The sequence below is a fragment of the Cyprinus carpio genome, chromosome B1 (assembly GCF_018340385.1).
Source record: "Cyprinus carpio isolate SPL01 chromosome B1, ASM1834038v1, whole genome shotgun sequence".
Taxonomy (NCBI): Eukaryota; Metazoa; Chordata; class Actinopteri; order Cypriniformes; family Cyprinidae; genus Cyprinus; species Cyprinus carpio.
In genome coordinates, this window is record NC_056597.1 from 13,127,430 (window position 1) to 13,258,463 (window position 131,034).

General features: G+C 36.8%; 4 protein-coding genes and 1 pseudogene across 4 annotated transcripts; 3 read left to right on the forward strand and 2 right to left on the reverse strand.

The window, feature by feature from the left end:
- Positions 1-47,996: 47,996 nt before the first annotated feature.
- Positions 47,997-75,278, forward strand: LOC109092840 (EVI5-like protein). Its single transcript, XM_042716634.1, is given in 18 exon segments — positions 47,997-48,318; positions 58,290-58,658; positions 61,177-61,366; positions 61,500-61,724; positions 62,243-62,317; positions 62,425-62,550; positions 63,356-63,448; positions 63,450-63,500; positions 63,971-64,060; positions 64,161-64,258; positions 64,374-64,434; positions 65,065-65,118; positions 65,610-65,642; positions 66,219-66,359; positions 69,999-70,115; positions 70,340-70,480; positions 70,657-70,818; positions 75,207-75,278. Coding segments are annotated over 17 exon segments (1,917 nt in total). The 5' UTR covers positions 47,997-48,318; positions 58,290-58,416; the 3' UTR covers positions 75,225-75,278.
- A 13,221-nt stretch (positions 75,279-88,499) lies between these two features.
- Positions 88,500-92,709, forward strand: LOC109050936 (zinc finger protein Gfi-1b-like). Its single transcript, XM_042716635.1, has 6 exons — positions 88,500-88,908; positions 90,265-90,520; positions 90,650-90,822; positions 91,132-91,242; positions 91,750-91,915; positions 92,111-92,709. Exons 2-6 carry the CDS (start codon positions 90,307-90,309, stop codon positions 92,206-92,208), a joined length of 762 nt encoding a protein of 253 aa, XP_042572569.1. The 5' UTR covers positions 88,500-88,908; positions 90,265-90,306; the 3' UTR covers positions 92,209-92,709.
- Positions 92,710-103,625: 10,916 nt separating this feature from the next.
- LOC122136054 (epithelial membrane protein 1-like) lies at positions 103,626-104,513 on the forward strand. The gene is made up of 3 exons (XM_042717586.1): positions 103,626-103,711; positions 104,066-104,206; positions 104,350-104,513. The coding sequence occupies exons 1-3, from the start codon at positions 103,663-103,665 to the stop codon at positions 104,511-104,513; spliced, it is 354 nt and encodes a 117-aa protein (XP_042573520.1). The 5' UTR covers positions 103,626-103,662.
- Positions 104,514-105,831: 1,318 nt separating this feature from the next.
- On the reverse strand, positions 105,832-110,136 carry LOC109050724 (annotated as a pseudogene).
- A 258-nt stretch (positions 110,137-110,394) lies between these two features.
- LOC122136055 lies at positions 110,395-113,825 on the reverse strand. Its single transcript, XM_042717587.1, has 5 exons — positions 113,564-113,825; positions 113,121-113,405; positions 112,327-112,474; positions 111,023-111,131; positions 110,395-110,460 (listed from the first exon to the last, which is right to left on the reverse strand). Exons 1-5 carry the CDS (start codon positions 113,625-113,627, stop codon positions 110,395-110,397), a joined length of 672 nt encoding a protein of 223 aa, XP_042573521.1. The 5' UTR covers positions 113,628-113,825.
- Positions 113,826-131,034: the final 17,209 nt, after the last annotated feature.

Sequence of the window (131,034 nt, forward strand, 5' to 3'; positions counted from 1 at the left end):
ATGAATGATTGTAGTGTGGTTAAAAACTAGATAGGTACACAGGAGCTAACCCATTAAGGGCCTTATAGGATGCAGCCTTGGTCGCAAGGATGCAAGAAGCAAGTCATTTGTAATTTTAACAAGTGCAGTTTCTTTGCTATGGTGGGGCCTGAAACCTGAAAATTTTAGACACAAACGGAAGATTTGAAATGGGTATGTAATTTGCCAGTTCACTAGGATCTAGTTGTGGTTTCTTAATAAGGGGCTTAGTAAATGCCACCTTGAATGGTTTTGGGACGTGCCCTAAAGAAAACGGTGAGTTAATAATATTGAGAAGCAGTTCTTCTGCTACTAATAGGTCTGAGTGAAAATCTGCAAATTCTTTTAGGAAATCTGTGTACTAATACTAATACATTATTTGACAGTTCCAGGATTCAAATTTTAAAAACATTTAAATGATAGCAAAGTTTTAGCGTGAGCATTTCCTTAATTTGTTTCAGTTGTTCACATAACATTATTTTACCTGTTAATCCCTGTATTATGTTATAATGAGGCAAAAAACATTTTTGATCACATCAACTCCAGTACTCTTCTTATGGGAAGGGTTCAGTAGGCAACTTGTGCACATCTAACGAAACACTGATGGATTCTCATATCTTTACTATGTCATCTATTATCATTCATGTTCATTAATTTGAACTATTGACATAAAATCATGTTTATGTTAGCACACATAAATCACATATTTGATGTGTGTGTTTTAATCTAAAAAAAAGCACCGTTTAATCTACAAAATGTCTTTCTGTGAGTCACCTGGAAACATTTTAGAGACATTTATCAATCAGAATGTGTGAATATCCTTTTTTCAAGATGTTTATCAGAGCTTTGAATAATTTGTGTGAAATACTTTTTCCGATGACGTGACATCTTGACGATCAGGTAGAAAGACGCTTGAAACAAGGGCAAAGATTGGTAAATGTGTGTAATCTGAGGAATGTGGAAGGGCAGGTGAATGAGGAGGATAGGGGAGAAAAAACAAATAGATGCGAGATAAAGGCAACAGAAAGGGGTAGTGGTATATATCGCTAAGGCTCATACAGGGCAATGTAAAAAAAAATAAAAATCTAAATGTGGAGACTAGGAAACATAAGAAAATGTTTCTTAAAAACTCATTTGGAGTTTTAGAGCTTGACTTGAAACTGTATGTGTATGTACATATGGCTTTAACCCCATTGTGTTTCCAAGCTCTGACAATAACAGTGTCATACATTGCTTTACAAATAGTTTTTTAAGGGAATACATTCCAGGTGACTTTTTAATTAATATGATCTTCCTTTATGACTTTTGTTATAAAGACATTGAACATAAACCACAACTATGCCTGTGCATTATAGTTGGATTAGATCATATCCTGGGTTTCTGTTCAAAAGGGCGGTGCACACTAGCAAGTCAAACCGCCCTGAACCAACTAGGTTAAAATGATATGGTAATATGCCTCTCAATGGCACCCTGCATTTTAATACAGTAGCACTCCCTACTAAGCATTCCAGCCAGGTCTGTCCCAGAGCTCATACTAAATGTCATGCGAACAGAGCCAATGTTTGTCATCAGAGTCGAGATAAGTCAACAATCAATCACAGTCTCAAGGCAGTCAGAGTCTTTTTCTGGGCAGGGCAGCCCTAAAGTCTAATCCTTTATCTGGAAGGACTTGTCCTGCTGGGACTGCCACGCTTTAAAAACTACAGAAATATATATATTTGTCATTTCTGAGATACCGCATAAAGCAACCGACAACCCTACTGCCATCTAAATCTTAATTAATGTTTGATTTTAGAAATGATACAATAGATGGCATGTTTTTCATGACAGGTTCAAATATCATTTCAAATATGAAATGCCATTTCTATGATGGCATATGCCACTAACAATTTCATTGTTTTCTGAGTCATAAAAATCACTCATCTGCCAATTAATGTTTGATTTTAGGAATGGACCCCATGGTTTTCCCAGGTTTAAAGATCATTCCAAAATGGAGATTTGTCAATTCTGATATGCTACATATGACAACAAAAATCATATCATCATCAAAATCTTAACCTCCTGAGTCCCGGGAAAATCAGTGGTGTGTTTTTTTTTTTTGTTTTTTTGTTTTTTTTTATGTCATTACATTGTTTAGAGTGTAAAAAAGATAATAATACATAAAAAATATATTTAATTCATAAGTTATGCTATGTCCTCTGTAAATGACATCGGGACTCTTTATAAACAGTGCCCTCCATAATTATTGGAACAGTAAAGACAAAATTGTTTTGTTTGCTTTGGAGTCAAGAAATCTGTAAATATGATTAAAAGATGAATATGAGACAAAACTACAGAATGTCACATTTTATTATTGGGTGATTCAACACAAAGATGTTTTACCAGCTAAGAAGATCAGCACTTTTAGAGTTTCATCTCCCTATCTGATGTGAGCATAAGTATTGGAACAGTTGCCTCACAGGTCTTTCTAAGTGTTTAGCTGTGTCCTGTTGCATTAATTCTTCAGATATTAATAGCAGGGAATGTGTCTTATCAGTTATATCCATTGCTTCTGCATTCTAAGTCTTGCATTCGACGATGACACACACAAACCAGGATGAAGACGAGGAAGCCGACTCTGAAAGAAAAGCAAGCAATCTGGATGCTAAAAGAAAAGAGGAAGTCAATTAGAACTATAGGAAAAACAAAGGGCATGGAGAAATGATGAGTTTGAAAACTACCGGCGACATCAGCAACCAAGTTGATGACAGACAAATAATAAAAGCTGTGAAAATGAACCCTAAAATACATGTCTGTAAAATCACCTACAACCTCCTGGAAGCTGGGGTGATGCTCTGTCAATCTACATTCCGCAGGAGAATTTGACACAGAATTAAAGAAAATACACAGCAAGATGCAAAACCTCTGATCAGTACCAAAAATAGTAGGGAGGCATTATTCTTAAATGTTGTGAGGTAGTGTTTTTTTGTTGATTTGTTGGTGGAGATGAGACAAAGATTAACCTTTATCTAAGTGATTGGAAAGCAAAAGTGTGGAGAAAAAAATGGAACTGCAAATGATACTAAGCATGATACTAGTATGATACTAAGCATGATACTAGTCGTGGCCTAATGGTTAGAGTGTTTGACTTGCAATCCAAGGGTTGCAAGTTCGAGTCTCGGGCCAGCAGGAATTGGAGGTAGGGGGAGTGAATGTACAGCGCTCTCTCCACCTTCAATACCCACGAATGAGGTGCTCTTGAGCAAGGCCACCGAACCCCCAACTGCTCCCCGGGCGCCACAGCATTAATGGCTGCCCACTGCTCCAGGTGTGTGTTCACTACTGTGTGTGTGCACTTTGGTTGGGTTAAAAGCAGAGCACGAATTCCGAGTATGGGTCACCATACTTGGCTGTATGTCACGTCACTTTCACAATGACCAAAAACACCCTGCCAGTTCAGTCAAGGACTTTATCAGGGCAAAGAAATGTTAAGTCTTAGATTCCCCAAATCAATCTCCAGATTTAAATCCGACTGAACATTAATTTCACCAGCTGAAGAGGAGACTAAAGACAGAAACTCCCCAAAACAAGCAACAGTTGGAATTGGCTGCATTTAAGTGGGGGGGGAGCATTTCAAAGCATAAGACCAAGAGTCTGGTGATGTCTTTGGGTTGCAGACTCACTGCTCTGATTGTATGCAAGGGATCTGCAACTAAATATTAGCTTTTAATCTTTTACATCTGCCTTAAATTCAACTGTTCCGATACTTATGCTCACATCAAATAGTGGGATGAACTCTAAAAGTGCTGTCCTTTTTATTTGGTACAATAATGTATGGGACAAAAGACCTAATAATAAAATGTAACATTCTGTAGTTTTGTCGCATATTCATCTTTTAATCATGTTTGCAAATGTCTTGACTCCACAGCAGAGAAAGCAATTTTGTCTTTACTGTTCCAATGCTTATGGAGGGCACTGTATATATATATATATATATATAATATTATATATATATACTATATATATATATGTGTGTGTGTGTGTATGTATATATTGTGACAGGGTGAAGAAGCACACGACAAGAGGGTGTAGTTAAGTTCCCCGAAGGGTGGATTTTTATTAAGGAGTGCAGGGGAAATGACAAAAGTGAGGTGCGCTGGGGCTCCGTGCTCCGCCTCTCTCTCTCTCCTCTTCCTCTCTATCCGTGTGCTGTGGGCTGTGAGTCCGTGCTATTCGCTCGTGGCGGGTCTGGCGGTCACACGCTGCTGTCTGCAAGGTAAACAGAGGGTACGGTTAGGCGAGTCTTTGGGAGCCATCTCTCTCCCTCTGTCTGTGTCTCCCAGGCTTATGAAGCCGGTGTCTGATGGGGTGCAGGTGTGGCCGCTCAGCCCTGATGAGCAGGTGCAGGTTGTGGCGGCTTGGTTTCCAGGGCGATGCTGATGAGAGCTAGGGACACGTGTCACTATAATATATATATATATATATATATATATATATATATATATATATATATATATATATATATATTTATTTATTTATATATATAAATATATTTATATATATAAATATATAAAAAGACATGAATGAACATGCATAGGCAAAAACAATTGATTTTTTAAATCACCAATACATTTTTAGGTTTCAGGAATTTTTTTTTTTTTACCAAACTTTGTATAAAGATGAATTTCAACTATGTTATAACAGAATGATTTGATATACCATTTTTCTTTCTTCAAAATGTGTGTAAAATGGCCATAAATGGGTTTTCTCATTATATACAATGTATCTATAAACTAAATCTAATTGGCATATTAATGTGTTTTGGGGGCAACATGTAATGAAATAAAAAGTGTAACAATGGGAGTAATAATTGACAAGATATTCATAATAATATATAATATTTCATAGAATGTTGAAATATAATTTATTTCCCATTTATTTGTTGTGTCTCTCAAAATGCGTTATCAACATACTTTTAATGTGTCCTCAAATGATGACATGTATGAAATCAATGTCCTGTTTCATAACAGAAAGTCATATTTTGATTGGAAACCCCATAGCATTATTTTGAGATGTTGATTTATGACACAGTTTAAAAATTTAAGATTTAAGTGATAATTACAAAATGTTATCATATTTCCAAGAGTGTCACTAAAGTAATATCAGACATTTTTGAAGACCAAGGATAGGGAGTTGTCATAGTGAAACATCCAAACATTCAGTATCTCTGAAAAGCCCTGAATGTGCTCTGTACATGACATCTAGACTGTGGCATGTATAGTCTCAGAGAAGTTCACTAAAATATAATGTCCTCATATGAGGACACAGGGTCTCAGGAGGTTTATTATGAGTGATCTAGTATAGTCAGGTTATTGCAGCACAAAAAAGAGGGGAAGGTCCCACTTTATATTGTGTCCCTAATACCTGTGTAGTAACATAGTAACTAAATGTGTACGTAGTACGTTACTACAGTGTAAGTACACATTGGTACATAGTATCTACAGCTGTAATATTTCTGTAACAACCCTCAGGATGGTTTGTGTAAGTACAAATGTGTAACATGACATTGGTAACAACACTTTTTTCACTTCACTCAGTACTCGTGTAACAACAATATGTATAATAGTAATTGGAACCATTTGATCCAGGGGGTGGAAATGGGATCCAGGGGGGTGGAAATAGGATCCAGGAGGTGGAGATGGGTAGGTTTAGGGATATGTAAAGTGGGAGGACTTGGATCTTGAGTTGGAGATGGTGCACCAGCACCACTGTAATACCAGTGTACCTACATGGTATACTTCTCAGGAACTCTCCACTTAATATAAAGTGTAACATTCTGGACACCAGCCAAAATTTATATGTAAAGCCTAACTTACTGGCCGCTGCTGTGTAACATCAGAGTAATTACATGATAAATCTAATAAAAAGTGTAACACTTTCTTTACCTAAAAAGTGCTGTTAGTCCTGTTACACATTTTTACTTTCATTAACAGAAAGTGTTGTTACCAGTTTCCTATTACACATTTGTACTTACACATACCATTCAGTGGGTTGTTACATATGTGTAGTTACACAAACATTAGAGCTGTAGATACTATGTACCAAAGTATACTTACACTGTGGTTACATACTACATAAACATTTAGTTACTATGTAAGTGCACAGGTATTAGGGAGCACATAATCAAACACCACATAAAGGTCATTTAAAAAGCATGGGGAATAAAAGAAACTTCATGCCTTATTACTGCATGGGAGGCCCACTGTCTTTGCAGCATTTAGATAGTAGATTCTTGGACATGACTTCGTAATCATTTGTTTTGATGTGTGCATCCCATGACAAATCAGTTGATTGAACTCCAAGCAGTTTAAAAGTGGAGAGTCTACTGATTACATGTCCTAAAATGACCAGAGAAGGAGTTCAGGGGATGTTATCATCTTTCCTGGCACTAATTACCATGTCCATGGTCTTAGTTCCATTCATTAGCTATGTTTCAATCCAAAGATGTGAATTTAACTTATGCACAAAACTGGAATATTGCATAAAACATTTGCGAATAAAGCACCATTTCCATCCAACGAGTCAAAGAGAACAAAATCGTCACTTTCTGATAAACTAGCACTAAATATCTGTAAGAAAACTAGGAGAAGCCACTGAATAATTTTCATATGTAATAAATTACTTGCGCTTCAGCGAGGTGGATGGCTGCTGTTTGGGAATGCAGTCATGTAAGATAGTAATTATACAGAAATACTTTGATGACAGACTTTCCTCAGGCATTTCAGAACAACAAAAACAACATATAGATGCTGTGAACGAGTTCAGTCCGCTGGTTAGTTAAGTTATCTCATCTCATAGCGCAAAGTCACATGACTTTTTCAATGCGCATGGTGGAATTTATTCGGTAGATGTGTTTCCATCGTAGTTTATGCAAATTTTTTTTTGTAGGATTTTTTGTTTTTGGTTATAAGTTTTGTACTTATATTTTTTGTGCATACTTTTTTTATTTTATGCGCATCTTGGCATTTCCATCCAGCGTTTTTTTTTTTTTTTTTTATGCGATAATCCAAAATGCGCACAAAAATAGGTGGATGGAAACATAGCTATTGCTAGCAAAAATTCCTCTCCCTATTCTGCCACTGAATCCAAGGCCTTTTGAGTTAGGAAGCTTAGTGATTGTTAGATTGTTATCAGCATATTTTACAGCAGTTACAGAAGAAGGCAGATGTAAATCCAAGCTGTTTATACAGATGACAGAGAGCAGAAGAAATAAAAATATGCCTGGGGAGAACAAGATTGAATTGGATAGGAGTTAAAAACATACAGACCCCACTTTATATACAGTGGATACCATGGTTTTCCCATGTTTAAATATCAGTCCAAAATAGAGATTTGTCATTAGTGAAATGCTACATACAATATGGCTCCAACAATCTTATTGCCATGAAACTCTTAAAAATCACTCATCTTGCCCATTCATTTTTTATTTCAACAGCTGACTCAACAATGATATGCAGTGAATACCATGGTTTTTCCCAAGTTCAAATCTAATTTTAAAAAGATGTGTCAACATTTTGGAAAGAAAAAAGAGCATTTAAGAAACTATGTAAAAGTTGTGCTTTGTGAAATTAAAAGATCAGATTGCTCAGGGGAATTTAAGAACTGACTGCTATTATGGAAAAGAAACTTGTGACCATTCAGTGACGTTGAAGTTTTGGCACGGGGAAAACATTCTTCCCTGTTTACTAGCAATCACAATGGGAAAAAAACCCTCGTAAAATTACAGATTTTATAACACATACAACAGCTAAGCATCCATATGAAGAAAAGTGTTGCAGGATTCCACATGGAAACAATGGACAGATCATAATGCATTACTGTAAATGATAAGCTGTTGATTTTTGCAGTAGAGGATGTTTGCCAAATCTTAACTCTACTTCGGTTTGGAACAAGCATTATGAGTTATGAGGAACTACATTTCTTAGAAAAGCCAGTTTTACATAGTTTGCTCAAGGTTTTTTTTTTTTTTTTTTTTTGCTTATAAACTGGAAATACAACATGATTTGTAACATAGCACACCTTTCTTGTCATACCTTTTCTTTCTAAAGACAATTTAGACAACTATCTACAGTGCTGCTTAAAAGTTTGTGAACCCTTTAGAATTTTCTTTATTTCTGCATAAATATGACCCAAAACATAATTAGATTTTCACACAAATCCTGAAAATAGACAAAGAGAATCCAATCAAACAAAGCAGACAAAAATATATACTTTGTCATTTATTTATTGAGAAAAAAATATCTGGTGTTAAATATTTGTGGCAAAAGATTACAAATCACTCCAAAACATTAGCTTTGTTCTTCTTTAACCATTCCTTGGTAGAACGACTTGTGTGTTTGGGGTCGTTGTCTTGCTGCATGACCCACTTTCTCTTGAGATTCAGTTCTCAGACAGATGTCCTGACATTTTCCTTCAGAATTTGCTGGTATAATTTAGAATTCATTGTTCCATCAATGATGACAAGCCATCCTGGACCAGATGCAGCAAAACAGGCCCAAACCATGATGCTTCCACAGCCATGTTTCACGGATGGGTTAAGGTTCTTATGCAGGAATGCAGTGTTTTCTTTCTCCAAACTTAACGCTGCTCATTTAAACCAAAATGTTCTTTTTTGTTTTCATACTTCCACAAAACATTTCTCCAGTATTCCTCTGGCTTGTCCACATGATCTTTAGCAACTGCAGATGGGCAGCAATGTTCTTTTTGGAGTGCAGTGGCTTTCTCCTTGCGACTCTGCCATGGACACCATGGTTGTTCAGTGTTCTCCTGATGATTGGCTCATAAACATTAACATTAGCCAATGTGAGAAAGGCCTTTAGTTGCTTAGAAGTTAGCCTGCAGTCCTTTGAAACCTAGTGGACTTTTACACGTCTTGCTTTTAGAGTGATCTTTGTTGGTGGACCACTCCTAGGGAGGGTAACATTGGTCTTTAATTTCCTCCATTTGTACACAATCTGTCTGACTGTGAATTGGTGGAGTCCAAACTCTTTAGAGATGGATTTGAAACCGTTTTTAGCCTGATGAACAACATCAACTCTTTTTCTGAGGTCCTCAGAGATCTCATTTTTTCTTTGTGCCGTAATACACTTCAACAAACATGATAAAATTTTGATAGATTCCTGTTCTTTAAATAAAACAGGGCACACACTGACACCTGAGAGTCATCTCACTGATTAAAACACCTCTGAACAGATGGACTCTAATTTCACCTTCAAATTAAAAGCTAATCCTAGATATTCACATACCTTTGCCGCTCACAGATATATAATATTGGATCATTTTCCTGAATAAATAAATGACAAAGTAGGCCTATATATTTTCATCACATTTGTTTGATTGGGGTCTCAGGACTTGCATGAAAATCTGATGATTTTTTGGGGTTATATTTATGCAGAAATATATACAATTCTAAAGGGTTCCCTTTCAAGCACCACTGTATGTCAGTATGCATGCAGTATATATGTATTTGTTGCTTTATGAATGAGTCGTCCAAGAGGAACGTCCCAGGCATATCTCACGCTTCATCATGTACTTGAATTTCACCTAACGCTAACCCAATACCCCAACTTATAACCTTGAGAAGATCCCACATTTTAATTACTTTATCAGGCAAAATAATTAGCCAACTTCTTAGTTCAAACACAACTTTGTAAAAGTGCAAATTATACTTAATGTATCAGTTAAGAAGACTAAGTTTGACACTTGCATGTCTTGTCTGTTTGAAAGAGAGTTCTAATGCAATCTGAAGTTTCAAGTTGATCTTTGCTAAAGTTAGTTGATAAAAAAGAACCAGTTTGAGTCAGAGGATCTTGACGTGGAAAGACTAGGCCAAAGCCTGGCACAAGCTTAGGCTGGGTCCTTGAGGACTCTTAGCTCTGCATCTTGCCATGGAGTTCCTGCATCTGAAAACTTCTGAATAACTCTGATCTTGTGATCTTTTAAACTGTGAGGATGTCCCACCCTTCAGGAGGCAAGTGAGCCAATGAGAAAGTGTACCTTCTGAGAGAAAGTTTACGACCCTTTGTCCTCAGGCATATGTTTTGCATATGGATATTTTATTAAAGATTCTGGTAACACTAATGTCTCCCATAGGTATTAACATACAATATAAATGAACATTTAGTTTATTTTATGTGAAGCCGAAAGATACCAAACATGGCATAACTGTGATCCCTGTAAACAATAGTATGCAATTCTAAAATGTTCATTTAAAAGAGTTTGTATCAATACATAAGAAAAAACTATAAGAGGAAAAACAATGAGATGGGGGAAATTGGGTACATGTCCCTACATTTCTCAAGTGGTTATATCTAGAGGGAGATAGAATTAGGATGGACTGTATACAAGGGTACCTTTGTCTGTTTCAAAGAGAATTTAGAGTGAAAACTCTACATTCCTTTGACTTGTAAACCAATCTTATCTTGATGTGTGTCTTTGTTACCATGGTAACCAGAGGCCTAGTTCTCCCTACCACATGTTTTGCTTGTTGGGGAGGGGTATTGTCCACTATTTGTTAAATATAACAAATTCTCATGTGTCTGATCCACCTCAATCATTACAGTTCATTAGTAGTACATTTTATTACAAGAAGCAATTATGAAAGTACATATAAACATGTCCTAAAAAGTCCCACTTAAATAAATCACTCAAAATTTCAACTTATTGCATTTAATATAACTTTAAAATGCGATACATTTGAAATTAATTACAAATACAATGTACTTAAGCGCCAAAAATAGTACATTTAATTTGCACTTGTGTGTGTTCTTTTAAAGTCTATTATATTCGCAATAAGTACACTTTATAAAAGTATACTTAAGTGCACTTCTTTTTCACAAGGGCAAGCAGATAAAGTTATTTCGAATATAAGTTTAAGATTGTAAATCATTTAAAAACGATGAAAAAACAATAAGAATTGGATGACAAAAATAGCAAGAGATACACACCAATGTACTGTAATCTATTGTACATTCATTAAATCAGTGAGTAAATAAAAAGACAAAATGCAAACACAACCCCTTTCTGTGCTTTTTTACAGGCCCTTAAAACACGTCCACCAATCACATTCAAGTGATCACTTTACAGACCTGAAATATCACATGACATGGAAAACATGAACTGCAAAGTTTGTATTGCCACTCATTTATGATTGTGGGGTGAATCATAGTTATGAATACAGAACATTCAGTTTGGATATATTCTTGAAAATGAAGTTCTTCCCTCGCCCTATATTGTCTTTTCAACAGTCCCCACACATATGTATATATTCACACATGCACTCCTGGAAAACAGCCCATGACAAGTATACTGCAGTAACAATATACTTGAACCACAAGGGATTAGGGCCTTTGCTCAGGAGAACAAATAGTGGCTTTTTGGCTTCTGGGCTACAAATTTGCCTCCTTTCAGTTTCAGTTACTGGTTTCAATAGAGAAATATATCTGTCTGGGAAAGCGCCCCTTGATTAACTTAATTTAATCCTTAAAGTATAAATAAAGAATATTCTTATTTATACTTTACATAAGGATTCAATTAAGTTAATCAAGGGGCGATTTCCTGGACAGAGATTAAGCCTATATTAAAATGGCCCTTTAAACCAGATTAACAGAAATCTGCTTTCTCTGTTGTGGTTTTAAAAAGTCTTAGACTTGGTCTAGTCCAGAATTTAATAGGCTGATTTCCTGGAGGAAGACTAGAGTTGCTTCAGGACTAAATTGAGGCTTAAATTAAACCTACCAGGAGGTAGGTGTAACAAGTGCGTAACGTTAGATGAAGGAAGCCAGACGAAAATCCAAAAAGGAGTTGGTTTTTAATGATCACAAGGGAAAAGAACAAACACATACATAACTTAACACAAGGATACTTAACACTATGATACTTCAACGACTGACAAACTAGAACTAAACAGACCATGCTTATGAACACAAAGGATATAATCAAGAGAACAGAAACAGGTGGGGAGTAATCAATTAACTAAACAACCCTCGCCTTGGTCTATATGGCTGGATCTTTACTGACCCCCACCCCCAAAAAAAACAGTTGGGAAAACTTACGAGGTTGGACTTGGAGCCGACACAGGAGCGAGCTCTGGAGCTGGAGCCCCTCCTGGGCTCGACTCGGGAACGGGAGCCCCTCCTGGGCATAACAGGAGACGGGGAGCCCCTCCTGGGCATAACAGGAGAGCTGGGTGCTCAGGAGATGAGGAAGGGATGGACAGGACCAGGGGAGACACAGGGGATTCTATGCTGGGCGGAACCAGCGAAGACACAGGAGATTCTATGCTGGGCGGAACCAGCGGAGACACAGGAGATTCTATGCTGGGCGGAACCAGCGGAGACACAGGAGATTCTATGCTGGGCGGAACCAGTGGAGACACAGGAGATTCTATACTGGGCGGAACCAGCGGAGACACAGGAGATAAGGGCTTAGGGCCAGGGAGGAGATCTGGAGGTCTCGTGGAAGAGCAGAAGTAAAGGAGGGAGTGGGCTCTTTGGAGTGGTATGTGGAGGGTGCTGGCTTGTGGTGAGCTGGAGCACCCACATGCTTCCGGATGGGAGGAGGATAAGGATCCTCGACATCAACGAAGAACTTAGAACCATTTAGTTCAAGAACATAATAAAATCTGCTACAGGTCTGCAACAATCGTCAGGAGTCAAAAAAGAAACAGACTGTCAACTTTTAGTCCAATCCGGAAGAATGTATTAATCGTGTATTAACTCACCAGAGGTATGAGGCTCAAGAACTCATCCACATACTCCTCCAAAGACCTTCCCTCCTGCAGGATCTCACACATATAATCATCAGCCCAATTCATTCTCTGTTTTGGGTCCGATCTTCTTCTGTAAGTGGTCAGTCGTTCTGTAACAAGTGCGTAATGTTAGATGAAGGATGCCAGACGAAAATCCAAAAAGGAGTTGGTTTTTAATGATCACAAGGGCAAAGAACAAACACATACATAACTTAACACAAGGATACTTTACTTAACACTATGATACTTCAACGACTGACAAACTAGAACTGAACAGACCAGGCTTATAAACAGAAACAGGTGGGAAGTAATCAATTAACTAAACAAGAAAAGGAAAATGACCAAATAAGGAAAACTCAAAAGGAACAAGAGAATAGGAGTCCATGACTGTGACAGTAGGTTTAACTTCAGATTAATGTTGTGCTTCCAGTCTTTATATATCAAAATTATTGGTACCCTTGGTAGATATGTACAAAGAAGCATGTGAAGATAAATCTGCACTGTTAATCATTTTGATCTTTCATTCAAAAAATTGATTGATTGATTTTGATGACCCTTTTGGATCATTGTTCTGTTGGAAGATCCAACCATGGCCCATTATAAGGTTTTCTGACCCCAAGACTCAACTATTTTCTGCAATTACCCAGCTGTGATCCTTGGAAAGTCTTAGGCCACTTAGGCGCACATTGCATTAAAGGTACAATTTGTAAGATATTTGCAGTAAAAATCCAAAAACCACTAGGCTAGTTTTATATATTTTGTCCAGCTGATTACTAACAATATCTTTAATATTTCAACTATTTGTAAATCATGAGAAAATTCCCATTCTAAACAGTGACACGGGGCAGTGCAGTCGCCTGCCAATGACGTTAGTTACCCTTTGTTACCGCCTTTACTGACGTAGAAACCACATGACAACAGTGTCGTGGACAAATACGGAAGTAGTGTCTAGCGTCCAGCAAACCACTAGCTTGCTTCAAGCAGTTTCTTCTTTACTTCTTCTTGCATGTTTTAAGGTGGATTGTGTTACTTATTTATGGAACATAATTACTGTTTACCGTCTGCCGCTGGTTCTGTCGACAAGGACAGCTCCCGTAAACGTAAGCGTACGGGCCACCCTTACCAAAAAGAAGTATACTTCAAGTTTGTTTTATTAAGTATACTTAAGTAAAGTTCAAGTATATTTTTAAGTATACTTTACTCTTCATCGGTCAACATTTTATTCCATAACATTACAGTTTTGATGCTGTTTCATGTCAGATGACCGTGTTAGATTACATGTGTTAGTATCTGTTGTTTCTTTTTTTTTTTTCTTTACTTGTGTTTTTTGGGAAATTCTGTACAGAAGATGTATACTAGTGCCCTCTACCGCATAATAATGAAACACGGATTCTAGGAGCACAAGTATAGCTCAAATATATTTAGACTTTTTGTAAGTATAAGTCAAGTATACTTAAATACTTAAATGTTTACGTATATTTCTGAGGAGTACATAAAGCCCATTTCTGAGAAGTACATAAAAAGAAAACTAAAAGCATACTTTCCTATTTTTAGTTTAAAAGAAGTATACTAATAGCACACTTGAATAAACTTCTTTTTCATAAGGGCAACCAAACGACCAAAGAAGAGTTTGGGACAGGAGGAGAGAAAGAGCGAGGATCAATATCGGTGTTGCATTTTCCTAGATGGGGAGAGCTTCGCGACAAATTTCAACTAGAAAGAGATGCTGATCTCGCTTGTGTTTTACTCGACAGGTGAGTTGTTTTGATTCGTATCTTTACAGAAAAAGTATGCTTTTATAACAATCAACAAGATTAGTATTATGGGGCATACAAGCCAAACGCGGGGCATCGCGTCTCTAGACCCGCACGAGGACGCGTCTGATCCATAGTCTGATCGTGTCTTTGCACTGACTTTGTATGTAATCTACTCGCACAAATTGTTGAACTCGCATTTGCTATGTATGCCCAATTATTGTGTTTGAATGTACACAAGTGTATATATTTGTTGAACAAGTGGTAATCGTTTTCATATCATCTGACTAAACAGTAATCAATTGTATACTTGCACAAATTGGTGATCTTATTGATGGCCGTCATCGGTTGGGTAGAAGACAACAAATCCCATCATTCCACGCTCCTTCTTAGCATCATCAAACCACGCGATTGTTATTGTTTTGGTAGTGCGCCCTCTAGTGGCAGGTCCTACAACCTGTACCTTTAAGACAATATAGACACAGACAATATACAGGTGCTGGTCATATAATTAGAATATCATCAAAAAGTTGATTTATTTTATTAATTCCATTCAAAAAGTGAAATTTGTATATTATATTCATTCATTACACACAGACTGATATATTTCAAATGTTTATTTCTTTTAATATTGATGATTATAACTGACAACTAAGGAAAATCCCAAATTCAGTATCTCAGAAAATTAAAATATTGTGAAAATGTTCAATATTGAAGACACCTGGTGCCACACTCTAATCAGTTAATTAACTCAAAACACCTGCAAAGCCTTTAAATGGTCTGTACTGATTTGTAACATTTCCTGTTGATTGGAACTACTTACATATTGTCCTAATGGTGGAAATGTAAATGTTCAATGCTTAAACTCTTTTCTTACTTTTATTTATTTGTTTGCTTTTTCACTTTTCTATTTTGTGTTATTTTCTTGACTTTATAGTTTGCATAGCTCAACAATCTGTTATTGCACGTAAGAACTATATTGTTTTGTTGTTGTTGTTGTTCTTGTTGGTTGGTTGGTTGTTTTTTTCATTGTGATGAGTGATCAAGAGAATTTGGCCGTTGTATTTCTTCATATTTATATTATTGTAAAATAGGAAGTCATGGCATGACAATTCCATGTTCCTGGCCACCATAGTGCACTAAAAATTTATATTATATTATTTTATTATATTATTATATTATATATTATATTTCATAATGTGATTTTGTTGAAAAGTTAGATTTTTATGATTTTATAATTTATTATATTTTTATTTACCTTTTTTGAAAGATCAGAAGGATAAACAATACAGATTTATTTTCAAAACCTTTGATCATATACTCTTAGGGTGCCAATATAATTCTGACCATGATTCTTTCTCTCTCTCTCTCTCTCTCTCTCTCTCTCTCTCTCTCTCTCTCTCTCTCTCTCTTTCTCTCTCTCTCTCTCTCTCTCTCTCTCTCTCTAAACAGCTGCTTTATGCATAACAATAAAAATAATAAAAATGTTGCAAAACTGATAACAACAGCTGATTGCAATAATTTATGCAAGAATTCATTACAAAGAGATTTGTAGGCATTCTTTTGCTTTTATTTAACACATGATTTGTACAATTTACTTTCCTTGCTTAAAAAAAAAAAGTGAGCAAGAGAAAAGTTTTTTTTTTGTTGTTTTATTTTTCCCTCGCTGCTATTGTTTTCCTTGGCTTTGCTTCTCAGTTCCATACAATTTTAAGCTATTCTTGATTCATTCCATGTTTTACAGGGAACTTATCGTGCTAATTCAGATTATCACAGTTGGTTTTAAATGAATCAAGTTTATTTTAGTTCAGGACTCCATAGTCAGAGAGTTATTAATCTGCACTTAATCTGTGTTTCAGAAAACATTTTTTTTTAAAACCATGATCAATTATTCTAAATTAAGCCTACTCCTGGCTTAATTTAAACCCTGTCTGGGAAACCACCTCCAAAAGTGACAGTGAAAACCTTTGTTAAAAAATATGTCTATCAAAAAATATTATATTAATTAAAAGCTGTTCTATTGAACTGTCTATTAATCCTGAAAAAAAAAAAGTATTATGGTTTCTAAAAAAAATTATGCAGATCAACTATTTTCTAAAGTGGTGTTTTTTTCTCCAGTGATTCATGTGGCAACGAACTAATGACATCACATTAATAAAGTTCCATTCTAAAATATATTAAAATAAAAAACTTGTGATGATATCTCACAATATTATAGATTTTGCTTTTTTAACAAATGCTTGGTGAGCAGAAGGTATTCTTTCAAAAACAATAAAAATATCAGTGTAGTATATACGCACACTGAAAATGTCATTACCTTTCCATCTACTCAATATACCTCAATCATTACAGTAATTTTACTGTTATATATTCAGCAACTCTGTTGAAACACATCCTCCTTAGATTTAAAGGAAGAAGGAAGCCAAAAAAATAAAAATATACTTTTTTATTTTGTCTTGTTCACATTCAAAAGCAGGTACCCCTGCAACATTACACATTTCACAACACCCTCAACAATGGCATGCTCAATTGATAGTTTTCACATAACATCACACACTCATAGAAATGCCACTGACCGCCAGTTATTTTTACGCAGTTTGCATTAAGTAGTAATGTAGTAAAACGATTTTAAAACGTGAACTTCAGTAAACCCCTTATTGATGATGTATATTTTGTACAGGCAAGCATATGAGCCCAGAACATAAACACAATGTGCAAAGTTTCATGTTAAATGTTTTCCCATAGAAAACCATTATAAGAAAAACACTGAACTATTAAGCAGATTGCGTTCATATTCTGACTTTATCTGCCTGACTATGTAAACTATGCATCATTAATATAGTGATTACTGAATTTGATCTTTAATATTACTGTTTTAAAAATATTAAGGCACTTTAAGTGTTTTTACAACGTTTGTTGCACTGTTTAATGATTGAAATATTGCCGTGGGTGCTTAATATGGATTGTAAATGGCCAAAACATGCATTTGCACTCAAACTTGCACTCAAACAAATGCAAGCAACAAAACGTTAAGTCCTGTCGAAAGATTGTATGTTGACAAGTTTTCAAAAGTCATAATATACCAACATACCACTGAACCTGATAAAACCACTAACACTAGACCGGCCACACAGGCCTCCTCATCTGTGACTATGATCGTCATTGCAGGCACGTCCTCTTGCCCTCTTAGAAAGTCTCTGACCACAACCACTAAGAATCAACTAAGAAATGTACTAGAAAACAAATTAGCCTCTCAAAAGACAATCACAAATAAACACCATAAGGTTCCGCATTATAAGAGTAGCTAAAGAGTACTAATTATAAGGGTAGCATGGTGAACTGATCTAGAAAACACACTGAAAATGCTCTGTAAATCTATACATTTTATCTGCTATGTTGTGAAGCAACATAAACAAAACTAAACAACTCACCTAATGAACTACTCAAATAAAACACACTACTCAACAATTTATTGACTATTTAATAAACGTTTTGGACTTCATGCAAGTTGCACACACAGGAACAGGCACTAAAACAGCTTTAGTAAATGATGATGTAAGCAGTTACGTACACAGAAGTTTGATAAATGTGACACTCATCCTCATGTGATTTGGAAACATGCCTTCAATAAAACTCCCTACTGTCCCTATCTCCATTTTCTTTTGAATTTAAAATCCATTAAAACAGCTATGAAAAATATCTATTTTGACATGCATAAAGAGTCATATGCACAGTTGACATAAACTGTACCTTTACACTGTTCTTAAACGCCATGGAGTGTAACGGTACATGTATTTGTGCTCCCGGTCTACTGACATTTGTTATGACATCTGCTTTTAACATCACAGTGCACATGGAAACTTTTGTTAACTCTACAATAAGTAAATTCACTTAAACAGTGATGCTATAGAGCTAATGTAAAAATTAATTTCTAAAGATGACTGTGCAATTTTTTTTTTTTCTGACACATATGGTCTATTGACTTATAAATGTAAAGTTTGTAACACACTGTCAGAAAAGAGTACCTGTGTAACAGTTTGTCACTGGGGCAGTCCTCTCAAAGATGTACCTGTTTATATGTGTTGAAACCTTTCTCAAACATTTCTGTGAACACAATCAGTCATGAGACCGAAACGGAGAATAAATGACATAATGGAATTTGAAAGGCACACAGAACACAGAGAAATGTAATAAGATCACATGGTCCTGCAGATTTTAAGAAATGCAAAGAAAACCATAAAAATATTGAAAACCCAAAGAAAAAAAAAACTAAATATGACAAGCAGTTACTGAAATGAACAATCTCACAAAGTTTGTTTATGAGACAACTCATTCCAACAATCAGTCGTGCTGGTAAAGAATAAAGTATTTCTTCCTTCTTACATTGTACGGGAGGTACATTCTTAAACATATCTGAGTGAAAGAATCATTCATCATTTCCTTGAAATCAAAGGTTCCGCATTATAAGCAGTTTATGTTCTGAATTATAAAATATTAGCATGATCTAGAAAAAACACATTGACCAAAAACAGAGAATAAATAACATAATGGAATTGGAAAGGCACAGAGAACACAGAGAAATGTAATAAGATCGCATGGGCCTGCAAATTTCCAGAAAAGGGATTTCCAGAAAAAAAAAAAAAAAAACATATAATTCAGCTGTATGACTGTCCTCATCATAATAGAAAATGATGATAGATTAGAAAAGACGTATATTATATGTATATATAATATACTAACATTATAGGTAGGTAATTATGTATATGTGACCCTGGACCAAAAAACAGTCACAAGTCGCACAAGTATATTTGTAACAATAGCCAACAATACAGTACATTGTATGGGTCAAAATTATCAATTTTTCTTTTATGCCAAAATTCATTAGGATATTAAGTAAAGATCATGTTCCATGAAGATATTTTGTAAGTTTCCTACCGTAAATACATCAAAACTCAATTTGTGATTAGTAATATGCATTGCTAAGAACTTAATTTGGACAACTTTAAAGGCGATTTTCTCAATATTTAGATTTTTTATTTTTTTCAGATTCCAGATTTTCAAATAGTTGTATTAAATATTGTCCTATCATAACAAACCATACATCAATTGAAAGTTATTTATTCAGCTTTCAGATGTATACATCTCAATTAAAAAAAAAAGACCCTTATGACTGGTTTTTGTGGTCCAGGGTCATATATTGGCTTTATATCATTTCTGAAGGTCTATTTTGTAAAATAATTGTTAGGGGAAAAGGTTGAAATAGCTCAAAATGTTTTGTGTGATGTGGCACACTAAATCCAAACTATAAAACTACACACTACAAACTACTGTATTTTTTAAAAATATGAGTACAGTAAACCTTTTGCTCCATGTAGAGGAAAGAATTGCAATATTGGAGTGGCCTAGTTAAAAAAAAAAAAAAAAAAGCGGACGGGTGGAGGCAGCAGCTGCCCGCCGGGGCAGGATGTGTCGGATTGCCTCAGTCTACTTCTGGGCAGCCAAAAACTGCAGGGCAAAGCTCTCTACCGCATTGCTGAAGAGGCTGGCCTGGAACACAAGGGCCTTGAGGAACCGAACCTTGTAGGTGTCCCTCATGTCTGCCAGACACAGGCAGAGATGGCGCTCCTGGACCACAAGTGTGGACATCGCACGACCCAGAGAACTCGCGGTGACGTTCTTCTGTGAAGCAACATAAACAAAACTAAACAACTCACCTAATGAACTACTCAAATAAAACACACTACTCAACAATTTATTGACCATTTAATAAAAGTTTTGGCCTTCATGAAAGTTACACACACAGGAACAGGCACTAAAACAGCTTTAGTAAATGATGATGTAAGCAGTTACGTACACAGAAGTTTGATAAATGTGACACTCATCCTCATGAGATTTGGAAACATGCCTTCAATAAAACTCCCTACTGTTTATCTCCATTTTCTTTTGAATTTAAAATCCATTAAAACAGCTATGAATAATATATATTTTGACATGCATAAAGAGTCATATGCACAGTTGATATAAACTGTTCCTTTACACTGTTCTAAAACACGATGGAGTGTAACGGTACATGTATTTGTGGTCCCGATCTACTGACATTTGTTATGACATCTGTTTTAACATCACAGTGCACACTTTTGTTAACTCTATGTAACCCCTCTCCTCCGGGTCCTCACCGCCACATCTCGGCCTCACTCCGAGTGGGCCTTGAACCCAGGTCTCCAGCTTGGGAGGCGGACGCACTAACAAGGAGGCTAAATGACTGCAGCCACTAGCGTCAGTCGCTAGTGTGTCTCTTGAGATCAAGGGAGTGAGGTTTACCTGCACAGCACCTACTCGCTGGCCTCTGTTACATCTACAATAAGTAAATTCACTTCAGCAGCTAATTACTCTTCAACAGTGATGCTATAGAGCTAACGCAACAATGAATTACTAAAGATGGCTGTGCACTTTTTTTTTCACACATATGGTCTATTGGCTTATAAATGTAAAGTTTGTAACACACTGTCAGAAAAGAGTACCTGTGTAAGAGTTTGTCACTGGGGCAGTCATCACAAAGATGTACCTAATAAATAACATAATGGAATTTGAAAGGCACACAGAACACAGAGAAATGTAATAAGATCACATGGTCCTGCAGATTTTAAGAAATGCAAAGAAAACCATGCAAATATTGAAAACCAATATATATATATATATATATACCAAGCAGTTACTTTGTTATCTAACAAAGTTTGTTTATGAGACAACTCATTCCAACCATCAGTCGTGCTGGTAAAAATAAAGTATTTCTTCCTTCTTACATTGTACGGGAGGTACATTCTTAAACATATCTGAGTGAAAGAATCATTCATCATTTCCTTGAAATCAAAGGTTCCGCATTATAAGCAGTTTATGTTCTGAATTATAAAAGAGTAGCATGGTGAACTAAAACATATAATTCAGCTGTATGACTGTCCTCATCATAATAGAAAATGATGATAGATTAGAAAAGACGTATATTATATGTATATATAATATACTAACATTATAGGTAGGTAATTATGTATATGTGACCCTGGACCAAAAAACAGTCACAAGTTGCACAAGTATATTTGTAGCAATAGCCAACAGTACAGTACATTGTATGGGTTAAAATTATTAATTTTTCTTTTATGCCAAAATTCATAAGGAAATTAAGTAAAGATCATGTTCCATGAAGATATTTTGTAAATTTCCTACCGTAAATACATCCAAACTCAATTTTTGATTAGTAATATGCATTGCTAAGACCTTCATTTGGACAACTGTAAAGGCGATTTTCTCAATATTTAGATATTTTTGCACTCTCAGATTCCAGATTTTCAAATAGTTGTATCTCAGCCAAATATTGTCTTATCATAACAAACCATACATCAGTGGAAAGCTATTTATTCAGCTTTCAGATGTGCACATCGCAATTTCAAAAAATATTGACCCTTATGACCCTTATGTTTTTGTGGTCCAGGGTCACATATTGGCTTTATATAATTTCTTAAGGTCTATTTTGTAAAATATAATTGTTAGGGGAAAAGGTTAAAATAGCTTGAAATGTTCTGTGATGTGGCACACTAAATCCAAACTGTAAAACTACACACTACAAACTACTGTATTTCTTTTTTTTTAAATATGAGTACAGTAAACTTTTTAATCCATGTAGAGGAAAGAATTGCAATGTTGGAGTGGCCTAGTTAACAATAAAAAAATAAAAAATGCAAAAAACAGAAAACATACTGATACTTCTAATAACATCACATAGAAAATACTTATATACTGTTACAGACCTAACAGTATACTGTTATATACTGTTAGGTCTGTAAGGGGAACACATTATCTCAGAAAGGTGAAAAAATCACATGATGAGTACAGTTTTTTTTTCCCTGTGTTGAGCTGTTTGTTTTGAAACATGCATTTAGGGCGGAACATGACATTGTTTATTAGTCATTATTCTTTAGCTCTTTGTCAACCCATCAAACAAGTTACTATTACTATTCAAAAGTAGTTGGTTTTAGAGGGAGGTACTAAAGAGGGATGATGTCATTTGGCAAAAACTGGATAGACTCGTGACTGAAAAATGAGTCAGTAGTATTTGTGGTTTGTTTTTCTGGGGAAAAAAAAATAGCATATTTGCAATTAAGCACATGATGTGCTAAAATATATTTTATTTTGGCCTCAGTCAGAGCCAGTAGACAAGAGCTGTTAAACAACCACTTCAGTTTTATTTATTTATTATTTATTATATTTTATTTTTTATCTGGCACTTTTTTTTACCTGTCTAGGCACTTAAAAACTATTTTTGTTGCGTTCATACATTTTACTTGTATTGGTGGGGGGGGGGGGTCATTTTAAATTATGTTAAAGCATTTGTATGGTGTGTACTTCACTTCTGTCTAAAACAGAAAAGGTTCAGGTACATAAATGCCAGTAAAAGCAAATAGAGCTCATTGTTTTAAATAATACACATACTCATTACTGGTATCATTTCTTTCATCCCACTAAAACATGCCTTATTTCAAAGGGTTCCATTATTATTATATTATCCCATATCTTTGCTCCCTCTGCAGGTGACACTTTTATACTTTGTGAATTATCAGAAAACAAGAAAATCCCACACACTATCAACTTGCAAAACAAAAAAATGTCTTTAATAGCAACATTTCGATCGTATGATCTTCGTCAGGCATCAACATTGTATTCAAACTCCATTATATTTAAAACATGACAAATCACAGTGAAGAATCATCAATATCCAATCAAGATTAGTAATTGAATAATCATTAACACCACATCACATTGTTAACTCCACAATTACATACACAGTAAATACAAGATATATATGTAATCAATAATAATATAAATAATACAATAATATTATTAATGATATCATAAATGTAATAATCATATTTCATAACATCACATTAAATAATGCTTCATCATTCATACCCATAGGTGATAAAGTATGAAGGGTAAAAATCCAGAACAATTCACGTCTCTGTAAGACGTGAATACTTTGTGAATTAAAATAATTTAAGTGTTTTCATGAGACTTGGATTGGACTATGGTCTCTAGGCAGAATGATGTTGCAAGAGCTATTCGAAGTGTGCCCCTAATACTGTATACTAAAATAGGAGTCCTCTGTCCATAATATTTTAGTAAAATCATTTTCTCCAGTGAAAAAGCCATATAATCTGAATCAGGAGAGAAACATGCACTGATCAAGCCCCGTTTGCAAGAGAATACAGTGCAAAATAGTTTTAAACAAATATGTCAGTGGATTCTAATGTGAGAAGACAACATGGACTTTTTCACATGGTGGAAGCGTTATTATGGATTTTGGACTTGTATTTTAAAATTAAAATGCTTTAATAATTGGGTTGTTTCTAACAAACATGCAGCTTTTCACTTCACAAGATGTTAACTGATGGACTGGAATTGTGTAATTACTTGTAGATTATAATGTTATTAGCTGTTTGAACTCTTATTCTGAATGCACCCATTCACTGCAGAGGATCCATTCATGAGCAAGTGATGCAATGCTGAATGTCTTAAAAACTGTTCCAGAACAAACTATCAACATCTTGGCCAATGAGTAAATTTACAGCAAATTTTCATTTTTGGATTAACTATTCCATTAAAATATGTACAACACCTGTTTGATAACATTGCAGGAAGTTTTCAATGAATGTTTTTTGTTAAGTGAAGTGAATCTCAAAAGATTCCATCCTCAGTGAGTATGGAGTGAACAAAAGAAACACAGCCTCTCCCTCCCTGTCTTTAACAGAAGCAGAGTAGAATAGGCATCTGGCGCCATCTTGTGATGAGCATAAAGCCTTTGATGGATAGAAGTCCCCACTTAAATATTTTTTGATTATTGGGCACATGGTTTTGCCATTTTCAATTATATTATTGATATTTTTACAGCTAGATTGACACATTTTTAGTGTGAGAATAGGAAGTTTACAGAAACTTGTCTTTTTTTTTTTTTTTTTTTTTTTTGCCATGGATTATTGCTTAAAGGCATTGGCATGAACTATTTGCCTGACTTCTTCATGACACAGAAACCAGGGTCACCAAATCTGACAAGGCACTATTAGAGATTATCAAATCCATTACCTGCCGCATTTCACTCTAAATTTAATCTAAACTTGACTCTTCTGCAATTAGATAATTGAGCAGTCCTTCAAGAGGGCTTCGCTCAATCGGTTTTCAGATAGGATGGAGGACGGAGGATCGAGGAAACGAGGAGGGATATTGAGAAGCACCCATAGGGTGGTGAAATAATCCTCTGACATGGTTAAAAATAATGAATGTTTCCTGTGGCCGATCATGATTCCCTCCAGTGGGCGCAGTTCTTGGAGTAATATGACACGTTGCGCTCTACTTTCGTGTCCTAAACTCTCATTTTTTGGATCGACTGCTTATAAAAACGTAGGACTTTGGCGGGGGCTCATCATCAAGCTCTCAGCTTAGAACTTCACCCCACCTCCATTCTGCGCACAGCCTGGAGGAGAGCTCCGCTTTTTCGCAATGCAAGGATAAATAAGTATCTAATGTTTGAATAGTACAGCGTTTTCTTTACTCAAACACTATATATGTCTGTAAAGGTTAATGTTTTTTGTGTGTGTGAAGAGCAGAGAAGAAATTGGTTATTTGCTGTCTAGCCAATATAACTTAAGCTACTTTTGTACGTTTTAAATATCCTGTGCATAAGCGCTTCATTTGAGATTTTGGCCAAGTGTATTCAACTACAAAAAACTAAGCGCCCATAGCTAAAATGTACGTTATATAACCTGTAAAAGTTAATGAAAGCATAATATGATGCACTTGCTGCCTCAGATAACAGTTACAGCTCCGTCATTGGCTGGTCAAAAACATTGTTAACTTCATTTGAGCTTGATTTTCATATAATGTTAATAACTGCATAACTTGTGGATGTGCTAATCGCCTTCCTGATATTATTGATCTTCTCAGAAAAGAAGGAAGCAAACTCATTGCATTTGATGTCGGAGAGCATTTCACTGGCAATGTGACTTGGGGGGTTTGTCAGTCTCTCAACAGTAGCAAAAAGAGTGCGAGTGTTGTTTAAGTTACTGTTTATAAGGTATGAGAAAAAAGTTTGTCTAGCTTGGCTAATTTCAAATTAAAACTAGCATCTGTCTTTATAGATGCTATAGTGAATTTCCGCTCAGCTTTTCTGCATTGTCTTTTCATACTCTGTACTGCTGTTGATTTTCTCCAAGCTGATTTCTGTCTGCCTGTCTTCTTGCTGACTTTCACAGGAGCTATGTCATCAATAACATTTGTAACTTTTGAGTTCTTCAAGGAGAAGATCAACAGAGTCTGCAGAAATGCTAAGTGTTAGAGACATAGCCTCCATAAATAGCACACTAGTGTTTTCGTTAATGCATCTTTTTCTGACAGAGACAGATCTAGATTCAGGGGTAGCAGAGATCAATATATCAAAGAAAATACAGAAGTGATCAGATAGTGCTAGGTCCTTAATTACAATGGTGAAATGTTTAGACCTCTACTGATGATTAAGTCTAGAGTATGTCCACGTTTGTGTGGGGGTCCATGAACATGCTGAATCAGGTCAAAAGTGTTTAAAACAGTTATAATTTCTTTTGTAGTTTTGTTTTCTGCATTATCTATGTGAATATTAAAATCCCCTGCAATAGCAAAACAGTCAAACTCTTGAGGAAATCATTGATAGCATTTCTGTGAAAATCTTCAACAAAGGCTGAAGAGTATTTTGGAGGCCTATAAATAACGATAAACAGAATGCGTGGAGCACCTTTCAACACAATCCATAGATATTCAAAAGACAAGTACAGACCAAATGACACTTGCTTGCATTGAGAGACATCTTGAAATAGAGCAGCTACACCTCCACCTCTCCTAACAGTCCTGCAGACACTCGTGAAAGTAAAGTTAGGAGGGGCTGTTTCATTGAGGACCGTTGCACTGCAGTCTTCTAGACATGTTTCATTTAGAAATATAAAATCCAGGTTGTTTGTGGTTAGAAAGTCATTGATTAGAAATGATTTATTTTTTAGTGAGCAAATGTTTAAAAATGCTAACTTGATGGCATTGCATTTTGTCTCATGATGGTAGTTCAGTTTGAAAAAGTTTAAAAGTGAATAAGACACAATTATACAATATTTGAATAAAATAATAAGAAGAAATATTTATTTGCAACAACTGATGGAGTGCTGAATGCTGCCTGCACACGCAGCTTTGTCAAGGTAACATTTGGTCAGTCATTCCCTTTGCCAAGGGAGTTCCAAATGCTTACACGAGACAGTAATGCCCTTACACCCTTCAAAGAACACACTTAAAGGTCTCTGCCCTTGGAAGGGAGTAGGGCATAGGGATGCTCACTTCAGTTTGGAATTTGCTCAATATATCCTCGCTCCCTTTAGCATCACTTCAAAGTGTCATCAGCTGCGCTAGAGGGATTTGCCCTTATGTTGTTAAAGTTTGTTATTTAAGACATTCATAATAAATATTAATAAAGCAAGATGCCCTGTTTGAAGTATATGACATGTATGGTTTATTTAAACTGCAAAGGTAAAATATAAATTAAAATGATTACAACAGATGTGAAGGGGAGGACAATTTATATGTGCTTCAGGTTTTTCAATGAAAAACACTTCAGCAAAGGATACACCTGTGTATCCTCATTCATAGCTCCTCAGGAAGCCTCCTCACTGTGCAATTAGATAATTGAGATGTCCTTCAAGAGGGCTGCGCTCAATTGGTTACCGGGTTATAGGATGGAGCATGGAGGATTGAGGAAACAAGGAAAAGAGGAGGGATATTGAGAAGCACCCATAGGGTGGTGAAATAATCCTTTGACATGGTCAAAAATAATGAATGTTTCCTGTCGCAAATTATGTTTCCCTCCAGTGGGCACAGTTCTTGGAGTAATATGACACGTTACGCTCTACTTTTGTGTCCTAAACACTCGTTTTTAGGATCAACAGCTTTTTGAATCAATGTAGAACTGGGTTTTTTGTTGTTGTTTGCTTGTTTACTGTACAACTTGTCACATAGCAGCTTTTAGGCATTGTTCTGTTTTTTTGTTATAAGTCAGAAATGACAAGGAGGCAGCTTCCCGCAATACAAAGTCAATGGAGAGCGTTGAAAGAACGGCCGTCTTTGAACCTCTCTCATTGTACTATATAGGACCACCGATTAGGAGCTATGATCACGGAATTTGCCATGATTATTTCACAATGCCTATCTTTCGTCTGGGACAGCCAAAAATTGTGCAGTGTGTCTCTGGCTTAAAGCCATTGACACTGTTCTCATGCTCTTGCACCAAATATCTGTTTTCACCCAGTGAAAAACAACGTGGAGTAAAGAGGACACAACGTGCCGACAGACAAGCCAGAGCAGTTGACTTTTGAAATGAAAAGTCTCAGCTTTTCAAATTCTGTAAATTTTATTAAAAGATTCACGATACATAACTTTTTGGAGCTGCTGCATGACAATTACTAAGTCAAGCGAAGCAGGAATTAATGCACATTTTTTTCTTTACTACTAGTTGTAGCACTTAGTAAACATGAATGAACATCCAAGGGCATATTGAAAGAAACAGTACAATTTACTGAAATTAATAAAGTCTCATATAATCGCCCAATTAGTGTTTAAACATCAATAAAACAGCTTGTAAACAATGTCACGTGACCTTACATTTACCTCATAAATGCCATAAGTGTACATAAACACTAGTTAGAGAGAAAAAAAAATACTTTAGAAAGGAGCATTTTCCAAATTTATGCACTCTATTATATTCATATTTTTACTTTTACATAAATACAAAACTTATTATAATGTTCACACTATATTGCATACCAGTGTATATGTTTGTTTGCATTAACAAAATAATTTAACTGATAAACAGGATTTGCTTGTGCACGTTGGTGCTTTTTCCAGTCCATATATATATATTACTTTAATAGTAATTAAAGTTGTGCATTATGTGTATACTGGCCTGTGACACTAGCGGGCAATGCTGAGCCACAGGGAGTTTCTCTCATTAATAGCTTGCTTCCAAATGTGCATACTACTTGTAGTTTTTTATATATTTTTGTTTTGTGAAGTATTTCATTATTTTTCATAATGTAATGATAAAAATTTAACTTTCATATATTTTAGATTCATTGCACACCAACTGAAATATTTCAGGTCTTTTATTATTTTGATACTGATGATTTTGGCATACAGCTCATGAAAAGCCAAAATTCCTATCTCAAAAAATTTGCATATCATGAAAAGGTTCTCTAGACAAGCTATCATGTGAATCAACTTATTAACTCTAAACACCTGCAAAAGATTCCTGAGGCTTTTAAAAACTCCCAGCCTGGTTCATTACTCAAAACCGCAATCATGGGTAAGAGGTTAACCCAGAAGGCCATCATTGACACCCTCAAGCGAGAGGGTAAGACACAGAAAGAAATTTCTGAAAGAATAGGCTGTTCCCAGAGTGCTGTATCAAGGCACCTCAGTGGGAAGTCTGTGGGAAGGAAAAAGTGTGGCAAAAAATGCTGCACAACGAGAAGAGGTGACCGGACCCTGAAGAAGATTGTGGAGAAGGACCGATTCCAGACCTTGGGGGACCTGCGGAAGCAGTGGACTGAGTCTGGAGTAGAAACATCCAGAGCCACCGTGCACAGGCGTGTGCTTTTGAACCAGAAACAGCGGCAGAAGCGCCTGACCTGGGCTACAGAGAAGCAGCACTGGACTGTTGCTCAGTGGTCCAAAGTACTTTTTTCGGATGAAAGCAAATTTTGCATGTCATTCGGAAATCAAGGTGCCAGAGTCTGGAGGAAGACTGGGGAGAAGGAAATGCCAAAATGCCTGAAGTCCAGTGTCAAGTACCCACAGTCAGTGATGGTCTGGGGTGCCATGTCAGCTGCTGGTGTTGGTCCACTGTGTTTTATCAAGGGCAGGGTCAATGCAGCTAGCTATCAGGAGATTTTGCAGCACTTCATGCTTCAAAGATTTAGTTTTTCAGCACGACCTGGCACCTGCTCACAGTGCCAAAACCACTGGTAAATGGTTTACTGACCATGGTATTACTGTGCTCAATTGGCCTGCCAACTCTCCTGACCTGAACCCCATAGAGAATCTGTGGGATATTGTGAAGAGAAAGTTGAGAGACGCAAGACCCAACACTCTGGATGAGCTTAAGGCCGCTATCGAAGCATCCTGGGCCTCCATAACACCTCAGCAGTGCCACAGGCTGATTGCCTCCATGCCACGCCGCATTGAAGCAGTCATTTCTGCAAAAGGATTCCCAACCAAGTATTGAGTGCATAACTGAAAATAATTATTTGAAGTTTGACTTTTTTTGTATTAAAAACACTTTTCTTTTATTGGTCAGATGAAATATGCTAATTTTTTTGACGATAGGAATTTTGGGTTTTCATGAGCTGTATGCCAAAATCATCAGTATTAAAACAATAAAAGACCTGAAATATTTCAGTTGGTGTGCAATGAATCTAAAATATATGAAAGTTTAATTTTTATTATTACATTATGGAAAATAATTAACTTTTTCACAATATGCTAATTTTTTGAGAAGGACCTGTATACATCCTAAATTCTATGTGATATTAGTCATTTTCAATACTATTTAGGGCAGATAGGCTGGATAGTATGCACATTGGGATGCAGAGATAGTGATGCAAAGTCCGATTCATTTCTGCGAAACGGTTCTTTTCGGACAGATCGGCTCATTGAACCAGCTCAAAAGCCAATTCATTGATTTCTGACGTCATCAAGCAATAATGTCTCTACCATAGACTGTATACAAACATGGACGTAGTGTCCGTGATGTCGCCTGTAGTTTTCTGAAGAGCATTTTTGAAGCTCAAAGTGGGCGGAGCAGGCCGTCGCCATCTTGGCAGCACATAACCACACGAAACTCCTGGATAATCAAAAATGGGCAAAAAGGTGGGAGCTGGATGCTTAAGCCACGTCCACCTAGCTCAATGGCAGTGTCAGCAGCGGCAATCCACGCAGAACTTTAGGGCTTAATATAATTCATTAAGGACCGTTGCACTGCAGTCTTCAAGCAATGTTTCATTTAGAAACATAAAATCCAGGTTGTTTGTGGTTAGTAAGTCATTGATTAGAAATTATTTGTGCTAACTTGATGGCATTGCATTTTGACTCAACAGCAATATTAGTTTGATGCATAATAGGCTGCAGATTAGACGAGTCAGCCGTACGGCTTGAGAAGGCCTTAGACTTTCTATCACATGATAAAACAGAAATAGAGAATGTGACTGAATGTGCCGGGTCCAGGACAACTGGATGAATGGCATCAGGGAGTAGATCATTACTCTGACGTAATCTTCCACCTACCCGAATGAGCCCTGATGCTCGGTCTAACTCTGGGGCAAGGGAGAGTAAACGGCTTGATGGTAGAAGGGGCTTTTGGATTTGAAGGCAGGCCAAATCATCCCTGAATGAATCCATCTGGGCTTGCCTTAGGATTGACGTCTCTGCATCACAGTAGTTTTCTGCTGATGGAGAATTTGCCACTCCGTGAAGGGAGGTAACCACGCAGTCAAGGAGGTCTTGGAAAGTGGTAAATTGACTGGGGTCAGGGATGGAGGGGTATGGATTGAGGGATACAGCACCACAGAAATAAGGCTTGCGCAGCTCTACAAGGTCATTAGCTCGATCAATATTATGGATAGTGGGCCAGAGTTCAAGGAGTTGAAACAGGAAGGTAGGTCCTTGGTTCCACCTGCAGGGTCTGCCAAGATCAGACAGCAGATTTTCTCTGGTTAAGTCATCCACTGGGTTGTTCTGTGAATCCACATAATGCCATTCCTGTCCTTTAGTGAGCTCCTGAATCCCAGCTACCCTGGTTCCGACAAAGACCTTGTAGCGACAAGAATTGGTGAGAACCCAATGGAGAACAGTCGTAGAGTCAGTCCACAGAGTAGTCTTTCTGATATAGAGGGTGAGCTCTGTTTGAAGGAAACTAGATAGCTGAGCTCCTATGAGAGCTGCACATAATTCAAGTCGTGCAATTGCTAGATGTTTTTTAGGAGCAATGCGTGATCTTCCCACGAGGAAGGACACATACACCTGCTGATGATCTTCTGTAAGCATATTAGCAACTGCACCATAGGACTGTTCTGATGCGTCACAGAAGATGTGAAGGTCATGGGTAGCTGAGGAAGGATTCACTGACTGAGATGTTAGGCAGCAAGGCAAAGTGATGGTGGAGAGAGCAGGGAGTTCGCTTTCCCATGAAAGCCAGATTTGGATCATCCCAGTCCCGTGTCTTACCCCATAAATTCTGGACAATTTTTTATTTTTAATTTTAGCTCTCGTTGTATATGAAAGGATATAGCCGAGAGTATCGTACTGGCTAGCAAGAACTCTGTAAAGATGATGCATAGTTGGGGTTGTAGGTTCAATGTCTCTGTGCCTGTATCTGAGGTTGTCTGTAAGGTAGTTCCAGAGGAGGCCTAGTGTAGACTCTGAGGGATCAAGAGAAGGATGGTGTGATAACCAGAGCTCTGTTTGTCCTAACCTGGCCCATTGTCTGATTTCAAAGCATCCAGAGGAGAGGGTAGTGCGCAGACTGTGAAGGAGGTCTTTGGCTTCCTCTGGGGTGGATCAATTTTGTAAACAGTTATCCACGTAGAAGCAATTGTGTATGGAATGGGTAATGTGCTCATCTGCCTGTGCATCTTTGATGATCCTTTGGAAGACATAAATAGCACAGCAAGGGCTTGAAGTTGTGCCAAAGGGAAGAACTTGCCACTCATACAGTTGTAGGTGATTTGCTGTCCAGGTCACGCCAGAGGAATCACAGGAGAGGTTTATTCTGAGGTAACAGGCGCACCTGGTGAAATATTGATCTAATGTCTCCGCTGATTGCAGGTTTATGCTGCCTAAAACGAAGCAGAACTCCAAGTATGGAAGGCCCAAGGATTGGTCCAGGAAGTAACTGTGAATTTAGACACTGATTTCGGTAGGAGAAAGAACAATCAAACACAATGGGGTCCTTACTGTTGTGATGCACAATGTGGTGGGGTATGTACCAAGATTCAGGGATATCCTTTACTTTAGCTGAGGACAACTTGTTGACATATCCATCATCAATTAGTTTCTGGATCTCTCTGTTATAGGTTTTCACCTGTTGTGGGTTTTGAAGGAGTCGCCTTTCACAGCTGCGGAGACAGGACATAAAATGCGACCATTTGGTCACAGTCTGGAGCCCTGGATAAGGTGTTGGGGAGAGGCTGAATAACTTTATGTGGGGCGTCTCAGGCTTTAGAGGAGGTCACATGAGGGGCAGTTTTGGCACCATGGAGTATGGTTGTACTGTTTAATGGGTGAGAAGGCGGAGGACTCTGCCGTATAGGCTGTAGTGTTCTTTCCCTTCTGGGCTGACAACGGGCTTCTTGGTGTAGCCAGTTGGAAAAATCTAAGAGGTTATAGGAAAGGGGGTCTGATCTCCTCGAACTCATACCTCTCTTAAATTGGCAGAACTGCTCATGGGGAAGCTCCTCTAGAAGCCACTCAACATGTGAACCACAGGTAAGTTCCACAAGACCTTCAGAGCCCATGGACTAAAGCAGGCCCGCTAGTGCCTGAACTCTCAGGGGGAAAATTGGTCCAGGCTTCTACCATCGCCTATGCAGATAGCAGGTATCTCCAATATAGCTCGGAGCTCCTTCAAAGCAAGTTGTCTAGGTTGACCATAACACTCATCTATGGCCCGTATAGCTTGAGTATAAGGAACTGGGGCATAAACATAAGCCAATCCATGTCTTCTCGTCTGGTCTACCTTCAGATGATCCAGTAAGATGTGGTATTTCACATCAAATTGGATAGGGCCATCTTTAACATCAAGTACTGGCTTTCATCCTCCCTAGTGAGATCAGGGAAAGAAGGACCATCTACCCTCCTATAACTTGACTGCAGGGGGCCAGTAGAAGGAACTAGCTGACTTAGAGGGAAAGCAGATGTCAAGTAGGGAGGCTGCACATTGCTTCCTGGCTGAGCAGAGTAAGACATAACACCAGGCAAGCTCCTATAACTTGACTGCAGGGGGCCAGTAGAAGGAACTAGCTGACTTAGAGGGGGAACATATGTCAGGTAAGGAGGCTGCACATTGCTTGCTGGCTGAGCAGAGTAAGACATAAGACCAGGCAAGGGTTGACTTGGCAGAGTATAAGCTGGGTACATGAGGTTATACGAAGCTGATACTTGAGAGGTGACAGGCAACTGACCATGACTAGGGGAATGCGTGAACTGCAAGGGCTGTGGTCCAGGCTGGGTAAGAGGGGCGCGGCTTACAGGAGGAGAAGGAAGGAAGGAAGTTGAAGAGGAGAGGGGCTGCTCTTAAGCATACACTGCTGGATTAATTTACCCTGCTTTCTTACTTCCTCTATAAGTTGATGTATGAGTGCAGCCTGAGCATCAGGAACAGGAGCTATTGGAGAAGAATATGGGTGTTCAGCATCAGGGGTTAATGCTCTCTCAGATAAGACAGGTGAGTGAGAACGTGGAATTTCCTCCTGAATGCCTCCCTCCATAGGCAGTTCGGGCTCCTCTGAATCATCCTCAGACTCCTCCTTTCTCCAGAGTTGACAATGAGGACCAGTATCAGATATATCTCCAGAATAAAGAGGTTGTTGTTGTGTTTCTGCTGTAGATTGTGGCTGCTGACGATATTGCAGGATGAAATCGTCATATTGTGCAGGGGGCTGAGCTTGGCGGCGTGGGCGATCATGCTGAGATAATGAGGGCAGGGAGTGACTAGACATATACACTGATCATCAATGAGTTCCGGCTCGAAGGACCATGAAAAGGAGGAACCATATTTAGGAGGAACCATATTAAGGAGGCTGCAGATGTTTAGGTAGCTAGCTTGAAGCCAGTGGGGCTGTCGATAAGAACAGGTCCAGTCTTAGTCAAACCAGGTATCAGAAGTTTATTGTACATCCAAGTAGGTTTTATGCATGTAGATATGCATATGTGCGTGTGGTTCATGGTCAATTACGCACACACAGGACAAACAGACTGAAAAGAGTGAAACTCAGTCCTTTGCCCAGCACAACCACATGCAACAATAGAGCGCAAGCTGTGGACTCAGGTGCAGCTAATAAAGTCTGTAAGATCGTTCTAATTGGCTTGAGATTGGGTGGCTGGAGCTTGAGGCTAACAAGGAACTGAACAGGCTAAGAAGAGTGTGGCACTGCTTTGAGGGTGGAGCTCTGGGACAAAAACTTTACAACAGTCTACATTCACTATATTACCCAGTCTCCGCTGTAGCTCCCATGACCTAAATTCCCAGAAATGCATTGCCACTGTGACTACACATTCCCATTCTCTATATTTGGCCACATGCAAGCTCAGAAATTTTTATTTTTTTATTTTTATTTTAAAGTGTTACCCAATCATAATGAAAACTAAACCCATAAAAAATAAATGGATGTTTGTATTTACTGAAAAATTACTATGCAATACTACAATCAACAAGCATGAGAAACATTTTTTCTTTTTAATTTCTCATAATTACATAATTATAAAAATAAAGCATAATCTGTGTTTTCAGATCCACTGGATCATCAAAAGGGCATGCTTATTCATTGAGGAAAATAACTATTTCTTATGAAGAATTACAAAACTAAAATCAAATCAGACTAGGTGCTACAATACGAATCCATGGTTTCTGTAATGGCCATTTTCTTAATAGATTCATCTAAATAAAAAATAAAATTCTGTTATTTATTCAAGAGATTTTGATGAATGTGGGTAACCAAACAGTTGCTAGTCCCCATTGGACTGAAATATCTGCTTTGGGTGAACTGTCACTTTAAGGATTACAGAAATGTGGACCAGTTAAATGGAGTAATGTCTTAAAGGGTTAGTTCACCCAAATATTAAAATTATGTTATTAATGACTCACCCTCATGTCGTTCCAAACCCGTAAGACCTCCATTCATCTTCAGAACACAGTTTAAGATATTTTAGATTTAGTCTTAGAGCTTTCTGTCCCTCCATTGAAAATGTATGTACGGTATACTGTCCACGTCCAGAAAGGTAATAAAAACATCATCAAAGTAGTCCTGTGACATCAGAGGGTCCGTTGGAATTTATTGAAGCATCGAAAATACATTTTGTTCCAAAAATAACAAAAAATTACGACTTTTATTCCGCTTTTTCTTCTCTTCCGGGTCTGTTGTGAACGCGACTGCTGTGACTGTTGACGTACGACGCTGCTGACGTGTTTTTTCTGGTGCGCCCAATAACAAAGATAACACGGTCAGCAGCGTCTTACGTCAACAGTCACAGCAGTCGCGTTCAACAACAGACCCGGAAGAGAAGAAAAAGCGGGAATAAAGTCATAATTTTTGTTATTTTTGGACCGAAATGTATTTTCGATGCTTCAATATATTCTAACGGACCCTCTGATGTCACATGGACTACTTTGATGATGTTTTTATTACCTTTCTGGGGACGTGGACAGTATACCGTACATACATTTTAAAATGGAGGGACTGAAAGCTGTCGGACTAAATCTAAAATATCTTAAACTGTGTTCCGAAGATGAACGGAGGTCTTACGGGTTTGGAACGACATGAGGGTGAGTCATTAATGACATAATTTTAATATTTGGCTGAACTAACCCTTTAAGCACAACAGAAGAATAGCTTACTTGTAGCAGTCTGTACATTAAACTGAAACAGAAGAATACATTTTAGCATTTAAAAAAAAAAAAAAAACCTTCACCTTTGAACCACTTCAGAGATACTGCACAGACAACTTATGTAGTATAAAATGTTTTTAATCCTCAAACAAACAACCACTCTTGACAAGTAAAAAAGGACTCCCAACCAATCCCCTGGAACAATAAAATAAAGTACACAAATGGAGAAGAGGCTTTTTGGGCATGATCATATGAAAAAACTTGGCGATTCTCTCTTCCCGCTGTCACAGAAAACTACACAGACACAAATAGGGAGAGCTGGACCACAGCCACCACCACTTCAGCACACATCTAGCTCATCTGGACTGCTCAACTGGAGAAAAAGAAAGGGAGGGAAACATTAGGAGGCAAGCCGTAACTGTACTTTTATATTATTAAAAAAAACTTCATAAATGATTAGTTGTCTGTCTTTCTTGATTTGAAAAGAAATTAAGGTTTTTATGGAAAACATTACTCCATTCCTCAAACATTTCTCCATTTAGTGGACTTCAGTGGTGGCCAACGGGTTGGACGTACAAAAAGTTTCAACGCAGCTTCAAATGGCTCTACATGATCCTAGCAGAGGAATAAGGGTCTTATCAAGCAAAATGATAGATAAGTCATTTTCTAGAAAAATAAATAAAAGAAAATGTATATACTTTTTAACCACAAATGTTCATCTTGCAGAAGCTCAACTCAACGCATTACGTTATCACGATTGCATGATGTGTAGGCAGAAACTACTGACCCAGTGTTTACAAAGTAAAACATGCAAAGAAAGTCCTTCTAAAAAAAATAAAAAGTGTAGGTAAACCAATGATGTTGGACATTTTGAAGTTGGAGGAGAAAATGAGTGTGAGTTTTCGCCCTACCCTACCTTTCTGTACCAAAGTACACAGACGAAATCCTAACCACATGTTACTTTTCCAGTGTGATTACATAATGCGAGAAGTCTAGTGCAAGATGAGCATTTGTGGTTAAAAATGACATTTTGTTTGTTTGGAAAATGAATCATTTCGCTAGATAAGACCCTTATTCCTTGGCCGGGATCGTGTAGAGCACTTTGAAGCTGCACTGAAACTGCAACTTCAACCCATCCACTATATGGTGAAAAATTAAGGTTGCCCTCAACTAAAGATTTGTCTGGTCGACTAGTAGTCGTTCATTTGAACTATTAGTTGACTAATCGCATGTTTACAAATAAACCATAATAATTAGACTTTAATTGCCTACATAGCCTAACAAAAGCATTAAGATGTTCAAATGAAGGTTTCAAAGGTTGCAATGGCAGAATTGAGGATGATGGTTTTATGTTTGTAAGTGTGTAAGGGTATGAATTATGATTTTAATTATTAATTGTTAAACTAGTCTAGTGATTTCTTTGTTCACAGTTTTTGAGATGAAATGGCGACACAGACTTGTCATCTCTGCGGTAGTGATGTGCCTGAATGCATGTTAAATACAGAATACACAATTTGAGAATATCGGTCTTCCATTTGAATTGGTTTATTTTGAAAAGTAGGACATTTCACTCTCTATAGATTTTTTTTGTCTGTAAGATAAACATACACAATGTTTCGGAGTTTGCACTCCAGTTCACAGAGACCGACCGGGGTAGAACGGTAGGGGGAAAGCGCATCATGTTGCGTTTCATTATTTTACAAAACCGCAATGTGTTATTATTGTTATTATTGTGAGTGCACACAATAAACAGAGTCTTTACAGTTTTGAAAGATTGCATTACTCTTGTCTGTATGAGCAAAAATGATGGAGTACTTTAAGAGCAAGTGACCGCACCAGCGCCGCCATCTTTCCTGCTGTGAGCGCCCTACAGCTTCCACACTCCACACATAATTTTATATTAACATCAGACTGAGTGGCCATGTAAAGTCGCTGCTACCAACATATTTCAGATAAGCCATATTTGAGGTCGATGAATGATAGGCATGCGTTTGGATGTCCTGTCGATGTACTGTATTACACACAGACCAGCCGTTAACGATCTGCGTGACTTCGGCAATGTGGATTTTTTTTATTTTCTGTGACTAATATAATTTTGATCGACCAAGCCTCTTCTGGCAAACGGTTAGTCAACTATTAGGGGGGCATCCCTATGAAAAATCCTAGAATGTTTTCTCTCAAAACCTTAAAAACCTATACCTCCAAAAAACATTTTGGAAGATATGTGGGTGGTTAGTTTATTATGAGGTTTTTTTTATTAAGTAGTATAATAATTTTAAACTAGGGATGAGCCAAACTGATACTCAGAATCAATAAATTTCTTACTTGTAGGTGGAGATGTCGATTTCCTCAGGCAACTCAGCGACGTTGACTTCAAAAAAACGGTCCTGCACATCATTCAGGGTCTTTTGCATCCGTCTCATCTGACACAAAGGTGACAGCCAATCCTTTTGTACCAAACCTACCAGCACGAGCAACCTGAAGGAAATGAGGATAAGAGAGTTTAACAATCTAGAGTTGTCCATTTTTCCAACCCCAGCCCTGGCAGTTGTCTTTACACTTATAGGTTTGAAGGAAAGTAGAACACAATGCATAAATACCCTGTGTAGATACGTGTCTGAATCTTCAGGCATGTCATAGTTGAAAACTATATTAACACGCTCGATTATCCATCCCACGACCAAACAGATTAGTAGCCACCAGGATCCGCCGTTGAAAAATCTTTGAACTGTTGATAACGGGACAATCTGCATGAAAAGAGAGAAAGAAAAATTATTTCAGCATTTTTTCCTACCCAACCAGACTTTTCAAGATCATAGGTTCAACAAATGTCTCACCTTCTTCCTGAGCCATTCCCCTGTGGATCGCAATGGCAGGGAAATTCTGTTCAACCAACAGCTGAGACAGAGCCACACATCGTGGAACTGACTTGACAAATATCACCACCTAAAAATCAGCCAAATAAACCGCTGAGTTGACAGCAGCCGCATTCAAGGTCGTTGACTGTAAAACTGTGATGAAAAGACAATTACCTGGTTAAACTCGAGAACGTCAAGCAGGTCAAACAGCTTGCGGTTCTTTTCGCTATCCTTCAGTTTGAGCGTAGTATTGCTGAAGACCATGCAGGGTAAGCTTAGTCTCGTCATCAACAAACACCTCCATTGGCTGTGAGAAAAGAAACAACTTTACAATTCAGAAAAGCATTCACATTTTCAGTTTTTAAGGGAAGTAGGTACATCCATAGATAAAACTGCACAACCCTAATTAAAACTGCAAGCAAAAAAGAAAGGATGACTCACATCTTGCATGAATTTGCGACACACCGGTCTGATCTCTTTGCTTAATGTGGCGCTGAACATCATGCACTGCTTCTCGTGAGGGGTCAGTCTGAAGATTTCCTGGACATCCCGTCTCATATCTAATATGAAATCACACAAAATTACTCCTCTGGTGAACGGGAATGGATTAAGTTCTGTATATTGGCACATACATGACAAAATCACAACCCACCTAGCTGCCTCCAAACATCTTGTCGCATTCATCCAAACAAAGTGTTTGACATTTTTTGAGGTTCAAGGTCTTGTTTGCGAATGAGGGCAAGGATTCTTCCTGGTGTTCCCACTACAATGTGAGGGCAGTTCTTCTTGAGCACTTCCTCATCCTTCTTTATGGGGGACAAACCACCGAAGAAGACAGCACATTTAACATTGGACATGTACTTGGAGAAGCGCTCATTACTCTTTACTGATCTGAAAAGGCCAGTTCACGTGTGTGGCACAATAACCAACACAGAAACCTGCAGAGAAGAAAATAACAAAAAAACTGGTGAAATTTTTTGTTGACATAACATGCATTTTGACTACCACAAGATCTCATAATAGTCCTACCCAAAGTAGCAGTCTGCAACAGCTTAAGAAACCACTGCCTGGTTATTCAAGTTTCTTCAAGTGTGACTATTTAATGCTGGAACAGAACTGTTGTTTTTCTGAGATCAGTGTCAAAAGAAAAGTTTTAAAATGTTAGACAACAGCCCAAAAACATTCTAGGTTTACGGGTCAAAAGTTTGGAATTAAGAGACTTCTTTCAAAAACAAAAATCTTATTCTCTGCAAGGTCGCATAAAATGCAACTCATTCCTGTGATGCAAAGCTGAATTTTCAGCATCATCACTCCAGTCTTCAGTGTCACATTATCCTTCAGAAATCATTCTAATATGCTGATTTGCTGCTCAAGAAACATTTCTTATTATCAATGTTCAAGCAGTTGTTATTGCTTAATTAATTTGGAATAGATACAATATCGTTCAAAAATTTGGGTTATGATAAAAAAAAAAAAAAAAGAAATTATCACTTTTATTTAGCAGAGCACGGACATAAGAATCCTGTAAAAAAAATATTCAGCAGCAAAAACTGTTTGCATAACCACGTAACCATAATTATTAACAATAACCAATAATAATAATAATAATAATAATAATGAGTACCAATGATAATTAAGCACCAAATCAGACACGGAAGACTTGAGAAATGGCTGCTGAAAATTCACAATATTACTTTCTGTAATTGTACTGTACTTCCATTTAAATTAATGTAATAACTTCAAAAACTTTTGACTGTTTTAGTGTACAAGCAAAGCAAAGCTCATGCCAATTTGGTTTAAAACAAATAGGAAGGAAAAAACAAAAAAAAAAAACCATAATGTTGAGTTTGCAAGATCTAGTTTTATGAACACCACACCTGCCCATCCACTGGCTCGATCTGTTTGAAGTGTGGCAAGCACAACAAACACGGCAGTTTTTCCCATACCAGACTTTTGGCCTGGCACAGGATGGTCCCATACCCAAGATGGCTTGTGGAATGCAACCTCAATGCTGGACTGACCTGGAGAAAGATCAACATTTTACTACTAAACATTTAAAATCATGTTAATACAATTACAATGAAACCAAGACAGCATGAAAGTGATTCTCCATCTGGATCAATATATACATGGTCTGCACTTTAATACTGATTTAAAATTTAAAAGAACAACTAGGTACTTGGATGTTCTGATTGTAAACTTGAATATGGTGGCTATTATACTCACAAAGCAAAAGCCTTTTTTTTTAAATAAAATCTATACACTGTTGTCTCTCATAAAACCAGATTATACTAATACTAGATCGATTTTTACACAGCAGTGTATTCTACAAAACCTTAAAAGACGTCACATAAAATCCTCACCCTCAGGAAGGGATGCTCAAAGCCACAGTCAACGATCGCGCGGAGCAGCTCTGGTTTCAGGAGGAAATCGCGGAAGCCGGAGCTGTGAATGGAAGGGGGGGGGGGGGGGGGACGGACGTAGGGAGCCTTTCACCTCCTTCTTGCCCAGCTGGGGACTGCACTGTCCACGGCGTTTTCTTGTGGGGGATTCCTGTGCTCGTCTCCTCATATCCAGGGCAAGCTCATTTATCAAAAAACATCGTTTTCGGCCATGGTAACTTTTGGTGAAAGGGAAACATAAAGATGTTAAATAAGAGGGAGCTTTGCCAAAGATACTGATCAAGATGTAAACGTCACATCTACACTAATATGTGACACAGGACCACAAAAACAGTAATAAGGGTGAATATTTTTTATATTGAGAGTTATACAGCTTTCCACTTATGTATGGTTTGTTAGGATATGACAATATTTGGCTGAGATACAAATACTATTTGAAAATCTGGAAATCTGAGGGTGTACCCCCCAAAAAAAAAAAAAAAAAAAAAACTAAATATTGAGAAAATCGCCTTTAAAGTTGTCCAAAAGAAATCCTTAGCAATGCATATTATCAATCAAAAAAAAAAAAGTTTTTATATATTTATGGAAGGAAATTTACAAACTATCTTCAAGGAACATGATCTTTACTTAACATCCTTATGATTTTTGGCATAAAGGAAAAATAGATCATTTTGACCCATACAATGCATTGCTGGATATTGCTAACAATTACCTGTGCGACGTAAGACTGTAAAGTGGGAACTGGGTTTTGTGGGTCCCAGGTCACACATATTATTTACACGAAAAAAAAAAAAAAAAAAAAAAAAAAAAATGTACAAAGAGGCCAAAAAAATTTTTTTGGGGCTGTCCTGTTCAGTGTTTTGCAACCTTAAACCCTTAACTTAACTAATGAAATGGAAATTATGCGGCAATTATCCCCCAAACGCCTCGAAATTATTCCATATATCGTCACCTTTCTTTATATCGCTCTCTTTTAAAATAATTGGTCTTCTGTTCGTAAATCGTACCCTCCTTGTTGAAAAAATAGTTAAACGGCAAAACATCCATAACTTTACAAAGTTGCTTGTTTTTTCTATAACAGGTAAAAAAAGCAGCTCATCTTGAATTTAGCGGATTTGACTAACGTTACCACTCAGAACAATAGAGCCGCCATTCGCTCTTCTCCATCGAAACCGATCTTCTGATCTAAAACGAGCGGCGGGTTTTTTATTTCCCAAAAAAGCGCATTTTTTCAAAAGTACCTAAAAAAAAATATAAATGAATATGAAGTCTTACTCTAATGAGTCTTTGTGGGGATTAACCCACGTTGGAAGAATGAAATACGAGGCTGTTTTGGGGGACGCAAATCGCTTTCGTTTTTTTTTTTTTCGCATTCTGGCTTTCTGCGCGGCTAGAGAACCGCGAGGTGTCTATAACGTTACAACTGTTTAATTTTTAAATACCTTAAGCTTTTTATTTTACTAAAATGGGCCTCTAAAAAATAAATACCAAAAAAAACTTAAAAAATCCGGAAGTGAGTTACTATTTACTATAAAGTAACGGTTATAAAAAAACCAAATTAGAATTATTAAAAAAGGGTACAAAAAAAAAAAACAAATCACCTTTCCGATGTTGGTACTGAGCGTCGGCACTCGCGAATCGTGCGGGTTAGGCCTTAAGATTATGGCGCTCCCCGGAAATAACAAACCGAGCTCTCCCATTGGTGTATTCAACGTTCAATAATGAGTGAGACGCAGAGCATGCTTGTGATTGGGTAACAGTAATCCGCGTAGATGTTGTGGGCGGGTCCCAAAACCAGTCGCCAGCCTTTATACTTCAAAGTGTCCACACGATGTCACTATATGCATTCTGATTTTAGGCCCACAAAGATAAATGTGTGCAAATGGTGTGACCTAAAATCGAAAACCGTATTAAAATCTAAATATGTTTGCTTAAAATTTTCCTTGACACAATATAAAGAGAGATAGATAAACAAACACGCTCAGGTAATAGATAGATAGACAACTTGTGGCAACGTCTCCAAGATGCTTCAAGAGGCCTCACTGCAAAGCTACCTAAAAAAACTGTGCATGTGCACCGAGGGCAAAAGCTGCTTTTAAAACACAAAGGATGGTCAAAACAAATGTTGATTTAATTTAATTATTAGAAGTTAATTGATAAAGAAAATCTATTTATGACATTATTTTTGACAGTATCCTCATTTTACAGCTTTTTACCCAAGTGCCTAAAACTTAACAGTATTGTGGCTGTGCAAAGAGGTCTCTTGAAGCATCTTGGAGACGTTGCCACAGTTCTTCTGGATTGAGTCTGTCTCAGTTTGTTCTGTTTCTTCATGTCATTCCGGACAGACTGATGATGATCAGATCAGATCTCTGTGTGGAGCACTGGTTGTTGTCATACTCCTCGTGCAAACAAAAATCTAACAGAATAATTATAATTAATGTCAAAATGAATGTTTGGAAATGTAAACTAATATTTCCTACTGACAAACTACAGCAAAAGATAGAAATAACTGGTGAAAATAGTGTTCTAATAGTTTTGGCTATCACTGTATATAAAGTAAATCTATCTATCTATCTATCTATCTATCTATCTATCTATCTATCTATCTATCTATCTATCTATCGTGAAGTAAAGAACAATGTGGTCCATCTGCAGAAGATAAACCAGACAAATTTTTATTTTTATTTATTTTTACAAATTTTTAACAAGTTACTCCAATCAACACCGCAACATCACCTGCCCGCTGCCCACTGTGGCTGAGGTTAAGAACAATACCCGATTGGTGGAATGAACTGTCAATCATGACCATTCCTCGAGTTTATCCTTCTATTGGTCGAGCGCTTGTCAATCACACGAGATCCGGTGACGTTAGAACATTGCACTATGGCTCATTTTGAACGAGATCGTCAAATAATCGGAAAACAGAAGCCAAGTATGAATTGATTTTCAACGCGTATTTATTATAATCAGACAGTTTATGATGATGTATACCAGCATTTCTATTAAATTACGGTCTAGGTAGTAGGCGGGACTTGGGCGGTTTTCTCTCTTGTAGGCGTCGACCACAGCTCTCCTTGAGGAAGCTCGCCCTGACGACTCATATTTTCCTCTAAATGAGCATCCACATACAATATGTCCAATATGGTTCCGTATTCATTCCCGGACTTACCGTAGTGGTCCAACGGCTTCGAACAGAAAAGGATTGCCGATAGCTGGGGTGGTTTTTGTGTTCGATCATCTTTAATATGGCAAGATCGCAGGAGGCGCTTGGGTAATGAGAGCGAAATTCAGGTGGGCATTGCTCTATGCATTTTCCATCACTAACAGTGTGTGGTCGTTTGACCGGTATGTGTACACCGATCCATTTGTGTACAACCTTTATTTAACCATGTTAATCAGGATGAAATGACAGAGAGGCAGTGTAGGACAAAGCGGGGAAATTCCAGCGCATCGCACTCATGCTCCCATCTCTCTGGACCAGCGGCGCTGATTTGCCTGCTTGCCCCTCTGATAGTTGCCATGGGTGAAAAAAAAAAAATAATCATCATCCACACCCTTATTATTTTACACGGAAACAGATGTGATTATGACCTAATTTAAGGCACCAAAATACACCGTGCGTTTAAAAACCACAGTGTTTTGAATTCAACGCAGCCTTCCTCCATTGCAAAGGCTTTTGCATTTAATGTCATAACGCTGCCCAATCAAAACAATCATATCACTAAACTCCCCTTCGCAAAAAAAAAAAAGCAAATGTAATATGTTGCTAATAATGGATTCGTAACACCTATAGTGAGAACTGGCATCCCCCTGGTGGTGGTTTTGCGTGAGGGTTTGCTGAGTCCAGACTACAGGCTTTATTGTACAGTAGTAGCCTACAAGAGTCCGCTTCATATTCTTTGAAACAACGGTTATTGCTAATTTAGGCCTTTTTGGTCTTCTAGCTTCTTGTAAGACCCGGATGGCCTGTTATGGCTTCGTGATATTTTCATTGTCGCAATATTAAAGCTTAAGCATGCACCAAACTGTCATGGCTTTTATGCTCATTTCATTTTGTAATTTTATCACACTGCGTTTTTGTTGACATTTTGTACCAACCACAGGAAAATATGTTTTTTATGAGCTGTTATGGGTCTTTCATTTTGGTTTGTCGTGAATCACGGTTTAAGAGATTAATTATGTGGCTCTTGCCTGCGCTTACTAATGATTAAGGGCAGTCTGATTACATGTTTTGGTAGGGAGGAGAGTTTGTTTGACTCTGTATTTAATGAATAGACTGTGGTTTTGCTACCAGCTAAGAAAAAAAGGATCCCATGCTGATGTTGTATTTATTCATTTTTCTCATTATTTAGTTTTTGTCTAAAAGAAGTGGATATGGTGACCATTCTTTGAAAATGATGTCATTGTGTGTTACATTGGAGCTTTATTGCTTAAAGGGATAGTTCACCCAAAAATTTACATTCTGGTTTCATTTATGCCTTCTCATGTCATTCCAAACCTGTATGACTTTCTGTCTTCTATGAAACATAAAATCATATAAATTGAAGAATATTGGTAACCGAAGAGTTTCAGTTCCTGAATTGATTTCAATTATATAGACATAAAATAGATGTCAAAGGGAACTGAAACCATTTGGTTGCCACCATTCTTCAAAATATCATCTTTTATGTTCCACAAATGTTGGAATGACATGAGGGTGAGTAACCAATGAAAGCATTTTTATTTGTGATGTCATGCTCCGTTCCAGACATTAACAAGGTCACGAAATCTGTGTGAGCAAAATTTCTTAACCACTGTAACGTCATCCAGGCCTGATGAGGTAATAGTGACCTCATGATGATTCGGCCTAATATGCCGAAAAGGGCTCTGTTCATCTTATCTCATCACATTCTTTCATGAGTTTTGTAAATAGCAGTGTATATTTTTAGTTCAAAACTGCAAAATTTCACACACACACACACACACACACACAAAAAAAAGCTTTTTGCATAACTGAATATTACTATTTGTCGCTTAACATTTCTATCCTAAAACAGTTGTCAAATTAAATGTTTAGATATTTACATCTTACCTCACATTTACTTTTAGAACTGAAGTCTCACATTGGAATTCCACCTTCTTTGATTTGATTGGCCGTCTCAAGCATTTTGACATTGACAAGCACAGTTAAGAGACACAGTTACATTACGTCTATGGTGGCATGGTTACAGCCCTGCTCTTCATACACAATCTGACTGGTGTGAACATCTGAGAAGACTGTGAATTGCTTGAGGTCCCAGCTTAACAATTGCTATACTGTTTTGGAGTCAGGCTGGTGTGGTAGATATTACAGTCAAGAGAAAAAAAAACCAGCTTAACAATAAGATTACTTTGGAAATGCATATGATCTCTCCAGGTTCAAGTATTGGCTGGTTAGCCCGTGTTGGTTGTTGTCTTTACTGCACCATTCTGTGGGGAAAAAAAGTGTCTTTCTCTTTTGGCGGCCATTGAAAATCTGTGTATTCTGAAGCAATAGATAGTAATATATACATTACAAGTATTTGTAGCTATATTTGTATTTTGGCCGTTCTGCTGGTGTCTTGCGGCTGCAGATTAATTAGTTCAATGGCATTTACAGCTTGGGTGATTGCCGCACAATTTTCCAGAATTTGCACCCATGAGCGAAGACGGTTCAGGGCCATTAAGGAAATGTGGAAATATTAACAGGTTTCCCCATGTAACTTAAAACTAGTTGGATTTGCTATTGTATAAATAAATAGTGGACATTGTTTTTGTTTTAATGATTTCACTCTAGTCTTTTTTTTAAATGACGTCAAAGCAAACATATTTATGGGTGTGGTAGATTGGTCATGTGAAATGTGAATGTTTAACTGATAGGGTTGCTGTTGTATTTTCATCAGGACAAACAAGCCGTTATGTAGTTCACATGCCCAAGAGAGCCAGAGAGAAAGCATTAGCCGCCCTCTGCAACCTTTTTTACTCGCTGTATCTCTCTTTTTCCTATCTGCATCTGTGTTTAAGTGTTCTGGCATTGTCATACTTTCTCTTGGTTTATAGCTGCTGGCTGACTCCACGTCATCATTTCAAACAGCACAAGAATCTGAAGGCTGGGCTAACGCTGCATGTGTTTTTGAACATTTTGTGTGTGTCCAATAGAGAGACGATGATGTCGCTTCAGAGCAGCTGTGGCTCCTCAGCCATGACAATCATAACGGACCTGTACTTACGTTTTCCTGTTTCCATCTGAGTCTCTGCTTGGCTGCTGCTGTTTGTTGGGTTTTACTTTACATACTAATTTAAATTCACTGCAGCTGCTCTTAGTTCACGGCAGATGTGTTATTCTTTTTCTGCCCTCTAAATTGTTTATTAACCTCATTTTATTTTCTGTGTCATAGCCTAATGTTTTTTTTTTTTTTTTTTTTTGTTTGTTTGTATGTGGTTGTCTTCATTGTTGTTGTAGATTTTATTTTGCATGTTTTATCCCCCCAAACCAGATCAGCACAAGCCCTGCCCACTGAGATTCTAAAGTCCTTTGGTCATTTCAATTCCTGTGCTGATTGCCTATATAACACTGAAATAAATACAAACCCCTAACCTTAACCATAAAGGTATTTTTCACCCAAAATGCAAATTCTGTCTTCATTTACTCAAACGTGACGGTAGCCACTGACTTCCCCATACCATGAAAGTCAATGGCTACCATCAAGTACGCACATTCTTTAACATATCTTCTTGTGCGCTCAACAGAAGAAAGAAATCCATACAGGTTCGGAACAACTTGAGTGTGAGTAAATGATGAAAGAATCTCTTTAACCTTAGTGTAGCATTGGTAACGCATCCTGATCTCTGTGCTGAATCGATGAAGTTTTCATGACAGGTGACTGTGTGTTGATTTGACCAGCGAAATAGGTTGTGGGTTGGGGTTTGTGCTTAACTGGTTTGAAATCATACTTGTATTTAATTTTATTTACATTTATTAATTTAGCAAACTTACAAATGAGGAGCTTTTTATTGTATTTTAATCATTTCCTGTTTTGTAAAATACAGTATATTTCCTCTTCATGGCCATTTGTATTAATATGGCAAAAAGCAACTTTTACATTGTTTGCAGTTTAGCCAACACGGCAGTTATCTTGTGAATTATGAAGTGCTGTAAATTAATTACATGATGACTTAGGAGGTTTTGAGTTCATGACATTTATAGAATTTTTTTGTAGTACATTTTAGCTATTATCTCAGAATATTGATTGATGACCCCTTTAATTGACCTTGCGACAGTTTAACTAATTTTTACTCTTTTATATGTCTTTGTGTTCATGTCAATCTTTATGAAGTGTCGACTGTCAACTTCTTGACACACTGAAAAAACAATTGGTGTAGAAACAGTTTTCACTCAGAAATTGCTTGAAAATTTGACAACTGAGTACAAAGAAAAGTAACATTAAATTGAGCGTGAAGTTTTCAAAGACTGAAAAAGGATTTTCTTGTAAAACATACTTCAATAATCTGCAATAATACAAGTTTGAAAAATCATTTTACAGTCCCCTTGGGTACATTTTGTCTTCTACCTTTATATTTAGTGTTTCAGTATAACAACCTGATAAAAAAGCTTGTGCTTTTTCTGTTTTGTGAGAGATAATAAACTGCATTTGAAATAATTTAGCCAACTTGGTGCAAGTAGACCTGCCCTTGAAAAGCTATGGTCGTGGTTAAGTCATTGCTGTCATAAGGTCAATTGAGAAAATTATGCTAATAATACTACCTTATACTAACTAATGTAAACATGGCTGGCTCCTGGGAATGACACTTTATCAAGGACTCTGAATATGAATAATCTGTTTTCTCATTTTGTGGACTGATGTGCCACGCTAGCCCTTATGCTCTTTTTGGCCTTACCTGGTAAGCCATTAGTTATGTTTATGCAATATTGTCCCTCCTTGTTTTCTCAAACCACTTAACGCAATGAAACATTTGTGTAACAGAGCAGACATGTAATGCAATTCTTCCTCCAATTGTTCCAGTGATCGTTCGTTTTATGCCTAGATTAACTGATCATATTGATGATCAGATTTAAGATACTTGATTGTTCACCCTAAATTACCATTTCAGCTCTTCATTCAAGTCTGTGAGTGAGTCATTTGCTGTCTTTGTGAAGGGCAGTTATGGTGAAGAGGGTGTGTTCATGTGCGTCTCTACGAGCTCAATGATCAAGGAATGTCACACAGGGCAGAGGAGCTCCATGATGAAGCTAAAGCTATTGTGTGATGTTTGAGTCATACAGAACAATTGGTCCACGCCTATGATGCATGACACGGTTTGTTCTAAGATGTCTTTGTTTAGAGCTGCGTGTATGTTTGTGTATTTAGGTGTGTATGTCTGCCTGCTTGTGTTACTGGGGTGTATTCCAGAAAGGAGGTTCAACAAACTCTGAGTTAAAACTCAAAATTACGATTCACCATGGCAACTGCTCCCACCAAAAAGACTTCAAAAGACTTAACTTATACTAACGCATACTAATGAATACAGTCATTCCGAATCACTGTTATCAGAGGTGAAAACTGGCAGAAAAGTAATTTTTAGAACTAATATTCATTTTCATGTTATACCACGGGCAAAAAAAAAGTAAAAAAAAAATGTGTCAGCAGAAAAAAATTAAACATAAAAACAATTCAATCAGATAAATCTTCAAGCGTGAAATGGGTTTAGGCTAACGTTACATGACTTTACAAATATTTGACATTCAATAAATATCATTCAGTGTATATCTATTTCAATGAGCAGCAGCTTTCCCCACATAGTCTAATGCTTTTTAACGTAATTACATTTCTTAATAACGGTAAGGAAAAACACTTGACTTCTATTCAGAAGCCAACAGCAAGAAGGCAGAGACTCGTAAAATGGGAGGAGAACCTGCACCAGCACCACTACAGATGGAGAGGAGATGGCCACAATACCAATATTAAAATCCAACAGGGAAAAGAATAATTTGTTGCTTTAGTATTTGTAGAACATAAAGATGACCAAATAAATTTGAATAATTTGTGTTTATCTAACAGCTGTGGTGGTGGTTATGGCATACATCTTGCACTACCCTTCTATCTGGCATCCTTCCATAAAGTAATCTGCTTCATTTTCGGAAGGTACGATGGTGAGAATATGTGTGTAATCAATGCATCCACACTGGAAATCCTAAAGTAAATTCTAATTATTAGGTTACTTAGAGGTCGCAAGAAGATGTTATAAAGTGAACGCCATTTAAAAATGTTACCGTTCAAGTAAATATGCATGTGGATATGGCAAAATAAATGAATTAAATCAAATTAAATCCTCTCCTGATGATTCATTAAGATTATTTTTCTTACTCCGCTGGCAATTAATTTGACTTGTTTACCCTAGGAAACAATACTAAATATCCTATATATTTTTTCTTATATAGAAGATGCCACATGATTTAAGAATTTTTAGATATTTGTGTTTGAAATAAGGCAAAAATCGCAGCAATAAAAGCAATTTTTGCAGCGTAAATGAATGAATGAGGTATTTAAGCATTGCTTATGCTTGAAAAGGGGGAAGGAGACCAAAATAAACTTTTATTTTGGATGCGATTAGTCGCGATTAATCATTTGACAGCACTACACAGAATATTTTAATTTCCACTTTTTACACATTTTATTCCATTAGAAGTGTAACACAATTATGTTTTGACAAGTATGTTAAAGGGGCCATGAACTGAGAAAAACAAAATTCCCTTAATCTTTTGACATATAAATTGTCACTGTACTATAAAAACATCTTATAAGTTTCAAAACTCAAATCTTTCTCGTTAGTCTTAAAACAGCTTATATTGAAGCCAATCTGCCAAAACGGCAGTGTTTCGGCCTTTGTTGTGGCCGCGGAAGCATGGTAGCGGGCCTTGTCTTGAACGCACTTCATTCCATGAAACGTTTATTCATTCTTTTTATTTATTTAGGAAAATAATTGACCAGCCAAAAAACATTAAAATTAAGATACAAATTATACCAAATGAAACTTGTTCCAAAATAAAAGGGATTCTACAAACAAAAACGTATGAAGTGCGTTCAAGACCAGGCCCGCTACCATGCTTTCGCAGCCAAAACAAAGCCCGAAACATCAAGTCAAAAAATTATGTCTGACCCACTTCCTTTCTTCCGGTGTACTGCCGTCCGATTTACCACGCCCTTTTGACATTTACAGTTTTCTTAATTAGCAAACTGAACTAAATAAAACACAAACAAATAATATTTAAACATAAATAATGAATAATGAAATAAAAATATACTTTCTTAAATGGCTACAATAGGCAGCTTGTGGAATATACCACTCTATGATGTGATAGTGTGGCTAAACACCGCCTCCACAGAAGATCAATGCCTGCTTCTACAGTGGTGCCTATTTAGCCCCGCCCACCCATTCCAGCATGTAGTGTTTACGAGAGAGGCGAATGCACAGGTGTACGCAGAAACCAACGGATAAAGATTAGCCGAAGAAAACAAGACACTGTGCAGTGCCAAGTTGTGGGAAAAAAAAACAGTCTTTGCATTGCCTTACTTCTGATCCCAGTGTTAGAAAGAGTGGATCAACTTTATATTTAATAAGGTGACCAAACGTACCACTTCCCAGTGACACATTCTGGCCAGGATTTATAAATTGCCTTAAATAACAATCAAAGCACCGCAAGTGCAGTTTGAAACCTCTGCTCTCTATCGCTCTAGCTGTATTTTGATGTCATATAACGATCAATCCATGCAGTGCAAACAGCTAAAACCTGGTTATTTTAGGCAACTTAGAAATCCTTGGCAGAACGTGCGTGTCATAAGTGTTAGCCAATCACAGCAGTGGGTGTTTACTTCCCAGTCTACAATCCTCCACACCTATTCAAACAGAGGGTTCAGATGAGAGGGATCAAAAACAGGACAGAAAACAACCTATTACTTTTAAATTATGATGTTTTTTGATGTAAAAATATTGATAACATTATAAGTGGACCTCAGAAAACTACAAAATAAAAACAGAGGCAGTTCATGACCCCTTTAAAAAAAAACAACGGCTCACGTGACATCATATTATTCTGCATAACTCATCTTGCCTGCCATGTTGAGATCACATGATCTGCCGAATATACTCAGTTATCTTGTATTTTTTTAGTAAACTAATCATAGCTGATAAATGCATTTCTTCTTTGGCATTGGAAACAGATTACTTTTGTTTATTGTTGTTGTTTTACGTTGCATCCACACCAATAGGTGTCAGTATAGAGTGCTGAAATAATATTTCTATTTATAGCAATTCCTTCAAGTACATCAGATCTAGGTGACACTTGCAATAAACATTGACAATACAAGTTCATTGAAGCACTTATGCTCCCCAAGGCTGCATTGATCAAAAATACAGTAACATCGTGAAATTTTTATAACAGTTTAATTTAGGTCTTGCCTATTTTCAAATATTTTATTACGAATTTATTACTGTGATGAAAGCTGAATTTTCAGAATCATTACTCTAGTGTCACATGATCCTTCAGAAATCTTTCTAATACGCTGATTTGCTGCTCAAGAAACATTTCTTATGTTGTGCTTCTTAATATTTTTTTTGTGAAAATCACAATACGTTTTTCAGGATACTTTAATGAATAGAAGATTATAAAGAATAGCACTTAGCCTACTTGAAGCATGCTTTTGTAACAAAGTCCCATTGATCAATGTAATGGATCTTTGAATAAAAGCATTAATTTCTTTAAACAGTAGTGAACAGTGTCTTTAAATGGTAGTGTATATATTAAATAATGCAAATGTTCCCCAGCCACTGGAATGGTGTTGTTAAATGTGTTTGCATGGTGTTATTAAAGGTTGTCAATGAAGAATGTAGGTGATTGTACAGAGAGCGAGATTGAGGTTTGGAGGTTTGTGTTTGAATGCGTGTGGGGGAAGGGAGTGTGTGATTGACACTGTGCTAAGAGCTACAATAACCTCACTTATGCTGCTCATCAGGAGAAGAAAGAGACAGATGCAGCAAACACAGTGCTGTTATTGTATTCAATGACTACACACACACACACAGAGACAGCCACACACAGTTTTTCTGTGCCATTACCAAGATGATAAGGCCTTTGCATCTCTTGAATTATTTCTATTTCCGGTGTCCATTTATTTTAAACTTTCTGAGTGTGAATTTATATGCTTCAACTGCATTTGATTTAAGATTTTACAGTGACAGTGAATTAGTCATATTTTAATGCTGTTTTGACAAACCATGAAATCTGAGGTTCTCATAGCATGACTTTGAATATGAGAGATTGTAGTGGCTTGCTGTAGATCTGCATTGTGGTTGTGCTACACAGACACTGCATTTTTCTCTTTGGTTAAGAGTGCAATTTTTTGCGACACCACTGGCACCAAAAGGAAATGCAACATAAAGATGCAAATCTCTCTTCTTTTTTTTTTTTTTTTTTTTTTTTTTTTTAAATACACACTTCAGATTTAAAATGAAAGCAAACTATAATATATAAAATACAAAAATAACAATAGTGATGATGGCAATATTCTATTCTGATGTGGATAAAGATCTTGAATCATCAGTTTTATTATAGGTCATTTTCAAACCACATTTTTTGACTTTCCACTCCTGCTGCTTGCACAGAGATTACTGCTAGGTTCAGGACGTTGCTGTTCTGTTTGGTTGTGTATGCACTGCGTTGACTGACCGGCGGAGACGAGAGTGTGTTTGTGTGTGTGTGTTTCTTGGTCGGGGGGATTGGACTCATGCGCTTGTTAATGGTTCTTTTGATTTGACTGCTCCTCTAATATGAATGCTGCCATTGTCCACAGTGTGTGTTTACTTTGTTTAAAAAGGTTTCATCTTGTACTTTATTTTTAGCTGTGGTTTATCTTTCTGTTTCTATTGCATTCTCCCTCATGGAAGAATGAGTGGTTTAATGTGTGCACGTGTTAGATGAAGATGTCTATGCCTGTGGCATGTTTCGGACATTTGCATTTTACATTTACAAGACTTTTATCTAAAGTGACTTACAGTGCATTCAAAGTATACAGTTTTGTTTTGTTTTGTTTTTTCAAATCAGTATGTGTAGGAATCAAAGGTCATACTTTATTTTAAGGTCCAATTCTCGATATTAAATGGTGTTAATTGGATAACAGATGTTCAGGAGCAGGTCCACGCCCCAAACAATCACCTGACTTACCGAAACCTAACCCTATGTCTCGGGCCGGCAATACCTCGACTGAGGTGCCCTTGAGCAAGGCACCGAACCCCCAAATGCTTCCCGGCACCGCAGCATAAATGGCTGCCCACTGCTCCGGGTGTGTGTTCACTGCTGTGTGTGTGCACTTTGGATGGGTTAAATGCAGAGCACGAATTCTGAGTATGGGTCACCATACTTGGCTGTATGTCACACCACTTTCACTTTCACCCTGAGTCTCTCTGAGCCATCAATTCTAGATACCCTGATCAAACTGACCATCATCCCGTTCCCTCTACCCCTTCGTCCTCTTTCTGCTCTTCCCTAACACTCTGTTCAACTAAGAAGCGTCCCGGTTGCTGTAGAAAGAGTCAGCGCTCTGAGACACATTGGCTGATCTAGCCTGTATAATCCGCTTTTTATAACGCTATTTGAGCAAAATAAACAACATTTATGACACAGTTGTTATCAGATTTCTTTGGTGATTTCAAATATGAAATTTAATCGCAAGTTTTGTAGAATTCAATGTTTCCCCATTCAAAGAGATAGGAGTTGCACTTGGATGCCTGAGAGGTGTTTCAAAGATGGCCGCCGAGTGACATGACTTGTCTTAAAGGGACTTTGCTATTAACTTTAAAGACTTTTGCATCAATAATCTCATAATTACTTCTTATAAAGGTAGTTGTTAAGTTATTGGGTAGGATTAGGGATGTAGAATATGGTCGTGCAGAATATGTGCTTTATGAGGACTAATAAACAGTCAATGTGTTAGTTATAGGCATGCACCTAGTTAATAGTGAGATTTGGTCACTAAACTAAAGTGTTACCAAACTATAGGAATAGTTGTGTCACCCCATAGATTGCATTGGGGTTTTGGGGTCATGGTTTTGGTTTTGGTACAGTTCGCAGCATATTTATAAATGCTTATAAATTTTATTCGATTTCTTAACACTGCTGCCGCTTCTTCAAATGTGTACCAGTACACGTGGAGATTCAAACATCATCTGCTGTGCTGTGTTCCTTTAGTCGACTGCGCCATCTAGCAGTTTGGCTCTGAGCTTACAGAACGGCACACGGATGCAGACACATCACTCCAAATGTGTATTTGATGCTTGATTTTCTTCGCCAAAAGTGGTCTTCCATATGCATAGTTAGGATTGAGATTAATCGCAGTACAAATGCGAACCTAAGGTGGCGAGTACAAGTCTTTTCTTTTCCTTTTTTTTTTTTTAAACCAAGAACCATGTCACCCCTAACACTGATAGACATCTAATGACTTTCTGATGCATATTACGTTCAGATTGGCAAGGAATTGGTTAGATATGAGTGCTGTTGATAATTAAATAATGAATGTATTTTCAAATTTGGGACTTTGTATAATATTTTATTTATTTATTTTTATATAGAGAAAGAAAGTGCTACTTTTATTCAGAATGAACACATTAAATTGATAAAAGTGACAATGAAGACATTTTTAATGTTACAAAATATTTCTGTTTCAAATAAATGCTGTTTATAGAAATCCTGAAAAAGTTTATCACATTTTTTCCACAAAAACAATTAAGCATCACAACAGTTTTCTATAGTAATAATAAGAAATGTTTCTTGAGCAGAAAATCGGCTTATTAGAATGATTTCTGAAGGATCATGTGACACTGAAGACTAGAGGAATTGCTGTAGTAAAGAAAAATCAGCTTTGCCATTATAGAAGTAAATTACATTTTAAAAGACACTTATTTAAAATTCTAATAATATTTCACAATTTTACAGTTTTACTGTTTTTATTAAACAAATATAGCCTTCCTGAGTATAAAAGACATGAAAAACATTTTTAAAAAATCCTAGCAACCTCAGACTTTTAAATGGTTGTACAGAGATTTGTAGGCACTTGGTAAAAGGTTAACAAAATCCACAATAAAAACTACCAAAAGATCAGTATTTATTCAGTATGTAAGCATTTTCTGCTATTCCAGTGGTTTCTGTATAACCGTCACAGCATTATTTTATTTTTTTCTCTGTCAGTCTATTATTCTGTTATGGTCTGTTATGGTTTCAGATAACTCTGCCCCTAAATGTCACGTAAAAACAAGATGAGCTGTGGTTTTTTTCCTGTCTAGTTGGCGGTTCTTGGCCAGAATATGTTTCGGTGTAGACCAGACCTGTAACTGATTAGTCAGATGTCTGACTATGTGAAACTACAGAAACAGGGTTTATTTCTGTTCCAAACTCAAACAGGGCTTACCAAGCTCTACATTTTAATGTTCATTTGAGAAAACACACCACATTTGTCTGTCTTTAGTAATTTAGTAATGTGTGTTTGTCTATTTCTCTGTCATCCGCCCATTACTCTATACTCTAAATATAATGTGCAATCCCTCTCTCTCTCTTTAATGGCTTAGGTTGTGGCTTAGCTGCTCCATTTGTGTCTGTGGTTTGTTGTAGGATGCACAAATAGCTTGTTGTCGTAATGCAGTACAAAACACTTAGACGGATCACATATGCTGTACAGTCATTTTTCTTCTTGGTTGTATTCAAATAGCTTAACATGGTTTGCTTTGCACGACATCCCCCATTTAAATATGAGGTGGCATAGATATAAGACTGGAATACACTACACAACTTTTAAACAGTCTGGATGAATCGGCACTAATTGCCAAAGCCAAATTTTAGGCAACTGGAGTTGACAGAATTTCTCAGAGAATTTTAAGAATTTTTTTTTTAAGCTGTAGACTATGATTCTATCAGGAAATCAAACATGTTTGATATTTTGAGCCGATGTTCTTTTTGAGATTAATCTGAATAAAACAATTGTGATATGGCTTAATATGATTATTAGATCACAAAGGCTGCAATTTTAGGGCTGTTACTAATTATTATATTTTCTATTGATTATTTTTTTTCTGGTTATATCTAACCATTGGTAAATCTATAAATTATTTTCTGATTAGTTGATTAATCCTTTGGTTAACTTGCCAATAAATAATAACCGTAACTTCTACCATTTATTTTTCAATGTTTTATTTTATTTATGTTCTCATAAAAATACTTACTTTCAAATAACAAATTCCCAACATAAAAACCTAAAGTTCCTAGAATTAAGAGGCATTTATTATTAATAAGTATATCAAATTTGTATGAGCATAAATGTCCAAAATAAATTGAGCTCAACAGTAGGTAGTGCCAAATTATAATTCAAAATGTATTTATTTATTCTTATTTATTTATTAAGTCACATGTTATTTTTACATACTCAAGTAACACTTGATGTTCACAAGTGTTATTTCGTAGTTAAAACACTTCAGTAAACTGTATTGTATCATTCAACATACCTTCTGTGGTTGTTTATTTCACGCTGTAGTGTTAAAGAGGAAGACATGATTGGTTTACTTTTTCAATACTAGGGTATATTAGAGCCCTCTCATCATAAACACCGATTTCATTAGTTAATCACAGCAGCCGCAATCAAAATCTCAATTATTTTTCCAATTACAGGTAATTACAAAGGCCTTCAATACATAATCTCACTTCCCTCATTTCCACAGATTAACCCAGTCCTGATATACACGTCTTCAAGGAGGCCTGTTTACATCCACGGTGCCAAGAACCCTGTAGTATCCTTCCAAGTCTCCACGTCACTGCTCGACTTTTCCTGTCCTGGGTTCCTCCGTCATGTCAAGCCCTAGCAGCAGCCCAGAGAGAGAGGGAGGGATGGAAGGTTCTGTTCAGCTGGAGGACCTCAACTCGCCTCCCGGTCTGGAAACCGACCCTCCTTTAGCTGGCAGCCCAGTGCTCAGTCCGGATTCCAGTTCCCATGATGCTGCGCTCTCTGCCCCGGCAGCCTCCCCGGCTGACTCAGAGAACCTCAGTCCAGATGAGCTCGAGCTTCTGGCTAAACTGGAGGAACAGAACAGGTAACACAAGAGCAACATACATACAAAACAGTTTGCAAATATTTTTTGGAAGTCAGTGACAAAAACTGTTTGATTACTATCATTCTTCAAAATGCATTCTTAACGTTCCACAGAAGAAAAAAAAACCCATACAGGTTAAGAACAACATGAGAGTGAGCAAATGATGACACAGTTTTAATTTTTTGGTGAACTATCCCTTTAAAGATCCAAAAACATGCAATTGTTTACTCACCCTAGTGTTTATTCAAAATGACATGACTCTAGCTCTTGGCATGATCATGAAAGAAGTAAAAATGTCTAGTTTGTTCTCTTAAATCTGATTATATTTCAATAATTGTGTTGTTTTAGTTCACAGATCCAATCTTAATGATTTGTTCACAAATCTGATTTATCTGATTCTCGGGTTAAAATTCAATGATCTGGTCTCAGTGGTTAACAGCTCACTGAAAAGGAAGAATGACAACCTAATTTTTTTCTTTTTCTTTTTTTAAGTTACTCACACAAAGCTATGACTTCAAAAGAATATAATTTGTATAGATTTTTCTTGATGCACGTATGGTACCTTTTTGTAATTTCAGGGATTGATAGACCCAGTTCTCAGTCACTTTGAATATATTAAAAAGCAGTGGCCAGGAAACATTTTATAAATCACATTTTGGGTAAAAAAAAAAAGGTTTCGAACCTGTGAGCATATGAAACAGCATCAGAGCGAGCAAATGGGTTCTTGCACAGAGCAAATGTCAAAGCGCAACTCACGTGTCATGCAGACACGAACAGAGTGTGTTACGCTTTGAAACTTGACATCCCTCTGAAGGTAGCAACACCTCAACAAAGGGAACACTATGCATGTGTTCTGTGGTTTATTATTTGACCTGTGAGTGGCAAACTTATAGCAGTTAAGCGTCTCTTCCTGTAACAGCTGATATGTTACAAGCTTTCGCTATTAATCAGTTGTGGTGGTTACCTGGCAACTACAATAGCAACAGTTACTATGCTGAATGTAGAACTTTAATGGGCCTTTTAAGCTGCAGTCGTAGAAATTTGTTTAATCATTCTCTGTGCTTCTGTCAGAGAGATCGCCAGGATTCCTAGAGATTTCACAAGGCCGATGTAGTCTAGCTGAAATACAGTATTTTGAATCCAAGCGGTGGTGGAGTCAACAGGCGTGTATAAAGAAGCATTTGTATTGTGTTTAGTGGTCTTTGCTAGGGCAACCATCACTTACTATTACTCATACTTAGACTTTGTGTCCCACACAGTGCTCTGGACACTTGACATACTTTAGGAGTGATCAGACTTACTTATTAATTTATGCTTGCCTTCTAGATGATAAAACAGACAAAAATATCTCATGCACTTAAGGTCACATTTACAGTTGCTTGATGACATTTTGCAAGCGGATTTCAGTGATTTCAATAGCAATCAATGCGACTGAAAAATTTGTGCAAGTTTTTCACATGAATTCGCTATTTTGAACAACAGAATGCTGCTTGGTTTCTGTGTGAGCTGTGCTTTACACATCACTTCACTATTGAGAGTGGACAATAGACTGTTTTTGTTGCGGATTTTGACCGAAATCACGCTAATGTGAACATGCTCGTACATTTGAAGGAGGGACCCAAGACATATCTAGGTGCCAGAATATAATGGAGGCTCTGCAGTGGGCTTTTTTGATATTGCAACCACCTAGCAACTAGGGCTGGGTTAAAAATATTGACTTCTTGATTTTAATCGATTCTCATTTTGATGAACCAATATCGATTCTTAAATCCCAAGAATTGTTCTTTTAGTCTAGGCTGTTTTCAGTTGATGTGTGAACAAAACTTCACTGAACATTATTTGTAGTGCACATCCCATCCAATAAATCGCAATAGGCTTTGTTACTTTTGAGATGAAACAGTCTCACCTGTCATATTATGTTAATTTTATGATAGCATTTTATAACAGTATTCAAACATTGCTCTTTAATGGTCAGTGACAGACTGATGTAGCACCTCAGTTGGTGGTGCATTGGTGCATTCAAAAGATTGGGTTATTGTGATCTTTATAGATTTTTAAGTCTTATTAAGTAAATTTATTTGATCAAAAAACAGTATAAACAGTAATATTATAAAAATATTATTGCAATTTAAAATAGCTGCATCTTCTACTAAATCTTTTTTTAATATTCTTTATTCCTGTGATGGCAACCCAACCATTACTACTTCAGTGCCACATGACCCTTCAGAAATCATTATATTATGATTATTAATTAATAGAACATTTAAAAGTACAGCATTTTTTAAAACTGTACATGTGTTTCTGTCACTTTTACTTTATTGATTTAATGTGTCCTTGCTGAATTTAAGGTGTCTTTGAAAACAATCTTACAGACCCTGACCCTCTGAACAATAGTTTAGGCTTAACCTCCCTTACAGAATTTGTACCCACTTCCTTTTAGGTAGCAGCCCAGATCTTTAACCACTAGGCTGCACTACCATTTGTATAACCTGATCTCAGTGTGTTGTGCTGCATTCAGGTTGCTAGAAGCAGATTCCAAATCCATGCGCTCAATGAGTGGATCTCGGAGGAATAGTGGCTCCTCTCTGGTGTCAAGCTCATCTGCATCCTCTAATCTGTCCCATCTGGAAGAAGACACTTGGATCCTGTGGGGACGGATCGTCAATGAGTGGGACGAGTGGAGACGAAAGAAAGACAAACTTCTGAAGGTGATTGACTGGTCCTTTTTCATTCAGAATCTGAATGACAGTGTGTTAACCCACATCATAGACGCTAGACAAAAGGATCTGAAACTTGTAGATTCATCTCTTATTTTCTGCCTTACCCTCTCTCTATCCGCAGGAGCTAATAAGGAAAGGCATTCCTCATCATTTCCGAGCAATCGTTTGGCAGTTACTATGTAATGCCACTGACATGCCAGTAAAGAATCAGTACTCTGAACTCTTAAAGATGTCCTCACCCTGTGAAAAACTCATACGCAGAGATATTGCCCGCACATATCCAGAGCACGACTTCTTCAAAGGCCAGGACAGCCTGGGACAGGAAGTTCTGTTTAATGTCATGAAGGTGAGAAAGACAGAAATAGGTGCTGAAAGAAAGATCAGAGATAAAGTGGAGACACAGTAGAGTAAATGAAAGAAAAAGAGTGAGTGGTGGTTTATTGAACAAAAATTGGAACAATTTACAAAAAGTAAGTTTCACACTGATAACAAAAAAAATAAATAAATAAAGAGTTCACCCAAAAAAAAATAGTCATAATTCACTCAAATGTCATTTCATTCCAAATCTACATGATTTTCTTCCTTCTATAGAAGAAATGAGCAAAATTTGGATACTGATGTTTTCAATATAATGAAAATGAGAGGTGAATGAGGAAATAATACAAAATACAGGAAAATTACAAGAAAAACAGTAATATTGTAGCCTATTTGATTTCATCAGATGACGGCTTGATTATAAATCAGTGAATATTCAATATTAATTTAATTTATATTAATGTATAATGTATATTCATTCATATATATATATATATATATATATATATAATATACTAGAATTTTAATACATATTTCTTGATCTCACAGGCATATTCTCTTGTGGATCGTGAGGTTGGTTATTGTCAGGGCAGTGCCTTCATCGTAGGATTGCTACTTATGCAGGTTTGCTTCTGCGTTTTGCTTATCATAATGAACTAAAGTAAAATAAAGAAATGTCTGTGAGCCAAACTTTGCATACACCAAAATCATCATTCATTGCATGTTTGTAGATGCCGGAGGAGGAGGCCTTCTGTGTGTTTGTCAGACTAATGCAGGAGTACAGGCTTAGAGAGTTGTTTAAACCCAGCATGGCTGAGCTGGGTCTGTGCATCTACCAGTTTGAACACTTGCTACAGGTAAGGAGGAGAACTTTATAGAATCCAGGCTAATAAAAATGTGCATATAATGTTGGAGGAGGATTCAAATAAAAAAAAGGCATTATAGGCTGCCTGTTTGATCATGGAGTGTATAGACTTTACAATGAAAAATCTGCTGTTGTAAAGAGAAAGAACTCTCTTTGTGAAAGAAATCTATTGTGCTCACTAAGACTGCATTTATTTGATTTCAAACAACAGTAAAACAGTAATATTGTGAAATATTATTACAATTTAAAATAGGTGTTTACTAATTAAATGTATTAAAAATGTAATTTATATCTGTGAAGGCAAAGCTGAATTTATAGCATCATTACTCCAGTCTTCAGTGTCACAAGATTCTTCATAAATCATTATAATATGAACATTTCTTATTATTATAAATGTTGAAAACAGTTGTGCTGCTTAATATTTTTGTGTAAACAGTGATCAATTTGTAAATTCTACATTATAAATATCTTTACTGTCACTGATATGTGGGCCAAAATATGACTTAAGTGGCACACGTGATTCAAGGCTTGTTTTATTGTTGTGAATTTTCCAATGATAAGACAGAGATGGTTTCTTGTACATATTTCATACCTCATGTCAAGATGCCTGGAGTAATGCCATGTTTGTCCACAAGGAGGCAACAGGTATACAGTCCTTAGAAACAGTCAATAGGCAATCCATTTGCTTCTTCTCAGAAACAATTTTATCTCATGTATCTCACAGTATAGTTTTTTTTTCTTTCTTTCTTTTTCTTTTTCTTTTTTTACTGGTATCATGTTTTTATCTCTGTGATCAGGAGCATTTGCCGGAGCTGAACGTTCATTTCCGCTCTCAGAGTTTCCATACATCTATGTATGCCTCGTCCTGGTTTCTTACACTCTTCCTCACCTTTCCTGCCCCTGCCAATAGCTACACGTATCTTTGACATCTTTATGTATGAGGTATGGACACAAGAGATTTTGTGTGTATTTGTGTGTTGCTGACTTGACTGTATACTTTGGGCCAAATGTTCCCGGAAGTTAGCAACATCTGAAAAACTCAAAAGTACAAATGGTTGTTTTTATAGTTGCACTATGACCTAATCAACCTGAATGCGCGAAGAACACATTTTAGTGTACTATAATGAAAATGTAAAATGTTAAGGTTCGTGTGACGCTAAAGTGAAAGGGTAAAGTCAATATTATGGCTAGAGTAAAGTCAATGGAAAGTCCCCACCATAATATATAAGCACTATCAAGTGCAGAATTTGTGTGTACTCTATGTGTTGCATGCAGGTTTTCAGTTTTTTTCAAAGGTGTGAATGCATCTAGGGGTTGTAAGAACTTATTAAAGAAATGAATATACTAGGGTGTGAGCATTTGTTGTAGTTGTTAGTATACGATTGTATGAATACTGTGTGTTGTGTTCTCAGGGTTTGGAGATCATATTCCGAGTTGGAATAGCGATATTGCAGTACAACCAGACAGACCTCATACAGCTAGACATGGAGGGAATGTCCCAGGTTAGAGGAAAATCATCTCTGCTATGTACATCAATATGTTATACATGCAACAACATTAACAACAGCAACACCTGATGTTTGTTTAACAATCTCACCACAGCACTTTCAGAAGGTGATTCCGCATCAGTTTGATAGCTGCCCAGATAAGATGATCCTACGGGCTTATCAAGTCAAATACAATCCCAAAAGAATGAAAAAGTGAGTGATCTGAAAATTTAATTGAGTGATCTGTGAGTAAAAAGTAAAGGGATATTCACAATAAATAAAAGAAAGTTTAGTGCTTCTCCAAATTCAGTTGTCTTTTCATCCACAGGTTAGAAAAGGAATATACCACTATTAAGAACAAAGAGATGGAGGAACAGATTGAAATTAAGGTCTGTATATGTGTGTTTAGATATAATGGCACATATATATATATATATATATATATATATATATATATATATATATATATATATTATATATATATATATATATAGTTATCATTGGATAAAGCCATTTGTGTGCGTACAAACAAAATTTACATGTTAGTCACCAAACTAGCTGAACCAAGGTTTTAAGCAATATATATATATAGATATATATAATATATATATATATATATATATATATATATATATATGGTTCAGCTAGTTTGGTGACTAACATGTACATTTTGTTTGTACGCACACAAATGGCTTTATACAATGATATTTCTCTTGAGCTTCATTAAGGATAAAATTTACTATAAAAAATGTGTATGTACCTTTGCTGTCATTAAATGCCCCATTAGGGTTTGATCTATAAATAAATATTCCATAAAAAAAGGTCTTTCGCCATCATTTACTTATAGATATTAAAGTATTCAACATTTTTGGTAATTAAAATAAAGCTTAAATAAAATAATATAAACAAATTGATGAAAAACATAATTTTCTTTATATTCAATTTCTTTTCTGTTTTCATTCATTTCCTTTTTAAATAAAAATACATTTAAAATATTTATTGCCCTTTCATTTTAACAGAGACTACGTACAGAAAATAGACTACTGAAGCAGAGGATTGAGACACTGGAAAAAGTAAGATGGTTTCTTCAAACCAATATGCATGAACCTAAAATAGAAAACCTTGATTAGTTTGTGTTTAAGTAAACAGTGTAAATATCTTCATTATGTGAGTCATGTAAAATTTTATAGCATGTAGATTTTCAGAGGCTCAGCTGTATTGCCTCCTTCCTAATGGTAATTTTTTTGAAGTCTCATCTGTTTTGTTTTTATCTGCCTTCCTCTGTTGAAATTACTTCCCCACAATTTTCACCACAAACACAATCTCTTTCTGTACTTTTATTTTTTATACTTTTACAATCCTTCACCACTTGATTTTTTTCCTACTCAACTTTTTAAAATGTTCCCTTTTTCTTCTCATCACGTGTGTGTGGTTTTCCACACCTTTTTGCTCATCCATTGTTTCCTTTCTTTCCCCCTGTTCTTTCTGTCCATATTTTCAACCTTTTCTTTCTTCTATCTGTCCCTTTCTTTCCCCTTTTCTTCCTTTTCTTGGGGTGTTGTAGGAGAGTGCTGCATTAGCAGACAGGTTGATTCAGGTACAGTACTGTCAAGCCATCTGCTCACTAATCCGTCCTGCCTTTCCTCCTCCCATTACTCAATCATATTCTTCTTCTCTTCGACCTTCCACGATTCCTCCTGTAATCCACTATTTTTCCTGCCCCTGCGCTGCCTCCTCCACAAAATTCTGAGAATGGGCCTGTTGCATGAAAAGTGGTTATTTGTTTTTCTGTGTTTCTCATCACTGACTTGACAGCTCACTTGTCTGTAACAATGTCTATGAGGTACTCCAAATGAAAGTTAACCCTGACACTCTAAGCTGGCAGTTTAGCCTTGCATGTGGGATGTGGAAGCATAGGTGTGCATCAGGGTTCCGTATTAGGTCCGGTGGCATTTTCGGATTTTATCATTTAATTCATCAAATTCCAAACTTCAGTGGGATTCTTTTGATTCTTGAATTGATCAGATTTCTTCTTTGGTTTTATGAAGCAGATTTATAATTGCATGTAGCCCGTCTCATCACTTTGATTGGAATGTCATACTTATCTCCCCTTAACCGCGAGTGAAAAGACAAATCTCCCAAGAAGATTCTTACGGTATTTCTCTTCACTCAGGGTCAGGTTACACGAGCCCAGGAGGCAGAGGAGAACTATGTTATTAAGCGTGAACTGGCTGTGGTTCGTCAGCAGTGTTACACAGCCAGTGAGAGTCTGGAGAAAGCGCAGGACACCATACGTGAACTTCAACAACACAAGGTAACAGCAGATGCATAGCTAAAAGTTGGGTTTCAGTGCTGAGGACTATTTTTGCTGCAATCAGCAGAAAATATTGCTAAAATGCTACACAAACATTTTCATTAAGTCTTTTTAAATATAGCCTTTTATGGAATTACATTAAATCACTGGAGTGAACTGCTCACCCATCATTTGAAAATGATGTCTACCACTGCATGTGGAACATGTGGCACAAAGTCCAACAGACACACAAAGAGCACTTTCTGTTTAGCAGGTCTGATTGAATATAGATGATTTGGGCAGTTTACCTAAGTTCACATTAACCATTTTAGAATTTATGCTGTTATTTAGTGAAATATTCAAGGTAGTAACACAGTAAGCTCTGAAACACTGTCAGCGTGAATGCACTGCAAAGTTGGCCTGTTCTCCCGGTTATGCTTTAATCACTGCTTATGTGTGCAGTGGTAAACAGACACAACAATCACATCCCTTCACCAAAAACAACAAAAAAAAGTTTATTTCCAGCTGAAAATCAACTATAGCTTGACTTCATCCTTTTGAGGGTACCTCCTATTAAATTATTATTAAACTGAAAAGTAATACAGCAGTTAATTATGAGGAAAAATTCGCTCTTATGAAGTTGCAGTGTGAGATCATACAGTTTACCAGAAAACTGAGCAAAGTCACATGTCATATAAACATGTTTTTATTTTTTGAACCATCTTTATGTTTGCTGTACACATGGCTGCAGGCTGTTCTTAGTCAAATGATCTGCTTTCACATGGCAGAATTACCCTAAACTAGGTCACTGACAGGTCAGTGATTATTTTCTGGTAAGATTTATGAAAATGACTGTAAGTACAAAGTTGACTGTTTGAACCCATCATTATAATTTAAATTCTTTCATCATCCTACGTGTTACAAGTTAAAAGAATGGAAGTCAACGCATCAATATTTAGCAAATGGGGTATTTTGGAATTTTCATTTTTTTTTTTTTTTTCGTTTAGGTGTCAATGGCATGTGTGAGAAGATGTCAGGGTGTGGTGTGTGTCATGTTAAGTGTGAGTTGTGAACTTGCGAGTGTTCCACACTCATAGCAACACTCTCTGGTCATATGCATTTTCCTGTGTTAAACTCAGAATTGACCACTGTTCTGTAGCCGTGCTGATGTCAACAGAACTAGTGTACCATGTGCAGCTAACAGCTAACATTTTTGTAAGCTGTTTTTTCTTATATTCCGTATTTGTGTCACTTGTACTAGGGGTTCAACGGCTCGTAGTTGATCTGTGATCTGTACTGACCAGGCCCCGCAGTTCAGCATGCATGTGTTTCATGAATTAGTTTAACCATCGTGAACTGGTGCATGTGTTTCTAAGTCTTGCCAATTTAAACATTCAAGTTTAATTCATTTTAAACCATTTAAGTGCAATAAGAGGCAAAAGTGTTTGGTACTTGTGCTGTTTTCTGTGCGCACACACTCACAACGCACACGTTTTAGATGCGAAAAAGCAGCATTCAGTTCTCTTTCACAAAAATCTTCATGTGCTCATCATTAAAATACTCGCACATCACTTCTTTTATAGCAGTTATTGAATTGTTTTACAGAGTTCTACATTTATTCTTGGTATTTCTGTAAAAAACACTCTCCAGTTAAGGTCTGACAGGGATTTAGTGTATATATATTAGGGTGAGTGTTTATGCTGCTTATTCGACCTAAATCTGATGAATCTGGTTTCATTACCCAGAGCAAAGGGGCTCGCTGTGTTGATATAAAATGTTATTTGTGGTCTACATTTCACATCCTCTTTTAACACACACACACACACATTTATATATATATATATATATATATATATATATATACTGACCTATACGATTTAATTTTAATTAAGAATTGTTAGCGTTAAGAGAAATGTCATAAGCAGAGTCTGGATCTCTGGCAGTGCATGTTTTCTCTTGTGGAAGGTTCATTTCCGCTCTGCTTTGCTAACTGGAAAGGAAAGTGTTTGGTTTAAGCTAAAAGTCCAGTCCTTCTGTTAAGACTTTTCAAGTACACAGAGGTAAAAAAAGGGCGAGAGCCACTGTGATTGAAACATCTGAGTAATATGGGTATGATGAAGTGACTGGAAAGCTTGGAGGGAGGTAAGAAAAACAGAAGTAAAAGTCCGTGGGAACTAGTGTTCACACAAGTCTCCAGGGCAGGCCACAGCCCCCTCTGGTAGGCCACAGTATATGCACACAGAACACAGCAGAAGCACAGTCACATCAACACTGCTGCTTCAGTAATAGATAATGCTAAAATTAACTAAATAAATTTCCAAATGCACATCTGTTGCTATGAGTAGACACTAACAGAATGACTTGTTTTTCATACATAATCTCAAGATTCTTTGGAAATGCAAAAGAGGCTGAAATTGTTATTTTATGACATAAGGGTCTAGAGGCCTACTGTGTTACACTAATAATAAGGGCTGTTTTTAGACACTTACACCTTGGCTGGCTTATACCTTTAACAGAATGGTGGCAAACAGTAAAATTAATAATGTAACACCAATGTTCAATAACAAATGCATTTTTTACTCTAACAATCATAAGAAATTCTTCCACCAAGTAATATAGTTAATCTGTCTAACTATAGACTCTTAATGGTTACCAAGCAACATTGGCACAAAATATAGAATAGATCACAACAGGGACCACATACTTCTCAAGCATAATTGGATTCATAAGAATTTTTCCCATTTTCTCCATAAGGACTTAAATACTTAATTTAAGAGGTATATAATCCATAAAATAACCAAATCGTCTGTGAAATGAACATTACAAAAGGTTATAAGACTATAGCTAAAATTAATGTATTTTATAAACCCATTAAACCTCCCATGTTGCGATTGAAGCCTGTACAATATGAAACTATTGACGTATAGTCATTGATTTTAAGTATAAAATGCATTTTACTTAAATGTATAACAAAATATTCAGATAAATAAGGAGTTTGAGAGTGTAGGAAGACTTGATCCTGACTGAGTCATTTACCATTTTAAACATTAACAATGCTACACAGGAACAGGAGGACACTGCTGAGCTCTTTTGGCATGGCTCTTGTTGGCAAAAGAAAACTTCTGATTAATAGATTGGTTTTCAGGATTTCTCCAAAGGATGATCTCTTTTCTGGGTTGTTGAAGCACGTTAGAGCTGTTATAAGAGGTTTAGTGTTAAAAATCTGTTGAAAAACTGTGGATACATTTTTTTACTTCAAGAAATTGCTGCATTCTGAGAAGAAATGCCTTTTTTGTAGAATTGAGCTTTATTGTGTGTGTGTGTGTGTGTGTGTGTGTGTGTGTGTGTGTGTGTGTGTGTGTGTGTGTGTGTGTGTGTGTGTGTGTGTGTGTGTGTGTGTGTACCTGGTATTCCCGACATTATGGGGAATATCCCCATAAGGATAGTAATACTATTAGTAATAAGTATAGTAATACTTTTTTACCTTGTGGGGAATTTTTATTTTTTTTGTCCCCATGAGGAAACAAGCTTATAAATGTTTGTGCGGAAATCCTTTTATCTGTTACACTATGTTTAGCCATAAGTGAATGTGATGTAATGGCAGCCATTGTAGCCTACTCTGCAGTCATTGGTGTTTCAATCCATTTTGTCTCTCTGCAGTATACAGAAGAGTTTGTAAGTGGGCTGCAGACTCAGTTGGAACAGTCTCGTCTACAGGAGACAGAACTACTCGGTGCTCTGAAAGAAATGCAGGACAAAGTGCTCGATCTGGAAAAGGTGTGTGCATGTGTGTGCATATGTCTTTGACTCTTTAATAGAAAAGTATGAAATGAAATTTTTGCCTCAGTGGTGATGATTAGATCAGTGCTGATGATATGGCTTGTGCACATACAAATGATAAGTGAAACATTTTATTTTTTATTATAGAAATCTGTTTTCTATCAAAGCTCTATATGATCCTGAAGTGTAGTGCTTAATGGAATATTATATGTGTGTTATAGAGGAGCAGCTCTCTTCCTGATGAAATCAATGTAGCTCAGCTGCAGGATGAGCTGAAGCTGGTGAAACTGAGAGAGCAGGAGACTCTGCGCTCCTTCAGAGAGATGCAAGAGGCCGTTACTGATCTCAACCACTGCTATCAGGTGCAGAATCTCTATAAAAACTTACCAAACTCAATTGTTTTTGCATTCATAAAAAAGTATGAATTCCTGGAAGGCATAAATGGATCGATAAAATTCCTTTCTGCAGCAAGATGCTTTGTTGGACCCTCTACTGGTCCACAAATCTAATTCTTTGCCAATCTTATTTTCTATCACAGCATCATACGTCTCGTGGAGGAGGAGGCCACTGGAAAGAATCTCCTAAAAAGAATGCGATGAATGAGCTACAGGACAAACTGATGAGTCTGAGACTGCGAGAGGCTCAGGGTCAAGCTGAACTCAAAGAGGTCAAACTCAAAAACCTGCAGCTTGAAAGCCAGGTTAGAACTACCGTGTCCGTTTTATTTATTCATTTTAGTTTTGGTTATTTTAGTATTTCAGTTTAAACCTAACTGAGAAATGTTGACTTGCTAACTAGCTAAAAAAATAAGTTTAAAGGGTTAGTTCACCCAAAAAGGAAAATTCTACCATTAATTACTCACCCTCATGTCGTTCCAAACCCGTAAGATCTTCGTTCATCTTTGGAACACAAATAAAGATATTTTTGATGAAATCTAGAGAGCTCCCTGACCCTCCTTAGACAGCAAGGATATTACCACAATCAACTCACAGAAACGTAGCAAGGACATCGGTAAAATAGTCCATGTGACATCAGGGGTTCAACTGTAACTTTACAAAGCTATGAGAACACTTTTTGTGCGCAAAGAAAACAAGAATAACATAATTTATTCAGCAATTCTTCTCCCCGAGTACCCCAGAACTTAATCAACGTAATCAGTGCTGTTTATGTTCAGTAGAAAGTGCACGCATGCTGAATATAAACATCCAATGACATAGTTGAAATAGTCCATGTGATATCAGGGGTTCAACCGTATTTTTTCGAAAGGACATAATAATTGCTGAATAAACTATGTTATAGCATCAGCGGTTACATTTTACTGGCATCCACCTGCAATTGAAAAAACGGGAAGTTGAAAAGACTGACAAGAAACAAAATTACAAAGACAAATTTACGCGACACACTCTACTCTTTTCCCTCCAATCTGGTGTAGTTTAGGGGTAGTATGTAGATTGCAGCTCTACAGCAGTGCAACATTTTTGGTGTAATGCAATGTTTTTTTTTGTTTTAATTTTAAAAAGAAATTTTATTTTTTAAGTACTGTACATTATTGTTGCTCCTCTATGCCCCGCCTTTCTGAAACGCATCAGGTTTTACAAAGCTCATCATTCTGAAAAGGCGAAGTGTGCTCTGATTGGCCAGTTATCCAGTGCGTTGTGATTGGCTGAATTCCTCAAGCGTGTGACAGAAATGTTACGGCCCTAACTATACTGTGTTGCCGTGTCCCGGCACAATGAGAAAAAAAAACAATAAAACCCATTACAAACGAGGCATTTGTTGGATCCAGTGGGGACATATTTATGGATTAATAATGACTTAAACTGTCTTTTTATGCATTGCGCTGCGTATCTTGCTGCGTTGTATGTATTTGTGATTGGAGAAAACGACAACAACAGTGCTACTCTACACTGCAAAATTTAAACATAAAATTCCATATGAAAACGACAAACTGAGTTCACAAGAGCTGACCTTGCAAAGGTGGGATTGCCCGCATTGCCAGCATGGTATCACTTTATAGAAACTCAGCATGTAATTACTTGTTTGACACATCTGAATATTTGTCTTTGCGTGAACATTGTGAACTTAACCACTGATTTCTAGTTGTGTCCTCTTTTGAAAGCAAAACATATAGTTCTCCCAAACAGTGACGTACGACATGTGGCAGCAGGCGTGCACGCGAGGAGATCAAACGCCTTCTTTCTTGTGTGAACATTTGAGCTGGTGTTGGCGTGACGTAGACATGTTAGGAGGCGTTTTAAAGAGGGCGTGGAATAAGTCTTAACTTTATATAAAGCATATTTCATTGGGAATGAGACTTTAGTCTTTGCAACTTTAGGATCTCTTATCTATGCACAAACAGCTTGTAACACTCCAAAGAAAAAGGAAAACTTAAAATGGCATCATATGACCCCTTTAATCAAATAATTAAGGTCAGAAATCTGGCAAGCAACAGTATATGGTCCCACAAACTTGGCCTGAAACTGTGAACCAACCACAGGCAACAACACAAGCACCTGGTCACCCGGTTGAAAAAAACGTAACTCTGTACGTCAATCAAAAAGTTGTTTCATTAAATCCTGAGCTTTTCCCAGAGATAATTTTGCCAACTGACAAGCCAAAAAAATTGACAGCGGAAATCACTAACATTTGACGGGAAATGTTTTGGTGAATCTGACTTTTTCCAGTCATCAGCCAAAACAGATAGCAGACCTCGTACATCATGCCCAAAAACAAGGTCGTTTGGACTGAAACTGGTACTTTCTTGTGCAGCTTCCTGTGCCGCCGTCAATAACCAAGGTAAACCAGCCTCCCGATCCTTCCCCATCTGAGTACAATATGGCCTCAGTAAAGACTTTAGTGTTTGATGAAACCTCTCCAGTGCTTCCTGACTCTGGGCATGATGAGCACTGGAGAGGTTGTGTTGAACCAGGTTGTGAGAGGTTGCTGTTACCGAACGTAACAGGTATGCTGCTGGATATCTAGTTACCTGGCACATAATTGTAAGCAAATACTCCACTTACCTGCTTTTGACCGGGGCAACGGCCCGACGCAGTCCACAATAAGATGCTCAGATGGTTGGCTAATAGCTGGAATTGGATAAAGAGGAGCGGGTTTCAGAGATTTATTTGGTTTTCCAGCAAGTTGACACGTGTGACAAGATTTAATATATTTAGACACATGACGCTTCAATTTTGGCCAAAAGAAACGTTTCAGGAGTAACTTGTATGTCTTTTTCACCTCCATATGGCCAGATGTATCATGTGCGGTCCATAACACAAGTTGATGGAGAGACTGCGGTATTACTATCTGTACAACGGGATCACCATTTGCAAACTCTCAGTATGGGAATCAACAACCTTTCCTCCAGGTAATACCCAAAGATTGACAATTGTGTCATAAGGGACCATTCGATCAAACAACTCAACAACTCAACAGTAGAGTCAGATTTTTTGTTCCTTTATCAAATCATCCCGTGACAGGCAAAAGGAAGGGACTTCTAGAGTTTTACTCACAATTTCTTTAAATTCAGATTTAACATCAGCGTGTGTTTTACTCTTTGAATGGGTTATCACACATGACAGCAACACATTCAAAGAACGGACAAAGGTTTCATCACACCGTCTGGTTTAGAAGCCATCGAAGAGGAAGTAACCACCAAATGTGGTGAATCATCCTGCCAGACTCGTTCACCAGCCAAGTCATTACCCAAGATTACCTGTACTCCTTCCACAGGCAAACAGGAGCTTACAGCTACTTCTACTTCTCCATGGATCAAATCAGATTCCAAAACAATTTTATTAAGTGGAACAGACATCACATTTAAACCAATGCCCCTAATCAGCACATTACTTCCAGTATAGGACAAGGCAACACAGACTCTAGAACAAAGGTTTCTGATGATCCTGTATCACGGAGGATTTTAACTGGTACATCCTTTGCAGAATTAACCAAATCTGACAGTACCTTCTGTAACAAAAAGAGTAAACACTGAAAAAACCAGACGTGCAATTTTCGCTGACCATCACTTCAATCAACTTCATATTACCCACAACATCAAATTTACAAAAAGCAAAATCGCGTTCAAGCAAGTTCAGTCTTCAGACGGAGCACCAAAAAAATCCTCAACCTTCGAGGCCATAATCAATGACAAATGTATGGCTACTTACATTTCCAAACTATCTATAAAAAAAATCTGAGCATCCCATCTAGGATACCCCGCTAAACCTAAACAGGGAAGAGAATAATCCCAAAACTGTTTCCTCAAGCATACAAATAGTAGCCTACTTACAAAACTCCTGCAACCCCAAGCATTCCAATTTTATCCTACTTATAAACCTAATTTTTAATTAACAAAATGTTTTATAATACTACTATTGTTTTAAAAATAATATTTGTTGAAAATTTTCTTTTAAAGTTAACAAAATGAACTACTCAAATTTAAGGATGAGCACCCACAACCATAACAAATGGAAGGAGGACATAGTACGGTTGGTAAGGTAGCAACAAAAATATTTATTAACGTACTGGAAAGGAAAAACTATATAAAACAAGGAATATGTTATAGTGTCAGAACAAGTCTCACAACTAATAACAAAATCCATGTTCTCTTGATGAGTCTCCTAGCCACACCCACTGGCTGGCCATAACAGGAAGAGCAGGAGAATCATCACAGAGGGTCAGAGAGCTCTCAGATTTAAAAAAAAAAATGTGTTTCGAAGATGAATTCCGCATTTGAAACGACATGAGGGTGCGTAATTAATGACAGAATTTTCATTTTTGGTTAATCCTTTTCAAGAGTTTTTCTTTTATTATTTTATTATCTTATTTTATGTGTCAGTATTATTTTTGAAGTTTTAGTTTTAGTTAACTAGGAATAACCCTAACCTGTATATGGAATTCAGAGTGTAACAATACTCATAGCATATAACAATATAGCAATGAAGCCACAGTTCTCTTATAATAAATTAGTTACAGTATGTACTCTAACTCATGATGCCCTTTTTGTAATCTTTCAGAATGTAGGATAAAGTTTTACAACCAAACATACACATTTAAACTTTCTCAAAACTTTTCTCTCTTTTTCCAAAGAACCAGATCCAACTGTAAACTAGTTGTTAGACATGAGCAAGAGAGTGCAGCCTGCAGGAGAGACTGCAAAATGCTCTTGTCTCGAACATCAAAACACTACAAAGCCAGCTGCAACGAAAATGAAGAGAAAGATGGCGGAGTCTGACTGCAAGGTGTGCAGTGCAGTGCATTCACAGTCACACAGTACAGGAAGAACAGATAAACTGAATATTGTCATATATCAATACCATATCATTTATTGGCTAGCATGAGACATTTTTTCAGCGTCCTTGATTGATATTGAATATTTAATTGTACTAATTTCCTCTATTTTTAATTCATTAAATGCTAATTTCCTCTATTTTTACATTTAGTTTAGCTTTGCTTACCGCACTTAACACTGTAAAAAAAAAAAAAAAATTCAAGTTGCAAATAAGATAAAAATGATTGTACAATTACAGTGAGCTTTACAAGAAAATACAATTTCATTTTCTCTACTTTAAAATAAACTTTCACAAATATTTTTTTCAGTGTAGTCTTTAAAGTCTTCTCTAATCTCTAAAAACACACTTATAATTTAATAAGAAAATCCCATCCATTAAAAAATAAACATCACATTTAAATTTCACATTGTACTTTTTATTGCTGTGATAAATTCATTTATAGCATTTAAAATAATTTATCTTAGTTTTTATAGGTTTTTTTTTTTTTTTTTTTTTTTTTGACAAAATAGTATATTTCGATTTCTGTTACTTTATCGTTTCATCAGACATGAAATTAATTATTACTAGGGATGCACCGATAGGATTTTTTGGAGGCTGATACAGATACCGATTTTAACAAACACTTGTTGGCCGATTCCGATACCGATACCGATATTTGTCTCTTCCTCTCTTATTTGAAATTTTGGCATCAAAATAGATAGTATTTTGATCATTTTTTAAATCAGCAAAGTTTAAAAAAAAAACACCTGCATTAAATTATACTAGCAGTTTTATTGCTGCATCATTTAAATAATTTCTAATGAACATGGATTGGATCCATTTAACATTCAGCAGGCCTACATAAATACAACAGAACAAAGATACATATTAATCAAACAGTGCTTTTTAGGTAGGTTTAACAGTTTTCAGGTACAGAAATAAAGTAAACAAATGTAAAATAACACTTCACTGTATAAATTAAATACATATTAATCCTTCTTTATTGAAACAGACTTTATAATGATTAATCTTCTCATTTGTTTTTGTATACATTTTAATATTTTTTGTAAGTTTAAATATGTATGAGATCTCCTTTACTAAGGCGGGACTCTTATTTTGACGGGTTTTCTAGTCTACGGAGCTATGTGGGTAATGAAAGCACGCAGTTCTTCAGATTTAAAGTTCGTCAGTTTATTAAGCATCCCCCGAAAAGGCATGAGATCTGTATATGTTTGTTTACTGTTAGTTGTAATAAGTGTTTTATGCTGATGGTTGTAAATTGAAAAATCGGCCGATAAATATCGGCGGCCGATACATCGGTGCATCCCGAATTATAACCTTACAAGTATTTGCGCAGAATTTATAACAGTGCATCACTAGTAAAATAGACATAGTAAGACTTCAGCTGAATTAGCATTTATAGATTGATGCATTGAATTAGAATTTAGAAGTTTTTACTAATTTGCCGTCTTCTTTCAGAGTAAAGAAGAGGTGATGGCGCGGTCCGTCTAAGAGAAGCTGAACAGCATGCGCTATGGCTGAACTCGCGGCGACAAAAGATACGCTGAGCTAGAAAATACAGGTGAGAAAGAAATATCATTTCATTAGAAGTTTCTGTCAACCTTTATATCAGTGTAATTAAGTGTAAGAGTGTGTGTGTATTGCTTGCAGAAAGAGGAGGGGATTGATCCAAGGCCAGCTGAATCACTCAGGGACTCCAGACAGTATATAACTCAGCTGAGAGAGCAGATCGCTGGAACTCACGAACGAGGTGAGGCTATCACATAGAAACACACACACATACATTGCACTAGTGTGCTATCTGTCACAAGTGCTTAGCACTTGCATCACAATCTGTGATCAGAAGAAAAATCCATAGCGTTTGCAGCCCACACTGTTTTCAAAAAAAAGTTTCCCATGATCCCAAGTTGCTACACAAACCTGGTTTCTCTTCTTCTTAAAATGGCATTTATCATAGTTTTTGTGTGTTTTTTTTATATTTTTTTATATTATTATTTTTATCTGCACTTTGTCATCATTCTTATTAGTACGCTTTTTTTACCTGTGTACTCCATTTTAAAGTGGTATTATAGTGCTTTTCTTGGCACTTGGGATCTTCCCTAACCACAATAAAAACCACTCGAAAATCTTTTTCCCCACTTCCCCCCATATGCCCTCACACACACAGAAGGCTTTGATGGTTTGATAGTGTGGTGGTGCTTACCCACGCACCCAGTCACAGCTTGGATCTCACGCCCTTTATGTGATGATCTTGCTCATTTGTAGAAAAACCCTTTCGTGACAGGGGGTTTGTGAGAGTGGGTTGACATTCTCTTTCTCTTGTATTTATTTCCCTCCCTTTCAACCTCTCTGTTCACGTAGCACTCTGTACTCTCGTCTCTCGTTTTCATCCCTTTTCGTTTTGATTTTGTATCACCCACTCACGTTTCCTGCTCGCTCGATTTCTTTGCTTGTGTCAGTGTTTACATACAAATGTGAAGTGATTGTGCTCCAGTTTCATGGTTACTGTAATCACTGAGTTTGAGATGCATTGTGGGGCACTTTCAAAGGACAGATTTTACATCAGCATTTTGGGTTGCTCATATTCACCACACGAAAAATCAGGTCGCCATATGTTCGGTAGTGCCAAAGACTTTGCAAAATTTTTGATCAAAAAAAAAAAGGCTCCTAATCTAATATAACACAAGATGATGGAGAATTGTAGAAATTTTTTTTCTGTATTTATTTTGTACTTCAATAGTACAAAATAAGTGATTTTTTAAATATAATTTTCTTTAGTCAAATATTTTACATGGAGAAAATTTCTGTTTTAATGTTTGTCATCGTATATGTACTAACTAGCTCATTTTTCATTTACCAAAAACTGGTGGAGGTGGGATATATCAGTCATTTTCCGTGATATATTGTTGTTGTATTAGTGCTGTCAACGAATTAAAAATGATTTTATTAAAGCTATTATTATTATTATTATTTTTTTTTTTTTATTAATTGCTATTTATCCCATTATTTTCAATATTTGCAATCCCCTAAATTAGAGCATTCAGAGATGGTTACATTATGGAGGCAGACAACACACAAACACAACTTTTGGTAGCTATAATATACTGTATATATATATATATATATATATATATATTTTTTTTTTTGTGGGGGGTGTTTATTTATTGAATCTTTGTAAATGTGTAAATGGACATTCTTTGGGCACTGTGCACATCTTGTAGTTTTCAAGTATTTCAGCACTGAATGTGCCTTTCATTAAAATTGGTTAGGGGGGGGGTTTCTTTAACAGTACTTTTAAAAATCTCCGGTGATGTCCTAATTCGGAAGGTGCTGTGCCTGACTTTTTGCTCTGTGGTTTTGGCTGAAACGAGATCAACCAGACAGAGGAAGTGAGAGGTGGGGCTTGTGTAGATTGATTGTCTCAGGACGCTTTTCCATTGGTTAACCACAGCCCCTCCCACACTCACAAATTGCTAAAGCACTTATTGGGAAACCCATGACGTTTCAGATCTGAGATTTTAGCATAATACCTGTTTTAGGCTCTCACTAATGTTAGGACACACACGCAAACACACTCACTTATGCTCACTGACTCAGAAGGGAAGATCTGAAATGATGCAAGCAAAAAATTGGTGGTCCATTTCTGTGTCACACGCAAGAAAAATCCACTGTCTACATGATTCACACACATCCACAGTCGCAAAACATACTACAACATTCACCAGTGCACATGTAAATGGTTTTGAACATACAATGATACCACAAATTTAAAATGTCAAAAACAGCCTTGTAAATAGTCTCTGAAGATATCACTAAATTACATTTGACATTAAAATCTTTGCATTCTTACTTTAACATGACTGTGTTTTCAGTTTGCAATATTTTATCAGATAATTTGTGAATTAATTAAATCTGATTTCTGGGATTAAACTTTTTCGTACTATTTTTTTTTTTAGTGTGCAGCCCAAATATGCATGTAATCTGTTTAACATCCAAGTCTCAGTATATTACTACAAATCTTTAAAAAACACCACACCTCTTAATCTCAATTAATCAAAACCACAGCGTATTTAACACGCAGAAATAAGATTGACAAAGTGATCTCGCCCACAGTGGCATTTTTATACTTTGCTCTAAACTCTTCTAAATTCAGTTGATTAAATTCTACACTCAGCGCATTTTAATAATCACCACTTGTTGCTATGTAAACGTACCAACTTGTTGAAGGCAGTGTTAGTGGAATTACTGTGACAATTCAAGTGAAAAAAAAGGATGGTTAAGTGGTTAAATGTATGACTAGTGCCTTTAATGTTAGTGTTTATATTCTACAGAAAACTAAAGGAATGTGATGCTTAGAAATTTAGTGCTGTTCTTGGTTCTGGAATACCTTAATGTTGTTTTCAGTTCTTTTTCTAATCTTTTTTATTTTTTAATAGATCAGAAGAACATGTTTATCTTATCTTGTGGTGACGATACATGATATGAAGGCTTACTTCCTTTTAAACTTCCTTAGTATTCAGTTATTATTGTCAGCATCTGTTATCTCTTCATGTAGTCCAGAGTGATGCTCAAAACCTTACCACTTGTTGGACAACAAGCCAGTTTACCTTTTAAGCTAAATAATGATGTTTATAAGACAAGTTTATTCTTTTTATAATTTTCAGACATCTAGAACAAATCTGTGTTTGTGCATCTATGTCTTTATTTTATTTTATTTTTAAAACTTCATTGTAAAAAACTTATCCAGGATGTTGTATGTTATTCAACATGCAGGATGACAGAATGAAAGAGTGACCAAAAAACTCATTCACTTATGAAAAGGAGGGTAATTATTCTTTTAATTTATTTATTTTATGGGTAGTTAATTATTAGTATTATTTCATTCACTTGTTGGTTTTTTATTGTTGTCATACAAGTGACGCGACATACAGCCAAGTATGGTGACACATACTCAGAATTCGTGCTCTGCATTTAACCCATCCAAAGTGCACAAACACAGCAGTGAACACACACACACACACCGTGAACACACACCTGGAGCAGTGGGCAGCCATTTATGCTGCGGCACCCGGGGAGCAGTTGGGGGAGACTCGAACCCACAACCTTAGGGTTAGGAGTCAAACTCTCTAACCATTTGGCCACGACTTCCCCTGAATGACACGTTAAAAACGACTGCAGTCATTTCGTGTTGAATCAATGCAGAAAATAATATCAGCTTTTTTGATGGAATCAGTTTCAGAGGTCCTTTTTTATTCTTTTTTGAATTGAATTCCAGCCTTACAGAAAATAAATAACAAACTCAAAAATGAGTCAATGAGTTAATTTTGTTAGTTTTTACTAAAGGGATAGTTCACGAATGAAGGGGGGGGGGGGTCGTCATGGTTGTCATGTGACACAGCGACCACGATAGCACTGTAACTGATATAGGCTTATGTTTTATTTATTTTTATTTTTATTCAAAATATTCCTAAACATGTTAACCAATGTCTCGATTATCAAATATGTGTAAGTAAATGCATTTTGCACCTTTATAGATTATGTTAGTTGATCTATAATGGGCGATGGGCAAAGTAGCCTAAAAGTGTAATCTATTGACTACGCATAAAAACCTGTCTTTTTACTTAAGTACCAGATATGGGTGTCTTGCCATAAAATATTTTTAATACAACTGACTTTGTATTTCGTCAATTTAATAAAAACATTGCAAGTTACTAATTTTAAAACTTTCGTTGTACAGAAAGAGAGCAAAGAACATTTACATTATCAAAGAACGTTTTTAATTGACTTCCAGTCTGGACAGAGTTCAAGCACTCTCAATAACTCCCATTATAGTCACTGAAGCTGTTTACACTGTGAAATGAATATCTTACATTGTTCGCACATGCATTTTGTTTCTGATGAGAGAATTCCTCAGAGCACAAAACACCGGAGTTTTCAGTGATGTCTCATTTGAAAACGTCTCTGACTATTCATTGTATTCATAAGTGCAACAGAATCATGTGTGATTGGTTATAATGCAAATCGCTGTAAAAAGGTGTCCCTTGTCTCTGGCTCAGCGCCAGCCAGCGAACGCAGATTTTAACTACGTTTGTCTGAATGGGCATTACGCCTCTACCCTCAGACCATCCAAGATGTAGGTGACTTTTTTCTGTAGTAAAACAGTTGGAGAAGATTTTTAGGTAAAACTGTGGCCATTGGTGATTCATAAATTCAAATCAACAGCTGCATGTATTTGAGAATAAAAAAAAAGTATATCAGGGATGCAAAATGAATACTTGTGGCTCCTGCAGATATATTGAGGTCTTATGAAGCGAAATGATCAGTCTGTGCAAGAAACTGAAAATTATTTACAATAACTACCTGTAATGCATGGCCTCAGGCAAACAGTCTGGAGTGATGTCCGGTTCACAAATGAATCATTCTTTTAAACTTTTTTTTTTTTTTTTTTTTTGAAAAAGTTCACCAAATCAAACTGAACCATCTTAAAACAGTTCACAGTTTGAGCAGCACAGATCTACAATCAAAACTTACTTTCAGACGGTCACTCTGATTCAAAATTAATTGTTGTCAGGAGCCACGGGTATTAATTTTGTGTTGCCTGAAATGCTTTTTTTTATACTCAAAGACATTCAGCTGCTGACTTGCATTTTATGAATCACCAAGGAGCAGTTTCAGCACAAAATTTTCTTAACTGTTCTACTAAAGAAAAAAGCCACCTGTATATTGGATGGCCTCAGGGCAAAAAGAAAATTTTCATTTTTGGGTGAACCATCCTTTTTGTAGACTGTTGCATAAAAAAGAATTGCAATGCATTTTTGACTGACTTGGTCAATCAGTTGCACTAACTACATTTTGCATACGCTGGTCCTTCTACTAGGCAGGCATTGATCCAGCATTAGTCAAATGGTCTTTTCTGCAGAGCTGTGTATTTGTAAGAATGTTTGCCAGAGTCAACTCCCTTCTCTTAAACATTTTAGATCAGGCAGCTGCGTGGACAGCCCTCCAAGTTCCAGAATACCAGTGGTGGCGTTTATCAGGACCTATGTTTGGAAAGCCCAGCGTCTGCAGAAGGTGATTACCTTAGTTCGGATGAGGACCCTCTTCAGAGCCTGCCTGTGAGCTCCCTGTACACGCACCACTCTTCACCTCATCTGGACAGTCAAGGCAGCACAGACAGCGACGGCGAGGGCGAGGAAAGGAACCCCATTCAAACAGCCCTGCCAAGACCCTCTGCCTAACAGCAGCAGCTTTACTACACCCGGGCATGGTGTGCACCGAAGGACTCGAGAACTGAGATTGCTTGAAAAAAGGGGTGAGACGGGGACAGATGGAATCCCTTTAGGAATAGACTGCACAAAATGCACACATATATAGCGAGAGCGAGAGATTATGTACATTCACCCAGAAGCTGTCAGAGGTAGGGCAGGAAACCGATGCATAGCGTGACACTCTCATAGTATGCTTTCGCCCTCAATGGATCGAATCACTCGAGCTGTGTCCGAAACTTGAAAAAGGCCCCTTTGCTAAGGCACATCCAAATCCAGCATTTGCCTTCCATCTGTTTGAATTTTATTATAATCTTAAGTTTGGGTTTTGGTGTTAGAATTACATCTGATGAAGAGATTTGAAATACAAGAAATATCATCACAAGCTTTCTTTCCCCCATACAAATGGCTGTTTTCTGTTTTTTCAAACTTAAGTTTACGTTCTACACAGAGATGACGTTGTAGGCACTAAATATTTGATTTATGATTTATGTTCTAGATCATTGTGACGTTTGGTGTACCTGGCAGCTGCTTTCAAATTCGGACACAGCCTCTATGTCTCTCTCTCTCTCTCTCTCTCTCTCTTATACTCTCTCTTTGTCTTTTTGTCAGTGTGTCTGTTGCACAGTTCTTAAACGTATTGTATTTCTTCCCAGGACTGAATTTGGAGTTCTGTGTTACAAAACACATACACAGAGAAGTCAAACTTTCCTCTTCTCAGAATGCCAGAAAGTTTGGTCATTTTTGCCATTTTCTTCTTTCAGAAAACAGTGTGGCCTTGAAACTACCTCTAATTTATCCAGACACTCACTCAATCCCTGTGAGCATACCATCTTCACCAATACAACATCCATCTGGCTAGAATTGAGGTGACAGAGGAGAGAATAAGCAAGCAGGATACACACCTTCAGGTACACTAATAGTCTGCAGCATCCTATCAAATCTTTGGCTTTGGAAATCATTGGATTGTCTTTGTCACACTCAATTGGCGTCAAACGTAGGGGCCATCTCTACAGTTTCTTTAGAGGAAAGCAGCAGATTTGGTGCTTTTCTCAACCTGGATGTCTTGTTCCTGTGGAGGATGTGTCCTTGTTCCAGTGGATGTGCACCTTTTATGTTTATATCAAACCCAAGAGACACTACAATCACTTTAATAGTGAGATGTGAAGGCTGAGGGAAAGAAAATAAGAATGAACAAAGTCTTATTATTAACGTAATAGGATGTTAATAGTTACATACATAGATGAATATTACCGTAGCTCATCCATGTATTTGTGTGTGTTTTATACAAAACAAAGAAAGCTGATCAAAATTTTGGATGGAGAAAAATCCATTGCTAAAGAACTAGTGTCAACATTGCCAAATGTTTTTTTTATGTTATTTATGTTTTTTTTTTTAAATAATGTTAATGTACTTCATGCATACAGAGGCCAAACTATTTCATTTATACTATTCTTCTGTGCCAATCCTGAAAAACTACAGGGTCTCCAGAAAAGAGATTAGGTAGATCAGACAGAAAAACAACTGCTGCTATGACATATCTAGTTATTTATTTTATTATTATTTTTTAATCAATTTTTACTCCCATGTAAGGTAGATCTATAAAATCCAAGATAAAACTGTGAAGTTATTATTGACTTGGCGCTTACCAGCAATGAGTTGCCTGGATTTGTACACTGCATAAATACCCTCAGTCAAGCAACTATGCGATATTGATTTGCATTGCACATTTCGCTCCCACTTTATATTTGGTGGACTTAACTACTATGTACTTACATTTAAATGAATAATTTGGTACAATGCACTTATTGTGTACATACATGTTTTTACATTGTACTTATATTTTTAAAAATACCTATATGTAATTACATCTGTAATTGATTTCTGTAATTACATTTATATTTACACTGTTGACCAGTCCCTTACACCTTAACCCACCCTTAAACCTACCTTTACCACCAAACCTGTCCCTAACCTTACCTGTATCCCACCTTAATAGCAGCAAAAGTGTTTTGCAATACATAAAGAACATAGTACATAGTAAGTACATAGTAGTTAAGGCCACCTGATATAAAGTGTGACCCACATTTCAAACTGTTAACCACCTTAAGCATTGATCCTGATTTGTATGGGTTTGTGCTGATTCTAAAGCAACTTCCTGAAGCATTTCTGAAGACTGTGGCATTTGGTTGTTAAAGAAATTCTTCATTTGTAGAGCTAAAGCTTGTTCGCATTTGACTGAACTAAGGTTTACAAACAAACGTAATTAAATTACAGTTAATTCATAAACTGTTGCGAGATTTTGTATATATACATTATATTATACAAATATTTCATGCTTGTAACAGTTTTCTTCCTTTTAATCGAGTTTGGTCACTTCAATTTTTTTTACCCACAATTTCGTAACCTGTCTTGAAGACTTCCATCTAACTCAGTACTGTCTGCGATGCTGTGTTTGTCTGACCACACATGGTACATCAGCCTTTCCCCACCACTGCCTCATTTTGCTAAAGCTCATCGGTCATTGCATTTATCAGACATTCTACATGTTTACATGACTTTCGGAGAGCGAAACATTTCCGACATTTGCACCCTTTTGACAAAAACCAGTGAGACGCTGCTCTCAGTCATATCTCTGACAGTATGATGCATTACAAGACATTGGAGTTTTGGGGAGAATACTTGGGGTGAAGTATTTACAGTATGTGCTGAATGTGACATGAAAACCATTTAAGCATATCTCCTTTTGAGTGGTTGTAAGTTCTCAAGGTAGCCTGGGGTTGCTGTTTTAACATACCACAGTGTTTTATTGACTAAAAATTGTTTTTGTTTTGTTTTTTGTCTAATGCAAAAATGGTTGTGTGGAATCGCTTGTTGTAGAGTTGCTATTTTTCCCTTGATCAAACCTGTAATACCCTTATCATTGATTAAAAATATATTTTTTAAAAAGAAAAATTGACATAGAATGAAAAATAACTGTGAATTGAACTCATGATATTTTATGCATATAGACTTTTAGGATTTTAATGTTGTTTCATATTGCACTACAAATGAAAACTAAACCTCTAGCTTCATCTCTACTAGGCCTTTACTCTGATTTAGAGCATCCTTCCTGTTCCCCAGTGACCTCTGTAACATTTAAAACCATCCACAAAACCATCTACCATTTATAAACTGTTCTTTACAAGAAAAGCAGCAACTAAAGGAAGTTGCTTTGCACGTTTCATTTCTTGCTGGTCTTTAAAAGGGAAACCTCGGAGGGTCCCAGAAGCTGAAAGACTTTATCAAGCAGTAATGTACCAACATTTGTTCTGGTTTGGAACTGTTGGATTTCAAATAGTCAAAGGAAACTTTCTTCATAACTTGATTACAAAACACAACGGTTTTGTGGTGCGAGTTTTAGCTTCTGAAGAATATTTGCTAATAGGAAATCAGAAATGGCTGTTTTGAAATGAACTTGGACTGAGAGTTGACGTTTAGAGATTTTGTTTAAAACAAGAAGTCAGTCTTACTGGGAAGGCATTTCCAAGCTTGTTTATTGTTACCTGACCAGGAACGTACCATTTTTTAGATTGTCAATAAGTGGCTAATATGGTCAGAATATTTCTGTCTCACATTGAGCTCTAATTTCAATCGCCTTCAGAATGGCTGAATTATGTTCTAATCAGTGGAAGAAGAAAAAAGATGAATGAAAAATGTTACAGTGATTAATAATATCAGTACTTTGTGGTATAATGAGTCAGTTTTCCCTGCATGTAGTCCGTCACGTCTCAGAAACACTATATCACATTTTCAGTTGAAGCTGAATACTTTTATGTACTGTTATTAGTTTTTTTTTTCTTTGGTAACATTCTTTCATGGCAGTTTTTATCTCACTCTTTTTTCTTCTTTTTCTTTTTTGTTCTTGTTGTTGCTTGAAAGGTTGCCGATGTAAGCAATGATCATAATGAAACCCCGAATGGTTCCATGAAAGCTATGTTGTAGTTACAGTAGACAACCCTAACTACAACAAAATGCATAAATTACACTTCTATGCACAAGCTTGATGAAAATCACTGTTCAAAAAGAACACTTTATTTTTGGTTTTTTTTTTAGTAATTTTTTAATGCCTCCGTTTTTTTTTTTTTTTTTTTTTTTTTTTGGTCTTCCATTTTCTTAAGTAAATGTGGCGATAAATTGGGAAAATAATATTTGTATATAGCACACGTCTTTCAAGTGTTACAATCATACAGAAAATGTTCTTACTGTATGTATTGTATTCAGTGTTTTCATTCATATGACTGCTATCTCAAACACCGTGTGTATCAAAACAGCAACCCCAAAAGCAGAGGTCAATATTTCATACACTCCACATTATGCTTTCAGGTGTGGCCATATTAAATAAATGGCCAGTGAGGGCATGAGGTCATAACGCAGAGGCTGATGAGACATCACCTCCTCTATAGTGCTCCAACAGCCTGCCTTACCTCCGTTCACCAGTACGTAACATGTCCAGTTAGTCTCCCCATGACACCCGGCAGATCCATCCTCTCTCTCCTACAGTTTACTGATGTGTTATTAAGAATGACAGTACTAAAGATTATATAAATGGCAATGTTATCAAATGATGATCCAGTGTTCTGTATTTGATGATAAAATGTATTTAAAAAAAATAAACATTTATGCTATACATTTGCGAAGTTCAAATTTTGGTGTCATGTGTATGTATTATTTTGCATTATGACATCAGTTCTTTAATATTTTGTGTTTTGTTTTTTTATGGTAGGAAATATTCACCTTGCATCAGGACGGAATGGTGACAGAATGTTCATTTTGATTAAACTGACCCTTCCAAGCTCTAAATGCATGTAGCATCATGCAAAAATAATTGTTTTGGGTTAGAAATCTAGTTATGCTTTTTATCTTGTTTCATATTGAATAAAACAAATTTAAAGTGATAGTCTTCTTACTTTCACCCAAAATGAATGCAAAAATGAACATCTAAACCTGTATGAATTTCTTTCTTTTTTTTTTCTTTTTTTTTTTTTATTTTGTTGTGAGTGAGCAACCAAACACTTGCTGGGAACCCACTGACTTCTGTATTTTGCATACTATGGAAGTCAGTGGGGACCAGCAACTGTTTGGTTACCCACATTCTTCAAAATATTTGTTCAAGAGAAGAAGAAAAAAGCTCATACAGGTTCTGCTCAACTTTATATGTACATAATGGCAAACTTTTCACTTTTGTTTGAACTATCACTTTATTAAGGCCACTTAAGCCCTCATCTCATCTGTGTACATCATTTAAAACATTTCAAATTCCTCGATGTGGAAAAAGCTGCTTTTAAAAACATACACTTTGTGCCATTTTATATCCATTTCTTGCTAAACCAATAAACCTGCAAACTGCAGCTTTAGACAAACCAAACAGAGTTTCTTCCTATTTGTCATCCCTACAGCGCAAATGTCACGCTGGTTGGCCTAAATGTGAGGACTTAATGTCAGTTATTTATATGGTTTTAAGGCATGGGCAAAAGAGCTAAGTCTTGTTGCACCTCACACAACCACACTCCCCAGGGTTCATCAGGCTTTCTACACCCTCATCACTTTTCCCTTTCTTCCTCTCTTCCTCATCTGTCTGCATGGGGTCTGTGAGTGTTTGATACCTTCAGGGACAATAGAAAATCTGAGTTCAAATGATGCGTCATAATCACGCCATATCACACTCCTCGGCCTACCTATGGTTTACATTTTGCAATGAATGACTACTACAGCCATTTTTGCAATGAGAACATAAAATCACCACAGTGCTTTTTATTAGTCACATCCACGGTTAAACAAAATAGGTAGGACTTCTTAAGATATGTGTGTCCAACAGAAAAGGCTGTGTTTTCGATGAGAGCACCCTGATTTATTTTGCTGGTAGTTTTCCTGCGCACTGCAGCAGCAGTTAGGGTTAGTGTAAGTCTGGTTTGTAACAGCGCGAGGCAGAGCGCGCGGCGGAAACTGACGCGTCTGTGGTCGGCCGGTTTTGTGAGCGCGCGTTACCGAGGTTTCAGTTTTGCTGCGCTTTAAGGAGCGCGCACCTGTCCTCAGTGATTTATTACTGCTAGTGACGGAGCGAGACACGACACTGTAGCACGGCCTAATCTGTCTGCAATAAATACAGTCAGATAATAAAAGTAAGAAGAAGTATTACATTTAATGTTAATTTTATTATAGCAACACCTCGGTTGGCTCTGGACGCATTTACTGGTAAGTCCTGTACAGTTTATTTTGAAGATAATGGCGCTAATGACAGTGAACTAACACAAATAAGTTTACTGTCATTAGTTTTTAAAATAGGTTTAGGTTTTACCACGACATTTTCACTTAATACACCTAAAACCACATGTGCTCATACCAATACCTAAACTTTAAATTATAAAATATGTAAGTATGTATCTTTGAAGCTGTGTCCTGGAAGGAAGGGATTACAATACACATTTTGATGAGTTTCTGTGTCCCTGCACACCGTTAGATATTTATGAAGCATTTTAAAACATTATGTAATATCAAAGTCTCCATCCTTGAGAGCTTCTTTCTACAGTACATTCACTTGCTTACTATCAATAAGATCACAAAGGCTCTGGAAAAGTTTAAATTTAAGTTTAATCATTTAAAGTAATCACACCAAATTGTAAAGAAATTATTTTGTTTAGTTTTTTCCTCCCATTTGTACTTGCAATACCAGAATTGTACATTTAATACATCTGTGATATGTATGATTATGTAGATTAGATACTCTTTTCAACACTGTAAGATTTTTTTTTTTTTTTTTTTGGTGGTAAAACAAAATAGACAAAAAAATTTAAAAACACGATTATTCATTGAAGAATGGCTAGATTTGCATTTTTATTTTAACTTTAAAAATTCAATATTTGTTTTAAGATCTGTAGTCTGTGTTTGCCCCAGTACACAAAGTTTCTCTGTCTGTGAGTTAATATTTTGAATTTCATATATTAATATTTAATGATTAAATGGATAATCAACACGACCAAGACCTAAAAGATTTACTACAACAATTATGACGGTTTACGTATGTTTACGTACATTGAGCATTTAATGAACTCTTATAAGCAATACATTGTATGTTACACGGACGTTTGATATTTTTTTCTTATTACGCTGTTAAATATTTAATTTTAAACAGAAATGTGTTCTCATCTTGCAAGTCAGAGATTCTCAGATGATAATCAGAGCAACTTCATGACAGCGTATTCCTGTTAAAAAATTGAATCCCCATTATTTACAATCACTTTATGAAATTAATTAGATATTACTTTGAGTTTCAGTGGAGATGAGCTATATTTAAATATGAATATAGAAATTTCTATAGCACCTTCTATGGTCTAGACTCTTAAGAGAATCTGTGCTTCCCCTGACAAAAATAAATAAATAAATAAAACCATTTATTAATGATTTTTCATTATAAGCATAGATCAAAATTAGTTACTAGTGCACAACATTTATTCCTCATTTAAATCAATACATATATTATGCTGAGATTTAATGTGCATCATGTCCCTGTATATATGGTTGTCATATATTTTTGTCTCTCTCCATTTTTAGTCCTGCAGGACAATCTTCTCTGTTGCTAGCTCTCTGTTCATTATGCCTCGTTCATTTCTGGTGAAAAAGAGCAGGAAGGGAGGCTTTCGTTCCTCTCTTCCCATCGCTGACGTGCCCTATCTAGGCCTGGTGGGCTGGTCTGTCCCCATAAAAGTGGCTACACTGCCAGAGGAATCAGGCCAAGAGATACAACCATATTCTCCTATCATACAGCAAAACAGCACACACAATAGTCATGAAAATGACTGGAAAACAGGTACGTTAATCAACAAAATTCATTTTTAATACATGAGGAAGTTATGGGGATTCCTTTTTATTTTTTGTATAGCCATGGGCAAAAAAAACTTCATGTGTTTAACACTCCTTCTTCATTGGGTTTCTGCAGATCCAGCAGGTTTCCGGTATGGCCCTCCTCCATCTCCAGTGCACTGGTTACCAGTCAACTCTAGAGGCATAACAGACATACAAGAGCTCAACAGCAGAGACAGTTCAGTGGACTGTTCTCTGATGAGTCCTCGGAGGGATTCGGGCCCAAAACATTGCAGCTTATGTGGCAAGGTATGCCATTTTGTGTCCAAAAAAAGAGAAAAAAATAGTTACATTCTTATATAACACTAAAACAATGAAACAAACTGTCTTCAGGCCATTTTTGGAAGATTTGTTTAAAATACAAATCCACTCGTTTGACCAGCTCCTCCAGTCCATAAATCTTGCTCACCAAGAAATAGAAGATAAAACAGTTTCCTTGAGTAGCACTTTAATAATATTTCACTTTACTTTGGCCTCAAGCCTTTCTGTGACAGGGGGGAAACTTTTCACTTCCTGAGTCGTTCTTTAAACAATTCTGGTTTGATTTTTTTCCATTAGGTTTTCTCCTCTCTCGCCCGTCTGGAGTCTCACGTGTACAAATTGCATGGTAGTCATCATGGACGGTCTCTGGTATTCCGTGACAGCAGAGACCCCTTGGTGCCATGCAGGGTAAAGTAGAACCATTAGTTTTGCTTTTTGATTTTTTTTTCTTTAGCTTTGGGGCTTTTTTTTTTCTTTTTTTTTTTCTTTTTTTTTGTGAATTCACGATGAAAGGTTGTTATGTCTCCCTCTGATGCTGACTAGTGTAATTGCAGCCTTAGTGAGTAGTTGTGGTCACCCAGTGTAGTTTTTTTTTTTGTTGTTGTTTGTTTGTTTGTTTGGGTTTTTTTGCATGTTGTCCTAGAGCATGCCTTTATCTTTACCAATTCCAACTTTGTTTCTCTTATGTAGTTTAGTAGGCATTTTTGCCTTTTTTTAAGCAATTATTTTTATGACTAAATATGTATATGAATATGCAAAAATGTCAGTTTTCTAAGTGAAATATTATACAGTATATATATATATACATACACTGTATAATATCTTTCTTGTAAAAAAAAAAATTGTACACTGATTTTTGATAAACTATAAAGTTATTTTTAAATTGTCATTGCATTTGTTCATTTTGAATTTCAGGAACGAACATTTGAGTGCAAGGAATGTGGGAAGGTATTCAAACGCTCATCCACTCTGTCCACTCACCTCCTGATCCACTCGGACACGCGGCCATATCCCTGCCAATACTGTGGCAAGAGATTCCACCAGAAATCCGACATGAAGAAACACACCTTCATACACACCGGTGAGACTCACAGAGATTTGAAACTTTGAAAAGGATGGAATCATTAGGATAGATGAAATGGGAAAAATAAAAATTGTTTATTATCAGAACCTTACAAAATAACAGTAAAGTATACTGCATTTCACTTACCATATATTGAGTACATGTGTTTTGATTGCTCCTCATTTGACAAGGTTTATTTTGTGATTTGTTCAGGAGAAAAGCCGCATGTGTGTAAAGTGTGTGGTAAAGCCTTCAGTCAGAGCTCCAACCTGATCACACACAGCAGAAAACACTACAAACTCTTCAGCTGAACACACTCTCCTCTAGGAAGAACCCAACCAAGACCTCTGTGAACTTACACAAGTTAGCTTTAAACACAAAAAGTATTATAAATTATCAAGTGCATAGTTTCTTCTCTATGTTTTTAAACCAAGTCATTTATTCACAGTGCATAAGAGCGTTACGTGTGAGATGTAAACGAAAGTGTCATCATAGCTGTACATCAGTAATAAATGAATGCAAAGAAAAAGATAAAGTGCACAATTAAATGCAATGTTGACTCATATAGATGGATCCGGTGATACAGAAATGAGTCAAGCAGCAATGCAGCTGATGGCCGCAAGTATTCATCCTGAGTCACTGCAAAACAAGTTTGTTTATAGCAGTTCACACAAGTTGAACCTGTGCATAAATCCACAGAAAGCAACAATCAGATATCACCAAGTTTTCACAGTTTTTTCTTCTAAAGCCCATCGATTTGAAAGGCATTTTAAAACCTCACCATAACAAGTAAATGACTGTTCAAAGCTTTATTCCTCTGTGATTTCTATTAAGACTGTACATGTGTCAGACAAAAAGAATGATGATTTATTAGTTTTATATATTACCTTTATCCAGCTCATTAGCCTTCTCTCAGGACTTCACATTATTGGGATCTGGATAAAGTGCTTTAGGTGAGTGAAATGCAACCAGTAAAAATGTACAAATTACTGTAAAACAGGAGCTCTAAAGACTGTGTAGTAGACGTATTAGGGGTCAGAGATTCATAAACCATAAATTATGGCTGTAATTGCATACTGCGGGAATGAAGTGCAATGGCTGACACTCACCTGCAAAGCAGCCCTCAACACATGGACCATCTGAGGGCAGACAAACCTCTGCTGAACACAAAATAAATCTGACAAATCCAAAAAAAAAACATTAAGTTTCTAAGCACTTCCAGAGCTGTTTTTTCCTCCTCGTCTGTCTGCAGATTGGCATCTTCATACAGGAACTGGAATGTAGTGATTGTGACTCGTCTAACATGATTGATCAGGGCCTCTGCAGGTGTAGCAGGAGGCTGGTGGGTTGGGGTCTGGTCAAGGAAATTTGGGCACCTAAAGTCAAAAAGAAATGTTATTTTAAATGTTGAAAACAGTTGTGCTGCTTAATATTTTTACTGAAAGCATTAAACCATTCAAAGTTTTGGGGTAAGATTAATAAAAAAATAAAAAATAAAACACTTAATCAGCAATGATGCATTAAAGGAATTAATTAAGTGACAGTATACAAAATGGAAACAAACAAACACACAAAACCATCTCGTACCCATCGTAAATAAGGATCCAGGCAGATTTTGCAGAGCGTGGGTATGAAACACAGTACAGCACCAGCAGCATAGCAGTGGGGTCTGGAGGATTTAGCAGATGCACTTCCAGGTAAAGGAGTTTTCCCAGCAGCATATGCAGGGTGGTATTGTGGGTAATAATCATTGTAGTATTCATCTGAATGAAAAAGGCTATAGTTAATGCAACAAATCTTATAAATCACTTTTTTGGGGAGTTGCAAAAGTCATCGCATGCCTCGATTTTCTTGAACATGTTAACATTTCACTTGGAAAAATTGTTTATATTTTTCAACACTGTAAGAGAAGATTCTTAGGTTTTATATGAAGAAAATGTTTTAAAACCTTTGCAATCCTGAGCTGAACTCCAAACACCCCTGAGCTTTGATAGAAGGTCCAAGGGATGGGCTTTTCCCCAAATAACCCACACTTACCACAGATCTGGGTAAATAGTGACACTCAACCAGTAGCCTCCCAGACAGCACATATTGTTGGCCCAGTGTGAAATCCATGGGCGGAATCTGGGCTGACACTGCTTACTGTCTGGGCTGGGACAACAGGGAACATGCAGTCTCAGCATGGTCCTTGGCTCTTTGTGCATCAGTGTAACTGTATTTTCATGAGTACCTTACAGGTGACTCTCTAGTGATGGAGCCATAATTTAGACTGAGGGGCTGCACTCTGTTCAGGATCTCCACTATATAGATGACCGTTTTACCCTCCTCCTAGAGACAGTTAAGTTAGGCTTGCACACAAACTTGCTTTCAGATACACACCTATTGCAATGAATCTACTCACAAATCTGTGCACCCCACCTTCATCCAGAGGGATCGTGAAGTGGGCCATGTCAGCAGTTACTTTGGTAACACTTTCTATGAAGCCCATATTTATAATACATTATAAGGGTATTCTTAAGGCATTATAACGAATGCATGATGCATTATAAAAAAAAATAATAATAAAAAAAAAACATAATATCTTGAATCATCTCAGGAATATTCATAAGAACAGTTTTCAGTTTTCAGCAGCGGATGAGTGAACCGAAAAAAACAGAATGCAGAGCCACTGTGCAATCTGATTGGGAAACACAAAATACACAAAATTTCTTTCAAATGTTCTTGTTTGATTCTGATCAATACATCTTTAAGGCAAACTTTATACAAACAAAAACAATATTGTAAAATTAAGTAAATACAGCTTTCAGTTTAGCATGTTTTGTATAACTAATAAATTGTAATTGATACCTTATCATTACATACAAGTAATCTGATAACATTTTGATTCAAGGTTTATTTGTGGTTTTAAGTTATCTGCTCAGAAAACAATCAGGTGCATTTCAAAACATTTTCTGAAAAAAAAAAATAATAGGTAACACTTAACTGCTTACAACTTGCATAACAATGAATGACATCACAGACCTTCTGAGTCATGTGACAGGAAGAGTAAGGCAGGAGGATGTTGATGGTATAATCTTTTCCCCTTTTTACAGGGTACCCACAATGACTTGGGGCCTCCAAAATAGGTACAGCTTCTGTTTTTACCCCATTGGAAGGGGCTGTGAAAGAAGTGTCAAATTGTAAGATTTTTTTTTTGGTATATTAAAAGCCTAAACCTCAAACTCCCCTTGTCCAAAGAGGCCAAATGTTGGTCCAGGTGGCAGTTTTACGTTCATATGTTGGCTAGAACACAGCACCTGCAATTCAGGGGGTGGGCGAGCGGGTGTGGGTTTGGTTGTAAGGTGAGGAATGATTTGGTGCAAAGGTTTGATTGTAACAGGAGGAACTCTAGGTTGTGTGCCTATATCTCCAGTGTAGTGACACTGAAGCTGTAGGGTTCGGTATCGCAGTTGAGAGAAATCCCAGAACCTGATATATAGAGAGATCACTATGGAGGACTGAAGAGGTAAAAAAAAAAAAAAGAACAAAGGCAGAAAGAGCCATACATGATACCTGTTAAACACTGGACTATGGAAGCAGATTAGTCTCAAATATAATTCACGCAAAAAACACGATTCACACATGCGTAGACAATTTCACATGCATGAAACCTAATTCACGTACACACAAAAAAAATTCACGTGAGTGAAAAAAAAAAATATATTCACAAAAAGCAATTCACATGCGCAAAATAAATTATATATTCATAAAATACATTTCACAAATGCAAAACACATTCGTAGATATACAACTGTGCACAAAAACCTTTGAATGTTTAAAATGTACGAGTGTCCTGAATGTACAAATCGTCATTTACTACGAATCCACTCGGATTTGTGTGTGTGTGTTTTTGAGACTTTCCTGGAAGAGCTCTCTTCCCACGTGGGTCTGTCGTACTCTTTAGCCAATCAGATGCGAGCTTACCATTCAACCAATCATATCATAAGCCACTGAGAGTGCATTCAAGGAGAGTAGTTTTGCACATGTTCAGATGAAGTCACAACCAATCATATTTCTTTTCTTAATGATTAATAATATTATTTATGGAAAGATGGCACAATTTAAACATATTAAACATATACTTAATAAAAACAACAAAATATATGCAAAGATTTTCTGTAAGATAAGTAAATTAGCCAATTTTGTTTAAATGAAGGATCGCAGAAATAAGTACACCTGAGATTTAATTCAATGTATAATATTTTAGCACTTAGCATTTCCTCCAGAACTAGTATACTGCTCTGATGTTTCTTGGCACTGAGTGTACAAGTTCATGACACATTTTCACATGTCCTGTCCTGTTTAACTCTGCTCTGTTATGCCCTGGTCTTTAATGGGGAGTTTTGCTCAGCTCGTCTCTACAGAATCCCCCACAGCTGCTCAAGAGTGTTAAGATTGAGTGAAATACATGTCCACTGAAGGATTTTCACCTTGAGAGAATGAATATATTCATTGTCATGCTGAAAAAATGCCCAATAATGCAGGGAATGAGGGGAGGGTAGCTTCTTCTGTTTCAGGTTTTTGTATTACATCACACAGTAGTGTGTGAATTCATGCCAGCATTGATAAAGCACACCTTCAGCACTCATTCATCCCTATATAAAAGCTTTACTACCACTGAATGTCACTGTGGGTACCAAGCACTTCTCACAGTACTCCTCCTCTAGCAACACCAGAACATTTTGGATGCTTTTGGATCCAAAATGATTGACTTGGTCTCTTGAGACCAGAGTACGGATTCCCAGAAGTCTTTATTTTGTAAATATGGGCCTTGGAAGAGGTTAAATGAGTTTATTTTGCTTTGGCTACAGTAGGTAATTCTAGTGGTGACAACAAGCATTCATATCACTTCTGCAGGCTGCGTCATACTCTTTTCATAGCTTTTGCCGGCTCTGAGACACTTGCATGTTATTTCTCCTGCTCTTTTTCTAGCAAAAATCCACTCATCACTAAATGAAATTTCAGGATCCTTATCACAAGTCCATTGTTTTGAATGTCGGTGCTACTTCTGCTATATTTTCCCACTTAAAACAATAATTTGGTATATCTCTTGTACCATTGTCCTCTTTTATGCTAAGAAATAAGTCACCTGGCAGTTCTCTCCCAAGTGGTTCCACTGCTGCCAGCATTAAGTCTGAGTATGATTCAGTGGGCTATATAACACTTTTAATTGTCAGGAAATTACTTGTCTTTAAAAGTTTTGGTTCAATATATTTAACTGTTGATCAAAAATAGCCTTAGACCTATACACCTTTTTTTTTTTTTTTTTTTGGTTTTATTTAGTAAATTTCAGGAGGGTGTACTCATTTTTGCAACACAAAATTGTATCACTTTGATAAGGAAAATCTTATTTTTGCTGGATAATTTTGGCATTCTTCTTTTGTAACTGATCAAGCAGGCTTTTTGGAACATTATATATCCAAAAAAAACCTAACATGTCTTCTAAGTAGAGTAATTGCTGAATTTAAGTTTTAGAGGGGGTATACTATTTATGCTGTGCACTGTGTATATATATGTATGTATATATGTGTATATATACAGGTCCTTCTCAAAAAATTAGCATATTGTGAAAAAGTTCATTATTTTCCATAATGTAATGATAAAAATTAAAACTTTCATATATTTTAGATTTCATTGCACACCAACTGAAATATTTCAGGTCTTTTATTGTTTTAATACTGATGATTTTGGCATACAGCTCATGAAAACCCAAAATTCCTATCTCAAAAAATTAGCATATTTCATCCGACCAATAAAAGAAAAGTGTTTTTTAATACAAAAAAAAAGTCAACCTTCAAATAATTATGTTCAGTTAATGCACTCAATACTTGGTCGGGAATCCTTTTGCAGAAATGACTGCTTCAATGCGGCGTGGCATGGAGGCAATCAGCCTGTGGCACTGCTGAGGTGTTATGGAGGCCCAGGATGCTTCGATAGCGGCCTTAAGCTCATCCAGAGTGTTGGGTCTTGCGTCTCTCAACTTTCTCTTCACAATATCCCACAGATTCTCTATGGAGTTCAGGTCAGGAGAGTTGGCAGGCTAATTGAGCACAGTAATACCATGGTCAGTAAACCATTTACCAGTGGTTTTGGCACTGTGAGCAGGTGCCAGGTCATGCTGAAAAACGAAATCTTCATCTCCATAAAGCTTTTCAGCAGATGGAAGCATGAAGTGCTCCAAAATCTCCTGATAGCTAGCTGCATTGACCCTGCCCTTGATAAAACACAGTGGACCAACACCACAGCTGACATGGCACCCAAGACCATCACTGACTGTGTGTACTTGACACTGGACTTCAGGCATTTTGGCATTTCCTTCTCCCCAGTCTTCCTCCAGACTCTGGCACCTTGATTTCCGAATGACATGCAAAATTTGCTTTCATCCGAAAATAGTACTTTGGACCACTGAGCAACAGTCCAGTGCTGCTTCTCTGTAGCCCAAGTCAGGCGCTTCTGCCGCTGTTTCTGGTTCAAAAGCACACACCTGTGCATGGTGGCTCTGGATGTTTCTACTCCAGACTCAGTCCACTGCTTCCGCAGGTCCCCCAAGGTCTGGAATCGGTCCTTCTCCACAATCTTCCTCAGGGTCCAGTCACCTCTTCTCGTTGTGCAGCGTTTTTTTGCCACACTTTTTCCTTCCCACAGACTTCCCACTGAGGTGCCTTGATACAGCACTCTGGGAACAGCCTATTCGTTCAGAAATTTCTTTCTGTGTCTTACCCTCTCGCTTGAGGGTGTCAATGATGGCCTTCTGGACAGCAGTCAGGTCGGCAGTCTTACCCATGATTGCGGTTTTGAGTAATGAACCAGGCTGGGAGTTTTTTTTTAAAAGCCTCAGGAATCTTTTGCAGGTGTTTAGAGTTTATTAGTTGATTCAGATGATTAGGTTAAATAGCTCGTTTAGAGAACCTTTTCATGATATGCTAGTTTTTTTGAGATAGGAATTTTGGGTTTTCATGAGCTGTATGCCAAATCATCAGTATTAAAACAATAAAAACCTGAAATATTTCAGTTGGTGTGCAATGAATCTAAAATATATGAAAGTTTAATTTTTATCATTACATTATGGAAAATAATGAACTTTTTCACAATATGCTAATTTTTTGAGAAGGACCTTTATATATACATATGTGTGTGTGTGTGTATATATATATATATATATATATTATATATATATATATATATATATATATATATATATATATATACATACATATATACAGGTGCTGGTCATATAATTAGAATATCATCAAAAAGTTGATTTATTTCACTAATTCCATTCAAAAAGTGAAACTTATTATATTCATTCATTACACACAGACCTGGATATATTTCAAATGTTTATTTCTTTTAATTTTGATGATTATAACTGACAACTAAGGAAAATCCCAAAATTCAGTATCTCAAAAAATTAGAATATTGTGAAAAGGTTCAATATTGAAGACACCTGGTGCCACACTCTAATCAGCTAATTAACTCAAAACACCTGAAAAGGCCTTTAAATGGTCTCTCAGTCTAGTTCTGTAGGCTACACAATCAGGGGGGAAGACTGCTGACTTGACAGTTGTCCAAAAGACGACCATTGACACCTTGCACAAGGAGGGCAAGACACAAAAGGTAATTGCAAAAGAGGCTGGCTGTTCACAGAGTTCTGTGTCCAAGCACATTAATAGGGAGGTGAAGGGAAGGAAAAGATGGTGGTAGAAAAAAGTGTGTACAAGCAATAGGGATAACCGCACCCTGGAGAGGATTGTGAAACAAAACCCATTGAAAAATGTGGGGGAGATTCACAAAGAGTGGACTGCAGCTGGAGTCAGTGCTTCAAGAACCACTACTCACAGACGTATGTAAGACATGGGTTTCAGCTGTCCCATTCCTTGTGTCAAGCCACTCTTGAACAACAGACAGCTTTCAGAATGGGCTAAAGACAAAAAGGACTGGACTGCTGCTGAGTGGTCCAAAATTATGTTCTCTGATGAAAGTAAATTTTGCATTTCCTTTGGAAATCAGGGTCCCCCAGAGTCTGCAGGAAGAGAGGCACACAATCCACGTTGCTTGAGGTCCAGTGTAAAGTTTCCACAGTCAGTGATGGTTTGGGGTGCCATGTCATCTGCTGGTGTTGGTCCACTGTGGTTTTCTGAGGTCCAAGGTCAACATAGCCATATACTAGGACAGTTTAAGACCACTTCATGCTTCCTGCTGCTGACCAAACTTTATGGAGATGCCCGACCAAATTTCATTTGCCAACAGGAACCTGGGCACCTGCACACAGCAGTGCAAAGCTACCAGTACCTGGTGCTTAAGCACAAGGACCATGAGTGGTATGCCCTGTTCTTAATTGGCCAGCAATACTCGCCTGACTATTCCTAATCCCAAGAAAATCTATGGGGTATTGTGAAGAGAAAGATAAATAAACGATATGATATCCCGACCCAAGTATATATAGCAGAAGAGCTGAACGTTTCTGGCAAACCACTATCAGAGCAACCTGGGCTCTCATGCAGTGTTGGCAAACACCTGACTGGGCAGCTCTCGCCACAGACCTGATCGATTCTCACTTCTTGCCACGCCAGCATTGCTGCAGTCAACAATTCAGGCAAAGGAGCATCCCAACTCACCAAAGTATTGATGTTGGAGGGTGTTTTGGTACCCTTCTTTCTTCACATGCCCACTCATGAGAAGCAACCCCACTTTCAATTCTGTTCATGAAACAGGACTTTTCAGTTGGCCAAGATTTAAGATGACCCAAAAATCCCTTCTTTGTATCGCAGCAGTCACTATAGCAATATTCAAATTTTTCTGAGATTCGTGGCTTTCTTTGCTGCCATTCTTGACACCAGGGCCCATCATCCAAAAGTCTGTGCTCACTGTGGTGCTAGATGCGCTCAACACCTGCTGTGCAAATTCCTGGCAAGCTCTGCACTGGTGGGCACTCGGATCCCGCAGCTGAATCCTCTTTAGGAGACAATTACTGGCGATGTTGCTGCGACTTTCTTGTGACGCCCTGAAGCCTTCTACAAGAATTGAACCTCTTTCTTGAAAGTTCTTCGATGAACATATAAATTGTTTGTTTAGGCAATCTTAAGTAGCCACATATCTTGCTGTGAAGCCGTTTATGCAATGCACGATGGCTGCATGCGTTTCTCTGAAGGTCACCATGGTTAACAATGAGAAACTGATTTCAACGCTACACCCTCGCTGAACATGTCAAGTCTGCCATGTTACCAAATCAGTCTGAAATAATGATCTCAGCCTTGGCTCATCAACATTCTCACCTGAGGTAACAAGGATGATTACATGAAAGGATCTCAGCAGGGTCCTTTAATGACAGGCAATGAAATGCAGTGGCAAGGTTTTTTTGGGATTAAAGTAATTTTCATGGCAAAGAAGGACTATTGCAATTCATCTGATACTCTTAATAAAATTCTGGGGAGTCTCTGCAAATTGCTATTATAAAATTAAGCAGCAACTTTTCCAATTCCAATATTTTTGTAAATGTTCTCAAAACTTTTGTGACGGACTGAGATTATATGGTGTGTGTGTGTGTGTGGTGTGTGTGGTGTGTGTGTGTGTGTGTGTGTGTGTGAGAGACAGGCCCGTTCCAACTGAATCCGAAGTAGGTGTACGCTCCCAAACCTTCTTTAGATGGACTCATCATCAACCTCTGCGACAGTACCTGGCACTGCGCGGTCATTTTCTGACTCTGCGCTACTTTATCGTGATTGGAGAGATGGGTTGTGGAATGGCTTTGGTAGCACCTATTGTTGGCTGCCATGTGCTGCGTTTGTCCCGTTCAGTACACTTTAAGCCTGCAGCTCATGAGTGCACGGGACACCTCGGGCGATGTGTGGAAGTCTGCGGTGCGCCTCTAGAAGAGGAGAGTAGGATGCTTGCGGCATGCGGAATGAGAGCGCTAGTATAGCACCTCGCAGCTTAGTAACAGGATTTGACGACGTGCAAAACTCGTGCACAGAATTACTGAGTATCTCGGCAAAAGTCATTTACAGTGCGTTTAAGGAGGCATCTAAACATGGGCACAGTTTTTTTCCGGCATTTAAAAAATAAAATGTATGGTGGCTGTTTTTGATACTGAGGAGAAATCAACGTTTGTGTGTCTCTTACTACACCTCGTGCATGAATTTCCAGCCTGCGACAAAAACAGTTTTCTAGGATTTCGCTGGATGTGGGATAACGTAAAGGACTTAAAAGTAATGTCCTTGGGATGGGTGGGGGTCATTCTATGCCAGCAAAGAGGTGTGGAGGGGGGCGAGGACGGAAGGGGACGAGGTGCGGGGAAGTGCGAATATCCTCGGATGGTGGGGCATCAGATAGCCTACGTCCTCGGATGGTAAGAACTAATTTGAGTAAATTTAAAATACCCAAGGGTACACCTTTTATTATCTGTGCCATCGCTGTAGAATTTCTCATGCCGGTGAGGGTTGTAAAGTTATTATTATTGATAACAATTAAGCGTCCTTAGAATCGACATAAAAGAAAGGGAAATATATTTAAACTGTAATAGAATGTTTCGAATTGAATGACAACTGTGTGGACGAAAATGCATCCGCACGCCTGACAGTGACACGAATTCCTTCCTCTGTTAATTCGCGGGAGCTTTCGCATTTAGCTTCCATTGTATATTTGTCACTGTAGCCTATGTAATGTTAGGTTTGCTAGAATTTTGCCACTCTAAATAATATTTGGCCTATGCATTGTTAAATAGCACCAGGCGTTATTTTAAACGGGACATTCAGTGACTATACAATACGAATGCCCATTGCAGAAGGTCTGATCTGAACTGTTGGTATAGCCAGTTTTTATATTAATGGGATTAAACACAAGATTTTTCTCTTAACTCATTATTGGTGTTTGTATGAACAGCATGCAATCAGCATTTTAAATGAATGTCAGTTCACATACTGATCTCTGTGACTTAAAGAAACAGAAGACTCTTCTCCTCCCACATACTGTAGTTTAACAGCCGCTGGAGATTTGTGTATGTTATCTTAGTAGAAACAAAGCTAGTATCCAAAAAGTAAAGTGACATTTATGCAGCTTTAATGTGGTGATGTCATAGGCCATGCCTGCTTTTTGGGAAAAATAAATGTACCTGAAACACACATGGCTTGATTATTACTAGCACACAATTAAAAGCACTGTGTGAATGAAAAAGCATAGATTCATAATTGTGAATCATGTAAAAGGGACATTAAAGCCCCTTTCCTCTTTCTTCCTCAGTCCTCAGAATCTTTAAATATAAGGCAACTTTTATTTCAAAACATGGCTATTCTAAATATGTCATCATGGACGGCTGCTGAATTGCACAGGACCTTTTGATGTATAGTATTTCTTAATCACAAGATGCTTTGTCATCATAATATTTCCCTTACAGCAGGTTATTGTTCCACCCTGTTTCCCCCTCATCCTCTGAATATGTTCAAGGCCCTGGCAGGAATTGTTTGCTTCATCTGACTACAATTTCTTCCTTTTTTTGGGCAACTATAGATGATGTAAGTTTATGTTGTATACTTTTATATATAGACTATAATATATATTATATATATAATATATATATATATTATATATATATATATATATTATATATATATGTCCTCCTGATCTTAAGGAGTTTGTATTGTTGTTGTTGATTTTTGTTTTTTTTTGTTTATGGTTGTTGGTAGGTTTTTTTTATACAGACTTGTGGGGCAGATGGGTGATGGAGAACAATGATAATGTCTGGGTGTACATGGACATACCAACCTCATAACCGGAAGGGTAAGATAAACCATGTTAAAAGAATGCATTTTTGTACAGCATCTGGGGCCCCCCTATTTTCACTAGTCACCCCAGTGTATATGTATGTACACTATTCGAAATTAAGATTCCAGAAGATCTTCAATGATGCCACAGAAGAACCCTTTTGGGTTCCCAAAAAAAACTTTAAGTGAACAGTTCTTAGAGATCTTCTTTTTTACTTAGTCCTGAAGAACATTTTAATAATGCTAAATGTTTGTACAATGAAAACATTCCATGGATGTTAAAGTTTCTTCATGCCACTGAAGAACCTTAATTTTTAAGAGTGTACAGACTGGGACATTCATGTGATGCCCCTTTAATTCATCTATCTAGACTATCTGCAAGCAGTCCAGGCGTTTGCAGTGCTGTCCTGCCTGTTTGCTGTGTTCTCTCTGTGCGTGTTCATCTTCCAACTCTTTACTCTGGGTAAAGGAAAGCGGTTCACCATCTCTGGAGTCGTGCAGCTCATCTCCTGTAAGTCCCTGTTTCTGGAAATCTGAGGTTAAATTAGGGCATTATTGAAACATACATGTGTGGATCATTGTCTTCAAGGTCTTACAGGTCATACAGACATTCATTTTTGTTGTGCATTTATGCATTTCACTTGGGATCTCTAGGTTTCTGCATCATGGTGGCTCTGTCAGTCTATACCGATCACTTTCACAGAGACGAGAAGAATGGCTGGTATGTATGCTGGTCCTACATCATGGCCTGGTTTGGGTGGCTGCTGACCCTCTTCACTGGAATTATGTACATCATCCTGCGCAAACGAGTGGATTAAAACTTTGAAGACCTCGCTCTCAGTGCTAATGTACAGCCTTAATTATTTTTCTTTAAAGTCTAAGTACAGAACTTGAAAAATAATGAGTTGTCTCAAATATTACAGGCGTTGGTTGGAATTGTAGAAACGTGCGCTAACAAATCACATGCATCAGCAGTTCATTGAAACATTAAAATCTGTCAGTGAGAAAGGGTTGATTCAGCATTTGAGGAAAATTGGCCAGAAAAGTTTCTTAAACAAGAAGAGAAAAGTTTTGTTTTTTTTGCATTTTTGTTTAGAGTAATACTATAGATTGGTTTGATGGGTCATCTTTCCTAGTTTCGTAAAGCACTGAGGGGAGTAAGAGGGTCTAAACACTTTATTGCAGGGGTGGTGACGATGCAGTATATACAAGTATGATATGTAAAAAATTATTTATAACATGTATAAAGAGAAAGATAAGTTGTACATATACAGTACATACAGAAAAATATATGTTATCAAAGTGTAGTTTTAAACACCACTTGCACTTTAAGAATTAGCTTTGTCTTAAACATGGGTTTATTTTATTTCAATAGATTTTTTTTTTTGTTGTAGATGGCAGTAGCACAGGATAGTCTCTACTGTAGGTCAAGATAAGGGTCAAATTTTTGTTACTGTGATGCATCATGGTGCTGTTCAAATTTGTGATCATTCACTTGATCATGTAGACTTCTGAATACACAATCCTTTTGTAATTGCACTGTACAGGCCCTCTGCCAACATATTTATTTGCAATTTCTGTGTGGACAAAGGCTTTCTTGATAATGAAATGGGCTCTGTTGCTATGCCAGCCATTTTTGATTAGCATGACGATGATGATGATGAATGATTGTTGATGTGGTCAGATGATCACCCTGTAAAATTCTAGAGCACAGAATGTTCCCAAAAGAATTTATAAAAAGCTTCTTTTTTTTTAATGTTTTATGGAAGTAATTATTTCAACATCCTCTCAAGGGAAAAAGCTCCTTATGGACATCCAATCCAATCTTCAGTTTCTGCTTACTTTGTTTTGGTTAAAGTTTTAGTTGGCTCTAGATGTATTTTTATGTTGCAGTATGACAGTAAATGGAAAAAGGATTTTATTTTTTTCAAATGCAAAGCCAAACAGTGTAAACCAGGATGACATTAATTTTAGTAATCACACAAAATAAAAAACCTTGCCATAAGAATCACTTTGTCAGTTTATTATTTACAACATCAATATTTTTACAACTTTAATATATGTTTCAACATAATCATTCACCTTTTCACAACACAATATCTAACCGCTATATAACTCACCCAAAGCGAGGTTTGTATAGGAGACATGAAAACTTCTGTTATTAGAGAAATTTTCATGCGTGTATGTACAGCTCTGGTAGGTTCAGTGACCTTCTACAGTCCTCATGCAAAATGCACCAGGCACTGGCATAGGAATGGTCCAATAAGAACTGTTTTGTGGGGGTGTATTGCACTGAATCATATGCCCTGACCGGAGGGTGTAATTCGCTCCTGAACCACTAAGTGGAGGAGATGATTCTGTTCTGCCGAAAGGAGTGGCCTGTTGTGAGTAGAGAAAGGTGACGGTTATCTAATTGCAAAGGTTTCAATCTAATATAGATAAATGCCTAGTATGAGTCAGAAAATGCAGAAAGCTCACCACAGTTCTGTCTGGAGAGCCTTGAGAGATTCTGTATCCTTTTCCTGACAGGCCATCTGTAAACAGGCCAGTCAGACCATTTAGCCGTCTTAATCCAAGAGCTCTACTAGTAATCAGAAAATTCAGTTTATAGCATTTTTAACAAATAGTTAAGCCTAAAAGTCAGAGACCACTACTGAAAATGCTTCTATTTTGCATTTTTTAGGTCATACAATTTTCACTACAAAGTATATTATCAATATAAGATTTTAAATAAAAAGTTGAAATTAAATTCATTGTTTTAATATCTCTTATGCTCGCCAAGGCGGCATGCATTTGATCAAAAATATAACAAGTAAAATAAGTTATACTGTAAAAAATTACAACAATTTAAAACAAACTGTTTTCTATTTTAATATATTTTAAAAAATTGCATTTTATCCCTGTGATGGCAAAACTGCCATTTTCAGTATCTATTACTCCAGTCTTCAGCATCACATTGATCTTTCAGAAATCACTCCTGATTGCTGATTTGCTGCTCAAGAAACATGTTAAAATCACTGTTCCTCTTAATATTATCAATGTTGAAAACATTTGTTCTGCTTAGTAAATGGGATTCTTCAATAAATAGAAAGTTTAAACAAAAAGCATTTATTAGAAATGTAATCTTTTGTAACATTATAAATGTATTTTCTGTGACTTTGAATCAATTTAATGCATGCTTGCTGAATTTAAGTATAAATAAATAGAAATAAATAAAATCTTACACCACAACTTTTGATCTGTAAGACTGTCTTAGTTAAAATATAATTTCTTCCTATTTCATGCCATAATGCTTCATTGTTTGAAATATTTCGGAATCCAAAAACCTTGTTTCCAGATTATTTCCAGGTTTAATTTGGATTTTGAATGCAGATTTTAAATGTCTGGTTTTCAGGACAGTATATTTTAACAAACTAATTTTACAAATAGATTTGAAATACTCACCACACAACTGACTGTAGAAGGAGGTACACATTTTCTGGAAGGAAGTTTACTAAAGGACAGACAGTAACAACAGTTTTTAAATAAAACACTGTGCTTGCCTGGTTCTCCATTAGCTACAAAGTCTTACCCTGACTGTGTGAGTCGAAGGATTCCCAGGCGTATCGCTCTAGTGTTTGAGCGTGCTCAGGTAGCAGCTTTTGAGGAGGAGGCTAAAACATAGACACAAATATATCGTGTCATTTTTGTTTTTTGGGCATAGTAAACAAACACACTAACGTTATAGGTGTGGTTTCGGCCTGAACATATTGTCCAAAATGTCAGCTTATTTGTAACCCGCACCGATTTTAAATATATAAATTACCTCAAGCAGCATAAGAAGTAATACCCTGGAGATTTCACACTTTGCTATGATATCCATAAATGCACCTGGAATGAAAAAAAACAGAATTGAAGCAGAATCCAAAGATTCTCAGAGCATATGCTTAATTTCCTTATCAGCTGATGTCCAAACTAACAGGCTGCTGACTCTGCAAATGCGAAACAGATTCTTGACAAGTATGAAATTCAGTCACAAAACATAAAATGACTTCTGCTTATAAATTGCAAGCGGTTGCAGGGTTTGATCAGGAAATCCAAATAAACTGCAAAGTCTGGTGAAAATCCCTAAAAACTTAAGACCACCAAACCTCACATGCCTAGATTTCAAAACTAAAAATAATTGTATTGTCTGGTGGAAGCTGATTATATTCATACCGACAGGGGTGTTTGTCCCGGGTAGCTGTAGTCCTCTTTCCTGACACATGTGCTGCATCTCAGAGAGAGAACAGCAAGGAGCGCCATCGTAATCGCCTAGCAATCAAAACATCACATGACTGCTCTGACCACCACAGAACCCCCCCCCCCTTTTTTCATCTGAAACTCAAGCACAAAATGAATCATTGCATTCTGACAGGAAAAGCACTGCCATCTCTTAAACTCACGGGTCAGTATTTTGCAGGAGGCCATTTCCCACAGTGACAGCAGGGCCTCAATTGGAGTCTGAATCTGCAGTTCTGCGGCTCTCGGGAAATGAACTATCGCCTCCCCGGGTCTGTTCATCTCCTACAACACAAATATAAAACAGGACCACAACATGATGAAGCACTGTGGGAACAAGATGAGTATGCAATTTTAATTCATTTATAAACAGAAAGCCGCTCCGTGTATTACAATGATTAACGTCTCACCTTCAGAGCATTGCCAAGCTCCAGTGAGAGACTGGCCGCCATAACAGGCTGATTCATCTCAATACAGACCTATACAATATACAAGTACATATTTGCAGTATAACATCTAAAAAATAAAAAAATAAAAAATTCTGCACGTGATTGCATGATTTGAGGGTTTTTACTTCATTAGTCCAGTATGACTTCAAATCATTTTTTTAGGAGCATTTCAACATGAAACATGTGAAACTGCAGATCCTCAATAATAAATGCTATATAAATCTTGTTTTATTTCATATACTTTAACTTTGGATGTTACCTAAAATAACTAAAAATAAACTATATAAATCTTGTTTTATTTCATAAAATTAATACATGTGTTTAAAAATAAATAAAACGGAAATAAACATTTTTAATAAAATTATAGATGTGTTTAACAAAATAAATAAAGAAAAACAACAAACGAAAAAGAAAATATAAAAACAGTATATTAATATCTCAATTATACTAAAATAACACTGTGTCAGGCTACACTGAGCAGGAGAATCACCTAATTTTAAATTGAAAATATAAAATTACAAGAGACTTTTCATTCTATTTCAAGCATGAACTGAGCCCAACATTCTGCAAAATAACAGCCTGTTTATATATGCTTATCAGCTTGCGAATAAATATCTGGTAAAATATGCGTTTCCGACAAATACCTTAATAGCAAAACTATAGCAGTTCATTGCTGCCTGCATATTCTCATCGAAGCCGGGAGCCCTCAGCGCTCGGGTTTCCTGCTCCGAGGCCAGAAAGAGTCGGGCTGCATCAGTCAGTGCCCGGGCTTCTCCTGCAGCATTGAACAGGGTCTGCTCACAGCTACGAAGACAGACAAAACCCATTTCCACATGTTCTTTAGATCAGAAACTAGGATGAAGAATTGATAGTTATGAGAGATGCTGTTACCGGGCCATGGCCAGATTACAGAAGGCAGCATATTGAGGACAGTCTTGCTGTTTGAGCTCCTTGGCCAGCTGACCTGAGGAAAGATGTCACATAATGATAAACACAGACTAGCATTACCGCACACAGCATCACTCTTCTGACACAATACTCACCAAACTGTTCACTTGCTTCAGCGACATTAGGCTTCCGCAGAAAACGTCTGTTTTTAAGGGGGAAGGGAAAATATTAAAAAGGTCACTAAATTACACTCTTAAAAATAAAGGTGCTTCACGATGCCATAGAAGAACCTTTTTTTGTCTAAATGGTTCCATAAAGAACCTTTAACATCAAAAGGTTCTTTGTGGCGAAAGAAGGTTCTCCAGATTATAAAAAGGTAAGAACGAGATGGTTCTTTAAAGAACCTTTGACTGAATGGTTCTTCTATGGCATCGCTGTGAAGAACCTTTTAAGCACCTTTATATTTAAGAGTGTAACGTTAGATTAATTTGACAGGCTTGGACACTTAACATACTCTGGGTAATAATATATCGCATTGTTGTGAACCTCGTTTAGCAGCTCTTGAAATTTAATTAGCAAAAATGCTAGTGAGGGTTGTGTAGTGCTGTCACGACATTCTTTGGTTATGCTCAGTATTGTAGACATCATTAAAAGCTAACACTGAAAGCATTCAGGTATTAGAAATATTCGTAATATATTTTGGCGCTTACTTTTTCAGTTTATTTGACACCGCCCGGTAGCGTATCAGAAAATCTCCCTCGGCTGCCATTGTTGACACTTCAGGAGGCGGGGCAAACAGACAGGAAGTTCGGATACGAGTTTTCCCATTGGTTGCACGCAACTGAAGATGCCTTTTGATTGGTTTACACAGCGCAAAGGCGGGGCTTTTTTAACGGGCTCAGAAAATGTACCACTTTTTATGCAAGAAGGCGAAAGGTTTGATGAGTTTTGGGGAAAAACGACACGTTCAGTTTTTTTGACCTTTCATTTATTTTCTGTTCATACTGGCCCATAAAATATAAAATTATACAAAAAAACAGAAAAATCTTTATTTGACACTTTCCAGCAAGTATTCATAAATCACATTCATTAACTCATTCGTTCATCTGTTTATTGACAGGTTTTCATACACAGACTCAAATACATCCTCTTCTTGTGTTTTGCAGTGCTGAAAGAGAAAACAGCAATAGAAACAGTTGAAATTCTGAAACAACTCTTTTTTCACCAAATATAATCATAAACTGAATGCTTTATTTTCACTGTTGCTTTCTGTCTGGGCTTGTAGGTATTACATATTTAAAATCTGTGTATGTCATGAAGTGTCTTCACTGCATGATTATGTGTTCATTAAAAACATGCTATATTATGTGCTCTATGTTTATACATTTAATACTTGAAGCTATATATTAAAATTTTACAAGCATATTGTTAAGTCTACATTATAGGTTATACATGCAATGTAATATTACACCATTTATTAAACAAACCCGTATTAAACAACCTTTTCAGATTTTTTCTTCTTTGTGTTTTCTACATGCATCGTGTCTGATTGCAGTGTATCATAAATAGAGCCTGATCTGCATTGTAGAGTCTGTTGGAAAGGAGTATAAGACGACAGAAATTTGTTTGAGACATCATTTAAAATCCTTATTAAAACAGGTTGCCAGGTTACCAACAAATACTGAGAGTAAATGACTACTATCCAAAAGAGAAAGAGACTGTTATCTCACTGTGTAGAGTGATGCAGATGCAGCATCTTCATCCAAAATCACTTCATCACTCTCCCCTGGTCTCTGCTCTGCAACTTCATTTTTGTCATCTCTACAAGGAGGGTGTTTCCTAAAAATAATGAAGCAAAACTAGAGCTGAAACTAACAGCCTCACATGTGTTTTTTCCGGACAGGACACTTCTGCCCTTTTTATGTCAAAACAGCACCATCTTTCAATTAGTGCAATTCTGGACAGTCCATCTGGAGCATCTTGCATAATAACAGAAAGATGACTTTTTCTGAACTGACATTTTACCACTTAGTCATGAGTCCATATCTACTGATCAGCCACAGCAACATTAAAACCATCTGCCTAATATCATGTACTGTAGGTCCCCTTTGTGCTGCCAAAGCTCCACAAGTCCTCTGAACGTGTCCTCTGGCATCTGGCACCAAGACATTAGCAAAAGATCCTTTAGGTCTTACAAGTTGCAAGGTGAGGCTTCCGTGGGTCAGATTTGTTGGTCCAGCACATCCCATAGATGCTCAATCGGGAATTTGGAGACCAAGGCAACATATTCAACTCTTTTTTCATGTTCTCAAATCATTCATTAACAGGCTATCCACCTGATCTAAAAGAAAAAGTGATTCTTCAGATCAAGCCATTGCTCCATGGTGTAGTTCTGACACTCATGTGCCCATTTTAACTGCTTCCGGTGGTGGACAGGGGTCATCATGGGCACTCTGACTGCTCTGGGACTACACAGCCTAATACGCAGAAAACTGTGAGGCACTGTGAGTTCTGACGCCTTTCTGTCATTGCCAGCATTGAGTTTTCCAGTAATTTGAGCTACAGTAGCTCTTCTGTGAATAGACCAGACAGGCTAGCCAGAGAAGAGGTTTTCCTTTAGCCTGAGGCTTATTTCACTTTTGGTGTGAAAAGGCCTTTACTGTTGTCAAAAATATAGCCTAGCTCTGGTGACTAAAAGTAATGCAAAAGTAACGTAATGCATTGTTGTCCATAAAAAGTAAGTTACTTTTTATGGAGTAACAGAGTGTTGTAATGCATTACTTTTAAAAATGAACTTTCCCTAAACACTGATAATCAAAGTTATTCACTTCACCTGTCAGTGAAGTTTTAATGTTGTGGCTAATCAGTTTATAACCCCTCACTGTTAGATTGAGTCCTTTAAGATTTGCAGAAATCCATTGCCTGAACTTCTACAGCATGATCATATGATTCATGCATCAAAGAAAGCATACAGAATTAAAGAAACTTACATTAGACATTATAGACAGATTGAATTATTACAGTATGCTCTAACGACCACAATGTGTAGCCAAGTGTTACCTTGTAGATCTTTAATATGTAAAGTGACCCAGCAACAGTGAAGATGAGAAGCATTCCTGAGAATGCCATCATTATGATGATGGCATTGTCTAACTCCTCAGGTGGCTGCTGATAACCTTTATCTGGAAAACACAGAATTGGGGTAAGAGTGAAGAAACAAGGGGAAATAGAGAGAACGGAAGAGAGGAACATTTTCTTCAGACACAATTTTTGCATAACTGCTTTTATTTTGCTGAAAGTGGCAGTTTCAGTCTAACATGTCACATGGCCAAACTCACATGATGTCTTTAAAAAAACATTTTTATGCATGTGTAATGAACCTTTCTATTTATATTTTCTGTCTATGTATTGGTTTATTGGATCACAAAATATATTGTGTAGAGTTCAAGTCAAGTCTGCTTTATTGTCAATTCTTCCACATGTACAGTACATACATACAGAGAATCGAAATTGCGTTACGCTCAGACCCCGGTGCATCAGATAACACTAACAGTAGAGCCTAAAAATCTAGGATCAAATATAAAATATTAAGAGAAAACTATACAATAAGGGATGTAAAAAGACATAATAGAAAAAAATTAGAAAAAAATACGGTTTAAATAAAAGCTCGCGAGCCAATAAAAGGTTCTGAAGAAAAAAAAAATCTCTACTAATTTGAAGATTTGCATGTATTTTAATACTTATAATTGTTTAAGTTGTGACTAAGAGATTATAAATGGCCAGTGAATTTCAACCATAGAGAGGAAATAAAATGATCTTCAGACTCACCTCTCACATGTACCACCCAATGCACTTCCTGATTTGCATAACTAAAGTAGTAATTGCCAGAACTGGAGCTATCGTGCATGTTGATACGTGCACTCACCGAATGTCTTTTTTCATAAAATTCACTTTTAAGTTCTTTATTCCAAATTTTCGTCTTGTTCTGGGTGTGGTAGCATACAAGTTTACTAGTGGTGTAGTTTGCTGGGATCAAAACTGACAGTTGGAAGTCAAGACTTTCCCCTGCTAGTGCCACTCTGGTTCTGTTCTGCATGGAGATTGTAGGTTTGGCTGGAGGAACGGAGAAGAGAACATGGTGTTATTGAAGCATCTGTGCCCTCATGGATTCTAATTCAGCTTAAGAGGGTGTGGGTGAGAAATCCAGCAATACAATAATAAAAATGAAATAAAACACACACCGTAATGACATAAATTAAGATCAACAATACCTAGAGTTTCCTGCCAACAGCACAGAATTATGATCCAACACAGGACAGACTTGGCTGCATACATCCTTGAGCGAAATTTACATTTCCTTTTATTTGAAACAAAATGAGCCACCTTTTCTTTCTCTCGGTTGTTTCGTCAAAGCTCAGAAACAAAGTGGTAAACAACTGCTTTCTGTGCGGATGACCCAGGAAGTTATGCCATATTACACCAGAGTGGATTTTCACAGGACATTCACATGAGGTACAATCTCAGAATCTCATGCAATCTTCAGAAACTACTTCCTCTCTCACTCCACAAACTCACTTCCTAAATTATTCCCTTTTACAGAACTGTTGTTCTTTGGTTGGTTTTGATAACAATCAATTCTAGATCTAAATGTAAACGAGGTTTCAACACTGAAATGTAGTTCTTTTACAAAATGTGTGCACAGCGCAAATTAAGCTTGAGGTCTTTAAAATGGTTATAGCTTTTTCACGTAGTGAAACAGGACATTCACAAAACATATGAGCAACCTCTCCAGTATCTTTTTTGCAGAGCATCATATGTTTCTATTTACAACTTATTTTGTAGGGTTGAGTAATATAACCAATCACAGACATTTCTGTCAATCTCTTAAACACATCTGATTGGCCATTGTGATTCTCTCATTGTAACCAAGATACATGATGCAAGAAATACATTCATTATGCAGTGTAGAGAGCTTTATTGATTATAGCGGAACTTTGTGAGACTGTGATGAACTGAAGTTAGTGACAGCTTTTTAGTTATTGTATCACTATTTGAACACTACCTAGGATAATCCATTCCGAACTTAAATTAAATAAGTTTTGTTTTTCCTGCTGCTAAGAGGACCAACGGTCCTGTACACGTAACAAACATATGATGACATATATAAATCCTTCATTACTCATTATATAAAGGCTATTGAAATTGCAATGACTGACATAATGATTATAATAACCATAGAAATGTATCCTATTGGGAAAGAATGTAATTTTTTCAAAATATATATAGCCTATGCATTGTAAGCAATGTAAAAGCAGACTAATAATAGCCTAGAAAAACAGATGTTTGAAATGCGGTTGCAATTATCATTTGTAAATCAGTTCTCACATGTACATTGGTTATTGTTGTTGCTGTTGATAAAAAGTTTACTTCTTTTAACTGTTATTTTAAATAGTTGATTATAGATTAAACACACATACCATTCATCATGATGTTATCTGCTATGCCCAGATAAAACTCGGCTGACAGGGTGTGTGTGTGTGTGTGTGTGTGTGTGTGTGTGTGTGTGTGTGTGTGTGTGTGTGTGTGTGTGTGTGTGTGTGTGTGTGTTGTGTGTGGGGTGTGTGTGTGTGTGTGTGTGTGTGTTGTGTGTGTGTGTGTGTTTTACAAAACAACCCCGGTTTATATTGCGTAAACTAGTAGTGCTTAGTCTGATAATTCAGTAGGCCTAATAGAATTTTAAAAGTCTACTTTAACCACCAGGTTGGCAAGCAGAAGGACACACGATTCTTTGTGAGCGAGCGCCTGACTTGCATCAAGTAAAGAGGAGTTCCAAAATCATCAAAAATGAATTACGTAATTATTACATCACTGTCACTGAAATAGTTTACACATAATTAGCGCCAGGGCAAATAAATCAAAAAAACACCAGTACCGATCTTTTCCTAGTTTAGTATGACTTTAAATGAAAATATTACTGTATATATAGAAAAATATAATCTCTGATTTGTAAAAGTGTTGTATTTAAAAAAAAAAAAAAAGAGAGTCACATAAGAACAAAATACAGCCATTAATATGGATTTCACACACCTTACATATTTGAAATAGTTGAATACTTCAAGCTCCAATTGTATGATAAAGATAAAGATGGGCGTAGGGAGATATATAGGACAGTAAGGTGAAGAGAAGGGCAAGGAATTCAGTTTAAGGTGACAAATCGCCTTGTTTAATGAGAAACAGGTGCATGAATGTCTTGTGACTTCTGAGCTGAAGTAAAGGAATACACACATACTCTTAAAAGCCTATAAGCCAGGCTAAACTGACCTCACATACCACAAAAACAGACCAGGGGGGGAGAGAGAGAGCACCATAGAGGCACAACATATATAACATCTGGCATACCAGGGAATAAAAATATTTCCCTCCCATAATCTCTTTCATCTTTCTTGTTTCTGCAGTCATAATAATGAGAGTCAAAGTCAACACATAGAGGCATGATAGTAAAGGACTACACTACAACTAAAGCATTTAAGAGAAGGTTAATTGCAGGCTGCTTTTGTGAGAAAGAAAAACTGAATGAAAGAAGAAGAAGTATAGTATTATTTATTATGCTGTCAATATTTTATGAATTTAAACCAGGCTCCTGGAGATTAAAACATACAGTATAGTAAGTTTTATATACGCTTTTTGGTCATTTTCCTTAAAAAGCTTTTTTTTTTTTTTTTTTTTTTTTAAAGATTGAATCTTGTACAAACACACTTCAGAAAAAACAATACAGTGAGGGGGTCTGGGCAATTTTTTATATGAATGAACCGTAAAGCATGGTTTTCTTGTATTAAATATAAAAGTACTGTCAAGTCTTCATCAAGATAAAACAGATATGAGTCTGGGCACTATTTATCCAGGTTTAACTAGATTATATTTCAGACATTTTTGTAGTGGCCCACAAAAATTCACACCACTGCCACTGTAACCATGGAAATAATACTGTGAGACAAGGAGACTGAATTATGAATGCAGTGTTTTAATAAAGAGCATTCCAACTGAAAGGCACATGCATGTTGATGCAGATGTTGCTCAGCGATGTTCAAGAGCCTTTTGATTGAATAACAAAAATCATATGAGACTTGATTATGAGCTCGGAACTGAGTCTGCTGAACTGCTGAATTACTTCTCTCTCTCTCTCTCTTTCTCTGTTGTGGTATGTGTGTGTGTTGTGTGTCTCTCTCTCTGTGTCTGTGTGTGTGGGTGTGTTGTGTGTGTGTGTGTGTGTGTGCAGATTTGGCTATACTTGTGAGAAAACGTCCTCTAGCATAGAGTGAAACAGGTCAAAAAACTGATGAGGACATATAAAGTGGTTATCACTTATTTGAAACACTCATAATATTTGAAATGTTTAGAATGCTTCAAAATGTCAAGAGATTTTAGTAAGGGTTTGGTTTAAAGGTAGGGCATTATAATCGTATTATGAATGCCATTATGTGTATGAAAGGTCATCACTATTTACGTATATGTGACCCTGAGCCACAAACCCAGTCATAAGGGTCACTAATTGAGATTTATACATTAGCTGAATTTCTGAAAGCTGAATAAATAAGCTTTCCATTTATGTATGGTTTGTTATCATATGATATGGCAAAGATACAAACTATTTTGCCAAAATTTGGAATCTGAGGGTGCGGTTGCAAAAAAAAAATCAAAATATTGAGAAAATCGACCTATAAAGTTGTCCGTGCTGAAGTTATTAGAAATGATTATTTTTAGTAAATATTTAGGATTTAATATATTTAGAGTAGGAAATGTACAAAATATCTTCATGGAACATTATCTTTACTTAATATCCTAATGATTTTTTGGCATAACAAGAAAAATCTAAATTTTGACCCATACAATGTGTTTTTGGCTATCGGCTACAAATATCCCCAGAATTTATTTTTGTTTTTGTGTATTTTTGGATGTTTTTTTTGATATTGGTTTTGTGGTTGGTTTTGTGGTATAGTGTTGGTTATTGTGGTGTTAAATTTGTTCTCAAAGTAGTGGAAAAGAGTGATAGTTTGGGAGGGAGTGAGAAGGACAGAGCCCAACAGATGGAGAGAGGGGGGAGAAAAGAGACAGAGGAGAAAGAACGAAAGAAAGAAAAGGAGATGCAAGAGAAAAAGAAAGTGGGAGAGAGAGAGAAAAACTGAAAAAACGTACAGAAGGGAGGGGGAAGAATAAGACAGAGGACAGAGAGGTAAATGTACACAGCATATAGTTCTTGCAGAAGTTTAAGTGTTTGCACACTGACTGTCAACAGACTTCAACACGCTGTTCAGAGAGAAGAAAGTGGACAGGACGGCGATGTATCACAGCAGAGGAGAGGAGCACATAAAAAAAGAGAAAGGAAAGACACATCTCATTCCCTGATAAAGTAAGTAATTTGCACTTTAATAGAATTTAATCCATTAAAAGCAAAAAAATGTATTCTATGATATTTCACTAATTCTGTGTCCTGCAGTTTTACTATTCTGCTATTTCCCCTCTTTCTGCTGGATAAAGCCTTGTATCTAGCATTGGGATCAGTCTAGATTTTATAAAGCATCAAACATCAATTTTACAGCAAGTGTTAGTGGATGTACAGTATGTATTTTGTATTTGTTTGACTGATATTCCTATTGCATGTCAGTTCCTTCTCTCTGTATTTTAAAGCCTGCGTGATTTGAAAAAAAATGTGTGAAGTGGGTAAAAACTGACAGAAGTGTCTTGATCAAACATTAATCCTGTGATTTTCGAGTTCCTGAGCACATCCAGATATCTGCTGCGCCACGACGTGAAGCCATTTTGAGAAATGCCTTTTTAGTGACTCACTCTACAAAGTCAATTACTATGATCTCCAAGTTCAATATTATGTAAAGCTCTCAGTCCCCTCTGGACTCCTTCTCAGTGTGAAGTCAATCCAGTTTCCCTTTGCTTTCCTGCAGCATTTCTCTGAAATGTGGCTTTTTTTAGTCTAATGGTCATGTTTTTAGCAGTTCTGCCTATTCGTAGTAATCTTACCTCAGAGAGCTCTCTGTGGCAGTGGCCCTTGTGGCTCCAGCACAAAGGAGATTTTCTTTCAAATAAGCTAATTGAGTTTGCTATCAGTTAGGCCAGTCACAAGACAATCAACCCGTCATCCATCTCCCCTCTGTGTTCCTGAATGAACTCGAGTCATTTTGGGATCTGATCACAGTCATTTAATAGAGTGGAAATACCCGACACTAGCGTGATTGTTCTTGGGAAGCGAAGAAGCATGAGGCACTTTCCATGGAAAACGGCACAAAAGAAGGCATGAAACCCAAAAAAAAAAATCAAAGTAATTTTTTCCTTTTTCAAACAGCCAGAGAAGAACATTTAGTTGAGTTGAAAAATGTGTATATTTAATTTTTTTTTTTTTATTGTGTTATCACCGTGATGCACAGTTGAAATAATCAATGCTTTTGGGTGTAACAATTTTAATGGTTGTCAATGTAATAATAATGTTTGGTAAACAAAAACTAGTTCAAAAATGAAAAATAGTTTTAGTGTAATTAATTAAATCTTATTTCAATAGATTAAGTCAAAATTATTACGCTGTTATGTGATTTTAATAGTTGGATACTGCAGAAAAGTTATTTTTGAAAAGAAAAATCTAAAATATTATATAATAGAAAGAAATATGGGATTGGTGTAATGTAACTTAAATACTAAATTCTAATAAAAGAAGAGAAGAAGTAGAAGACGATATCAACAACAACAACAACAACAAAAGAGCCCTGGAAAGTATCATGAGGACAACAAAACAAGGAATATAGAAATGATGAAACATAGAGGATATGATCATATAAAAATACAGGCCTCTGCACTGAAATTTTCCACAGTATCATCGGCCCCTAAAACACATCTGGCTGTTTGTCCTGAAAAAAACAAAGGGCTCTCCCAATGTTGCCAGCCTTTGTAGTTGGCCGGGCAGGGTAAAGGTTTAAATCTCTTGGGAGTGGGAGTTCTTAGTAATTGTTTAACTTTTTGATATTCTTTTTCCAAACCTCTCCTTTAAAAACGCAGCACACTTCTTCACCATGACCGTTTCGACTGCAACGATGATGGTGCCTATGATGGTGGTGGCGTTTTTGTCTCCATGTCTTGGGATGAGCAATGAAGTGGATTATGGGAATTGGAACTACAGAGAAGGAGTAATATTATAAAATTATCAAATCTGTGAAAAATGTGCAGAATGTTATTTAAGAAATGGTAAAATGTGTTAAACTGAGGTGGGACAGCATTCTTATTGCTATCTGAAAGTAATATCAATTTAGCCTTAAGTGGTGTTAGGTGAGTATAATTAGTACTAATAACAGCCATTTAGTTTTTTAATAAATCTGATGAAATCTCAATTGATTTTGTGCAGGCCTAGTACTTTGCTTGCTGAAAGGTCACATTTACTGTATTTCTATAGTGCTTTTACAATACAGATCATCTCAAAGCAGATTCGCAGTACTAAAAATAAATAAATAACTAAATTTCAGCTGTAAAGCAGCCCTATAAAACAATAGTCATTATTCAGCTCAGGTTTAGTTCAATATTTATTCAGTATAGTTCAGTAGTAGTGCAAATGTTGCAAAGTTCATTTAATTATGAAGCAAAATTCAACTGTAGAAAGCAGAAGATAGTGTCATTATTCAGCTCAATTCTGTTCAGTATTGACTCGATTCAATAGTAGTGAATCAAATTATGAAACGAGCTCAAATCAACTATTAAGCAGCTCTACAGAAGGCAATAGTGTTGTTATAGCTCGCGTCAGTTCAGTGTCGATTCATTCAGTTCGGTAACAGTATTCAATGGTGCAGAATTCATTAATATGAAATTAAATTCAGCTATAAAGCAACTCTATAGGAGACAACTGTCATGATACAAATAAATTAAGGTTAAGTTTTTGTTCTAATTCGATAGTGTCAGTGTGGTCATTTCATATTACTGAATATTAGGTGTTTTTAAACTTCATTCCAAAAACAGCTTCAATCGTTGGTGTAGTGGCCATTTAATAAAAAAAAAAAAAAAAAAAAAAAAAAGGCTATAAGGTAAGTCGTATTGGCTCAACTTCAAACACATTTGTTCAGATGGTACAGTTTCATGGAGCTAATATTAAAATACAAATCACATTGACCTATGTACACTAACAATACCTTTATCTGTCAACCCAACTAAAACACAAATAGACATCTCCTAATTCCACTCTTTAAAGCTGAAGCCCTGTAGTCCAGTGAAAGAAAGCTGATTAAAACCATTCTGAAGCATCAGAAAGCCTCTTGTCATGTGGTTGCCAGCCTTATTAGAGACTAACCTCATTGTCTTTGACCTCAACGGCAGCAGAGAATGTGAACGTGGCTAACATACGCAGCGTGACTCGAGTGTTGGACGCCTGGGGCAAACGCATATTCAAAGATATCAAGACTCTCTTACACTCACAACCCAACGCCCTTCTGCCAGACTACTCCAGGTAACACGCTGTCTTTCCTAATACCAGGACAAATTCATTGAAAAGTCTCTTTACTATGCTGTTAAAGTACAAAGCAAGCAGCAAATAGTGTTAACCAACCACCATTATTTTTATAATATGCAATTTTCGTATAAAAAACAAATAACACTTACAGAGTGTTAAACCAGCTATATCTCTCTTTGCTATGTTCACTAAAGCTTTCTTGTCTAAAATTTGTATTTTTTTTTGCACATGAAAGCTGCTTGTTGGACTGTTTTTATATAAACTAGAAAACCACACCGTCCTTTGGGGGGTTTGTTATCCTGAAGTCGGCAGTTTAAACAGACTTACATTCTAGCCCTAAGGAGGGGACTGTTTTCAAGAAGCTGTATGAGTTTTTCTAAGCTACAAGCATGGAAACAGCACTTAAAAGAGGTTTCCTCAGTATCTATATCTGTATAACATTTCTATTAGATCAAATTACATTTAATGCATAAATACAGAGGTTATCCCTTACACATCAATATAAAATATATCCCTTATAACATAAAATATGTTTGAGTATATGTACTAAACATCTATTGTCCAAATAACCCTCAATATCTGTTTTCAGGTAAAACCTTTACAAATATTTCATACCTGAAATGTGTATGCAAACAATAAAGAGATGAAAGTTTATGAATAGGTGTCCAGCCTGTAAATCCATCGCATTAATTCAGTGAGGGTTTCAACAAAGCTGTTGGTTACATTTATATAAAAAATGGTATGCATTATTTAATAGTTTGCATTATATTTTCCAGTATGCTATACGTTCTATATTTTTTCTGTTTCATAAGGCATCCCAAAGTGGCTTAAGAATTACATGTATGAATCAAATAGCAAATAGCAATTATAAGATCAAATAAGATCAGCTAACAATCACAAAGCATGCAAAGCTTAGCCTAAAGTCTTTTTAAAAGAGGTGTGCTTGAACATGTCAGCGCATTTGAAAATCGTAGTGCAACGCTTAAATACCGAATTGTACTAACACGTGTTTACGTAGAAAATAAACAAGTAAGGCATAGAGCAAGTAGTCTCAGCATCAGACGTCATGCCCACGGACCGTTGGCTAAACGTCTGATGCATATGGCACACAAAAGTAGAATCTCTCAGCAGTTTCGAGTCGTCATCAGATTGGTTGGATATACAGGGTTTCCGGGGAGATTTTTTTTTTTTTTGTGTGTGTCGCGTTCTATAACTACTCCGCCTGGAAACAAAGATGCCGTGACACCAAACCCCCTCACTAAAGAAGAAAGCCGTCGACTATGAGCACTTATCAGCATCAAACTAAATGCTGGATTCATAAAGTATTATAAGTGTAATGTAGTTGCTAAAAAAGGCATTATATTTGTATTATGTTGTAAAAAGAACATTATTTGGTTTGTTTTTTTATGTGGGTGTAATGAAATGTGTTTATGTGGTTTAAAAAAAACATTATTTTCAAACATACTGTACCTTTATTGTTTCTCCTCTATGCCCCGCCTTCTGAAACGCTATCGATTTTTAACAAAGGTTATCATTCTGAAAAGCGGGGTGTGGCTCTGATTGGCCAGCCATACCAGTGCGTTGTGATTGGCAGAATGCCTCAAGCATGTGAATGGAAATGTTACGCCCCTTAACATACTGCGATGCGTGTCGCGGTCAGAACACTGCCACTACAAGACAAAAACAATGTTAAAACCCATTACAAACAAGCCATTTGTTGGATCCAGTGGGGACATTATTACAGATTATAATGACTTACACTGTGTTTTTAAGTGTTACGTTGCATCGCGCCGCATACACATAAGACCATGTCTGCATTTTTGATCAGAGAAACAACAAACAACAAGCTCTACTCTGCACCAGCGGTTCTCAATTCCAGTCCTCGCGACCCCCATCTCTGCATATTTTGCATGTCTCTCTTTGGGCGAGACATGCTAATTCAGATAATCAGCTCGTTAGAAGTGAGCTCCGTGCATGAACTGTTCCCATTGACATGGTCCCTACACAGTGTTCATTGCTCCCTACTCCCTGAGCAGGGTAAATCTGTTAAAGTTTACTTCACTTCAGAACATTCATAGATCATGGATTACGATGCAGCAACACGTCTTCACACACGGACAAGTGTAACAACATATACCTCTATAATTAGAATACAATTTAAATTGACGTCTCTTGCACACTTCATGCACTTTGTTTCTAATGGAACATATACGTTTGCTTTGAACTGGAATCATGGCGGAATATCCTGTGATGTCCACTTCGCAGGGCACTTACGTTCAAATAAAACAAACGTCTGAAGCGATAAGAGAAACATACAAAATGTGCAGAGCAGGGGGGCACGAGAACTGTAATTGAGAACCGCTGCTCTACACTGCTCAAAACTCGCATTTGAAATCATCAGTGGCTAATCCTTTACATATGAAAACGTACTTACAGAATGTGAGTCAGAACAGCCGGCATTGTAGTCTTTCTCTCCCAGGATCAGGAAACAGTCCTCAATAAAGTGCGCTGCACACATCTGAATATTTGGGTTGAACTAATCTGGAACAGTGTTGTAAATACAACTTAACCACTGATTTCTAGTTGTGACCTCTTTTGTAATGCCAAACAAAGTATTTTCACTTTCACAACAAAACAGCCTCTCCACAACATGGTGCCAGCGGCAACAGCGAGAATCAAAGGTTACACCTTCTTTCTTTGCGTGGACATTTGGGCAGCATTATGCAAATTTTCCCACATCGTGATGTAGACATGTGGGGGCGTGTTTAAACGAGGAGTTTTAGGGAGGGCGTGGAACAAGTCGTAACGTTTTTATAAAGAATATCTCTTTTGGTTTGAGTTAGACTTTAGTCTTTGCAACTTCAACAGATCTTCTTTATGCACCAAGAGCTTGTAACACTCCAAAGAGAAAGAACAAACCTGAAAATCGCATCATATGAACCCTTTAAAAGTCTGTGGCATAGAATCTTTCAAATATGTCCGAAGAGTTTTAAACACCGGTCTGTTATTGTGGGGACATTTCCATGCCCCAAAAACGTGCCGCTGAACGAAACAAACTGTGATTGATTGTTTGACATGTTGATCAAATGGCATCATGGGCGGGCCTGTGGCCAATGAAAGCTAACATGGATTCCAGACCTTCAGCCGTCACGTCTGAAGGTCTGGCTACGTGAGATTATACCGCAAGTAACAACACATTGCCAGGATGGCAGGATTTTTGGCAATTGCCCAGAAAGAAAGACATTTGCAGTAGTCTAGCCTTGAAAATGTTAGAGACCATAAGCTACACAGAAGAGTAAATTGTGGAGAAAAGGCTTTGTTTTTCTTTTGTTATTATTCGTGAAGCAGCCTGATCGGACAGTTGTCATAATGTGGTGTACAAAGGACTCGTCAACCTATGGCACAGAGCGTTTTAACACACCTAGAGGCAATGGCGGCGTGACCTTTTGAGTTTTTGTGAGGCAGGTCTTAGCTAGGAGGACCAGAAGCACAGCCTTGTCATATTAAACTATGTCCTGTTAATCTATGTTTTTTGACTTTCTGACCCCAAATTTTAGTACGCTAAAACAAACATGAAATCTCCTTATTCACATTAATAATTCATAATTAACTTTTGGAGGACTGACTTGGTACGTAGATTTTTTGCTGTGTTGAGTGTGCACAGCGTGTGCCAAACCCTCACAAAATAAACACAGAAAAACAATTATACACTCTTTCTCTCTCGTAGGCTTACAGATGTTTTCGCACATGCATACAAACATAGAAGCCTCTTCTATCTCGCCCCATTTCACACTCTCTTCTTCCTCGCAGGGTTCGTCCTCTCTCAGAGTCCCTAAATGATCTTTTCAGAGAAGTCTCCCACTTACAGAGGCGCATCACAGATCTTAACAATCGCCTAGCAACCCTGGAACCCTTCCTCCGTCATCATGGTTACCGAGAGGAGGGGGAGGAAGGAGGGGATGGCAAGGAACCGGCTCCTCAGAGTGTGGGACCAAGTCAAGCAAAGTATCCACGACGCTATGTGGTTCGAGTGGTTCGTCCTGCGAACAGGGTGGTGAGAAACCAGACGAGTCCAAAGTGATCAAAAATGAAAATGGAAGGGTTAAAGAGAGCGAGAGGTAGAGGGATAGACGAAAGATTTGCAAATATTACACATCAGATGCATTAATGATATTCAGGAAATATCCTTTATATTGGGGATGAAATATAATTTACGTATTAAAAATGTCAGTATACTATACAAGTGTGCATTCATTTTCTTTTGTCTGTACTGCTTCACGTTTGGGTCTCAAAGGTGTGATTAAAGTTCCCTGGCAGAAAAAGTGAATGCTGTGAATGTTGATTTGTGGAAAACTTTCCCAGCAGATAATACCAAGTGGAAACAACCTTGAAAAAAAAAACCTTGAGGTAGAGAGTAGACACTCCAGCTCTTTCCAAACAAAGCTAAACAAGGATGAAGCCATGTACAATCAGTTCTTATTTTCTGTGGGGAATCTTCATTTAGGTATTGGTATCCAGAGACATGTGTGTGACAGGAATAAAATCAGGTGAATAAATTTGAATACTTTAAAATATAATTCTGTCAATGTGTGTGTGTGTTTATGATTGTCTACTCATTTTTTAATTGTGCTAAAATATTTAACTGCAGGGGTTGGTTGACAATTAATTCTTTGTTGAATATCTCTGATGGAGCATTTTAAGATTGATCAAATTAAATCCTTAGTTTTAGGTAAACAAAACCAGACACGCGTTACTTAATTTTGTTAATTATGTTCAATTATGTTATGCAGTTTGGGTTTGGTTGGCACAGTGCCTAACCTGAAAGAAATATACAGAAAAAATGTACATTTCTATTTTATGACTAAACACCACTAAAACTACTTTACGGTTAATTTTTAGTAAATTATTAATTTGAAACAAGTTTTACAATGTTTTATCATGTTTTTTTAAACTTATCCGGTAGCCGTTTTTATTTATGTAGGCACTGTTTCACGTGTTTTTGTGTGTGTGCGTGTGTGTGTGTGTGTGTGTGTGTAGAGGTAAGCATGTGGTTATGTTCTGCATTATTAAATTACTGTCATATTACACTCTATGCACGCCAACCATCTCCAATCACGTGCTTTTCATAAATGATGTCAGCTGGGTGGCATAATTTCTCTCAGGCTTCCAAATCTTATATTAAAATATGGTTCCCATCTCTGTGTATATGAGAGCAGTGTCCTATTCTATAGCTACCACACATTAACTCCTGCATATAAAATACATCATTACTAAATATCACTCACATATGCTCTTTCACACTCTCTAAATGAGAACAGCAGTATGCTGCTCACTAATAGGCGAGTCACTAATGACATTAACTCCCTTAAATAATACTGAACACTAATTACGAACATCTGCATTGATGAACACATTTGCTTATAATATAACTCAACGCATGCTAGCCAGAACAGATGATGGACTTTTTTTGTGCTCTTATGTAACAGTCAGAATCATAGTGGTGTAATTTTAACAACTGAAAATACAAACCATAGCGCCTCTACCCCCTTCAGATGTGAGCAAGACGTCTCTGGAGTGTTATGTAACTCCGGGCGCATGGTGGCAGTGTTGCGCCGGTTAGTTCACGCGCGTTATTTTGACAGGAGTGAGTGCTTGAAGTCTGTGGGCGACTGGCTGTTTTTGGTCAACACAGGACTTAAAGACGATTACCAATATATTTCCATACTTAAAGTTTGCTGGTGAGGGCGTGTGACGTAATATTGGTACGTATGAATGAGCAACTCTGTCTCACGTAGCGTAAACGAGCGCCCGTCATTTGTTATCATACTAAAATTACTTTCTGAATCTTTCCATTCACAACTCCCTCTATCTACGCACCTGTCACTCCTTCCTTCAACTTCCCTGCTTGCGTTTAGCTCTCTTCATCTTTTTTTCCCTCTCCCTGACTCCATGGACACGTGTGGGTGTTGCTATCAGTTACTTTTTTGTTTCTATGTAATATGTTGTCGCACCCAAACCAAGACACAGTATACTACACAAATGTTTTCTTTTCTCTCGCTATCTTCCTCCTTCCGTCACTCTCTCTCAGTTTCTTTCTTTCTCCAAAGGTCCAGTTGCTAGGTAACAGTTAATTGTCAAGAAATAGTTACATGTGTTGCAATGTATTCTGTGATTGGCTGCTTTAAGAAAGCGCGTGAGAGAAAGGGGAATGAAAAAAAGAGTGGGGGAGTGAGACAGGAATAGAAAGAGTAGGTTTGTGAAATATTGAATTGCAAATGGTTTTAAAATAAACAGCTATTACTTTAAAAATAAACCACATGTACAACATCCTCATGATTTGAAACAGCACTTTCAGACAGGAATCAATAATCAGAATATGTTTGACATGAATCGATAGATACAGAAATGAGAGATGAATTCAGTGACATCAGTATTTGCTTGCAGTTTGTTCATGATGCAGTGAACCAGACGTATCCAAGGCAACACCGGTGGCTAAGAAGCTCTCATTCACGTTCCATGTACATTATGCCACGAGGCACAACCTAAGCTAGTGTTGAATAGTCAGGAGGATTATCAAATAATACGTTAGAAAACACATTTCACAGTTTTCATATTAACGATGTGAAGAGCAAGTGAGATTTCATATCTGGCACATGATGACACAGAAAAAAAAGGAGTGTCACCATTCCCCATCAGATCTCCGCGCTGCTGGAGTTGTATGGAAAAACACAGAAGGACTATGAGGCTTGAGATATCTCCCTTTTATTTTGTTTTTAGTCAACACTGTTTTGTACAAAGAGACAGAAGAATATATCTTAGCACTTATTTTCACACTGTCTGTATTCTCAATAGCTTAAGTATTGTGAAATGTCTCATTAAATTATTATTGTAGTCTTAACACATGTAATCTCTCTCTATCCAAAAACAGAAAAAATATAAATTTTTTGTCATATTTACAGAATCTGTACAGTTCTGATCCATGAGTAACATTTAAAATAAGTGGTTAAAATACAAGAAGGACAGAATTGAAGACAACGGAGGTGTAAATTTTGTCTTAAATTCTGGCTCTCGGATGCTATTAGAATGGCACTGTGCTCCTGGTCCAGTGGTCTAATAACTTTTCCTCATGTGGCTATTAAAAATCTTCCAGACAAAAATGTATCTCAAATTTCGTTATTTTAAATATTTGTCTTCATATATTAAAAGGCTATGGAAAGGGGACATAAACTATTTACAGCCAGACATAATAGATAACCATTGCACTGTGCTCTGTTTCCTTTTCACACATACACACACTCACTGCACAGACAAATGTGCACACACAAACACCTGGCGCGCACCCACATGTCCACTCACATACAGAGGTAATCAAAGCATATGATTTCTCAAATACATGAACAATCATATGTGACATACCTTACTGGGGAGGGCATTAAAATGACAAACCAGTAAAATAGAGTCAAACTAGTGTAGTCTTATCCTACCAGTAATAAAGAAAGAGATTAGTTCAAATGAGAATGAATGAAAAGGGAAATAAAACACTGAAATAACAGAACACTGGCTACTATCTCTCCGTCCTTGTGCGCCCATTTTATCGGCCAATCTCCCTTGTATCTTCTGCTGCAAATGTCATCTTAGCATGCTTTTATATTGGCATGATTTTTAAAGTGAGAATTTTTAATGTGAGGATTTTAAGTGGGAGGATTTTCAGGAAGAGCAAAGGCATCTGTCCCTGACACTCACAATACTACTTCTACATAGTACTACTACTAAAAACTGTTGGCTTGACTCTGCGGTACGAACACAGAGATTAACAGGAAATGCAGTGGTCTAAGTCTGTCACCACATCTATAGCTCTTAAAGCAATGCCACACTGTTATGAGATATCTTATGAGATATCTTTAAAGGATTTTCTAAATAAAACTAAAATGAGAAAAACAGACCAAGCATAAAAAATATTAAGGGTACTTTAAAAAAAGGGTACCATGCAAAAAAAAAAGGTATTGTGAAAAAATCTTGTGACTAAAAAGACAAAATTAGCCTTACATGGACACAAGAATGGTCTTCAAAAATTTTGCTTAACTAATGGCAGTATTCCTGACGAAATCTAGCAACATCACCCAAAATTTGGGAGAGATTTGCCGGTTAATTTCCATAACAAGTTATTATTTCCATGTCCATTTTCAAAGATCTTATCAATTCATTGGAAACACCACATCTGTTTTACAACCCGAACCTGTATGATGCACAGTTTATCAACATATTGCACCCACAAAAGAGCAGGATATCTAAATAGACATAAATGTATGAAATGCTAAAGATATGGCAATAAATAAGTAAAAGGCATGCACTGCTCATCTTAAACACAAACTCTACATTACAACACAAAGACAACTGAGTCAAAAAAGAATGTGGCAGAAAGTTAAGATAAAAAATTCACAAATCGATAGCTATACATCAATTATAACCCGAATATTATAAATATTGTGCTTAAAGTGGAGATCTGTTGGGTTAACAGTTCATTCACAAAGAAAATGTATAAAGAAAATCTGCAATAAATTTCAAGTAAAGGATTTTTATCTAAGCTGTGGGCCAAAAGTTCAAAAAATGACCACGTCTTCAGACTGCCCTGCCATGAGTTCATTTGTGGTTTCGAAAACGATGGGGAAAAAAGGTCATAAATACTTGCAACAACCTCACATGGCTCTCATTTATCCAATTAAATGAGTTCACTGGTTTATTGATTTAGGTAATTAGGCAATTTAGCCAAATGATATGTTTGTTTTTGCCTGTGCCCATCCAAAATTCCTGAGAAATACCTCTACTTCATATAGTGGGTGTATTAAAACTGCAACTTAACAACAGAAGGATAGGGGAAAAAACTGGAGCCATCCCCACCATTATCATGTCTTTACGTTATTTTAAAAAAAGCACTCTGACTGGCATAAACTTAAAATATCTACAAAATTTCACTTCTCCTGTACAGGTGCAGTAAAGGACTGTATTAGCCTGAATAACAGTAGGGAGGGACATAGAAAAATTCTTAATTTTTGTCCATTAGTTGATTTTTAACTGATATATATTTTGCAGCAAAGGTGGATTGTTAACCTTTAATGTAATTCCTAAAATATCATCTAACCAATATGGTAAAACATAGATATGTAGAGTTACATCCTTTCTGTCTATTCACTGTACAGAGTGGGAAAAAAAATTATATTTACATAACAAAATGCAAGTATCTGCTGAGAATCCTGCAAAACCCTACATACTGTGTACCGCAGTCTCCCTAAGAAAAGTATAGATAAGCATATCCAATACTAACTGCATTCAAAGAAGAAACAAATCCATGACACAGTTGTTATTTTGCTGCTTGATCAAAGACTTCCTCAGAATTGGGGGATGGTGGAGAACAAATAAATAATTAATTTTTATCTCTATAGTGTGGCTAACACCATACAAATGTAACGCCCCACGTCTCAACTCAGGGAGGATACTGTGGTACTGTACAATGTTGTGCAAACTTCAAATATCCTATGATTCTATTATTAAAAGCTATTTGAATAATAATTTATCTGGTTTTCTTTAGAACCTAGTCTCAAGATTAATACTATAAACACATTTAGCCTACTTTATGTCTCCTCAATGCTGGATATTCCATATCAGTGCTTATACCATTAAAACGAAGGTTCCAGAATAATATGAATCATCCAATGACAAGTCTGTGTGCAGTGACCAGAAAGATACCATGGCAAAATGACCTGTAAATCAGGTATTCTGTAAGTCTTGGTAAGGCACATAACGTGCTGTATATTAAACCAATATTGTTCTAACAAACGAAACACTGTAAAAATTAGGTGATAATAAATTTCCTTCACAATGATATCTGAAGTACAGCTGAAGTACTTTGCAAATCATGCCTTGTACACACATATTTTATAGCACTCCATATACTGGTAAAATAAACTTGAATAATCAATAATAAAGAACCTTATGGAATCCAAGTTTGTCTACAACTCAATTAACAATCAAATAAGATCAGTTGACAAATCAAAAAAGCCTCCCGCAAAGTGGTTTGTTAACTAAGAACTGAAACTATAGTACAAATATATAACAGCATAAAACATCCAGAAACCAAGCCCAAATGGATATCATAACATTGTAATAATATATATATGATATTATTATCAGGAACATTATCAATACAATTATTGTAAGTTTTTACCCTGTTGCTTAAAAAGAGTAACTGAT

What these genes read in the sequence shown, in the direction of transcription:
- LOC122136055 (XM_042717587.1), bottom strand. Translation starts at nt 113,627, where the DNA reads ATGTATGCAGCCAAGTCTGTCCTGTGTTGGATCATAATTCTGTGCTGT. An exon ending in TTGGGTGGTACATGTGAGAG is followed by an intron (nt 112,475 to 113,120) that starts GTGAGTCTGAAG and finishes TGTGTTTTCCAG; the next exon opens with ATAAAGGTTATCAGCAGCCA. An exon ending in CTTGGCTACACATTGTGGTC is followed by an intron (nt 111,132 to 112,326) that starts GTTAGAGCATAC and finishes CATTATTTTTAG; the next exon opens with GAAACACCCTCCTTGTAGAG.
- LOC122136054 (XM_042717586.1), top strand. Translation starts at nt 103,663, where the DNA reads ATGATAATGTCTGGGTGTACATGGACATACCAACCTCATAACCGGAAG. An exon ending in CCAACCTCATAACCGGAAGG is followed by an intron (nt 103,712 to 104,065) that starts GTAAGATAAACC and finishes TCATCTATCTAG; the next exon opens with ACTATCTGCAAGCAGTCCAG. An exon ending in AGTCGTGCAGCTCATCTCCT is followed by an intron (nt 104,207 to 104,349) that starts GTAAGTCCCTGT and finishes TGGGATCTCTAG; the next exon opens with GTTTCTGCATCATGGTGGCT.
- LOC109050936 (XM_042716635.1), top strand. Translation starts at nt 90,307, where the DNA reads ATGCCTCGTTCATTTCTGGTGAAAAAGAGCAGGAAGGGAGGCTTTCGT. An exon ending in ACCCCTTGGTGCCATGCAGG is followed by an intron (nt 91,243 to 91,749) that starts GTAAAGTAGAAC and finishes TTTGAATTTCAG; the next exon opens with GAACGAACATTTGAGTGCAA. An exon ending in ACACACCTTCATACACACCG is followed by an intron (nt 91,916 to 92,110) that starts GTGAGACTCACA and finishes TGATTTGTTCAG; the next exon opens with GAGAAAAGCCGCATGTGTGT.